The 144,179-nt window shown below is 43.0% G+C and overlaps 1 pseudogene; it reads left to right on the top strand.

Moving 5' to 3' along the window:
• The first annotated feature begins 121,381 nt into the window (after positions 1-121,381).
• On the top strand, positions 121,382-121,514 carry LOC141141900 (U2 spliceosomal RNA; annotated as a pseudogene).
• The last annotated feature ends 22,665 nt before the right edge of the window (positions 121,515-144,179 follow it).

Here is a 144,179-nt window from a genome sequence, read left to right as displayed (position 1 = left end):
GTGTGAACCTTCAATTGTTTAGTCATGTGTAGATGGATTTTAAAGGAACTCAGTATTGACAGAAATACCGTGGCTGTCATTTTGTCCCTATTTATGAAAATGCTAGTTGTCTGGTTATCGCTGCTTTAGTAATGTGTTGACAGGCATGCAGCAAGAGAAGCCAGAGGATAATCAGTGTTCCTGATCTGCAAACCTGTTTCGGAGAAGTGATGTTACAGGATACTGGAGTACAGGAAGGCTGGAGTTAACTTTGGTCTATTTCACTGCACTTCAGCTTTCTTCACACATTAATGATTCAGGCTTGATACCTTTTAGTATTTGCTTATTCACTAGGGGCTCCTATACACCTTTGCGTTTTAATACACAATTTTTAAGGCAAGTTAACTTATGTGCACAGGTTTGTCATTATTTTTAGTGATGAGCAAACTGGCCTGGGTTTGATTCACAAACCTGGGAGGATCTGCGAACCCAGCCTGAAATCCGCAAACCCCAAACATAGACCCCAAACCCAATTGCAGTCTATGGGAGCAGAAATTTTGTTTTGTTTTTTTTTCCTAGCCTTTTTCAAGGCCAGTTGGCAAGCTTTTGGTAAACAAAGGGCAAGGGTAGCTGCCATAGGGGACATACATATTTTTAATTTTTAAACCGTTCAGCAGGGAGATGTTTTTTTAATAATAATTTAAGGGAAACATTACAACATTTAAGGGAAACATTAAAAATAAGTGAAAATGTGTTGCGCTATCAATTGCATATAAGTGCTTTAAATTAATAAAATATTAAAACATATGAATATATGTGGCATAAAGAAATAATTCATCATAATAAATAAATAAAACCATGATTATTAGATTGTAAGTTCTTCTGAGCAGGGCCCTCTTAATCCTCTTTATTGTATTATAACTGTATTGTCTCCCTTTTATATTATAAAGCGCTGCGTAAACTGTTGGCGCTATATAAATCCTGTATAAAAATAATAATAATTTCTAATCCGTAAAGTCCATGCTGTCATGTGAAAAAATATAAATAAAAATTCAAATATAAAGAAAGTCCCAAACTGAATAGTGATAATGAATGAAAAAAAATAATAGTGCTCCACACTTCCTAAAATTATTGTGCTTCAAGTGATCACCCAATATTATATGAATTCAAGGCACTAATATGCACTATACTTGATAGCGCAACACATTGTCACTTATTTTTATGTTCAGTATCTCACAAAAGTGAGTACACCCCTCATATTTTTTTACATATTTTATTATATATATTCATGTGACAACACTGAAGAAATTACACTTTGCTACAATGTAAAGTATGAGTGCACAGCTTGTATAACAGTGTAAATTTGCTGTCCCCTCAAAATAACTCAACACACAGCCATTAATGTCTAAACCGCTGGCAACAAAAGTGAATACACCCCTAAGTGAAAATGTCCAAATTGGGCCCAATTAGCCATTTTCCCTCCCTGGCAGTGGTCATCTTGATTGTGTGTTCGGGGACGTTATCATATTGGAATACTACCCTGCAACCCAGTCTCTGAAGAGAGGGGATCATGCTCTGCTTCAGTATGTCACAGTACATGTTGGTATTCATGGCTCCCTTAATTAACTGTAGCTCTCCAGTGCTGGCAGCACTCATGCAGCCCCAGACCATGACACTCCCACCACCATGCTTGACTGTAGGCAAGACACACTTGTCTTTGTACTCCTCGCCTGTTTGCCGCCACACACGCTTGACACCATCTGAATCAAATATGTTTATCTTGGTCTCATCAGACCATGGGACATGGTTTTAAGCATTCCAGATCCTTAGTCTGCTTGTCTTCAGCAAACTGTTTGCAAGCTTTCTTGTGCATCATCTTTAGAAGAGGCTTCCTACTGGGACGACAGCTATGCAGACCAAGTTGATGCAGTGTGCGTTGTATGGTCTGAGCACTGACAGTCTGACCCCTCCACCCCTTCAAACTCTGAAGCAATGCTGGCCGCACTCATACGTCTATTTCCCAAAGACAACTCTGGATATGACGCTGAGCATGTGCACTCAACTCCTTTGGTCGACCTTGGCGAGGCCTGTTCTGAGTGTAACCTGTCCTGTTAAACCGCTGTATGGCCTTGACCACCATGCTGCAGCTCAGTTTCAGGGTCTTGGTGATCCTAGGCCATCTTTATGTAGAGCAACAATTCTTTTTTTCAGATCCTGAGAGAGTTCTTTGCCATGAGGTGCCATGTTGAACTTCCAATGACCAGTATGAGAGAGTGAGAGCGATAACACCAAATTTTACACACCTGCACCCTATTCACACCCAAGACCTTGTAACACTTACGAGTCACATGACACCGGGGAGGGAAAATAGCTAATTGGGCCCAATTTGGACATTTTCACTTAGGTCTGTACTCACTTTTGTTGCCAGCGGTTTAGACATTAATAGCTGTGTGTTGACTTATTTTGAGGGGACAGCAAATTTACACTGTTATACAAGCTGTACACTCACTACTTTACATTGTAGCAAAGTGTCATTTCTTCAGTGCTGTCAGATGTAAAAATAGGAACCAATGGTTTAACAAACACTTGTTCGCCGTTGTGCTCATGATGAACACCATCAAAATGAATAGAAACAGCAGCTACTCGTAATAAGGTCCAAGATATAAAAATGTCCCCTCAAAAACATATATAATAAAGGTGATCAGCAGCGCTTAGATAACAAACAATAAAGTGCAGAGGATAAATAGAAATTCAGTGACACAAATCCATACGATGAAAGTGCTAGAGAATGTCCATAAAAGAGTCATCCAAAGGGTGATAAAGTCTTCACACTACACCATGTGTGTCTTGCAGCCCGCTCCCCGTCAGTGTTAAACTCACCAAAAAATATTGCCTTACACTCTCGTGTTTGGCAGTAGCACATTATCCACAAAGAATTAGGCCAACGATTTTCTCCTCTCCACACACAATGGACAGATTGATGCAATCACATGGGAAGAGATAACAAAGAAAAAGTTCCACTAGTGTGATAACGTCAAACACAGCAATGTTTATTAAAAAAAACCTTCATACATTGCACTTACAATATATATAAGTAAAGTCAGCTTAAATGTCAACCAGAGCTCTACAGGGATTAGAGGTGACTGTCAAGCCGATGATATCTCACCACACTGCCGCTGCACCTGTCAACTCACCCTAGACGTCTCTTGTTGTATTGAAATGTTCTTACTAGTTGCCGCACAGCCATACACTGACACGTTTCGTCATCTTGACTTCGTCCAGTCAGATGAAAAGACATAATAAAATATTTACAAAAATGTGAGGGGTGTACTCACTTTTGTGAGATACTGTATATGTATTGGTATGTGCAGTACAGTGAGTGCAGCTGTCGGAATGATTGAATATTGTTATTTGGAGGGAGATTTGCACTTGGTGCAGAATAGTATTCCTTTGAATAATATGTTTGGGGGATGCCCTAAACCTGTGCATGAAGTGGTGCACCTACATGATCTACTCCCACAAAACGAACATTTAGAAAAAACTATTGCTAATAAATGACAGTTCCCTGCCGTTCTTCTTCTGTTTGTAAAAAATAGCATGGGGGCCACCTCTATATCCATATCAGACCTTATCCACTGAAGATGGGTCTGGTATGAATTTCGAGGTGGACCTTATTGTCTATTTTTATTAAAGGGACAATACATTTTATTTACAAAAACGTGTATTGTATTTAAAGCGGAGCTCCATCCAAAAGGGATAGTTCCACTTTATGAACTCGTCCCCCGCTCCTCTTGAACAATTGGCACTTTTGAGGAGCGAGGGGAGGGCGCAGATACCCGATTTTGACAGGTACCTGCTTCCCACTCCAGCGGCGACCCATCCTCTAGGATGCTAAGATTCCAATGGCGTGGGTGTGTTTTTTTGAAGCACGTGATTAAAGCCTGTGGCTCTAATAGGCTTCAAAGAAGGATGGGCTCGGGGAGCAGAGCACTGTGCCCTGATCCCGCCCAGTTGTGTGACAATAGCGAATTAATATTCACTATCGCCACACTGATCTTCCTCCCGGCCAATCAGGAAGCAGGTCTTGAGACCCGTCACCCGATTGGCTGAAAGGACAGGCGATCCCATTGGACGCCTAGGAGGAGGAGGGAGGAGCCGCACAGTGGAAGCCGCCGTGATGCAGAAGAAGGAAAGAGGACGCTATCCGCCACCCGTAGGAGCCCACAACCCGCCCGTAGGAGCCTGCTGCCCACCTCCTGTAGGAGCACGCTGCCTGCAGGAGCCTGCAAGCCGCCTGCTGCCCGCTGCCCGTAGGAGCCCACATACCCGCCGCCGCCTGCCTTGAACCTAAATGGGTTAAGTGCCGGGGGGTGCCGACCCCCCCCCAAAAAAAACACCAACCGCCACTGTCCCACTCGGAAACTGAAGTTTTCCTCCCTTTCTCCCCCCTGCAGTCTTATGGGACACTGACAGGTCCCAGAAGACTGTATCCACCATTCACGATGCACAGCGTGACTCGCGTATGCGCAGTGGGCACTTAGCTGTGAAGCCGCAAGCTGTCGAAGATGCTGGCGCCAGGGACCAAAGACAGTGGGTGAGACCGACTGAGGTGAGCATACCTCTGGATCAAGGGACAGGTGAGTGGCTGTTTTTTAAAAGCCAGCAGCTACAGTTTTTGTAGCTGCTAACTTTTATTTTTTTCACAGGTGGCTGGAACTCCCCTCAATCCATACCAGATCCTTAACCTCGACAACTGCTAAATAAATGACTTCAAGCAGCAGTAGCCGGAGGTTCGGGAAGCAGGCAAACTGACCAAATGTGACTATTTCGTTTGCCTGTTCAACTTAAAAGCATAGACCATGCCTAATGATTTTTAATCATTCTAGTTTATATCTGTGTAGTGCATTGAGGTGCTCTAGCTAAAACAAATCATGTCTTTATTGACGGGAACTGCAACACACATATGACAAGACCCCTGCCCAAAGCAATAAAAGCAATAATTAAAAATGGAGGATAATGCAGACACAAGGTGTGAAACCAGCCTAATGCCGCATACACACGATCGGACTTCTCGTCGGAAAAAGATATGATGGCTTTTCCGACGGGATTCCGCTCAAGTTTGCCTTGCATACACACGGTCACGCAAAAGTTCGCTGAAATTACGACCGTCAAGAATACGGTGACGTACAACACTACGACGAGCCGAGAAAATGAAGTTCAATGCTTCCGAGCATGCGTCGAAATGTTTCCAAGCATATGTAAGAATTTTGCGTGTCGGAATTGCTACAGACGTCACATTTTCAGATACAAACTTTTTCCGACTGAAAAATTGAGAGCATGCTCTCAATCTTTTTCCGACGAAAAGCTCTCATCGGTCTTTTGCTGGCCGAAATTCCGATCGTGTGTGCGCGGAATTAGAATACAAATCTATCTTTGTGTGGGTGTTTATGTGTGTAAAAATGTTACTAACTTAAAGTCCATCTCCAAAGTCTTTTTTAGGAATATCTTTTTTATTATAAGTATTATTATTATTATTAATGTACATAGCATTGATATAATAAAGAAAAAAAAACATTTTCCAGAAAAAGGAATGTAATTCAGGTAACAAAAACTGACATAAAAAATATTACATTCCAAGTCAACACCAGTGCAAAATACATGTGACATCAAAGGCAGCAATGACAGATGGCTTCGGATCCCGGAACAAACTCCAAGGGATCTCTATGTATTATGTTGGGGAGAAGAGGAGAGCTCCAATTCACAAGGATTTTGGAGAAAATTTTCAAGTCAGTATTTAAAAGGGATTGGCCTATAACTGCTACAATTTGGTCCTTGCCTGGCTTAGGAAGGATGGCTATCAGAGCCTTGAGAAATTGTGATGACGAAGGATTGTCCTTTTTGATCAAATTAAAGGTTAAAGCCATTAATGGTGTCACTAATGGGGCAAAGGCTTAAAATAATGTGAGAATCCATCAATGCTGGGACATTTACTGTTTTTCAGGCATTTACCATTTAACTGGCAAAATATCAACCTCATCGATTGGGGATTTTAGAGCAAATGAATCAAGAGGGTCAATAGTAGTTAAATCAGTTTCTTGAACGTGAGAGGTTATAGTGTCATCAGAAGTTGTTTTCTTGTGATTGGGCTGTAAAATAGACAGGTTACAAAGTTTTGCTTAATAATTATGGAATGCAGAAGGGATTCCCAAATTATTTTATATTTTAGTAAAGAAGAAAGCAATCTTTATAGCATAATTCTTTTTGTTTAAAAGCCACACTTATAAACAAAAGGTTACACTCACAAAGTGAGGTGCCTCCCCTGGCACCTGGAACGATATGCCAATGCTTGGTATGGAACCGCCACCACTCTGATCTCCACAGGAGCCAGAGTGCATTACACAGGGTGGAAGTGGAGCAAAACCTGAAGTCCCTGCCCCCACGTATTTTGTCACATTCGGGACGTTGTCAGGAATAAACAGAATTATGCTCTGAGGATTGCTTTCTTCTTGGTTTCCTCTGCGCTATGAGTTATGTGCATTTGAGAGTACAGATCCCTTGGATGTTGGTGTACTATACACAGAGGGTCTGTAACTTAAGCACATCCTGACCTTCTTCAGTATAAGCCCCGGGGTCAACAATGTTTAGTGAGTTTGGTCCCTGTAGGGACACGGACTGGAGGAGTCTGTTGTAAAGTTTGTACGGAGCACAAATCACTTTACTTTTGAGAAGAACTGATTTTACACTTTTATTTGCACTAGGGCACTTTAAATTGTACTGTATGAGCACTTTATGAATACTTGGACTTTTAAAGGCACGGTTTCATAATACAGAGTGCATGCGCCAGTGACATCACCAGCTGCATGCAGTGTGATTATCTCCTAAACAAATTTAGAAGATATTCACTGTACCTACAGGTAAGCCTTATTGTAGGCTTACCTGTAGGTACAAGTTAAAAAACTAAGTTTCCTACCACTTTAACATATGGTATGTGGTTACATATACTATTAGAGCAGCAGCTACCCCAGGGAGTTTTTCACTTTTACACATTTTTTTCACAGAGGCATTAGGTGATTTATTTATTTGTACACTTTTGCGTGGGTGATTTTATTTGATACTTTTTTACTCAATTTGTCCCTGGCAATGAGGGATTGCCAGGGACAATCCAAAGCTTCCAATTTGGTCAGAGGGTGTTCTTTGTCATAAGCATGATGGAGAGAAAAATCTTTGATAGCCTGAGAGATAGCATTAACAGAGTGAGAGTCCATAAACAGGTTATCATTTAGACACCAAGTACAACATCTAGTGAATGTGGATGGCCCACCAATAGACTGATGTATGGGAGAATGGTCTGACCAAAGTTTAAGGTCTATAGAACTTATCAGGTTTGAATCCAGAAGATTCTGAGAGATCAAAAAGTAGTCTATCCTACCTAAGAATTGTGTGAAACAGAGTAAAAGCTGTAAGTCCTCTCAGAGGGGTGCATGATTCGCCACACATATACCAATTGTAAGTTAAAGAAGGAATTCCTAAATTTGGTCAAAAGACCAGGAGATACGATGACTTAAACCCAAACTATAGTGTAGTGCTCATAAAACAAAAGCAAAACTAATAACAGTCCAGAATGTGTGTCTATAATAGAATGTCCATGCAAACAAAAAAATTCCATTGTGAATTGAAAATGAAATTATCTTCATATGGTGTAAAAAACGCATCCAAGTGAAAAAAACAAAGCACTCTGTGCTCCCACACAATGGAGTAAGTTGTTTTTTTTTCACTTGGAGGAGTTTTTTTTACACCATATGACGATTATTTAATTTTTAATTTACAGTGGATCATTTGGTTTAGGGATTTTAACCCTTTTAGTGCATTTTTTTGTTTTAAATTATAACTATTACTTACTTATTGATGTGTATAAGTGAGAAGCTAAGGGTTCATTGAAATCACCCCTGAAGATAAGGCTGTGATTAATGAAGTTAAGAACGGAGATAATAGATGAGAGGAAACATAGCTGCTTCTGGTTGTGAGAATATACCTTAGCCAACATAAACATAAAGTTCAAATATTTTAATTAAAGAAAAGTGACCTGATGAGGCAATACTGGAATCTATCAGCTCTGGTTAAAAGAGCTGTGGAAAGCTATAGAAACCCCTTTAGATTTTGACAGTGGGTTTGTGCTATGGAGCCAAGTGGTAAAATACTTATTACGGTGTTAGTGAATCTTATCAGATCTAAAATTTGTATCCTGCAGATGAAGAATTTTGATTTTAGCTTTATGGACATGTTAAAGGATTTGACTACTTTGCTCTAGGAAGTAAAATAGTAAATAGTAAATAGTAAAATATAGTAAAAGAAGTAAAATATTTTTTAGGCAATATTATCCGCCATTTGAGTGTAAGTAAAGAGGCAATTTCACATGATTTCATATCATGTCCCAGGTCTGAGTGTATTTTTAAAAAAAGGACAAAAACAAATTAAAAGAAAGAAACAAGAGGAAGAACACGTATTAAACATCATGTCCACTGGTTAGGGAACACTGTTGTCGAAGATAGTCCAGAAACCTGAAACTTAGAATGAAGAGTTTTGGGAACTGGGGGGTAAGGGGTTGCTTGAGGGAGATATTTTTGCCGTGGGGGTTTGTTGTGGAGATGGGGGTATTGAGGAGGGAGGGGTTTTGAAGAGAGGGATCTTTGCTGAGTGTTGCTTTGGCGGGATATATTGCTTGGGTAGGATTTTTGCTTGGAGGTAAGATGGAGAATGTTTTTCCATGGAAGGATTGCTTTGAGGTTGGTCTTTTGGGGTTGGTCTTGAGGGAGTTAGAAATTTTTACTTGGGGGGGGCTCCTTAAGGAATGAAAGCATTCATTGTTTATTGATGAGAAGGAGAAATGTTTGCTTTGATGGGGTTGGTGAGGGAAGGTGGGGTTTGGGTAGGGAATTTTGCTTGTAGAGAGATTTTTGCTTTTGGGGGTTTCAATAACTGTAATGAGACACATAGAGTTTTTACATGTAACTTTAGAGACTAAAAATATTTGCTATCTGCCTACTGGGATGTTGGCATTTTAGACACATTATAGTTTTCATATCTCTAGATTAGCCATATGCTTTTGGAAGCTTGCTTGAGGGATATTAGGGTTTTTTTTTGGCAGGGAATTTTGCTTGGTTTGGGAAAGGGGGGGGGGGGGTAATGGCAGAGATTTTTGCTTTTGCTTTGGTGGGGGGGGGGGGGGATATTTGTTTGAGGCAGACATTTGTCCTAGGGAAGATTTTGCTTGTGGTGGGGGTTTGTTAAAGTGAAGCTGTAGTTCGTTTTTTAAACATTGATATATGTTAAAGTTTATTTGCTTCTGTTAAAAGAACTCCTTTCCTTTCTCCCCTAGAAAGTTTTTAGTTAGTGTACACTGCCTGCGTGCTGTCCTATAGCCAAAGAAGAGTGATGTAGAGCCCAAAAGAAGTGACAGAAAAGAGAAAAAATAAGCAACAAGGCACAGCCCAGTTCTGTTATCACTGGAGGAGGGCAAACAGTTAGGTAAGTTGGCTATATTGTGAAAGCATACACAGCCTACTTGCACATTATGCCAAATGGCAACAACCGAAGTTCCATTTTAAGTAATCCTGACCTCTGCATTCTGTATGGTAAACTGTACATAACATACTCCTGACCACTGCACCCTGTATACTGGGCTATACTTTAAAGTAAATTTTGCCATTTGCACAAATGTAATAAATGCATTGATAAAAAATGTGCATTTGTTACATGTGTGCTTTGAAGATGTTTTAATGCCCTTTTCTGTTTGTAAAGGGTGTGGCTTATCCAAGAACCCTGATGTAGGGTGCTGTTAGTGTTACTCCTCCCTTGCTTGCCTTAGGTGGGTTTGAGGATGTTAATGTGTCTTTTGTGTATTCAAAGACTTATAATGACATTTTTGCATATTTTTGGGCAAAACGGTCTGATATCTGCTAATGTACAGTGCCTTGAAAAAGTATTCATACCCCTTGAAATTTTCCACATTTTGTCATGTTACAACCAAAAACATATTTTATTGGGATTTTATTTGATAGACCAACACAAAGTGGCACATAATTGTGAGGTGAAAGGAAAATGATAAATGGTTTTCAAATTATTTTACAAATAAATATGTGAAAAGTGTGGTGTGCATTTCTATTTGGGCCCCCCGAGTCAATACTTTGTAGAACCACCTTTCTCTGCAATTACAGATGCAAGTCTTTTTGGGTATGTCTTTACCAGCTTTGCACTTCTAAAGAGTAACATTTTTGCCAATTCTTCTTTGCAAAATAGTTTAAGCTCTGTCAGATTAGATGGAGAGCGTCTGTGAACAGCAATTTTCAAGTCTTGCCACAGATTCTCTATTGGAGACCTAGACTTTGACAGGGCCATTCTAACACATGAATATGCTTTGATCTAAACCATTCCATTGTAGCTCTGGCTGTATGTTTAGGGTTGTTATCCTGCTGGAGGTGAAACTCCGCCCCAATCTCAAGTCTTTTGACTCTAATGCCGCGTACACACGAGCGGACTTTCCAGCATACTTGGTCCGCCGGACAATCCGACCGTATGTAGGCTCTGACGGACTTTTCCGGCGGACTTTTTCCCAAAAGACCTAGATTTGAAACATGTTTTAAATCTTTCCACCGGACTCAGTTTCTGACAGAAAGTCCGCTCGTCTGTGCGCTGGTCCGACGGAAAGCCGGTCGTCTGTATGCTGGTCCAACGGACCAGATGCGACGCAAGGGCAGGGTATTGCATTTCGCGCTCGCTGCAATAGGAAAAACAAATTTTCCTATTGGGGCAAGCGTGGGGCATACCAGGCCCTTAGGTCTGGTATGGCTTTTAAAGGGAACCCCCTACGGCGAAAAAACGGCGTGGGGTCCCCCCTAGAATCCATACCAGACCCCGATCCGAGCACGCAGCCCGGCCAGGTCAGGAAAGGGGGTGGGGACGAGTGAGCGCCCCCCCTCCTGAACCATACTAGGCCGCATGCCCTCAACATGGGGGGTGGGTGCTTTGGGGGAGGGGGCGCCCTGCGGCGCCCCCCACCCCAAAGCACCTTGTCCCCATGTTGATGGAGACAAGGGCCTCTTCCCGACAACCCTGGCCGTTGGTTGTCGGGGTCTGCAGGCAGGGGGCTTATCGGAATCCGGGAGCCCCCTATAATAAGAGGGCCCCCAGATCCCTGCTCCCCACCCTATGTGAATGAGTATGGGGTACATGGTACCCCTGTGTATGTGCTATCTTAATAGCCTAATTTGGTTCACCATCCACCTAACAGGTTATATCTCATTTATACAATAACCATATGTTTGTATAATTCATCACATGTGAACAACAACTTAATCCAAATACTTTAAATCATATAAAAAGTCCAGTGACATATGTCACATAATGATAGACTCTTCTTCATATGTGTTGCAAATCATCCGTTATAATTGCCGTGGGCGGCGTGCTCTTGTGTGTGGTATCAGATTAAAGTGACTTAGTGCTTCACCACCACCTGTGAGATTTGCCACTCACCAGATTGATCTTTAAAACTGCACCTTTGGTTCATTAACAGGGATAACCACTCCACTCAAAGGAAACTTTCTCCAATATCTATACCAGGTCCTCAATGTTCCTCATGCAAACGGATAAAAAACCATCATCGCGCAATAACGTTTAAAACCTTTATTCCATACATAAAAAACACTTTGCACTCACATTTCCAAGTGCCATTAGGCCGGCACCGAGCTTTTCCCGCAGTTAAGGACGGGTGGGCACTGCAGCCCGGTTCGTCTGGTGTGTGCTAGATGGTCTCCGTTGCCGCTTACGTTCCCCCCTGTTTGCGTTCGCGTCCTCTCCAAACCCCGTTCGTTCCCGGTCACGTGGGTACGGTAATCTCCCAGCAGCCTGGGCTGCTGGGAGATTACCGTACCCACGTGACCGGGAACGAACGGGGTTTGGAGAGGACGCGAACGCAAACAGGGGGGAACGTAAGCGGCAACGGAGACCATCTAGCACACACCAGACGAACCGGGCTGCAGTGCCCACCCGTCCTTAACTGCGGGAAAAGCTCGGTGCCGGCCTAATGGCACTTGGAAATGTGAGTGCAAAGTGTTTTTTATGTATGGAATAAAGGTTTTAAACGTTATTGCGCGATGATGGTTTTTTATCCGTTTGCATGAGGAACATTGAGGACCTGGTATAGATATTGGAGAAAGTTTCCTTTGAGTGGAGTGGTTATCCCTGTTAATGAACCAAAGGTGCAGTTTTAAAGATCAATCTGGTGAGTGGCAAATCTCACAGGTGGTGGTGAAGCACTAAGTCACTTTAATCTGATACCACACACAAGAGCACGCCGCCCACGGCAATTATAACGGATGATTTGCAACACATATGAAGAAGAGTCTATCATTATGTGACATATGTCACTGGACTTTTTATATGATTTAAAGTATTTGGATTAAGTTGTTGTTCACATGTGATGAATTATACAAACATATGGTTATTGTATAAATGAGATATAACCTGTTAGGTGGATGGTGAACCAAATTAGGCTATTAAGATAGCACATACACAGGTAATATAGAGAGCACAGATGGGAGCAGCGCATCCACTCACATAGCACTTTTAATTTAATTTTTCTCTGAAAAAACATTTTTTGGATGCAGCAGCTATAAATATCACTTACACTATTTTTGATAGGATAGGTTTTGCGCCAGTGACACATATATTTTTACATGGTACCCCTACCCATTCACCTAGGGAAAAAGTGTCAATAATACATTTTAGGGGGCGTGGTCAACATCACCCGGTGACCACGCCCCCTAAAACGTCATAGTCCAAGCATGCCCAGGGACTGCGACGTCATAAGGGGGCGGGGTCTCCGCCTATGGAAGTCACAGCGGAGCACTCAGAGAGCAGTCCAGCCGGAGAGAGTGTTGTGTAAACATCTGGAGAAGAGAAGAGGGAAGAAGACAAGAAGCCCAGAAGTCCAGACCTCCGCTGGCAAAAGAGCGGCATGAAGACAGCGGAGGAGCCGGCAGAAGAGCTGGAACACCGGGAGAAGAGGCCAGAGAGAGCGGAGAAGAACCAACCAGATGCTGGGAGAAGAGGAACCGGAGGGACCCCCGAAGCCGGAAGAAGACCCCCCAAAGCCGGAGGAAGACCCCCGAAGCCGGAGGAAGACCCCCCCGGGCTGTTTAATAAATTATTTTAAAAACCTGTGTAGTGTGTTTTATTATTGACACTTTTTCCCTAGGTGAATGGGTAGGGGTACCATGTACCCCATACTCATTCACATAGGGTGGGGGATCTGTGATCCCTCTTATTATAGGGGGCTCCCGGATTCCGATAAGCCCCCCGCCCACAGACCCCAACAACCAACAGCCAGGGTTGTCGGGAAGAGGCCCTTGTCCTCATCAACATGGGGACAAGGTGCTTTGGGGTGGGGGGGCCCCGCAGGGAGCCCCCTCCCCCAAAGCACCCACCCCCTATGTTGAGGGCATGTTGCCTGGTACGGTTCAGGAGGGGGGCGCTTGCTCGTCCCCACCCCCTTTCCTGACCTGCCCGGGCTGCATGCTCGGATCGGGGTCTGGTATAGATTTTACGGGGGACCCCATGCCGTTTTTTCGGCGTAGGGGCTTCCCTTTATAATCCATACCAGACCTAAGGGCCTGGTATGACCCGCGACAGGTCTCGCAAGGTGTCAATCTCGCCGATTAAAGTGGCAAGATTGACTTCCTTTTCTAGTCCCGTCGTACCTGAGTCACGTTCAAAATGAACGGATTTGTCCGTGCGTGGGTAAGTCCGTTCATTATGAAAGTCCGCTGTAGCTCCGGCGAAAATCCGTCGGAAAGACGGGCGGACCTAGCACGCCAGAAAGTCCGGTCGTGTGTGGGCAAGTCTGTCCGTTTTTTAAGTCCGGCGCACGTGGCGGACAAAGTGCGTCGGAAAGTCTGCTGGACCAAGTATGCCAGAAAGTCCGATCGTGTGTACGCGGCATAACAGGTTTTCTTCTAAGATTGCTCTGTATTTGGCTCCATCCATCTTCCCATCAACTCTGTCCAGCTTCCCTGTCCCTGCTGAAGAAAAGCATTCCCACAACATGATGCTGCCACCACCATGTTTCACGGTGGGTATGGTCAGTTCAGGGTGACGTGTAGTGTTATTTTCGCCACACATAGCATTTTGCTTTTAGGCCAAAAAAGTAAAATTTTGGTCTCATCTGACCAGAGCACCTTTTTTCCACATGTTTGCTGTGTTCCCTACATGGCTTCTCATGAACTGCAAATGGGACTTCTTATGGCTTCCTTTCAATAATGGCTATCTTCTTGCCACTCTTCCATAGAGGCCAGATTAGTGGCTTGTACGACTAATAGTTGTCCTGTGGACAGATTCTCCCATCTGAGCTGTGGATCACTGCAGCTCCTCCAGAGTTACCATGGGCATCTTAACTGCTTCTCTGATCAATGCTCTCCTTGCCTGTCCTGTCAGTTTAACTGGATGGCCATGTCTTGGTAGGTTTGCAGTTGTGCCAAACTCTTTCCATTTTCGGATGATGGATTGAACAATGCTCCGTGAGATGTTCAAAGCTTGGGATTTTTTTTTTATAACCTAACCCTGCTTTAACCAATTCCCGTCCAGCCATCACAGTTATACTGCGGCAGGTTGGCTCCCCTGCGTGAGCCATCGTATCTGTATGTTGGCTCTTTAAGACACTGTAGCAGGCACGTGCGCTGGCGGAGGCACCCCCGCACGCCCACAGCGTGTCCCCGGAGCCGATGCACGTGCCCGGCAATGACCACCGGGCATCCGCAATCGCTCGCGACAGAGTGAGAACCGGGATCTGTCTGTGTAAACACACAAATCCCGAGTTCTGTCAGGGGAGAGGAGAGAGATCGTGTGTTCCTACTAAGTAGGAACAACGATCTCTCTCCTCCTCTAGTCAGCCACATTCCCTCTACAGATAGAACACACATAAGGAACACAGTTAACTCTTAGATCGCCACCTAGTGTTAACCCCTTCCCTGCCAGTGACATTTATACAGTAATCAGTGGCTATTTATAGCACTGATCGCTGTATAAATGTCAATGTTCCCAAAAAAGTGTAAAAAGTGCCCGATTTGTCCGAATGTCTCTGTCCTGATGAAAATCACAGATCACCGCCATTACTAGTAAAAAAAAAAAATAATAATAAAAATGCCATAAATCTATCCCCTATTTTGTAGACGCTATAACTTTTGCGCATACCAATCAATATGCTTATTGCAATTTTTTTTTTACCAAAAATATGTAGAAGAATATAAATAGGCCTAAACTGATGAAAAATGTGTTTTTTTACATTTTTTGGGGGGATATTTATTATAGCAAAAAGTACAAAATATTGTGTTTTTTTCAAAATTGTCGCTCTTTTTTTGTTTATAGCACAAAAAATAAAAATCGCAGAGGTGATCAAATATCATCAAAAGTAAGCTCTATTTGTTGGGAAAAAAGAACATACATTTTGTTTGGTTACAACGTCACACGACCGCACAATTGTCAGTTAAAACCACGCAGTGCCGCATAGCAAAAAATGGCTTGGTCATTAACCGCTTCAGCCCCGGAAGATTTTACCCCCTTCCTGACCAGAGCATTTTTTGCGATTCTGCACTGCGTCGCTTTAACTGACAATTGCGCGGTCATGCGACGTGTCTCCCAAACAAAATTGACGTCCTTTTTTCCCCACAAATAGAGATTTCTTTTGGTGGTATTTGATCGCCTCTGCGATTTTTATTTTTTGCGCTATAAATAAAATAAGAGTGACAATTTTGAAAAAAACGCATTATTATTTACATTTTGCTATAATAAATATCCCCCAAAAATATATTAAATAAACATTTTTTTCCCTCAGTTTAGGCCGATCGTATTCTTCTACATATTTCTGGTAAAAAAAAATCGCAATAGGCGTTTATTGATTGGTTTGCGCAAAAGTTATAGCGTTTACAAAATAGGGGATAGTTTTATGGCATTTTTATTAATAATTTTTTTTTTTTACTAGTAATGGCGGCGATCAGCGATTTTTATTGTGATTAAAAATGCACTGATTACTGTGTAAATGACACTGGCAGTGAAGGAGTTAACCACTAGGGGGTGGGGAGGGGTTAACTATGTCCTAGAGGAGTGATTACTAACTGTAGGGGGATGGGCTAGCAGTGTCATTACTCTGATCACTGCTCCCGATGACAGGGAGCTGTGATCAGTGACACTGTCACTAGGCAGAACGGGGAGATGCTGTTTACATCAGCATCTCCCCGTTCGTCCTCTCCGTGAGGCGATCGCGGGTATCCCCGCGGCGATTGAGTCCGCGGGACCCGTGACCCGACTCATGGAGCTCCCAGCCAGCGCACGCACGCAATGGCACGGCGGGGAATTCAAATGGACGTACCTGTAAGTCCATTTGCCCAGCCGTGCCATTCTGCCGACGTACATCGGCGTGAGCCAGTCGGGAAGGGGTTAAGGGGGAAAATCTTCCGGGGCTGAAGTGGTTAAACTTCTCCACAACTTTATCCCTGACCTGTCTGGTATGTTCATGATGCTGTTTGTTCACTAAGGTTCTCTAACAAACTTCTGAGGGCTTCACAGAACAGCTGTATTTATACTGCGATTAAATTACACACAGGTGGACTCTATTTACTAATTAAGTGACTTCTGAAGGCAATTGGTTTCACTAGATTTTAGTTAGGGGTATCAGAGTAAAGGGGGCTGAATACAAATGCATGCCACACTTTTCAGATAATTATTTGTAAAAAACTTGGAAAACTATTTATCATATTCCTTCCCCTTCACAATTATGTGCCACTTTGTGTTGGTCTATCACATAAAATCCCAATAAAATACATTGACGTTTTTGGTTGTAACATGACAAAATGTGGAACATTTTAAGGGATATGAATACTTTTTCAAAGCACTGTATAGCCACATCACCTACAAGGCAAAAAAGACAAGAGTCTAGTGCCCGGTGGATGTACAGGGGGCCCAGTTACAACTGTAATGCCCTGTACACACGATCGGACATTGATCGTGTGTACCGACAACAAAATCCATGGATTTTTTCCGACGGATGTTGGCTCAAACTTGTCTTGCATACACACGGTCGTACAAAGTTGTCGGAAAATCCGATCGTTCTGAACGCGGTGATGTAAAACATGTATGTCGGGACTATAAATGGGGCAGTAGCCAATAGCTTTCGTCTCTTAATTTATTCTGAGCATGCGTGGCACTTTGTGCGCCGGATTTGTGTACAAACGACCGGAATTTCCGACAACAGATTTTGTTGTCAGAAAATTTTATAGCAAGCTCTCAAACTTTGTGTGTTGGAAATTCCGATGGAAAATGTGTGATGGAGCCCACACACGGTCGGAATTTCCGACAACAAGGTCCTATCACACATTTTCCGTCTGAAAATCCGACCGTGTGTACAGGGCATTATACTCCTGCAGTCAACCAGGGGGAAAGAACAATCAGTAAAATTTGTTTACTTGTCTGCTACTTTACAAGGAGGATGCACTTGTAGGCAGCTGGTAACTGATGAGGAATGTCATATTGGCACAAACAATGCAAATAGGGAGGCTTTTTTGCAGCTATTACAATCTTTACAATATTAACCAAAATGGGGGGCATACTAAAGCTTATATCTTGCCTAGGGTCCATTCTGTCTTAATTTTTCTCCTTGCTAATGTATGGAAATATGGGAGATCCTGTCTTAGCCTATAGAGTCACACAGCTCATGTGTAGCCGCTAGCTCCAGTGCCTTAAAGAACACTGAGAGGCTCCAGCTAGTCTAAAGCAAGGATAATGCCTCATTCTGGTCTGAGCTTTGCTTTTTATGTATACATGATAGGGAGCAATGAGGTCCAATGTGGAAAAAGAGAGTAATTTTAGTTCCAATTTAAAGAACAGCATTGTATACAAGACGATGTGTTGAAATATATATATATATATATATTTTAGAAATGAAGTACTTACCATCCAAAACCCATTTACTGCAGACCGAATAATACAATGCCTGTTAGATATTATCACTACCTACCTTAATTGTGACAGTTTAAAAGCTAATTTCCTGCCTAAGTGATCTGTGACAACTGTTTTATATGGTATCAGGATTCATGGGAGTCTAGCCTCTTAAACACATTTGTACAGTAACCCATCAAGTCAGTGTCTTCCTATTGCTGAGAAAAACAGTTTCCCAAGATCCCAAGGCCAATCTATGTGTACAAAGGAAAGAGTCCTTGCAGAAGCCACAATGATAAATGACCCAAGTAATAGATTAAACAAATGGTAAAAACAAGCACTAATGCCAGATGAAGTGACCATTAGCCCCTTGTACTCTTAACACTCAACTACAGCAAAGAGAAACCAGAATAAACTGTCCAGAAGCTGTTGGATGACTAAAATTACAATATCAGTCACACACAGAGATAATGATACCTCCTTAGGAAGTTGGACAAGGTTATGTTTTCTTACACTGACTCCTTTTTTGCAAGCTTTTCTATTCCCATAAAAATAAGTCAATGTGGATCACAGAATTACAACAGCATACTTGGATGAAATATAACTACCTTGTGCCCGCTGTATAGTAAAATGGCGGGGTCCCCTCTAGTTCTTGGATGACGTCATATGACGTTGCTCCAGTGTCCCTAGGACACAGCACAACCTCGATCTCGGTAAAGAGCCGATGACGCGGCTCTTTAGCCATGTGATTGGCTGTGTCCAATCACAGCCGATCACATGTAAACATAGAAGTGCCGTTTATCAGCTCTCCTGGCCTCACACTGACAGAGTGTGAGGGGAGGAGAGCCAATCAGTGGCATCTCCTTGCAGGAGAGACTGTACAGGTAATCAGAGTACTGATTATTAGTGGCCTGATTATTAGTGCATCCCCAGCATGACCATCAGTGACACCAATCAGTACCCATCAGTGACACCAACCAGTGGCCATCAGTGAGACCAATCAGTGCCCATCAGTGACACCAATCAGTGCCCATCAGTGATGCCAGACAGTGCCACCTTTAAGTGCCCATCAGTGCCTGCTCATCAGTGCCCATCATTGCCACCCATCAATGCCCATCAGTGCCACCCATCAGTGCCACCTATCAGTGCTCATCAGTGCTGCATATCACTGCCCCTATCAGTGCCCATCAGCGCGGCATATTAGTGCCTCCTCATCAGTGCCACCTAATCAGTGCCCTTCAGAGCCGCCTCATCAGTGCCCATAAGTGCCACCTCATCAGTGCCCATAAGTGCAACCTATCAGTGCTGCCTCATCAGCGCACATCAGTAAAGGAGAAAAATCACTTATTTACAAAATTTGCTGACAGAAACGAAGAAAAACCTTTTTCAACGTTTTCGGTAATTTTTTGTCTTTTTAGCAAAAAATTAAAAACCCAGCGGTGATTAAACACCAACAAAAGAAAGCTCTATTTGTGGGAGGAAAATGATAACAATTTCATTTGTGCACAGTATTGCATGACCGCGCAATTGTAATTCAATGTGTGTCAGCGCTGAAAGCTGAAAATTAGCCTAGGCAGGAAGGGGGTAAAAATGCCCTATATTGAAGCAGTTAATGAGCATTATTACCAAACAGCTTTGTTTTAAGACAACTGCAAGACAATGTATGAACTCCAGTTATGCAAGCATTTCAAGAATGTTACAGCAGTATATAAACTGGAGTGTTTGCTTGAACAAAAAAGATCAAAATTATTTTTATGAATGTTATTGTTATATTTACTAAGGCTTTATGTCCATTGGCATCAAACCCATGGAGAAACATCTTGCTTTGTAATGGGATGCACATTGGCAGGCACAAACTGCACACAGTTGTGTTCTTGTACTGACAGGAATTTTTTTCCCAAAGGACAAATTTCCAACAGTGAAGAGTCCATTCACTCCAAAATCAAATGTTAAAAGCAAATTTTTTATCTACATTTGAACAACATTCGCCATGTCATCAATTATACTGAAACATTTTGGTTCAAAAATCTGATAGTGTATGGCCAGCCTAAAGTGTCAGTTCACCTTTTCAGAAAAAATGAAAAGGTGAACTACACCCCACAACCACCCCTTCTCCAGTCCCCACTGTACTTACCTACAATGGTTGATGCAACTTTAAATCCCTGAACCCCACACACGGGCTGCATGTACGCTGACGGCTCATCACCCACAGAGGTAAGTACAGTGGAGACCGGGGGGTTGAGGGGGAGGGCGTAGGGTGTTAGTTCACCTATTCATTTTTTCTGAAAAGGTGAACTAAAGGGGTTGTAAAGGTATTTTTTTTATTTTTTAAAAATAACAAACATGTTATACTTACCTTCACTGTGCAGCTCGTTCTGCACAGAGTGGCCCCGAACCTGCTCTTCTGGGGTCCCTCGGCGGCTGTCTCAGCTCCTCCCCGCAATAATTAACCACCTTAATGCGAGCTCCCTCGCATGGTGGTTAGTTATTGCGGGCTCGCTCCCGTGATACAGCCGGCGGCTATAGCCGCTCGCTGTATCACTCGGCCCCGCCCCCCAGCGCACCACGTCATTGGATGTGATTGACAGCAGCGCGAGCCAATGGCTGCGCTGCTTCCAATCCATCCACTGTAGCCAATCAGCGGCCAGGCTGAGCAGCGGAATCGAGGACGTGAACGAGCAGCCGAATTTTGAGGGGTCAGGTAAGTAAAACGGGGGGGCTGGGGACGGCAGTATGGTTAGTAGTTTTTTCACCTTAATGCATAGAATGCATTAAGGTGAAAAAATTTTTACCTTTACAACCCCTTAACACTTTAACCTTCCCTGTAACAATTAACACTAAGACCCTTTTCACACTGAGGAGTTTTTCAAGTGCTTTTGCGTTAAAAAAAAGCACCCGAAAAGCTCACGAATGTTTCCCATTAAAATCAATGGATGCTTTCACACTGGGGCGGTGCGCTGGCAGGAAGGTGAAAAAACTTCTGCAAGCAGCATCTTTGAAACATGTTTGGAGAGCTAAAAAAAGCACCTCAAATGCGTCCCTTCCCATTGAAATGAATGGGAAGCTCCTGAAAAACGCTTCAAAAGCTTTTCAAAAGCACCACAAAATGGTTCTTGCAGCAGTTTTTGAGTCACGCGACCTTCAAAAAGTTATTGCTAAATCCTCCAAAGGGCCTGAAAAGTGCTTGAAAGGTGCCGCAAAAGCACACGCCATTTTATAGGCAGTTTTCAAGCGCCTCAGTGTGAAAGGGGTCTAACCTATTCTTAAGTAAACATGAGCACTTGTTTGCATTTTGACCTATCCTGCACCAGAATTCCAAAAGACTAGAATGTCAAAGACTAGTCTTCCTGCACCCAAAGGTAAGCCCACCCAATATATTTCCATCACACACATTCATGGAGAAGGCCTGGAATAAGGAGTGCTGTAGCAACTGCCAGTATTTTGACTTGTATCAGCATAAATAAGAACATATATCACCAGTACACTATGGATGCACGGTCCAAACATTTATTTAGAGCACTCACATCACAATACGTGCAGGTGTACTTAAAATAGTAACTCCACTTTTGTTGAGAAAAAGAACATTCCCCTCTGGGTGATCTATGTATATTGCAAGGATTATAACAACCTTTTTTGCAGATGCCTACCTTTTGTTATTCTGAAGTAATTCCTGTATGTTTCTCTGAGCCTCAGTGATGAGTGGGTCTAATGGGAGTGGTTTCATAATTATCTATCAGGTATGCACCTGCAGGGCACTAATGAGGAAATCTGCTGGGCCTGCATCCCTTTAGACGTGTTCCTACTGGAAGTGTCTCGCCAAAAATTAAATTTTTGTTGCAGGGGATGCTTGAAATCTGACCTGTATCTTAGGCAGACTTCTTGGGAAATTGGTGAGCCAATCACACAAGCAAGAAATTATGTTTCTGGGGGTGGTCACTACACACTCTGTGTACAGAACAACTCCAGGTAGCCATATTGCAATGCATTCTCAGAAAATTACAGTGGCTGCAGATTGAAAAGGAAAGGTAATTTTTAATAACATTCATTTACAATATGACTTGTCGCAATTGTATATGCTATATTATTTTTTCTTTATTTGCTATTTTTTTCCCCACGAAAGTGGAGTTACCCTCTGGGTAAATATTCTGACTATTGATTATGGATCCATGGTGGGCTGGTGACATGTGTTCTTCACCAAAGGTAAGCTCAAGCCCTGGAACCAAATCCAACTGATTCCCCACTGGTAGCTCTGTCACTCAGACCTCGGCACTTCCTGCTTCATAAGTTATGTGGCTGGCCACACTTGATAGCTTATATAATTTCTGAGCTATCTGAACTATCTGAAAAAGAAAAAGAAAAAAAATACCTCACCTTCATGGGAAACTTTAAAATGTGTTTCATTAACTCGGGTGCGCCTTCTTAATACAAGTGTTATGGGACAATATGCTGTAAGTTTCAAAATGGACATTTCCCATGGAGGATTCAGGAAAGTGAATGCCATCAGTATTTGCCTCTCCTAGTCCCAATTTTTTAGAGATACTACTACCACCTACTGAATACCTGATGTGGGTATGAGTCTTTAAAAACAGTTGAGCATTAGTTGCTGGATAAACAAACTTTGCTTACAAAATATAGGGAAGGGGCAAGCAGCAAAAAACAAGTCTAGGATGGCCAAGAAAGAGTAAACAAGGCCTTGATTCTACCTCTGCACCAAGTAAAGTAATTTTCTTAAGTCTTTGCTTTTAAAGAAAACTGCTTTTGGCCTGCAACATCTGTATAATATCTAACTGTGAATATCAGTTACCTCCACAAACACATCTTTTTAGAGTGGTGGATTCTAGTGACATGAAGGAACAGACAACCTCCATTGTTTCCATAAATGTCTTCATGAAAGCTCTCCTTCTTGCCTTGCTTGCTTGACCTGCATACCTAGCTTCCTCGAGCCATAAAGGACATTCTCCAGTAGGAAACAGGCAAAGCCTCTACCACCACACCGCCCTTGTTGTTGTTGAAGAGAGCTGCTGTTGTTTACTAAGCCTTCTAATGGACAAGTGTATTCTCACCCTCTAAGGAGACCCATTCTAAGTACAATGGCATTGACATTAAATCTAATTTGTTTTTATGGGTTATTGCACTTTGCACATAATTATTACACTTCACACTACCTTAAACCGAAAGTAAGTCCTAGGTTAGGGTCTCAATGTGTTCTACTACTAAAATAGTAATACAAACACAAAAACAAAGGGGGCGGTGGATTCAGATTTTCTGAAAGTCACTGAAGCTGCACTGGACATACTGGCTCTGGTTCTGCAGAATTCCATAAAACGGAGACCACCCTTAAGAACAGGTAGACCCACAGTTGGAATCTACATACTGTGCATATAATCCAATGAGAGTGCCAAACAAACATCCAAGAGTCCAAGGTAATTTATTGATAAAATGGATGCTTTGTTTTGCTATGAATTAATTTTATCATTAATTACTTTGGATTCGTGGATGTTTGTTCGGAGCTTTCACTGGATTATATGTATCTAAAATAGTAATGTGAAGGAATTGAAGATATCCCTGCAATTCAGTTTAAAAATCTGGTTACCCCAATATAGACTATGCCATTACATTGACATTGTGTTACATTTGCATACATTCTTTTATATTCTCCTAAAGTTTCTACTTGACATAAGCATGCGTAACGATTAGCAGGTGCTAAAACAAGGTTAAAATTTGAAGTTTTGTGTTATAGAAACTGTAGTTCTATTACATTTCACTACTGCTATTTCTGTTTTTTTTTTTTCCGATCTATTACAGATTTGCATTACCACTTCTCTTTTGTCAGTATGTTTATTTTGTTTTATAACTATAATGACTTGATCAATTTTGGAACTCTCCTATAATAATGAGGTAACCAGCATGTGTGAAGTGGATTTTACTTGATAAAGATTAGACAACAATTAACTGCAGTTACTCAATCCAAAGCAAATCTAATTTTAGCTGGTGTACATTTGAGTCAAGGATGTTGTAACATGTTAATTATCAGTTTTAATCAGTATTTGTTCTCCAGACTGTGACCACATAAAAGACTCAGATAATAAGAAACAAGTGAGATCTGTGAACCTTCTCATTGGTTATGTATTAGCTGGGATGTTCTAATTAGTTCAGTGTTAATATGCTAGTACAAGTCTGTGTGAATGTAAATAAGACAGAAACAAGCCGGCGCTTTCATTATTGGACATAAAATAGATACAAAGGACAATGTTTAACTGAATCCTGTGTTTAGAACTGTAGTGCTGATTCCACCTTTTATTGACCTACTGGTCCATGAAACTTGAATCAACAGAGGTTGCTTTACAAAACAGCTACCATATGCATGTACAGTCTAGTACTGTAACCAGAGGCAACTACAAATTGGTGGTTACCATTGCAAAATATTATCTGGACCACTGCTCCATCTTAAAGATGGAGTATCAATACTGTGTACACAGTATTGATACTGTAAAGAAATCTGTCATCAGATTTGAAAAAAAATGTATCATGTAAGTATCAGAAACACTCATTTATATTCACTAATAGAAACTAATTACTTGTCACCAAGGATAGCAAACCTGTTGGTCTTTGGTTCAATTCCACGTGGGTAATTGTCTGTGCATTTTGCACATGTTTCTTCTTTCTGAATGGTTGAGCTTACAGTATACCAGAGCCAAAAAACATGTCAGTGTAATTGACTTCAGACCAGTATGGCCCTACAGCATTTTTTTTGTGTCGGAAATAGAAAAATACTACTTTGAGTGAAGGAACTGATATAAATGATGTCCTGTACTGTTATTCAAAAAAAGATGGGTCTTTCTTTAGAGCTGTAACCCATAGCAATTAATCAGAATCCATTCTTTACTTGCTCTGTCAGTGTAAACTTTTTTTTAATTATTTTTTTTCTTTTGTTTTTAGCAAAATACAAAATATAGTTTTGGGGGCGTGGCTTGGCTGGAGCCCCGGCTGAGGCTGTTATTTCACATATTCACAGGATCTTCCAGTTATGTACGGCGCATAGGACCTTTTTTGTCTATGTATAAAAATACAAAACAGAATAAAACAGCAAATTGTCAGGGAGAAACTGTCACATTCCTGGTCTGAGGCCGATTTGACGAGAGGGATTCCCTTGCAGCTAAGTGCCAACCAACCCTAAATGTGGGAAAAGGGAGTGCAAGACTTAAAGAAGCATGGGTGCCATTTACGTAGATCCACTGGAAGTGGTTTGCAGCACAGACGAACTGGATAGCTGTCAGCTGGTCTGTCAGGGCAGATGGCAGGACCTCCACAGCCCCAGGTGTGTAGCTGAACCAGGGCATCGACCACAGGCAAGATGACACCCAAGGAAGAAGCAGGAGCAGGCTGGCAGGACAGGACTGAAGAGGCGTAGTCACACACAAGAAGGCAAGCCAAGGAGTATGCAGAAGGGTATTTAAGAGCAAGCCAGAGTCATACATGGAAGAGCAAGAGAAGCAGAATCCTTACAGCAAGCCGGGGTCAAAACGAGGGATCAGGCAGCAAACATGTCCAGAGGCAAGCCGGGTCGGTAACGGCTAATCCAAGAATACAAGAAACACAGGAGCAAGGAGTACTGGTAGCTGAAGATCATCCAGAAAAGTGTAAGTGCAGCCACTAACCTTATATAGGGCATTTGGCGCCAGTTCTGGCAGCAGGTGTGCGTGAATGCGCGACAGTGCGCATGTGCACATTTTTACATAACATAGCACGACCATGTAAGGTATTGGCAAATTTGACAGGTCTTTTCTTCAGCACTTGCATATCTTTATTCTTCTGACTTCTTTTCAGCACCTGCTCATTCTTATTCTGAATAGCACCCTGACAGAAATCTTTGTTTCAAAATGGAACAAAAAAAAGACAGACAAAAACATAACTGTAGAGCTTGCAGAAACAATCCAGAGTGTATCAACCTATTACAAGAGGGTTCCCTATCACAGAAAAAGCAGGGTCCCCTCTGACACCATCAGGGTTTGCCTTCCACTTACAGTATCTCACTGGGGGAACCATGAATGCCAACATGCTGTGACATACTGAAGCAGAGCATGATCCCCTCCCTTCGGAGACTGGGCTGCAGGGCAGTATTCCAACATGATAACGACCCCAAACACACATCTAAGATGACCACTGCTTTGCTAAAGAAGCTGAGGGTAAAGGTGATGGACTGGCCAAGCATGTCTCCAGACCTAAACCCTATTGAGCATCTGTGGGGCATCCCCAAATGGAAAGTGGAGGAGCACAAGGTCTTTAATACCCACCAGCTCCGTGATGTCATCATGGAGGAGTGGAAGAAGACTCCAGTGGCAACCTGTGAAGCTCTGGTGAACGCCATGCCCAAGAAGGTTAAGGCAGTGCTGGAAAATAATAGTGGCCACACAAAATATTGACACTTTGGGCCCAATTAGGACATTTTCACTTAGGGGTGTACTCAGTTTTGTTGCCAGCGGTTTAGACATTAATGGCTGTGTGTTGAGTTATTATGAGGGGACAGTAAATTTACACTGTTATACAAGCTGTAAACTCACTACTTTACATTGTAGCAAAGTGTCATTTCTTCAGTGTTTTCACATGAAAAAATGTGAGAGGTGTACTCACTTTTGTGTAAGATACTATACATGTAGAGCTTAAAGCGGTTGTATACTCGTACAGAATTTTTCTTTTTTTTTCAAAAAACAAAAAAACCTGTAAGGCAAAGACATAATGAGCTAGTATGCACTGCATACTAGCTCATTATGAAATACTTACCTTAGAACAAGGTATCGGCATCTGATCCCGGTCCACGCAGAGGGACCTGACATGTTTCCTCTTCGCTTCTTCCGGGTTCGCATGCGCACAGAAGTCTTCTTCCTGGCAAGGTCCGCCACCTTCAGCCGGGCCTTCACAGTGCATGCACCGCTAACGTCAGTGGCTGCATGCAAAGTGAATATCTCCTAAACAGTACAGGTTTAGGAGATATTCATTTTACCTACAGGTAAGCCTTATTATAGGCTTACTTGTAGGTAAAAATTTAAAAAAGGGTATACGTCCACTTTAAATTCTGGGTCTCCAGAGTGCGGTCAAAGAAAAAGCAACAAACAAAAAAAGGGGGAGAGGTTGTGGGGAGTGTGCAATCAGAGGCCCAACTACAGTGGCAGCAAACAACAGCCCTCTAGGGCAGAAGCCCCGAGGGGCGTGGGAGATTACCTCCCACAATGTACACTTCAAGTTTCCAAGAGTGGGGGCCATAGATTGACCAGTTTTAGGTGGCAAGGTCTTGGATATAACTGGAGGATAATGTTTAGTCTGTCCAGCAGAACAATGTTTTGTCAAACTTCTCTCTGTGATTTGCAGAGGCAAGGATATCTTCCATTATGTAAATTTCCTTAATTTTGTGTAACTAAACACTGAGCAAATTAGCAATAGGGTGCTTCCAGAAAAAGCGGGATGCAGGTCTTGGTAGCATTAAGTAACTGAATCGTAAGTGACCTTTCGTAACACTTGGATGAAATAGGAGTTAAGTGAAGTAGATAGGCTGCCAGATCATCTCCAAATTGGACGTCAGTGAGTTTAATATGAGGTCACAAACCCTTTCCCAGAAGGGTTTCAGAACCAGACAACTCCAGAACATATAAAGATATATACCCTCATCCCGGAAACAGTGCCAGCATAGGGAGGGTATGCTTGGAAAGATTTTGTGTGGGATCATAGGGACCCTGTACCAGCATGTTATATGTATATGTGAACTTCGATTGAATGCATGCAAAGAGATTTTATAGTGGTTTTATATTAGGATTATTCAGTGGGAGGAGCTTTTGGCTTTTTTTCACTTGTTTTCCAGGTTTCTGCTTACCTCCTGCTGAACATAACTTCTTGTTGTGACTAAACTGTACACGTGCAAAAAAATAGCCAGAGAAGTGACTCCTTATTCCCCTACCCTCTGAATGCCTCCATACAATGTTTTGATCAGGGACACTGTGCCTGACAGCAGTCAACTTCTGCTGTGGTCCGTCTTTAGATAACCCACAGTGTTCTTGGAATTAATTGTCATGAATTAAACATTTATTTGTAAAACAAACTTAGGTTAGTGTACAAAGCACATTAGCTTAAAAGAAAAGCAAAAGAAATAAAGTGTATGTATAAACTTTTGTAGTTTTCAAGATAGTGTGAAATGGTTAAAGCCCCTGTCTATTTATTTGCCTCTGCCCCCTTGGGGATTTTTCCATAAATCATGCCCTGTCCCGGAAATGAAACAGGAAGCGAGAGGAAATATTTACAAAGTGATCAATTTCCCTTCTTAGACAGGTGCCCTCAATGGAACATCTACTTTTACCTCTTACTATAGTGACATGTGTAAAACTTGGGATTTCCCATAATTTCCTGTTTTGGTGACAATGGCCTCCAGGACAAAAAGAGAGGGTAAATCTCCACATCAGGGGCACAGTCAGCAATAAAAAAAACAACAAAGGATCTATTCCTTCCCTACTCTATCCAAAACTAAAAAAAAGTAAAGTGTTGGCGATACATAAACTTTGACTCCCCTAAAGCATTTAAAAAACACAGGGCATACCATATATTTCTCCTGTTTCAATGTCTTTAATGCCCCGTACACACGGTCGGACATTGATCGGACATTCCGACAACAAAATCCATGGATTTTTTTCTGACGGATGTTGGCTCAAACTTGTCTTGCATACACATGGTCACACAAAGTTGTTGGAAAATCCGATCGTTCTAAACGCGGTGACGTAAAACACGTACGTCATGACTATAAACGGGGCAGTAGCCAATAGCTTTCGTCTCTTAATTTATTCGGAGCATGCGTGGCACTTTGTGTGTCGGATTTGTGTACACACGATCAGAATTTCCAACAACGGATTTTGTTGTCGGAAAATTTTATAGCCTGCTCTCAAACTTTGTGTGTTGGAAAATCCGATGGAAAATGTCCGATGGAGCCCACACACGGTCAAAATTTCTGACAACAAGCTCCGATCGCACATTTTCCGTCGGAAAGTCCGACCGTGTGTACGGGGCATAATACTTATTGTGAAGTTTATTATTATTATCAGCCAAGGGTTCCTGGATAGAAATTCTGTAATGTTCACATGATGAAACATATCAGTATCCCTGGACACGTGTGAATATATTTTAGTTACTTTATGCCACTTTGGTTGCAAAAAGAATAACTCATTTTGATAAAAAGTGCAAACTTTTCAAAACAAGAAATTAGACAATAGATCATAAAGTTGTGAACAGGTAGAAGTATGTGTCACTTGTTTTTCGAATCATATTATCTTAAAACAATACTTGAAGTCACCAATTCCTGGATGTCTTCCAGAATAATAAGGTTTTGTTATGACTAACAAGGCAGAACAGGCTCATTAACACCAAGGCTTTTGTTTGTTTCTGTCCCTTTGCCCCTTTCTGAACTTTATCTTGAAGCAACAGGGGTTGACCCAGCTGACTCAGTTCAGGCCATGCTATGGTTACTTACAAAATATGGACAAACATACTTGCTTTGCATTAAATATTGCAATCAGTATCACCAAAAAAGACCTTGGAAAGACTAATTTGTAATATTGTTAAATAATTCAAAGCATATTTTCTGATGTTTCAAAGTATTTCAGGGTAAGGGCCTGTTCAGACTAGAATGCCGTGAGGAAAAACGCATTCCTGTGTGGTTTCCCACACGGCATTCCAATCACACTGCAGCCGGTGTCAGTACAAAGTTAACAACACCCCAAACGCATCAGCCCACACTGAATCACATGGTACAAAAGTATCATGCGATCCAGTTGCAGCGTTTCAAAAAGAAGTGTATGCACTACTTTTGGTGCGCTGTGGTGCAATTTCACCCCATTTAATTATGAAGTGTTCCTGTGCAATTCACATACAGTTCCTAGTGTGAAGGGGCCTTAAAGGAAAGCTTTGCTGAAGCTGCAATTGACGTCTTCTCTTTTTCCAAATGCCAGGCTTTCATTCTGATCCTCTTGTAGAAGACTGGGCTAGGGGCAGAGGAGCATCTTCTCCCTGGGTCAAACATGTTGGGCTGGTGGCCTGAGTAGAGGTACACCACTATTCATAAAACATTTTCTTTTAATGTATTACTAGATGTGTTTCAATAAGCCATGTTCCTAAAGACAACATCCTCCTTTTCACTATGAAAACAATAACTGCAGAATTGTATCACACTTTGTATGGTATACATTTTTTTAGGTCAGGAAACTGTCCCTACCATGAAAGGCCCAGCTGTCTGTGTTTGCCTCCCAGGAAAAAAATCCAAATCCTCCCCTGCTCGTTTCAAATCGGGCAATAAAACCAATAATAGGGATATATGACTTTTTGTAACTCTCCTTATCTGCTTCCTTAGTCGCTTTCAACTAAAACCTTCCAGACATTAAAATATCACAAGAGTATCTCCACCTCCACACCATTATATGCACCAAAGATGTCAGCCTCACAGCTCAAGTTCCTGTACACCTTGTAAGCATAAATTTGGAGAGAGAGCTGGAGTCTGAGTCTTCACAGTACTTTATTTGGTAAAAGACAAGTGATTCAGGACATTCAAACAAACCCAGCAAACCGCATACCAACATTTATTTATTTAATATATTTCCAATATTATATTTATTATAGGTATTTATATAGGGCTGACAATTTATGCAGCACTTTACATATTGTACCTTCACATCATCCCTGCCCTCTAGGGGCTTACATTTTTATGCCGCGTACACACGATTGGACTTTCCAACAACAAAACCGTGGAATTTTGTTTGAAGGGTGTTGGCTCCAACTTGTCTTGCATACACACGGTCACACAAATGTTGGCCAACAATTACGAACGTAGTGACGTACAAGACGTACGTGATATCTCCATTACGAACGCTAGTTGTACAAGACCAAGCGCTTCCGGCTCGTCCTTGATTCCGAGCATGCGTGTTTGTACTTTGGACTTTCTCACATGCATACATACACACAAAATGACCAATTCAAAGGGAAGCCAATTAACCTTCTAAAATATCTTTGGAGTGTAGAGGAAAGAACCCTGAGAAAACCCACACAAGCACAGGAAGAACTCTTAGTACATGCTGTACAACCTTGGTATGGTTCAGTTAAATTTTTTCTGACATATTCTACTTAGAGTCGAAAATTGGGTAGAATTAAAAACAGTTATGTATTATTAAACAAAAAAAATAAATGTATATTATAATGCAACTAGTCTAGGCACATGAATTTGACTTGAAGTCCGCCTCTGATAATATCCTGTACAGCAGCACTCAGACTGAGGGAGAAAGGGAAAATACTTGGAGACAATCAAGTATGTTGAATACAGTTGTGCTGAAAAAGAACACGCAGGCAGGAGGAGATAGCAGAGTGACCGAGGGATGGGCTGCCATTAAACAGTTCCTGTTCAGGACGGGCAGAGAAGATCCTGTTTTAGGATGGGAGCAGAGAAACTCACCCACTTGGCTCTACTGTTTGTGACAGTTTGATATAATTTTAGGAATAGATAGACAAAAATACATATGATTTGGCATGAGAGATAGCTCCCTTACATGTATTTCATATGTTTATTTCTCTGTACTTCAGAGGTTCTGCTTTAAAGCCCAATGTGAAGTCTCACACCTTGGCCCCCCTCCAGCCAATGGATTGCCACAGCTTCAGACCCTTGAACCACAGTGTCACTCAAAAAACAAGAGAAAGCACTTCCATAGCATAAAACCTGATTAAAACTTTTATTGTAAATAAAACTAGTGTACTTACAAGATAGCAGGGCCAACAATTGGCAACAGCACTAATGCAGAGTGATTTTGGTGTTCCTATGGGCTGTCCTGGTTTGGCTTCACTCATCCAGTTCATCCCAGTGTGTGATAATGTCACTCCCTACAGCCTCAACTGACGCGTTTCTTCACAGATGACATCGTCAGTGGGATGGGTCACGGGAGGACGTCACGCACCGTCCTCTCTATATATATATATTGAAAGTCAGCAACATCGCCACATTGACTGCTGGCAAGTTGCCTGAATGCAAATAAATAGCACGGTGCACATGTGAAAGACGGTATAACCCCACCATGTGCCCTCCAGTGTTCAAAAAGAGATATTACAACACAACCAAAAATGACAGCCCATATAAACATAATGTCCTCACAATGCAAACATTTCTATTAGAATTAATAATTATTGTAATTCACCATCTCTCAAAAAAGCTCTACATAATCAAGATATATTAAAATGTATAAATAGAGCTATGGGCTTCCATTAGGACTGATTCTATTAAAAATCCACTGCTTGTCAGTAGAGGACATTGCTAAGACTCTAAAAGACTTTGGCCACCATTAAAAAAAAAAGCTTCATTGGTAAATGTGTTCAAAACATGGATGCAGTTTAAAAAGGAATTATTAAATAGTTTTTAATCTGTCCTTTGTTTTATTCATGGGCATGCTTTTTTTAGCTTTAAACTTAATTTTGAACTTTAAATATAGGAAAAGTAATGTTACTATTATTACTATTATTTATTATCATTACTTAATAAAAAGTAATGTTATGTTCATAAAACTAACTTGCCAACTCCTCATTTAAATATAAAATAAATATACAATGGGCATCTCAATTCAGCATGGACAGTAAACCTGTTTTCTACCTTTCTTATGTGCCACAATATAAGAATGTGCATGAATCAGTTGCACAGGAATCAATAAAACTGATTGCATTAATTGTTGCCATGATCAGTTAAATGATCAGTTAAATGCGCTTCTCCGTGTATCTCTATGAATTTAACTTTTTTTTTTTTTTTTTTTTTTACTTGAATAAGGCATTGACAGAAATGTCTCTTGAAATCATGACCCAGAGAATGTGGCTTTTCCATTTGACAGCATCCAACAGTGAGCTTCAAAATGTGCATTTGCTTCTTGTGTAAAATTACAGACCTGTTTATTTTGATTTGTAGCCCATGTGGGTTAAATACAAGATCAATTGCAAGTGTGAACAACATTGGTAGTATCCTCCAATTACCGGTATTTTGGCCTTATTACTACAGAACTAAGTGCATATTTGTTTAGAAAGCAATGTAGTTTGCTCTAGACTTTCTTTCCATGCTAGAAAAATAGACTTTTGTACATTTCAAAGTGGAACTAAATTGTATCTGAGCACCACAAACTGACAATGCCATTTAAAGTGATTGTAAAGCTTCAGTTTTTTTCTTTTTTTAAATAACAAACATATCATACTTATCTCTACTGTACAGCTCATTTTGCACATAGTGGCCCCGATCATCAATGGCGTCCCTGGGGTGGGAGAGGGGGCCCTGACCCCCCCCAACATTATGCTGTGCCCCACCATGTGACCATGTGCCCCCCCCAATTAAAAAAAAAATATATTTTTTACAAAAAATTAATGTCTAAGAGTCCCCAGTCAGCTCCTGCGGGTGATTCCTCCCCCCTCCCTCTGCTTGCTGACACTGCATAATGCGAGCGCTCACACAACCACGGCCGCCTGATCTGCTCCTTCCCCTGCATCCTCATTGGCAGGGAGAAGAGCGAGTTGCAGGAAGGACTCCACCAGGACTCTCAGTTACTGAAAAAACAGACTGATTTCTCCCATCCTTAGGACAGGAGAACCAGCCTGTAAATTCCAAGAGATGCCAGACCAGAGCAGTCAATAGCAGGGGCAGGACAGCAAGAGGAGGCTGGGAAACCCCACAGTGGCAGAACACCAGGGCCCAGAGGCAAGACAACCTTTGCAACCCTGATAGTTCTCCCACTGCTTTGAATCCTTATATTTTCTTGGTATGCTGGTGACATATATATCTTGTTTTCTGCCACCCTGGGGGACCCCAATACAGTAGGAAGGGAGCTCACTGCAGAACATGTGAAAGGGCCGTTGTGGGGTCGTAGTAAAGGGCCCCAGTATATATTTATATATCTATATATCTATATCTATATATAGATATATATATCTATATATATGCATTTTATAGTTGCCCCCCTACTTTTGTCCCTGTCCCCCCATGTGCCCCCTCTAAATAAGAAAGCTGGAGACACCACTGCCGATCATCAACTTTTGGGGTCCCTCGGTGGCTCCACCTCTTATAGATAATCCCCTAGGAGAAGCGCTGTCCCGGGGGGGTTACCTTACGGGCGCGCTCTCAAGTCCAGCATTTGCGTCCATAGACACGAATGCTGGACTCAGCCCCGCCCCCTGATGCCTACATCATTGGATTTGTTTGACAGCAGCAAGAGCCAATGGCACTGCTATCAATCTATCCAATCAAGAGCCGGGACCCTGTGCAGAGAGGGACAGCATGTCTCCGAGTGAATGAAGGGGCTCAGGTAAGTAAAACAGGGGCTGGGGGGCTGGTCAGTGCCAGAAGTTTTTTCACCTTAATGCATAGGATGCATTAAGGTGAAAAAACATGAAGGTTTACAAGCCCTTTAATTCATTTTTAATATTCAAAGCAAACTCGTCCATCCATCAAAGTCTCCATGCTTTATTTTGTTGAGGAATCTCATTGGCTGCAGCCATCTAGAGTAAGGGCAGGAGATTCACATAGCTTTACTTCCTGGAAGCCATCTGTCCTTAGCCCAGCCACGCAGGCAGCAGGGTGTGCTTAGCTGAGAAAAACCCTACTCCTCTCCTCCAGATGTAAGAAAAAATGCCAATGAAGACTCCTGGGATGTATAACATCATTTTGGCTTAGGCCACAAACCAGAAGACAACTGAAGAAATGAAAAAAAAATGTTAAAAACAAGTAAATTTAACCACTTGACCACTGGGCACTTAAACCCCCTTAATAACCAGACCAATTTTCAGCTTTCAGTGCTCTCACATTTTGAATAACAATTACTCAGTCATGCAACACTGTACCTATATGAAATTGTTGTCCTTTTTTTCACACAAATAGAGCTTTCTTTTGGTGGTATTTAATCACCGCTGGGTTCTTTACTTTTTGCGCTATAAAAGAAAAAAGACCGACAATTCTGTAAAAAAATGCATTTTTCTTCGTTTCTGTTATAAAATTTTGCAAATTAGTAATTTTTCTTCATATATTTTGGCCAAAATGTATACCGCTACATATCTTTGGTAAAAAAAACCCCAAATTGGTGTATATTATTTGGTCTTTGTGAAAGTTATAGAGTCCACAAGCTATGGTGCCAATATCTGAAAATTGATCACACCTGAAGTACTGACGGCCTATCTAATTTCTTGAGACTCTAACATGACAGAAAAGTACAAATACCCCCCAAATGACCCCTTTTTGGAAAGAAGACATTCCAAGGTATTTAGAAAGATGTATGATGAGTTTTTTTAAGTTGTCATTTTTTTTCCCACAATTCTTTGCAAAATCAAGATTTAAAAAAAAAAATTTTTGTTCACAAAATTGTCATATTAGCAGGTTATTTCTCGCACACAGCATATGCATACCACAAATTACACCCCAAAACACATTCTGCTATTACTCCCGAGTATGGCGATACCACATGTGTGAGACTTTTACACAGCGTGGCCACATACAGAGGCCCAACATGCACGGAGCACCTTCAGGCGTTCTGGAGCACCCAGGACAATTCTGACATTTCTCTCCTACATGTAAAAATCATCATTTATTTGCTAGAAAATTACATAGAACACCAAAACATTATATATGTTTTTTTTAGCAAAGACCCTAGAGAATACAATGGCGGCCATTGCAACTTTTTAACTCGCACGGTATTTGCGCAGCAATTTTTTTAACGCGCTTTTTTTGGAAAAAAACAGTTTTTGTGCTTTAAAAAAAAAAGACAATAATGTCAGCCCAATGTTTTTACATAATGTGAAAGATGAAGTTATGCCGAGTAAATAGATACCTAACATGTCACCCTTCAAAATTGCACATGCTCGTGGAATGGCGCCAAACTTTGCTACTTAAAAATCCATATAGGCGACGCTTTAACATTTTTTACTGGTTACATGTTTTGAGTTACAGAGGAGGTCTAGGGCTAAAATTATTGCTCTTGCTTTAACGTTCGCAGCAATACCTCACATGTATGTGAGTATGTCTGAGCATGGCTGGGTATGGCTGAGTATGGCTGGGTATGGCAGAGTATGGCTGGGTATCACCGAGTATTGCAGAGTATGGCTGGGTATTGCAGAGTATGGCTGGGTATTGCTGGGTATGGCTGGGTATGGCAGAGTATGGCTGGGTATGGCAGAGTATGGCTGGGTATTGCAGAGTATGGCTGGGTATTGCCGTGATCAGCGGCCGTTTACCATGATCCGTGATGCGCCGGGTCCAGAGGGTCACGGATCTTCTCGGATGCGCGCCCCAGGGGGCGCACGAGAGCAGGATTCTGAGAGGACGTCACTGTACGCCCTTCCAGAGTTATCCAACTGCCCTGCAGCCGTCATTTGGCTATGGGCCGGTTGGTAACTGGTTAATATACCTTCCTATCTATGTACTAATGCTAGCAGAATAAGGATTACAAATAGTTAATGTTGATTGAGAAAGTTTAGTTCTACTTTAATCGCTTGCCATCATATGAAGGCCAGGCGGCGCGGCTCTCGTTTTGGGTGGGCGTCATACGACGCCCGTCCATTTAAACAGGGCATGTGGAGGATCGTGTACGCGCAGCCCTGTACTGTCAGTGGCGACATGTCACGGAGACACCACTCGTCACCAAGGGGGGTGAACAGCCATTGGGCAAGGCTGTTTACAACGTGATCAGCCGTGTTGAAGTCACAGCTGATCACAGATGGTACCTCCCCACTTTGCACGGCGCACTGCTCGTCCCCGACGCTGGTAAACAGCCATTGGCCTGCGGCTGTTTACCATGTGATCGGCTGTGATCCTTTCACAGCCGATCACTACCCGAGTACTTGAGTACCTGTCACAGTCCATCTGAGTACCTGTCACAGTTCATCTGAGTACCCGAGTACCTAAGAACCTGTCACAGTCCATTTGAGTATCTGTCACAGTTCATCTGAGTACCTGAGTACCTGTCACAGTCCATCTGAGTATCTGTCACAGTTCATCTGAGTACCTGAGTACCTGTCACAGTCCATCTGAGTACCTGAGTACCTGTCACGGTTCATCTGAGTACCCGAGTACCTGAGTACCTGTCACAGTCCATCTGAGTATCTATCACAGTTCATCTGAGTACCTGAGTACCTGTCACAGCCCATCTGAGTACCTGTCACCGCCCTTCAGAGTACCTGTCACCTCCCAACAGAGTACCCAAGAACCTATCTGTAGCCCATCAGAGTACCCGAGTACCTGTCACCAGGCCATCAGAGTACCCAAGTACCTGTAACCAGCCCATCAGAATACCCGAATACCTGTCACCAGCCAGTCAGAGTACCCGAGTACCTGTCACCAGCCCATCAGAGTACCTGAGTACCTATCTGCAGCTCAGCAGAATGTGTTTTGGGGTGTAATTTTTGCTATATACATACTATGTGTTAGAAATATATTATAAATTGACAACTTTGTGTAAAAAAAAATGCGTTTTCTTTTTTCCCACATTTTCCCAAAACTTCTGGAAAAAAATGAACCGTTCAAAAGACTCATTATGCCTCATAGATTATATTTTGGGGTGTTTGCTTTCCAAAATAGGGTCATTTTGTGGGGAATTCCATTGTCCTGGTGCTCCAGGGCCTTCAAAAGTGTAATAGGTGGTTGAGAAATGAGATGTGTCATTTATGCTCGTAGAACGCCTGAAGGTGCTACTTCAATATTGGGCCTTTGTATGTGGCCAGGCTGTGTAAAAGTCTCACACTGTGGTATCGCCATACTCTGGAAGAGTAGCAGAATGTATTTTGGGGTGTAATTTGTTGTATGCATATGCTCTGTGAGAGAAATAACCTGTTAATATGACAATTTTGTAAAAAAAAAAAAAAATCTTCATTTTGCAAAGAATTGTGGGGAAAAATTACAACTTAAAAAAACTCACCATGCTACTTACTTAATACCTTGGAATGTCTACTTTCTAAAAAGGGGGGTATTTGTACTTTCCAGACTTCTTAGAAATGAGATATACCTTCAGTACATCAGGTGTGATCAGATGTGATCAATTTTCAGTGATTGGCACCATAGTTTGTAGACTCTGTAACTTTCACAAAGACCAAATAATATACACTAATTTGGATTTTATAGTATCTGCTTGGTAGATCTTTTAATGCAATGAGTAAAACCATATTCTCTCACTAAAATATAAGTGAGAGATAATTTCATCAAGTGACTTTAAATGTGCCTAGGCAGGAATTCACAAAATTAAGGTCATAAAAATTGTCACCCCAATCTTTGTAACTGTATTTATGTCTGGCGGGCGAGGTGTTCAGAGGCTCTGTATCTCTGTGTATAAGGGCTGGTGGACACTTTATGTAGGTACCCCCTTTACATGATGCAGCAAGACCATTAATGGCGACCAAGTGGAGCTCTCATCTCCTAATTTGAACCTTCTAGCTCTCTTTGGTATTTTTGGCCCATGACGTATCCTCACCACCTGTTTGTGGTCCTTGGTGCCCCTGTGCCCACCCCCAGACTGTACCTTTTTGAACTCACACAATCCACTGCAAAATTTGCTGCCCTACCCTGCCCTATCATGTCCTGAAGGAGCTGTGTTATCGGTGAAACGTTGACCTACCTAGCATCTTGGGTTACCAGAAGCATACAGTCCTATATGTGGTGTTATGCTTTATATGATAAATATTCATGTTCTTCTGATACCTTAGTAGAGTTCATGGAAACTATTGTTGGTGGATTGTTTTTAGGCTTGTATGCCTCTGTATCTACCTAATTTTGTACAATAAAGCATATTATTTTTACCCTATTACTGTCTCCTATGCTGGGCCTTTAAAGTCCGGTTAGTTACGCGGGTTCTGGCTTATCTGGTCCTGCACCTCTTTTGATGTTACACTACGAATGTGGCCCTAGCCAAAAAATGTTCCTGTATTTATGTGTTTATCACATATATGCAATATATAGTATGGCATTTTGGTTTTAATATTTTTAACCATTGTAATAAAGATTTCATGTCTTTATAACCTTTTTGTTGTGAATTCCTGCCTAGGCACATATAAAGTTCTGTGATGAATTTATGTCTCACTTATATTTGAGTGACAGAATATGGTTCTGCAAATTTTTCTAAATTGGGGATGGTCTCACAGTGGGGGTGTTCTTTGAAGGGCAGAACCACCCACGTTCTTTGAACCTTTAAGGTAATGAATTCTCTATAAGTCTTAATATTGGCACATCCAGTTTGTAGCCACTGAATACTAAAATATAATAGATATTTTCTTTTAACATGTGTATTATATTATAATACTGTAAATTATATTCTGTTTCATTATCATGAAAATAATGACTAATAAGAACTGTAAGCCATTCCAACAAAAATTTTGGAGTAAATAAGTGACTGCAGAGTTCCATAAAAGGTCAGGAAATCCTGTTATAGATTTAATGTTCCTATTTGCAGAAGACTAGTACAGTCATGAAGTTAAAAGGATTTCCCTTTTGCTGTTCCTTAGAGAGCTATATAAATGCTCATAGCTACTGCAGGTCTTAACATTGAAAAAAAATGTTATATAGCCTTGTTTCATTTTTGTCTCCATATCCCAGCTGCCAGCAACACACAGGAAATTGGAAGGAGGTATAATCAAGAGGGACTTTAGTGGTTATAATGTCACCCAATATTGAGCAGCTGCAAACGCAAGTAAACATAAATGAATGCTTGCCTGTATAAACAAAGCATAATAAAATTCTCTTAGGAAATCACATGAATAGGAAAAGGCAACCTTTGAAAATGTATACCAACATCAATAACTGATCCTGCCGTCATGTGTGGCAGAATTTACCACCTAGTGGGTGAAGTATACACATACTTCTACATAAAAATAGCCTGGAATGCTGAATACATTGTTACTGGCACCATAAAAAACTCCAGCAAAAAAGTGATACATAAGAAGACAGCAGAGAAAGAGATAAAAATATGGAAATTTTAAATGACTGATCAAAATATATACATATGATGCGTGCTCACAGTGGGAGTTAAAATGCACCTGCTGTTTTGGGAGAAAAATATACCCTACAAATAAAGGTTTTACTTGAGTTTGCTATCACTTAGGCCGGCCATTAGACGGTTAAATCTTGGCTGGATCCAGCTGAGATTTGAACCATGTGGGCATGCTGAATATGCCAAGTTAATCGATCAACTTAGTTGCAACCAGCCTGGCAGATTTACTTGTGATAATCGCTAGCGGCTGCAATAGCTGCTAGCAAAAATCACTGTCTTCTCCCGGCAGGGTCAGTTTCCCCACATCCCTCCATCAGAAGAATACAAGGAGGATATGTCTGTCAGCACTGTCTGTGTTGATGGAATCTAGCAAATGTATTTTTTAGCAGGGAAAGCCAACTCTGCTGGGAGAAGACAGTGATTATTGCTAGCAGCTATAGTAGTCTGACTTCTAAATTCTGTAAACATTTTTATATACAGTATAACATACTCCTAACCAATGTAATCTGAAAGCTATACTGCCCCATACATAGTATTGTGCATGAAAATTCAGGAACTGAATGCCCCTGGAAGACGTCTTTTGAGATGAAACAAATATTGGGACTCCTGCCTTTACATGCACATGATCTTTAATGGCATCCCAGTCTTAGTCCGGAGGGTTCAATATTGAGATGTCCTACCCTTTTGCAGCTATAACAGCTTCAACTCTTCTGGGAAGGCTGTCCACAAGGTTTAGGAGTGTGTCTATGGGAATGTTTGACCATTCTTCCAGAAGCGCATTTGTGAGGTCAGGCACTGATGTTGGACGAGAAGGTCTGGCTCACAGTTTCCACTCTAATTCATCCCAAAGGTGTTCTATTAGGTTGAGGTCAGAACTCTGTGAGTGTGGGTCAGGAGTCATGTGTAAAGGCAGGCATCCCAATATTTTTGACAATATAGTGTACACCGGGTGGCATATGGAATGGAATGTAACCTTTCTGCACACAAAAGTTTTTTAAGTACCAATTCTTTGTTTAAATAATTGCTTCAACCTATATACTGCATTATGGAGCCACTTTCTGTATTTTTTCCTGCATCATGGCTGAGTTTTATCTATGGAGCTGTGAGTTCAGATGAAAAAAAGCAGCCAGATCTGTAAGAAAAAGCAGCACACATTACACACATTAGACTTGTTAGGCACATAGTTAACCCCTTGATTGCACCTTGATGTTAACCATTTCCTAGGCAGCGTCATTAGTACAGTGTGCAGTATTATCACTGATCACTGAATTGGTGTCACTACGGTAGTCAGTGTTTGTTAGTCAGTGTCCCTCACAGCCCATGTCTGTTAGCCTCAGATTGCCCACCACACTATCACAATCACACTATAAGTCGCTGATCACTGCCATTACTAGTTAAGTGCATGTACAGATCAATATCTTGAGCACGATCAGAACTATACGAGTGTCCCCGAATAGTATGTCCCCAAAAACACAGTTTGTTTTTTACCTAAGACATGTAGCAGAATATGTTTAGGCTCAAATGTATGAAGAAATTTGATTTTATTGAATATGTTTTGCAACAGAAAGTAGAAAATATTGTTTTTTTTCAACATTTTCGGTAGTTTTTGCTTTTATATAATAAAAAATAAAAAAACCCAGTGGTGATCAAATACCATCAAAAGAAAGCTCTATTTGTGTGAAAAAAAATTATATAAATTTAATTTGTGAACAGTGTTGCATGACTGAGCAATTGCCAATTAAAATAGAATAGTGCTAATTAGCAAAAAATTTCCCGGTCATGAAGGGGGAAAAAAACTTCTGGAGGTCAATTGATTAAAGAGATAGCACAACACATTTATTTGATTCATACTGCAGTGATTGCCACACTCTTCTGTTTTCTGTGTCAAGGCCAGTAAAAAAATACAAGGTGTTTTGTGAATGGCAGCAGTGCCAAGTGAGCAACCCTCTAGGGTCACTAATCGCAAGATCCAGAATATTGTAAGAGCAACAGAAGTGACAGTGACTACCATAGTGATTGTCATCTTCAATGGCAGTCCCTCAGGTACCGTATGAGATATGCATACTTACATTGGTACAAATTGGACCAATGTAACAATACAATAAAGATCATACCTAGACTCCAGCTTCAATCACTGTAAAAACTAAGGCTGGCCATACAGTATTCAATTTTCCTGTTCAACTTTCCTTTAGATTTACCAAAACCATATAATATGAGGTGAAACCTAAACCCTTTCAATGTGTATGCAATCAGGCAGGCCCTTCTACTACATAGTTGAAGGTAAATCTAAAGAAAATTGAATAAGAAAATTGTATGGTGTATGGCCAGCTTTAGACCCTTATCTCTCCAAATTTTCTTCCTCACAGAAATATACAGTACATAACAAAAGCTAAGCTTTAAAATTAGAAATATCACATTTCTAAGATATTTCTGAGAGACAAACTTTATTATCACTTCTACTGTTTTATATATGTTTTATTATTATTGATAATATTAGCTGTTATATTGCAATCAAATTGGCTAATCCTTCTTCAGGGAATGAATGTGGCACCGGGCCAGATTTCATACTAGGCCACATACTGTAGACCGTTCAGGACCCCTTGAAATCTGTCCTTGGCTTGGTTTAGCATGCATATTTGGCTACTATGAGCTGGCAGCAGCCAGCAGAGCCTTTCTAGTCACATGTGCCAACCTGTAGTGTATGTAGGGTTGCCACCTGTCCGGGATTCACCTGGACAGTTCGGGTTTGGAATCTTGTGTCCGAGTTTCAGACCACCTGAAACCTGGACACATTATTCAGTCTGGACTATGGCTTCCCAGCAGGGTTGCTGGCTGCAGTTGTCTAAGCTGAGAATGTCTGTTACACTCTCTTTCATGCTGCCCAAAGCGAGCACTAACAAACCCCCCTCACACAGACGGGAGAGGAGAGAGGGCTCGATCTGCACCTCTTCCTCCCGCCCCTATTATTCTGTGTCTGCCCACACTCCAATTCCCAGGGCTGAAAAGGAAAGTGGGGGCCAGAAATTTGAAGTCCAGCAGCCTCTGATACATCTGGATGAGAGGTGCTGACTGCCAAGGGGTGAGTGAGCTCACCATCCATCCCTGTCTGTGACTGAAGTCTCCCCCTTTCTCTCTTCTGCCTCTGAGTGAATACACTAAAGTAAATCAGTGTTCTCAGAGCACCCCTTGCATCAGAGTTCCCCTTTACATCAGAGACCAAAGTGTTCCCCCTTACATCAGTGTCCTCTCCATACATCAGAGTTCTCAGTGTTCCCCCTTAAATCAGGGTTCCCAGAGCATCCCTTATGTTAGAGTCCCCAGAGTTCTCCCTTACATCAGAGTCTGCGGAGACCCCCTTACATCAGTGTCCTCTCCATACATCAGAGTTCTCAGTGTTCCCCCTTAAATCAGGGTTCCCAGAGCATCCCTTATGTTAGAGTCCCCAGAGTTCTCCCTTACATCAGAGTCTGCGGAGACCCCCTTACATCAGAGTCTGCAGAGACCCCCTTACAGGGAAAGGGAACTCTGCGAGTTCAGATGTAAAAAGAGAACTCTGTGGACTCTGTTGTAAAGGAGGAGTCTTGTTATTAACTTCATATGATTAGAAATGGTATTTAATAGCAAAATATATGTATAGTTTATACTACAAAAAAAATTGCTGTGCGCCACTTAAGTGTGTGACTTGAAGAAAAGGTAGCAACCCTAAGTGTGTGTGACATCAAAGGGAGGGCAGTCTGGGTAAAAGGTCTAAGAAAGCCATCTTGAGAGGGAGCAATAAAGAAAAATAAGGGAGCCACTCCCATTTTATATTTGCGGAGCGATGTTTGTACAAAGAGTATTGCTATTATATTTTTACACATCACGTTTTGATATCACTTTTACCTCTCTTGTTATATTGAAAACTTTCAATAAAATTTCAGTAAAAGAAAAATAAGGTAAAGATTCCTCCTTACAGTGCCTGGAGGGCAGTACAGAGAAGATGACACAGAGTCCACCTCTATTTTCTGTCTGCACAAGAGGACTGAGGAGAGTTGCCTGCTGTATTGTAAGCACCACATGATCTCTGCAAAGACGTTTCTTGTGCTCTCATAGACCTCTAGCTGCATTACTTTGCTGCAACCCAGTACTGCCACAACTAAAGATAATTTTTTATTTCATCTGGAGCTGGTGCGATAGACTATTCCATAGACAAGGAAAGACTGTCATCTAAATGCAGAGAATAATACAGACAATTATTACAGTAGTGTCTGCTGGATAAACTAAGTGTGCAGTATCCTAAAGGAACAGTATTACTTTGTTGCTTTGAAAAGGAATCTGTTACTGCACAGTTGTTCAGGTCCCAGAACAGATCGGTGAGCTCACCAATGGACACGTTTGGAACTTACATTATAGTTAGCTTAGCCAAAGAAGGGGAAAGTGAACCGCTTTATCACATTCTTGTTGATGTTCAAAAGTCTCATTTTTTTTCTCTTAAAATAACAAACATGTTATACTTAAATGCTCTTTGCAGTTAGTTTTGCACAGGGCAGCCCAGATCCTCCTTTTCTCAGGTCCCTTTTTGGCTCTCCTGGTCTCTCCCTCCTGTTGAGTGCCCCTACAGCAAGCAGCTTGCTATGGGGGGCACCCGAGCTGAGCCACAGCTCTCTGTGTCCATTCAGACATGAAGCCCCGATTCGGCCCACCCCCTCTCCGTCCTGATTGGCTAATGGACTTTGATTGACAGCAGGGGGCCAATAGTGCTGCTGCTGTGTCTCAGACAATCAGGAGGAGAGTCCCGGATGGCCAAGGCACTCGTGGACATCGCTGGTCAAAGATGGGGCTCAGGAAAGTATTAGGGGGTGCTGGGGCTGCTGCTGTACACAGAAGGTTTTTTTATCCTAATGCATAGAATGTATTAAGATAAAAAACCTTCTGACTTTACAACCACTTTTCAGTGTGCAGTCGCCGCTAAATATAGTTGCATATTATTTAGAATTGTCTGTTTTGCTGTATCACAGGATTTCAAGGGTGCCACCAGATTCAAGTAGGAGCTGTACCCACATACATATCAAGGCCAACACCTATGGGTGCGCCAACGGCCATAAAATCTTTAAATGGTTCTAAAGGTAGAAGACAATCTTCTGTGTGCAGCAGCCCCCCTTAGCCCCCATAATACTTACCTGAGCCCATCTTAATCCAGCGATGTTGCACAAGAAGCTTGGCTGTCCAGGACTCTCACTCCTCATTGGCTGAGACAGCAATGGGTGCCATTGGCTCCCGCTGCTGTCAATCAAAGTCAGTGAGCCAATGAGAAGAGAGAAGGGGCGGGGCAGGGCCGGGGCTCCATCTGTGAATGGACACACAGAGCAGTGGCTAGGTTTGGGTGCCCCCATAGCAAGCTGCTTGCCGTGGGGGGCACTCAGCAAGAGCGAGGGACCAGGAGCGCCGAAGAGGGACCCGGGAAGAGGAGGATCCGGGCTGCTCTGTGCAAAACCTCTACACAGAGCAGGTAAGTATAACATGCTTGTTTATTTAAAAAAAAATAAATGAATAAAAAACAAGACTTTAATATCGCTGGTTGGTATGGAAAGGTGACAATGTCAAAAAGAGGGCACCACCATCCCTGAATAACATATGCAAACAGAGAGAGAATTTGGTGGGATTTTGTAGGCGCCAGATAAGTAATTTTAAACAGATATCACAGTAAAAAGTATAAAATACATTTTATTGAACATAAACAAAGTTTAAAAAATTATGCTGGCTATGCATAATATAGAGCTAACAGTGATATATAACAATATAGAAAATAAGGGGTCACTCAGCACTATAGTCCTGACATGTTTCGCCCGTTGGGGCTTCCTCAGGGCTTATGTGTTGAGGGACCAAGCTGGATATATCTCTGTTATGAAGATGCAACCAGGAATAGGAGGACGGACATTGTACTGGAAAGGGTTGGCCTGGGTGGGCCCAGATGAGGGCCGTGGGACCGTGTACAGAACCAATTGAGTCTAAAGGGAAGCAAGGGCTGCCAGATAGGAAGTTTCTTATGCAGGAGGATACATCAGAGTGGCAGCTCGTCCGTCATCGACTTTAATATCACTAATACTCAGGATCCATTATAAAAAAACAAACATGCATTTTTTTCATAGGGTCTCAGCCTGTATTACAGTCCATTTATTTATTTCATATTCCATTTCACATGATTGCCCAAGGTAAGAGTCAAGACAGCTAAACAGATGTGAAATGAATACCTTGAATATAACCTTGAATAAAGAATATTACATTCTACCAATCAGTTTGAGGCAAATAATAGAATGAATCAATCATTTAAAAGGGCTTTACACATTTTGCCTACTAGATGGCAAAATTCTTTCCTTATTTACAGGAGAAGCTAACAATGCGATCACCTTCACTTTTTTACCCACCAAGCGTTTTTTCCTGCTTTTTCTAGCAGGCCAGACCAACTACTTATAGCAAACAGAGACAAAAAGATCAGCATTGTTTATGAATATAGTAAACAAAAAAAAAGGAAATATGTCTTTGTTATAAAATTGTTACCATATGTGGAATAATAAAATGCTTCAAGATGATTGTTTTGGAATAAATTAAGCAAAGACTTTGTTCTGAGTGTGTTAACCACACCAAAAATTGATTTACATTGTATTGTATTGTAGGAAGTCTTTTAAGTTATGTGTTGCTCTGTCCACAATTTGCCTGCATTCTAAGACATTATTCAGCTATTAATCTGTTAAGAAAGGATGCAAAAAAAAATGTCTTATGTCTAAACCTTCCTATTCTCTACTGCCAAGTAAGCTGCCAATTTAGCCTTCATTTGATCTGTAAGTTGCCAAGGTGCTGCATATGTGACTGTGACAGTTATCATTCATGCAATCATTTGTTCTGTTAACACTAACTCGAATGTAACTGCTTTGGGAAACAGTAAAATTAAATGGTTTAGTTCCGCTTTATCTAACAATGTTGGATTAACCACTTCTGCAAAAGTTTTACCCCCTTCATAACCGGGCCATTTTTTGTGATATGACACTGCGTTATTTTAACTGACAATTGCACGGTCATGTGACACTATACCCAAATAAAATTGACGTCCTTTTTTTCCCACAAATAGAGCTTTCTTTTGGTGGTGTTTGATCGCCTCCGCGGTTTCTATTTTTTGTGCTATAAACAAAAAAAGAGCGACAAATTAGAAAAAAAACACAATATTTTTTACTTTCTGATATAAAACATATGCAATAAAAAAAAATTAAAAAAAATATTTATTCATCAATTTAGACCAATATGTATTATGCTACATATTTTTGGTAAAAAAAATCCCAATACACATATATTGATTAGTTTGCGCAAAAGTTATCGCATCTACAAACTATGGGATATTTTTATGGCATTTTAATTTTTTTATGTTTTCTACTAGTAATGGGGGCGATCAGCGATTTTTAGCGGGACTGCGCTAACAAATCGGACACCTGACATTTTTTACGCTTTTCTGGCAACCAGTGACACTTATACAGTGATCAGTGCAAAAAATATGCACTGTAATGCCCCGTACATACGGTCGGATTTTCCGATGGAAAATGTTCGATGGGAGCTTGTTGTTGGAAATTCCGACCATGTGTAGGCTCCATCGGACATTTTCCATCGGAATTTCCGACACACAAAATTTGAGATCTGGATCTCAAATTTTCCGACAACAAAATCCGCTCTCGTAAATTCCGATCGTGTGTACACAATTCCGACGCACAAAGTTCCACGCATGCTCTGAATCAATTACGAGACGGAAGCGCTCGGTCTGGTAAAACTAGCATTCGTAATAGAGATAGCACATTCGTCACGCTGCAAATTTTAAAATTTTTTAATGCAGCACATTCTCTTCTTCTTTATAATGCTAGGATAATGAAGTTGTTTTGCTGCTGATATTCACACAGAGTTCTGACAACCTGATTTCTTTAATATTTCTTGTGATCTCATGAATATTTTTTTTTTTTTATATTGATCTCCATAATTTTTTCTTTCGTTTTGTGTCAAGTTACCACAACACCATTATTATTTTTTTTTAACCTCAAGGAGGTCCATGTTGTTGTCCCTTGTTAATTTGACATTGTATTTTTGAAATGTACCTGCCTGCTCACAAACAAACTGTCCTTTTTGAAGTAAAACACATAGGCAAGTATTTGTGAAAAATAAATAGCCATTTATTATGGGTCATAACAAAATAAAGAGGAAGGCAACACTGGAGAAACTGGTGAAATTTGTGAAGTCTTTGTACCCCAGGGCAGACATCAATTATTTTACAGTCAAAATTGTTGGCCTGAGGAGTCCTTATAATAGTGAGCACAAGCCGGACCAGGACTACAAGAGATCAGGAACAGCAGCAGATGACATATATGTCCCCAGGCTGTGGTCACACAACAGCCTGCCTCTTTTGTCAGACCAGACTGAACCCAGGCCATCACTTTCTTGTCTTCCTTCCACGCTTGCTTCCAGGCTGTGTCTCTGGTGCTGTAGTTGTGGCAGGAGGTGGAGGAGGAGGACCATGGTTGAACTCACAAACATGGCTTTGGCTAGTGAGTTCACCCCTCAACCCCTTATTTAGGGCTTGTAAGATAACTTCCTCACATAAAAGGCGTTGGCCCTCCTCCATTTCCTGCATTTTGCAAGCTGCCATCTAGGCATAGTCCTCTTGAGTATTGGGGGGGGGGTTCTGAGGTATTGGCCTTCTGAAATAGTTCAAGTGCTGCCTCCTCCAGGTTACTCCTCTCCCTGGGAGTTTTTTTTGGAAGGTGGAGGGGAGGGACCTGGGATTCAGGCAGGCTACTGGGTCCGGCCACCTCCTGGCTGCCACTTTCCACTGCCTCCTCTTGGCTAAAAGTTTCCTGTGTATGAAAAAGGGACATAGTTTTAGTTTTTGGTTAATCAATCACACACAATTTTCAGTTTATGACTGTTGCAAATTGAATGTTAATAAATAGAAAAGACTATCATTCAGACCCTAGCATTTTTCATTCTTGTCCCAATCATTTGTGGCCACTACTGTCTATTGATATGTAAAACACTTTGTAAAATCAGAAATTACTGATCAATAATAACATCTAGGTAACATCATTAATGATTTGACTAGAAATATGTTGAACAATGCTACACCTGGCTCAAGCTGGGCTCCTCCACTTTTTCCTGGCTGGAAGGCCCAGGTTGGACGTCAGAAGCTGAGGTGGAAGGAAGACTTGAAGGAAGATTGGAGAGTGCTGGCCTGGGTTCAGTCTGACCTGCCAGAAAATTCAGTCTGTCATAGTACTACAACCTGGGTACATAAATGTCATCTGCTGCAGCGCCTGATTTCTGGGAATCCTGGACCTTCTTGCGCTCCCTATTATAAGTGCTCCTCATGCCACCAATTAGGGCCTTCAAATAGGGGATGTCTGCCGTGGGGCTCACCAGCTTCACAAATTTCAGCAATTGATCCAGCGCTGCCTTCCTCTTTGGTTTATTGTTATAAAAGGGGTGGTTTACCTGCCACAGACAGGGTAGCTCCCTGTACATATCAAGGAATATGGGGATAAAGTCCTCATCATTGAATAGATCCATTTTATCTGCAAGACACAACACAAGACAAACCCTAATGTCAGGCTAAACTCTCCTAATCTTGTCCAAATATAGGCCTCAATCTATAAGCAGTATAGGCCACTGATGCACCAAGTTAAAATTGTACCTTCGTTAGAACGATCGGCACTTCCTCCACTTCCGCTACATCTTCCCCCACTCATAGATCGTACGTATGACGCACGCGTGTTATGCTTTATATACACTGCGCATGCGTAAAATTTCACCCGCCCCTGATGTTCTTTCTAGTCTATTCCCCGCCCCTTGTCTTTCTGCGCTGTGGGAGAGCAAATGGCAGAAAAAGAGCAAGTACATGCAGACAGCAGCAGCAGCAATGACGAAAAGCTGGAGCCACAAACGTCCCGATCCCGGAGGAGATTTAAGGCCTCAAATATGTCCTTTATAGAGATGGTGGAGATGGTGGACATCTTGAAGAGGGCTGACTATGATAGGAAGCATGGACCTTACGCAAACCCAAATGTGAGAAAGATCATGACTAAATTTGTCAAAAGTCTGCACAGGAATTTTGGGGTAAGGCGATCCAAAGATCAACTGAGGAAACGCTGGTCAGACCTGGAATCGTTCGTAGTAAACACCGTTCGTTTCACCACTAATACGATGTTTTTGGCAGATTCATTTTAACTACATTTGTTCAGGCCTATTTGTATTAAAAGAAGTTTATGACATTGTTGTCTAGATGGGTTTGTAATAGAATGAAATGCAAACTTTATTCAGTGTAAGGAGAGCACAATCAGCAGCTGTTTACACATCTGGACGCAGGAGCACTAGTGTGGGACACCAGAACAAAATTTTTAGGGTGTCCCACACAGGTGCTCTAGTGGATACTAGGGGTGTCTCCATGTGTGAAAATTGTACAAAAAAGGTAAGTATTCCAGCTTTATAAAGGGAAAAAATAATGTCTTCAGCTTTTTTTGCCAAAAAAGACAATTGTACGACACTTCCAAGCAATGTTTAATATTACTATTTCTCGACTCAAATATCTGTGTGCTAAGTATACCTATTTTTGATTCACATAGGGGAGAAAAGACTCGGGCATCTGAGGACACCAGGGACCCCCCACCTCCTAAAGAAGGGGAAATCCCCACACCACAATCAGAAGATGTGAAGGAAGGAGAGGTTTATGAAGTGGGCAAAATAGTGACCACAACAGATGAGTGTCTGAGACCACAGATTCAGGTAATAGATGTATGCCTGCATATGTATAATACATGGTGTGTTTTTTTATTTAAGGTGATGTGGATGTTGTGGAAGAAGAATCTCATTTCACAAGTGCAAGTGCACACGTCCTCATCAGGGAGATCGTGGTGTGCAATCGGGATGTACAGAAGATCAAGGAAGACATCAATGATGTGGAAAAAAGACTCAAAAACATCATTTATGTTTTAGGCAGAATCTAAAACACACCAAAATTCATCAATTTGTTGATATTTTATAAATTTTTGAAGATGCACACAGTGTGTCAACATGTGCTATCTGCCATCACGGGATATCAATGTACGCGTTTTGGGGATGCAACCCCTTCCTGTAACAAGTAGGTGACAGGAAGTTGTTGCACCTCCAAAACACGTCCATTGATCCCCCATGATGGGAGCTAGCACATGTTGACATTAGGCATGGGATCAGGAGGGAAATCCTCATTTCATTCTCAATTTGTGTGCATCTTCAAAATGTGGCTTTCACAGGGGTGACATCACCCCATATCAATACAGTTTGAACATACTAATGTCTGATGCCTTCACTTTGTCAAAGTTGAACTTTGTAAGTTCCTGAGTTGTGTATTTTTTTTTTTGTTTTTTGTTTTTTGTTTTTTTTTTATAATTGACAATTTTTATTAAGCTTCCAAAGTATACAATACAATTGTTGAAAGTAACAGTGCATGTGAAAAAAAAAAAAAAGAGGCAATAAAAGCATAGTATTCATAACAAATTTCTCTAGAAAGAAGGAGAGCGGACTGTAGAAAACTAGACTGACTTATGAAAATTGTTTGGTCCATTCTTTTCAAAGATGAAATAAGAGAGAAGAGAGAGAAGAAAAGAAAGAAAGGGGAAGTGAAAGAGGTAAACAGAAAAAAAAAAAAGAGAGAAAAAGGGGTCCATATATTAGGGCTCACCTCTCCAGGGCTCCATTTGTGTACAATTGTACAAGGCGGGGAGGGTCTCATGGAATCGCGGGGGGGTTCCAGTCTCCTGTGCCATGGCTCCCATGTGGCTGTATGTCTGTCTACTTTATCTGTGATTCTGGCTGTCATGGATTCCATAATCTCTACGTCTTTAATTCTGGTATACAGATCAGACAACGACGGAGGGTTTCGGTGTTTCCAGTGTAAGGATATTAGACATCTGGCTGCTGTAAGTATTTGCGTTGCTAGCTTTTTGGCTAGTCCGGGAAGTATGGCAGGAGGGAGGCCCAGTAAGAAATATTTAGGAGAGAGAGGGATATCTACCTCGAATAGCCACTGGAGGAGGTCCCAAACTGCCCGCCAGTAGGGCTGAAGGGAGGAACAGCTCCAATAAATGTGATATAGTGTGCCCCGGTCTCAACGACACCTCCAGCAGCGATCCGAGGCCGACGGGTATATGGCCTGCAGACGTGAAGGGGTAAGGTACCAATGAAAAAGCACCTTGTATGAGTTTTCTTTATAAAGTGTGCATATAGAGCTCCTGGCTGCCCATCTCCATACAATGGCCCATTGTTCAGGTGTCCCCAAGTTGTTCCTCCCATCTACACATGTATTTATGTTTCCCCCTAATGAGCATGCCATATGAGTTTATGATTTTATATATGTCTGAAGTCAGACCTTTCTGCATAGGGCCTGAAAGAACTAAACATTCAAATGGGGATGGCTTGGAAAATTGGAGGGTAGGGGAGATGGTGAGTGCATAATGCCGTATCTGGAGGTAGCCAAAAAAGGCTTTGAGGGGGAGCTCATATTTGGCTCTGAGTTTGTCAAAGGGTAGCAAGATCCTAGACACTGGGTCCATCAAGTGTCCATAATGAAAGAGTTGACTTTGCAGCCATGGGGAGATCATCTGAGAGGTTAAGCTCTCAGGTAATTTAGGATTATAGAGGAAGGCCATTACCAAAGAGGCCTCAGATTGTAGGGGGGTACCATGGTTTAGCTGCCTCCAGATAGTGCGTAGGAGATGCATAGTGTGTAATAGGGCAGAGGAGGGAATATTGGCATTGGCGTTCCACAATAAATTGTTCAGGTGGATGGGTGCTAGCCATATTTTTTCTAACTGAGTCCAGCGATTATAGACCGGAAGGGTAACCCAAGAGGCTATGGCTCTCAGTTGTGCAGCATTAGTAATAGCGTTGAAGGTGCGGAAAGGCCAAACCCCCATCCCCTCTGGAAGCAAACATTACAGAGCGGGCTATTCGATGCTGTTTGTAGTTCCATGTAAAATTTAAAAGGTCATTTTGGAGTTTTGTGAAATGGGCCGATGGGATAGGTACTGGGAGAGTCATAAAACAGTACAGGAGTCTAGGTAATATGTTCATTTTGATAGAAGCGATGCGACCAAACCAAGACATTGGATAGTGTCTCCATTTGGTCAGAAGGGATCGGATGGATGCAAATAGAGGTCCAAAGTTTGCGTTATATAAGGATTCATATCGAGGTGTAAGGTGTACCCCTAAGTAGCATAAATAAAGATAGGTGGTGGTTGCGCTGTGATAAAGGGAAAAAAGGAGGGGGCGGGAGTGGAAGGGACTAAGTAGAGTGCTTGAAGAGGTGAAAAAAATGGCCGAAATAAATAAGCCAAGTAAGCATAAAACTCATAAATAATAAATGAATGAGAGTGATAACATGAGTGAAAAAAACTGCAAGAATGTAACAAAATAAATATAACAATAATAAATCAATAGATAAGTCCAAGTGAGTATGGGCTAGTATCACACTAGCACGTAAGTGACAACTCGAACGAGCTGTAATTGACAAATCCACAGGGGTGAATAGATGTCTGTCCCACCACCAAATAATGAAAAAACTCCCAGATAGAAAACATTTCCAATGATAGGGCAAGATCTTCAGTGGGGACACCTCTGTGTTCGCAAGCCGCTTACCTTACTGCTGTAAGGTATACAGCTTGTGTTGCAAGCAGCTAGCAGGCACGGAAATCCCATCCAGTTATACAGATAATGTCGGTAGTAGATATGCAGGGCGGAATATAAAAAGACAAAAATAAACAATATGTAGTGTGACTCCATGATGGCCAGAGTGGAGGGGAAGCAAGACACAGAAGGGGGGTGCACTCACTTTTTTGAAAATGAGTGTGGGCATCAATCCACGAGCGCCGAGCTCGTATGCCTCAATAAGAATCTTCAATCCGTCCCCGCTCCCAGTTCCTCAATGCTCGTCAGGTGAAGTGAGTATATATGATGTGTAAGGAGAAAGCGCACATAGCGTGATCCCATATAAAAAGTAAATTTATTGAGTAAAACAATATAATAAACTTACATTTAAAAACGGCTATAGTACAAAACATCCACGAGCGGCGAGCTCGTCTCCTGCTGTTAGTCTGTGACAGTGTCCCATGTTCCAATCCTAACGTGTATCATCACGTCACGTGACTTCTTCAGAGGATAACACGGGGTGAAGAGCCAATGCTTTTAAATAGTCCCTAAGTAATGAGCGCTCGGCGGCCATTTTCCTGAAGTCCGCCATTGTAATGATGGGCCCCCGATGGCCATTTCCCCGAAGCCCGCCCCTATAATGAATAGCTCAGATACTACGCAAGGCTGTTGGCCTTTTGCCAGAGTCTCACAGACAGGTCAACATTAGAAGGGGTATTAGTGGCCATAAATATAGTCAGCGTGGGCTAACTATAAGGCGAAAACAAAACGTAATCCCTAAAAAAAGACATAATTGAAATGACCTAATAAAGCATATTTCCATGGGTATGAATGTGCTGGAAATTGCATACACAAAAAAAGGGGAAGTAATGCAAAATAATAAATATAAAATATGTGTGTGTGAAAAATATCACGGGGGGGAAAAAAAGGGGGGGGGACAGGGAGAGGGAGAAGGTCACACATAAAAAATTAGAATTATTAAAAAAGTCAACACAATTATGATAAAAAATAATTTAAAAATCTATATAAAAGGAAGCTGGAGCTCGGGGAGTATCACAAACTCACTAGAGGAGAATACAAATACAAACAATCCGATAATAACAATCCAGTAAAAACAAAAGTATATAGCTAACCTGAATACCTAAAGGTAGATGGACTAGAAAGAGGAAAGAACAGAGCTGACTATGGGGAATCGCAGAAGAATGTGAGGATGAAGATGGTAAACTAAAAATCGCTAAGAAAGCAATTGAAGTAAAACTCGATGTTAAGCCCCCTGGGCGCAAGGGTGTCCATAGAGAATATCCATTTGGACTCGAGTTGACTTAAAATCCTCACTTTATGTCCCCCACGCCATGGTCTGGCGTAGGGTACAATACCCCAAAATCTCAGATGACTAGGGTCTCTATTATGGTATTTATCAAAATGCCTAGAGACATTGTGTTTGTCGAAACCCTTTTGGATGTTTTGAACATGCTCCTTAATACGGATTCTTAATAATCTTTTGGTGCGGCCAACATATTGGAGGCCACAACTGCACTCCAATACATAGACCGCTCCCTCAGTGTTACACCCAATAAACTCATTGACATCATATTTAGTACCGTTGCTGTTTGATTGAAAAGAGAACACTTTTTGGTTCGGACGCTTAGTGCGGGTGCAGGCATAGCATTGTTTACAAGGGTAAAAACCCTTGCCGGTAAAGAAAGAAAATGGCTTTTTTGGGGGATTAATCACGCTTTTGACTAACCGATCCCTAAGGGTGGGTGCCCTTTTATAGATAAATTTGGGTTTTTCTGGTAGTATCTCTCTAAGGCCTCTATCCGATTTCAGGATATGCCAGTGGCGAGATATAATGCTTTCGATCTTTCTATGTTGAAGATTAAAATCAAGGACCAGAGGTATCTGATCCTGCTGGCATATTGTTTTTTTGTCCTCAAGCAGTACTTGTCTTTGCATCTGTCCTACTTCTACTATTTTTTCACTTATGAACTCTTGATTATAGCCTTTATGCATAAATCTCTTTCCAATCAGGCTGGCCTGCATATAGAAATCTTCTTCAAGAGTGCAGTTGTGTCTTAGTCGCATTATCTGGCCTTTGGGGATGTTAAATAGCCAGTTTCTATGGTGACAACTTCTTAAAGGAAGGTAACTATTACGATCGACGTTTTTAAAGAAGGTCTTGGTGATAAATTGATTGTTGATGCGTGAAATCTCTAGATCGAGAAACGGGATAGAATGTTCCTCAATCTGCCAGGTTAATACAATATTTTTGGTATTATTATTTAATGTGAGAAAGAATGAAGTTAGAAGATCACAATCACCTTCCCATATAATAAAAATATCGTCGATGTACCTTTTAAACAACCGTAGTTCTTTGGGGGGCTCTGAAAAAAAACTTCCTCTTCCCATTGGGACATAAAGAGTCCTGCGACACTGGGGGCAAATTTAGCCCCCATAGCTACTCCTGTCTTTTGATGGTAAAATTGTTTGCAGTACCAGAAAGGCTGTGTTTCAGGCAGAATTCAAGGCATTTGACAAGAAATTTCCTCTGAAAACGGGGGAGTTTGGTGTATTATTTAAGACCCCACTTCATGGCCACACAGGCCGCAAAATGGGGTATAATCATATAGAGTGATGACACGTCAGCTGTTGCCATCCGTACAGCACTGGGGTCTACTCTATTTTCAAGTATCTGAAGCATTTGTTTCATGTCTCGCAGACAGGCCTTAGTACTTTGTACTGCAGGTTGAAGATACTTATCAATATATTCGCCCAGTCTTGCCGTAATTGATTCTATGTCGTTAACGATCGGTCTTAAAGGAGGGTCAGTTTTATCCATATGGATTTTAGGTAATGCGTAGATGATCGGTGTTCTACAGGCCTCTGGAACCAGATATTTAGCTTCTTTTTTGTTAAGTATACCTTTTTTAAGGGCCAGTTGGACTACTTGTTCCAGTCCTTTTTTCCATTTAAATATAGGGTTATTAGGTAGTGTACAATATGTATTCTGATCTTCTAGTAACTTCATCATGCCTTTATGATATTGTTCGGTGGTTTGGATCACAATTCCACCACCTTTATCTGAAGGCCTAATGACAAGATTCTTTCTTTTAACAAGCTTTTGGATGCCAGTCCTGATAATCCTCGGTTCTTCTCTTTTTTTGAAAGTTAAATTCTTAATCTCTTGAATGAATGAATGAATGAATGATTTGTAAAGCGCTGCAAATGCGAACTGAATCGCCTCAAGGCGCTAATGCGTTTGTGTTGTCAGCTTCATTAGAAGAGGTAAGTCTTGAGTTTTTTCCTGAAGGCCAGATGGTTTTCTTCCATGTAGATGTGAGTCGGAAGAGAGTTCCATAGCCGAGGTCCCTGGACTGCGAATCTTCGTTCTCCCCTTGCTTTGTAGCGGTATTTGGGAATGAGGAGGAGGTTTAGGCTAGATGATCACAGGTTGCGATTCGGTGTGTAATGTTTTATTTTCTCTGGGAGGTATTTACCTTGTGTGCATTTGTGGGTGAGGCAGAGGGTCTTGAATGTGATCCGATTCTTTACTGTTAGCCAATGTAGGCTTCTCAGCGATGGGGAGATAGACTCCCAGGGTTTTTTTCCTGTTAGCAGTCTTGCCGCTGCGTTTTGAATGGCCTGTATGCGCGCAAGCTGATATTGGGGTAATCCTATGTAGAGTGAGTTTGCGTAGTCGAGACGGGAATTGATGATTGTTCCAACTACTGCTGCTTTGTCATCTTCTGGGATGAAGGGGATGAGTCTGCGTAACAGGTGGAGGAGATGGTGAGAACTACTGATCCTATTTGTGCATCCATTGTCATTTCTGAGTCAAAGATAACTCCAAGACTTTTGGCTTTGGTGCTTGGAGAGATGGTTTGTCCAGAGATGGCGGGAGGTGTCCATGAAGTCTTGGTTTTGGGATTTTGGTTAGCGTGTAGGTAGAGAAGTTCTGTTTTTGACCCGTTGAGTTTGAGGGAACTAATGGTCGTCCAGTCATCTATTAAAGTGAAGCATTTCTCTAGTTGCTGATGGTGGTCTTTTTGTCCAGTGATCCGAAAGTACATTTGGGTATCATCTGCGTATGAGTGGAAGCAGAGGTCTGATTTTTTGATGATTTTGAGGAGAGGGCGGATGTAGATGTTGAATAGCACTGGCGACAAGGGTGAACCCTGAGGGACTCCACAGGAGATTGCCCGGGTTTCCGAGGTGAATGCTCCTAGTTTCACTGTCTGCAAGCGATTCTCTAAGAAGGATGCAAACCATTTTAGACTAGATTCTGTGGCTCCTGCTACTTCTGTGAGCCGGACAAGTAGAGTATTGTGGTCCACTGTGTCAAATGCTGCACTGAGGTCTAACAGTACCAGGAGACATGATTCTCCGTCATCTGCTGCTTCAAGTGCATTGTCCCATACTTTTAGAAGTGCAGTTTCCGTGCCATGGCCTGGGCGGAAACCTGATTGTAGAGTGTCCAGAAGTTGATGCGTGTCCAGGTGGCGTTGTAGCTGTTGTACTACCGCTTACTCCATAATCTTGGAGACGGTGTTGAGGCTTGTTATCGGTCTGCGGTGGTTAGGGTCTTTAGGGTCGAGATTGGGTTTCTTTAGCAGGGGTTTGACGATGCCTTGCTTAGGGGGGGTTGGCACAATCCCTTCTTTGAACGACTGATTTATGAGGTGTGTTATAGTGGGAGCCAGGATGTCGGAGCATTCTTTCAGGAGTTTTGTGGGAATTATGTAATTTGGTATTGTGCTGTCTCGAAGGCTTCTCATAATGTTTTTATTCGTGTCAGTGGTGGTTGGGGTCAAGAAGAAGTCTGGCGGTTGTGTGCTGTTCGTGTCAATGTCCTCTTTTTGCTTTGGTTGGGTAAGGTTGGTTGCTTTTTTCTGTTGAATTGATTTCCGAATGCTGTCGATTTTGTCGATGAAGAAATTAGATAACTCATTGCATAATTCTTGAGTATCGTTTGCTGGGGGGCTCTAAGCAGGTTGGGTTCATTGATTGGGCAACTATTTTGAAAAGTTCCCACGGGCGGTTTAAGGCAGTTGAGATGGTGTTCGAGAAATGTTCTTTTTTAGCTGTGAAAATCGCTTTGTGGTATTTCACAGTGAGTATTTTGTAGTTTGTATGGTTTTCCTTGGTAGGATTTCTTCTCCATGCTCTTTCAGCTCTTCTACGTTCTTGCTTCAGTAGGGTGAGAGTGCCGTTGAACCATCTCAAGTTTTTATTGCTGATGAGTGTTCTGCGTTTTGGTGCTACTGAGTTTGCTGTTTGTAGTAATGCCTTGTTTAGGGAGTTGAGTGTTTGTTCCGTTGAGAGGTTTAAGTTTAGCGATTGTATTTTGTTTGATAATGTGGTTTTCAAGAGTTCAGAATGCAGTTTCTTCTGGGATCTGTTCCAGTGTGTTGTTGTTGAATGCTTCTGTTTTTGGAGGATGGAGTTGGTGGTGATTTTAAATTTGATGGCGTGGTGGTCCGTCCATGGTAGTGGTGTGTTGTCGAATATGTTGATGTCTATATTCTGTTTGAGGATGAGGTCTAGAGTATGTCCTGAACCGTGCGTGGGAGTATTTATCAGCTGTTGAAGACCTAGCTCTTCCAGTTGGTTGATGCAGGCGGTCGCAATAGGGTCTTGGGTGGAGTTTGCCCAAAGGTTGAAGTCTCCGAGTACCAGAAGGTTTTTGGTTTTCAGAGAATGCATAGAGATTAATTCATTAAGTGGTGTAAGGAGATTTGTCTTTGGTCCTGGTGGTCTGTAGCATAGTAATATGTGAATGGTGTTTTGGGGTGTTGTTTGAAGTTGCAGGGGGAGTATCTCCATGAAAGGCACTGAGTTCTGTGAAGTTGGTTTGGTGAAGGCAAGGTGCAATCTGAAGATACTGCTAGGCCTCCTCCTTTTTTTTCTATTCTATGCTCGGTTAGGATGCTGTAGTTCTCTGGCACCAATTCAGTTAGGATGGTGTTGCAGTCGGGTGTTAGCCAACTTTCCGTAATGAAGAGGCAATCTATGTTGTTATCGATGATGAAGTCGTGGATTTCTAGTCTGTGCTTGACTGCAGATCTAGTATTAATCAGGGCGCATGCTAGTTGTTGTAGTTGGATTGGTTGGTGGCGGTTGGTAGAGTTGAACCGATGTTTCTTAGCCTGTGGAGGGCGTCTGCTGTGTACTTGAAATTGCACATGGTGAGGCCAGAAAGTTGCTGAATGAAGATGATGGAGGTGATGGAGGCTGCCTATCACCCTCCCGTTGATCCAGAGGAAGGCGAAAAAACCCCTAGCTGAGCTGGCCAATTGCTACAGCAGAGGAAAAATTCCTTCCTGACCCCCCGAGGGGCGATCGGCTTCGGGACCCTGGATCAACTGCTAAAGGTACCCCGGTGGCTTACCTGTCCAGGATGGTCCGGAGGATGATGGTGGGGGTCGGGGGTAAGGGGGTCTGGCCACTACTGGTTGGAGTGATGCTGCGGCTGGGTTTAGGCGGATCTAAGATGGACGCTGAGGTCCAATGTAGAGGAGGGGGTGTTCCAGGTGTGGGGGCACGAGGGCCCGCTGGACAGGTGTGGATGCTGGGTGGCTGGAGCTAGGCCGCAGCCGTGGTCTGTCCCCCGAGTCTAATAGCTAGAAAGCGGGGTGATTGGACGGCGGCTGCGGTGGTGCCCCCGGGGGGCTGGGGGGGGCGAGAGGGATGATGGTCCTGCCTGGAGGTGGGACAGTGCAGGCCTGGGGGGGTCCCAGTACTAACCTGCTACAGGGGTCTGGGCTGAGCTCCGGGTGGAGGTTGCGGCCGCACTGGGTGGACTAAGATGGCTGACGGGCTGGATCCGAGCCACAGGCTGTCCTGATGCTACGCGCTCCGGAGATTGCCACAGTGCTGTGGCCTCAGGAGGGAGGACCAGGATGGGCGCCAGCTAGGCCCGAGCCGCAGGCAGTCCGGCTGTTGCGATTCCGGTTTGACTACCGGCCCGTCCGAGGATGCCGATGGGGTCGGATCGACCTGAAGGAGGAGATACCCGGGCCTGCTGGTCGGCCCGCCAATCGGGCTATGGAAGGTGAAGCGGCAGGTCGGCCCTGGCCCGGCGCTAGGCCGAAGCCGCGGAGTTTCCTGATGGCGCTGGCTGCTGGCCGACCGCAGAGAGTCCTGCGGGAAGGGCCTATACGGCTGCCGGCTGGGACCCAGCTTGGCTGGAGCTGCTGACTCAGACGTCTGCTCTCTCCTGCGTCAACACAGAAGTGGACAGCTCTTCCATCACCAAGTTCTTAAAAACTTCTATATGGGTATTATCCTTAGGTTTAGGATTGTAGGTTAATCTATTTCTCAGATTGCTATGTAGTACTGAATCTTTTTGTGTAGTGCTGACATTAATGGGTTTTTCAATCAGGAATTTTTTTATATTTAATTTTCTTATATATTTTTGTATACTTATGTACGTCTCGAATTTATCAAGATTTTTCGCCGGTGCGTATTTCAGCCCTTTGTCCAGCACTACTAATTCTTTCTGGGTAAGCGGTACATCTGTAGGATTAAAGATTCACTCTCCTATGTCTCCCTTTTTCGTTTGTTTTCTCTTTCCAGCTCTACAGCCTCTTTTCTTGTGAGGCTTTTTCTCCTTGTTTCCTCTGTTCTCCTCGGAGGATTATATTCCGTACCTCTCTCAAAAAGATCTATTGTGGCCTTGTTCATGTTGATAGTCGTATTGATATCTCGCATCTCTGTCTGTATCTCGGAGGTCTCTCAAAGGGGCTTAGTAGTTGTACGTATGGATGGGACTACGTTCTCTAGGTCTATACAGTGCATATGGTGGGCCTCTTCCTTCTTTGGGTCCATAGTAGTGGTTAGGGCCCGGGCTTCTATCACGTGGTCTGTGATAAACATATTGACCATATTGATTGTCTCTTGTTTCATAATTAGTCTGGTCTTAGAGAGATACTACCAGAAAAACCCAAATTTATCTATAAAAGGGCACCCACCCTTAGGGATCAGTTAGTCAAAAGCGTGATTGATCCCCCCAAAAAGCTATTTTCTTTCTTTACTGGCAAGGGTTTTTACCCTTGTAAACTATGCTATGCCTGCACCCGCACTAAACGTCCGAACCAAAAAGTCTTCTCTTTTTAATCAAACAGCAACGGTACTAAATATAATGTCAACGACTTTATTGGGTGTAACACTGAGGGAGCGGTCTATGTGTTGGAGTGCAGTTGTGGCCTCCAATATGTTGCCCGCACCAAAAGATTATTAAGAATCCGTATTAAGGAGCATGTTCAAAACATCCAAAAGGGTTTCGACAAACACAATGTCTCTAGGCATTTTGATAAATACCATAATAGAGACCCTAGTCATCTGAGATTTTGGGGTATTGTACCTTACGCCAGACCATGGCGTGGGGGACATAAAGTGAGGATTTTAAGTCAACTTGAGTCCAAATGGATATTCTCTATGGACACCCTTGTGCCCAAGGGGCTTAACATCGAGTTTGACTTCAATTGCTTTCTTAGCGATTTTTAGTTTACCATCTTCATCCTCACATTCTTCTGCAATTCCCTATAGTCAGCTCTGTTCTTTCCTCTTTCTAGTCCATCTACCTTTAGGTATTCAGGTTAGCTATATACTTTTGTTTTTACTGGATTGTTATTATTGGATTGTTTGTATTCTCCTCTAGTGAGTTTGTGATACCCCCCGAGCTCCAGCTTCCTTTTATATATATTTTTAAATGATTTTTTATCATATTTGTGTTCATTTTTTTAATAATTCTAATTTTTTATGTGTGACCTTCTCCCTCTCCCTGTCCCCCCCTCCTCCCCCCCTTTTTTTCCCCCCCGATATTTTTCACACACACATATTTTATATTTATTATTTTGCATTACTTCCCCTTTTTTTGTGTATGCAATTTCCAGCACATTCATACCCATGGCAATATGCTTTATTAGGTCATTTCAATTATGTCTTTTTTTGGGGATTACGTTTTGTTTTCGCCTTATAGTTAGCCCCACGCTGACTATGTTTATGGCCACTAATATCCCTTCTAATGTTGACCTGTCTGTGAGACTCTGGCAAAAGGCCAACAGCCTTGCGTAGTATCTGAGCTATTCATCATAGGGACGGGCTTCGGGGAAATGGCCGCCGGGCGCCCATCATTACAATGGCGGGCTTCGGGAAAATGGCCGCCGAGCGCCCATTACTTAGGGACTATTTAAAAGCATTGGCTCTTCACCCCGTGTTATCCTCTGAAGAAGTCATGTGACGTGATGATATGCGTTAGGATTGGAGCACGGGACACTGTCACAGACTAAAAGCAGGAGACGAGCTCGCCGCTCGTGGATGTTTTGTACTATAGCCGTTTTTAAATGTAAGTTTATTATATTGTTTTACTCAATAAATTGACTTTTTATATGGGATCACGGATAGGTGTGCGCAGCCTCTTGCATTAGGGTGTGCACCCCAAAGCTAAAATACATATGCATGTATATATGTACTGATGGGGTCAGTAGGGCAGTGGACAGTGTCATTTTGTTAATTTTCTTTGCCCAAAATTTATGGGCTTGTGTAACATTTTTGGGGGGGGAATGAAATATCAGTGGTCTAAACAGGGGGGAATATGCAGCACACAAGGCAAATAGGGTGTGCCCAGGCACACCTGGCACACCCTGTGCGCACGCCTATGGGATCACGCTATGTGCGCTTTCTCCTTACACATCATATATACTCACTCCACCTGACGAGCATTGTGGAACTGGGAGCAGGGACAGATTGAAGATTCTTATTGAGGCATACGAGCTCGGCGCTCGTGGATTGATGCCCACACTCATTTTCAAAAAAGTGAGTGCACCCCCCTTCTGTGTCTTGCTTCCCTTCCACTCTGGCCGTCACGGAGTCACACTATATATTGTATATTTTTGTCTTTTTATATTCCGCCCTGCATATCTACTACCGACATTATCTGTATAACTGGATGGGATTTCTGTGCCTGCTAGCTGCTTGCAACACAAGCTGTATACCTTACAGCAGTAAGGTAAGCGGCTTGCAAACACAGAGGTGTCCCCACTGAAGATCTTGCCCTATCATTGGACCTGTTTTCTATCTGGGAGTTTTTTCATTATTTGGTGGTGGGACAGACATCTACTCACCCCTGTGGATTTGTCACTTACAGCTCGTTCGAGTTGTCACTTACGTGCTAGTGTAATACTAGCCCATACTCACTTGGACTTATCTATTGATTTATTATTGTTATATTTATTTTGTTACATTCTTGCAGTTTTTTTTCACTCATGTTAGCACTCTCATTCATTTATTATTTATGAGTTTTATGCTTATTTGGCTTATTTATTTTGGCCATTTTTTTCACCTCTTCATGCACTCTACTTAGATCCTTCCACTCCCACCCCCTCCTTTTTTCCCTTTATCACAGTGCAACCACCACCTATCTTTATTTATGCTAATTTTGTCTGTTCTGGATCAGTCACACAGGTGTTGCAGCAGTGTCCTTTAGCATAGGTTATTTCTGTCAGCGCAGGAGTTATCTCTTTACTTTCATATTGTGTACCCCTAAGTATTTAATGGACTGTGATTTCTATGCATATGGAAAGTTTTCCAACAGGCGATGTCCTTCCGCTGAAGGTAGATTAAGCGGGAGGGCTTCCTATTTAGTCGGGTTAACCTTGTAGCCCGACAGGGATCCATAGTCCTGCAAAACATTATGGAGGTTAGGGAGAGTAGTGGGTGGCTGTGTCAGGGTCAAAAGGACATCATCCGCAAACAGTGAAATTTTAAATTTGCGACCCCTAACCATTACACTCTTAATATTTGGGTCCCGCCGGATCTGGGCCAGGGGGCTCGATGCACAGGGCGAACAGCAGTGGGGACAGCGGGCAACCCTGTCTAGTTCTGTTTGAAATAGGGAAAGAGGTGGTTGCCGCAAAGGGCGTTTTGATAGAGGCGGTTGGGGTTGCATATAGGTGCCTAATCGCCCTAAGGAACAGCCCCCGAAAGCCCAGATGTTTAAGGGTGGAGAACATAAAAGGCCAGCTAAGCCTATCGAAGGCTTTCTCAGCGTCTAAACTAAGCAAGAGCAATTCGTTTTTTTGTCTGTTAATGGTGTCTATTAAATTGATGGCTCTTCTAGTGTTGTCCCCTGCTTGGCGTCCCGGGACAAAGCCAACCTGATCTTTATGGATCAGGGAGGGGAGGACCTCATTTACTCGAAGGGACAATATTTGTGTAAAAATTTTCAGGTCTGAATTTAATAGGGTTATGGGCCTGTAATTCCCACACAATGTGTGGTCTTTATCGGGTTTAGGTATAAGTGTGAGATGTGATGTCTGCATGTCTCTGGGGATTTCTTCCTTGCCCATAAATCCATTAAATAAACAAACCATGTGCGGGAACAGGGAAGGTAGGAATGACTGGTAGTACTCGAAAGGGAGGCCATCAGGACCTGGAGCCTTATTATTTGGGAGGTGTTTTAGAGTGTCAGAAATTTCCTCGTCAGTGATGGGGGAGTTAAGGAAGTGTAGTGCTTCTACTGGTAAAGTGGACACCCTGCTGGCGGCAAGGTAGGACTGGATGGGATTTCTGTGCCTGCTAGCTGCTTGCAACACAAGCTGTATACCTTACAGCAGTAAGGTAAGCAGCTGGCGAACACAGAGGTGTCCCCACTGAAGATCTTGCCCTATCATTGGACCTGTTTTCTATCTGGGAGTTTTTTCATTATTTGGTGGTGGGATAGACATCTACTCACCCCAGTGGATTTGTTACTTACAGCTCGTTCGAGTTGTCACTTACGTGCTAGTGTGATACTAGCCCATACACACTTGGACTTATCTATTGATTTATTATTGTTATATTTATTTTGTTACATTCTTGCAGTTTTTTTCACTCATGTTAGCACTCTCATTCATTTATTATTGTGGGAATATTGACGATCTGTCAGATGTTCTACGCGCCATGCGTCAAATAGAGCAAATTTACGAGTGACCTGACAAAATTGTTTGGATTGTCTGGAAAGGCTGATTGTTGCCATTTGCCACTAAGGATCAAAAAACGACCCTGTGGATCAGAGTAAGAGGAGGTGGGAGTAAATGGAGATCCTTTTTTAATCAGGATGGCCACCCCCGCTTTCTTTTTAGTGTTAGAGGCAAGGTGCCCGTTTTGTTAAAGTGTGTTTCTTGTATAAAAATGACCTCCGCGCCAGAGTCTTTGAAACTTCGTAGTGCTAATTGACGTTTAAAATTAGAGTTGAGGCCATTTACATTATGTATAAGTATATCTGTACCATGTTGTGGTTTAAATGTGAGCAGAAAAATATAGAGAGGCATGGATAGGTTCATGTGTCATGATGTGGTATACTTATCTGGCCTGTGATTCCAAGGAGATGCGTTCCGAGACCAGGAATAATCTCCCCCATCCAGGGAGCAACTCAGGAGCCCAGGAGAGACGAGCCATGGAGAAGAGAGGAGAAAAAAGGGAAAAAGGGGAAAAAAGAACATGTAAATAAAACAAACTAAGTGTATCATATTCAGCACAAGAAGTAGAGGTCTAATTACAGACCTAAAGTCCCATGTTACCCCCATCATCAAGAGCGAGGGGGGTAAGTAATGATTAAGGGGGACTTTTACATCACTAAATAAGCGAGGGGGGGTAGTGTCGGAAAAAAGTCCAATCAGCACCTATGATCTAGGACCTGCTAAGAAACAAATCTGTTAAATGTTTAAACAAAAGCTAGGGGACAATACTAGTTGTTATAGGAAAGAACAAACATTCTGAACCTGTGGGCAAAAACAGGCAGGCAATGAGCCACAAACTTAAGGTTGTCCGGGTCAGGACCAGACTCCAGAGAGGTCAAAACCTCAACCTGGTGGTCCAGACCCCGGAGGACATAATGTCCAGGAGGGACAGGAACTGGCTCCCATTGGAAGGGAGTGACCATCTAGGTGTAAAAACCCGGTTATTGTAGCCAACATACAAACAAAAGCTAACTGTGGCAAACTGTGCATGGTCACTGCATCACTTCGGGGGCGGGCCCGCCTACTCATGGAGAAACAAAAAGAAGTGAATCAAAAAGGCCGGTGGTACTGTTCAGGTAGGCCGGTGTTTGGGACTCATCCGAGGGGTGTCCGGGGGTTGACTTCTCCGCTTTGCAGGAACTTTTTGCCAGCCGGTTGATGGGGGGGAGGGGATAATGTCCCAATCTGGGAGATCAGGGGTAGGGACAGTAAGAGTCTCACAAAAGAAACGAAGGTCCTCAGGAACTCGAAGCGTCGCTGTCTTCCCGGCATGTGTAGCTGTGAGGCTAAACGGGAAACCCCATCGATAGGTAATGTTGCTGTCTTGTAGAGAGTAGAGGAGTGGCTGGAGCAGCCTACGCTTCTGCAGGGTGATCCACGAGAGATCAGGGAAACGTTGAATTGGGGTGCCATCTACAAGGATAGGTTTAATCGCCCGGGCCTTGCGCATAATGTCTTCCTTCAGCGCAAACAAGTGCACTCTGCAAATTATATCTCTAGGTTTAGACGCTTAAACTTTAGGCCTCAAGGCTCTGTAAGCTCTGTCCATTTCAATGTGCGTGGAAGTAGGGACTCCCAGCAAGTTGTTGAAAATTGTTTGGAGAATCGATTGTAGACAAAAGACTCCGGGAGCCCCGGATCCTAATATTGTTGCAACGATTGCGATTGTCCAGATCTTCCAGGTGACGTTGCATGTCACGAAGCATATATCGATCATCTGTTTGATGGGATTGGATTCGATGGACTGTGAGTTTAGTGGCTTGCAGGTCTTCGTCTAGGTCTTCTACCTGTGTGGCCAGTTGGAAAAAATCCGCTTGCGGGGTCTTAATTTTGCTGCGGCAGGCTTCTTTGACCTCAGAAATCAGCCATTTAAAGTCTGCTTTTGTAGGCAGTGAGTGGAGTTGTTCCCGCCAGGAGATCAGTTCATCTGCTGAGAAGATGGAGGGTATCTTAGGTAGGGGTTGATGGTGGGCCAGAGGCTGCAGGGGGGGGGGCTGTGTATTGTTTTATGGTTTTAAACATGCCTGTTTTAAAAAAAAAAAAGGCTATTTGTCAAAAACAATTATTACTAAAATATGTTGGTTTGTTCAAAAACCCTTTTCTAACGCACATGTGAACGTGCACAGAGTAAAAAGTTTTCTACTCAACGTGTGGCTTCTTCTTTCAATGCTCAATATAATTTTTTGGACTAAGTTGGTGTTTACACTGAAATGGGGGTTATTTACTAAAGGCAAATCCACTTTGCTCTACAAGTGCACTTTCAGTGTAGTTTCAAGTACAGTTTCATGTGCACTTTTGCAGTGTTGGAGTGCAAAGTGGATTTTCCTTTAGTAAATAACTCCCACGGTGCTTTATAATTTGCCACAATCAGGCCATTTTCGTGACTCACCAAAATTCATTCATGGTGCTGAAAATGATGAATATTTTTATCAGTAATGCATTACATACATTACCAACAAAAACAAGGTGTGTGTGTAGCAGACCTACAACATAATAATAGTTTGTTGAAGAAGAGATTGTCACCTCATGTATCAAATAAATTATGTTTGCACTATTGAAGAAAATGTCCAATAAAAAAAGCCCATTGGAGAACCTAGGAGACAGCTAAAAGAAACACAAGCAGTACATCAAAGGAAATATTATTTCAGTTTAACTAAAGAAATTTTGGGGAAAAATGTTTATTAAACATTTTCTGGCATATCAATGGCCCCCCTACCCGCAAAGTACTCCATATATTTTATACAGACCTCGCATGCGCTTTGGGAGGGCAAGCACTGAAAACCAGATAGGAACCCACAAGCACAAACTGAAAAGCAGTAGCGATTGGAAAAGCACGAGGCTGAAAATCGCAAATTGTCTCTCACCAAACTTCTACTAACACGAGATAAACACGAGATTAGCAGAAGGAGCCCAAAGGGTGGCGCACTTGGTATTGAACTTCCATTTTCTGGTGCCATCGCACGTGTTGTACGTCACAGCGTTTTTGACGTTCGGAATTTCCGACAAGATTTGTGTGACCGTGTGTATGCAAGACAAGTTTGAGCCAACATCCATCGGAAAAAAAAACATGGATTTTGTTGTCGGAATGTGCGATCGTGTGTATGCGACATTACTGTACTAATGACACTGGCAGGGAATGGGTTAACACCAGGGACGATCAAAGGGTTAAGTGTGTCCCTAGGGGATGCTTTCTAACTGTGTGGGGTATGGACTGACTGGAAGAACACAGAGATCCATGTTTCTGCTTAGCAGGAACACAAGATCACTGTGTACTCCCCTGTCAGCACGGCAATCTGCCTTGTTTACATAGACAGATCACCGTTTGGCCTCTATGGGGAACAATCAGCGGGTCCCCCTCTGGCCAATCAGCGCATGCGCCCACAGTATCTATTGCACGAAATGACTCACAGGTACGTTGTTTCACGCAATGGAGCCGCCCTGCCACAGTATATATGTGGTGGGCGGTCTTTAAGTAGTTAAAGGGTTTGTAAAGGTTCAGCTTTTAAAAAAAATAAAAATAAATAACATGCCATACTTACCTGCTCTGTGCACACAGCAGCCCCAATCCTCCAGTTCTCAGATCGCCTGCCCGCGCTCCTGGCCCCTCCACCCTGCTGAGTGCCCCCATAGTAAGCTGCTTGCTCTGGGGGCACTCATGCATGCTCGCTATGAGAAACACAGAGCTCTGCCCTCTCCCTACTCCCTCCTCACTGGCTGTGATTGACAGCAGCAGGAGCCATCACTGGATAGGGATCGGGCTCAGATAAGCATTATGGGAGGGTGTTGAGGGGGAAGCTACACGCTGAAGGTTTTTCACCTTCATGCATTGAATGCATGAAGGTAAAAAAGACCTTCTGCCTTTACAAACATGGCATTTTAGAAATAAATTTGCTTTACCAATGTACAAAGAGTGCTTTGCTGCATTGCTCTAGGTCTGTAATCACACTATTGCATATAAAAACACGCAATAGAATTCATAAAAAGCATCCTACACATTCTTTAGAAATCCGTTGCTCCTCTACAAATGTCAGTGCAGACAGCAGATTCATGAACCTGTCAAGAACAGATACGTGAATCTCTTGCATGGAGGAGGTGGCACTGAGGCTGCAGTTTTCTAACTGCAGATACTCCATCCCCAGTGCATGTTTACAGTTCTTTGCTGGCTAGGACACTGGGTAGCCAGCAGCATCATAGAAATGGATAATTCATTCTCAGCCTCATTCAGCCATCAGCTGGGAGATTATCTTAACAGCTGAAAGTAGTCAAAGGGGCAGGGATGCTGGTGACATCACATGACAATATCCCATATAGTGGATTTAAATAGATAGGTATAAACAGTCAAAAAGACACAAGAGGCAAACAGACTCTATCCAAGACATGAACAAGCAGACAAATGTGTTGGTCAGGCACAGGCTTGAAATTCTGGATTTGCTTTAAACCTACTAGCTCATTATGAAACACTTACCTTAGATCGAAGCCCCTGTATTGCAGCCCGGTCCACGCCGAGGGAGCTGACAACTTGCCCTTGGCGTTTCTTCTGGGTTCGTGGCGCCGGCGCTGTGAATGCCCGGAGCCGCAATGACTTCTTCCCGGCAAGGTCATTGCAGCGTCTGCCGGACCTTCAGCCGGGCATTCAGAGCTCATGCGCCGCTGACGTCAGCGGCTGCATGCAAAGGGAATATCTCCTAAACCGTAGAGGTTTAGGAGATATTAATTTTACCTACAGGTAAGCCTTATTATAGATACAAAAGAGATACAAAAGGTAACAACTGTGGGGGGTGAGCTTATGGAGAAAATAAAAGTACAGTTGTTAGGTGAAGGTAGGATAGGCTCCTTTGAAAAGAAGGGATTTCAGGGATCATCTAAAAAAAAAACAGAACAACTAAACTTTTCCAGAGGACAGGAGAGCCTTGGGAGAAGTCCTGGAGGTGTCAGAGAACCATCACAAACGCTCGTTCCCGGGTGCCAGCCGGACGTACGGGAAGAACGAGCGAGCCCCGGACTAGGTACGCACGCGATGCGATCGTACGAACGAGGGCACGTCAGCGTGTGCACGCCCGCACTCCAACGAATCACGGCGCAAGGCGCCCTATTTAAACGATCAGCAGACTAGCATCAATGCTGGATTGTCTCAGCTCGTTCCTGAACCCTTGCTGTTGCCTTGTTTACTTGACCCTGATCTTGAACCTCTGCTTGCCTTGACTACCCTCTCGGATCACCCCTACATCTCTGCCTGCCTTGCTTCCTGTATTGAACCCGGCTTAGACTCCTGACTACGGCTCTGTCTCCTGATTCGGTACCCCGCTGCCAGTTCGTTGCCAACCTCCGCCAGTCCCTGACCACGTCTCTGCCTGCCGATTGTGTACCTCGTTGCCAGCACGTTGCCAACTCCTGCCTGCCGTGACCCTGCAAGTTCCTCTGCTGGACCTCTCCTGCATCCATCCAGGAATCAGCACCTCAGCTTCCTTCCGAAGACCTCTGGGCTTCTGATCCTGCCAGCAGGCACCTGCACCCTTCCGCCGCCCTAGCAACCCTGTCTCAACCTCCAGGGACGCTAGGACCGGGACCGTGCAAGAGGCCGCCCTCGTCATTTCAGACTCCGCTGTAAGGTACGTGACAGTACAATCCAGCCAAAATGGAGTCTGAAAGGGGGGCCTCAGCTATGGACGCTCTGTGTCAACAGATCGCAAATCTCACCCAGGCAGTTCAGGGCCTGCAAGATGGCTACCAGCGACTTGAACAACGAGTGGAATCTCTCTCTCCAAACATCTCAGCACCTCAGGTCACAGCACCTGCATCATCAACTCCAGTTTCTACACCCACAGTAGTGGTGCCACCCCCAGAACCACGAGTTCCTGCCCCGGAGAAGTTTATGGGTGACCGCAGCAAATTCCGTGCTTTCAGGAATGCCTGTCATTTGTACTTCTTGCTTCAGCCCCGCACCTTTTCTTTGGAGAGTACCAAGGTGGGGTTCATCATTTCATTACTGCAGGGAGAACCTCAAACCTGGGCCCATCATTTACTGGAACAAGCCAGTCCCTTGCTGGGTACCATGGACTCTTTTTTGGATGAAATGGCCAAACTGTATGATGATCCCCAGCGTACTACCACCGCCGAGGCCAGCCTCCACACCCTCCAACAGGGTCGTAGGCCCGTGGAGGACTATGTTACAGACTTTAAACGGTGGAGTACTGAAACACATTGGAACGACGCCGCTCTCCGTTTTCAGTTCCGTTCAGGGCTTTCGGAGGCACTCAAGGATGAACTAGCTCGTGTGGGGATCCCCGATTCCCTCGAAGGACTAATTCAACTGTCCATTCAGATCGATCGCCGGCTGAGGGAGCGAAGATCTGAAAGGACCAGCCAGTATCGGCCCATGTGGATGCTACCCAGAGTACCCAGTCGCCTACCTACCTCCACACCCCCACTGTCTGCTCCTACCACTGAACCTCCAGAACCAATGCAGTTGGGTGTGCTTCGTGCACCCTTGACTCCGGAAGAAAAACAACGCCGTCGTATAAATAACCTTTGTCTCTACTGTGGGGAAGCCGGTCATTACGCCAATATGTGTCCCAACAAGACCCGTAAGTGTGACTCTCCTCTTCTTGATCGTTATGCATTAACTCCAGCAAGAATGACTCACATTGCTGTTCCTGTTTCTCTACAGCTTCCAGAAGGGGTGCTTCAGATCCAGGCCATAATTGACTCCGGTGCCTGCAGTTGCTTCATTGACCGTGCCTTTGCCCTGCAACACAACATCCCGCTGCGATCGAAGCAACATAAACTGTTCATCCGATTAGCTGATGGGTCCAACATCAAATCTGGGCCTATCATCCAAGAAACCCAACCTTTGCCTGCCGACATCTTACCCAATCACCAAGAACTGTTGTGCCTGGACGTTATATCCTCACCACTTTTTCCGATCATCTTAGGAATACCATGGTTACAAGCACATAACCCACAGATAGACTGGACAACCGGCCAGGTAGTCTTTCAATCCTCCTACTGTCTCAAAAACTGTCTCCAGATCCTCCACACCACAGCTCCAGTTATTGGTTGTCTCAAATCAGTATCCGAATCCCAAGACCTTGTCCCATCCGTGTACCATGATTTCTTGGATGTTTTCGACAAGCAGAAAGCCGATACTCTTCCCCCGCACCGGGCCTACGATTGCCCGATTGAACTTTTACCAGGGGCAGAAATTCCATTTGGGAGGATCTTTCCTCTGTCAGAGCCTGAACTCGCAGTCCTAAAAGACTACGTGAATGAGAACCTCAAGAAGGGGTTCATCCGTCACTCAACATCACCAGCCGGGGCAGGAATATTCTTTGTTGAAAAAAAAGACCATTCGCTCCGTCCATGTGTGGATTACAGAGAGTTAAACCGGATCACCGTTAAAAATCGCTACCCCTTGCCTCTGATTCCAGAATTGCTCCAGAGACTCCGCTCTGCAAGAGTCTTCACCAAGTTGGATTTACGAGGTGCTTACAATCTGATCAGAGTCAGGGAAGGAGACGAGTGGAAAACGGCCTTCCGGACTCGTTTTGGCCACTTTGAATACCTCGTCATGCCCTTCGGATTATGCAATGCTCCAGCAACCTTCCAGCATTTTGTGAATAATATATTCAGAGACTTTCTAGATCTATTCATGATCGTCTACCTAGACGATATCCTAGTTTTCTCAGCCTCTCTAGATCTTCACCGTGTCCATGTGAAACAAGTCCTTCTGAGGCTAAGACAGAATGGACTCTATGCCAAGGCCGAGAAATGCGAATTCGAACGACAGACCATCCACTTCCTCGGACTGGTGATTTCTACAGGAGGTATGGCAATGGATCCTCAAAAAGTCGCAGCCATAACGTCCTGGCCACCTCCCACTGATAAGAAAGGGGTACAACGGTTCGTCGGCTTCTCTAATTTCTACAGAAAGTTCATTAAAAACTTCTCTGGTATCATCATGCCCATCACCCAGCTCACCAAGAAACAGAACCGTTTTCAATGGACAGAGGCAGCCCAAGCTGCCTTTGATAAGTTAAAGGGACTTTTTACCTCAGCTCCGTTATTAAAGCACCCTGACCCCGCTCTTCCATACATCCTGGAGGTGGACGCCTCAGAAAGCGCCGTAGGGGCCATCCTGTCCCAGCGCCAAGGACCCAAGAATCTAATGCACCCTGTGGCCTTCTTCTCAAAGAAGTTGGGACCTTCAGAGAGGAACTATGATGTGGGGGACCGAGAACTGTTGGCAATCAAATTGGCTCTAGAAGAGTGGCGGTACCTCTTGGAAGGAGCAACACACCCAATACTGATCTTCACGGATCACAAGAATTTGGAATACCTCAGGACCGCCAAACGCCTCAGGCCCAGACAAGCAAGGTGGGCTCTTTTCTTTTCACGGTTTAACTTCCACATAACCTACCGGCCTGGCTCCAAGAATGTGAAACCTGACGCGTTATCGCGTATGTTTACAGAAGTTGAAGTTCCACCTCAAACTGATACTATCCTGCAGGCTGGAAATTTTCTACTTATGCAAACCGACCTAATGTCACAGATCCGTCAAGCTTCCAGGGAAGTCTCTCTGTCTCCGGATGCAGACCTTCAGGAGAACGATGGGGTCTATTGGCGGGGTAATAAAATTTTCATACCACAGAATTTACGTACCACCATCCTACAAGTGTGTCATGACTACCCACTAGTCGGCCATTTTGGGGGATACAAAACCATGGATTTGATCCAGAGACATTTCTGGTGGCCTAGTTTAGCAAAGGACTGCAGGAAATATGTTGGCTCATGTTCAATCTGTCTCAGGAACAAGAACAGCAAGAACAAAGCATGGGGACTATTAAGACCTCTACCCATTCCTGAGAGACCCTGGGATAAAATCGCAATGGACTTTATCGTAGAGCTCCCTCCATCAGAGGGGTTCTCATCTATTTTTGTAGTGGTAGACCGCCTCTCCAGGATGTCACATTTCATCCCTATGAAAGGGACCCCATCAGCAATTGAAACTGCTAAAGTCTTTGTTAAAGAAGTTGTCAGACTGCATGGAATCCCTAGTGACATCGTCTCGGATCGAGGAGTACAGTTTACTTCAAGATTTTGGAAAGCACTGTGCGAAGCGCTGGGCATCAAACTCAACTTTTCTTCGGCTTATCATCCCCAGTCCAACGGACAGACTGAGCGTACCAACCAAACGCTAGAGCAATATCTGCGTTGCTTCACCTCCTTCTCCCAAGAAGATTGGGCCTCACTTCTGCCGCTGGCAGAATTTGCATTTAACAACTCTGCTCATACTGCCACCAACCAATCACCCTTCTTCTCCAACTATGGGTTTCATCCTTCCTTCTTGCCTACATTGATTCCGGACTCTCCTTTGCCTGCAGTTCAGGACAGATTAAATTTCTTTGCTACCAATAACCAGGTGTTAAAGGATACCATTGCCAAAGCACAAGAGGTTAATAAGAGGTTCTTTGATAGAAAGAGGAGGGGAGAACTGGATTTGAAGGTTGGTGATCGTGTGTGGCTGTCAACTTTGAATCTAAAACTTACCTGCCCATCCAGGAAATTGGGACCTAAATACCTAGGACCCTTTCCGGTCAAGAGAAAAATTAATCCAGTGGCTTATGAGCTCGAACTTCCCGACTCCTTTAAGATTCACCCTGTGTTTCATACCTCCTTGTTGAAGCCTGATGTGGTTAATCCCTTTCCTGGTCGTGAAAGAGGGCCCCCAGAGGCCATAATGGTAAATGGGGAAGAAGAGTTCGAAATTGAGACCATTGTAGATTGCAGGAGAAGGCGGGGACAAAATCAATATTTAATTAAGTGGAAGGGTTTTGGTCCAGAAGAAAACTCCTGGGAACCAGAAGCGAACCTCCATGCCCCAAGACTCATACAAGCCTTTCATCATGCTCATCCGGAAAGGAGGTCTCAGGTGGGCATCCGGAGGCTGCCCTTAAGGAGGGGGCAATGTCAGAGAACCATCACAAACGCTCGTTCCCGGGTGCCAGCCGGACGTACGGGAAGAACGAGCGAGCTCCGGACTAGGTACGCACGCGATGCGATCGTACGAACGAGGGCACGTCAGCGTGTGCACGCCCGCACTCCAACGAATCACGGCGCAAGGCGCCCTATTTAAACGATCAGCAGACTAGCATCAATGCTGGATTGTCTCAGCTCGTTCCTGAACCCTTGCTGTTGCCTTGTTTACTTGACCCTGATCTTGAACCTCTGCTTGCCTTGACTACCCTCTCGGATCACCCCTACATCTCTGCCTGCCTTGCTTCCTGTATTGAACCCGGCTTAGACTCCTGACTACGGCTCTGTCTCCTGATTCGGTACCCCGCTGCCAGTTCGTTGCCAACCTCCGCCAGTCCCTGACCACGTCTCTGCCTGCCGATTGTGTACCTCGTTGCCAGCACGTTGCCAACTCCTGCCTGCCGTGACCCTGCAAGTTCCTCTGCTGGACCTCTCCTGCATCCATCCAGGAATCAGCACCTCAGCTTCCTTCCGAAGACCTCTGGGCTTCTGATCCTGCCAGCAGGCACCTGCACCCTTCCGCCGCCCTAGCAACCCTGTCTCAACCTCCAGGGACGCTAGGACCGGGACCGTGCAAGAGGCCGCCCTCGTCATTTCAGACTCCGCTGTAAGGTACGTGACAGGAGGTGAGCTTGGGAGGAGGTGACATAGGACCTAGAGAGCAGGAGTTCTTGGGAGGAACGAAGAGAATGGTTAGGTAAGTATTTTGAGACTAGGTGATGTAGCTGTGTTGATGACTTTTGGATGGCTTTGTAAGTTATTGTTAGTGTTTTGAATTTACTTAATTGGATGAGTGGAAACCAGTTATGGGATCGGCAGAGAGGGTTAGAAGACACTGAGCGGTTGGTAAGGTGGATGAGTCTGGCAGCAGCATTCTTGATGGATGAAGGGGGGATAGTCTATGTAACGGTAAGCCAGTAAGGAGGGAGTTGCAGTAGTCAAGGCGAGAGATGACCAGGGAGTGGACTAGGAGTTTTGTGGTGTCATTGATTAGGAAGAGGCATATTTTAGAGGTGTTGCTTACGTTGAGGCGGCAGGCTTTGCACATAGATTGGATGTGGGGCTGAAAGCAAAGTTCAGAGTCTGGGATTAAACCTAGCACCCTGTCATGTGGGGACAGGTTGAGAGTTGCGCTGTCGAGCTTTACAGACAAGTCAGGGGCAGAAGCACGTGGGGGGAGGAAATATTATGAGGTTGGTTTTTGGTAGATTGAGTTTGTGGAAGTGGTGTGACATCCAGTCTTATATGTCTGTTAGTAAATTAGCGATGCGTGTGGAGACTGATGGGTAGAGAGATAGATTTGGATGTCATCAGCGTAGAAATGGTATTGGAAGCCATGGGAGGCTTTTAAATTACCCAGATAGAAGGTGTAGATCGAAAAAAGGAGAGGTCCAAAAACAGAACCTTGGGGGACCCCGACAGAGAAAGGAAGAGGAAAAGAGGAAGTTGAGTTGTAAGTGACACTGAAGGTGCAGTGGGATAGGTAGGAAGAGAACCAGTGAAGAGTGCAGTCATGGAGACCAAAACAGTGGAGATTTTTGAGGAGGAGGGAGTGGTTCACCATGTCAAAGACAGCAGAGAAGTCCAGGAGTGGGAGTACAGAATAGTGTCCATTGATTTAGCTATTGGTAGACCAGATGTTCAAGGAGTTTGGAGGAAAAGGGGAGCAAGGAGATGGGGGTGTAGGTTGTTAAGATTAGTGGGGTCCAATTAAGGCTATTTCAGTATGGGGGTGACTAGTGCATGTTTTAGAGAGTTGGGGAAGATGCCAGAAGAGAAGGAGAGATTGAAGATGTGAGTTACAGAGTGTAGGATGGAGCCGGAGGGTAACCGTAGCATTTGCGAGGGAACAGGTTACAGGGGGCAGGTGGTTAGGTTGGAATTAGATGTTTAATGAGGGAAGTGTTGAGTGTACCAGTGGACATGGGTTATTGACATGGACTTTCACTGTATTGTTCATTTAAGCACAAGAGACTCCATTTCCATTTCTGCTAGAAGCTCTCTCTGTCTCCACTCCCCCCTCCTCTCTCAAGGTTTTACTTTTGCAATTGTTCTTTTCGCTAGCTTTTAATAATATATTCCAATTTGTTAGCTTTTAACCACTTAAGGATTGAGCCTCTTTCTGAGATTTGGTGTTTACAAGTTAAAAATATTTTTTTTTTTCTAGAAAATTACTTAGGACCCCCAAACATTATATATTTTTTTTCTAACACCCTAGAGAATAAACTGGCGGTCGTTGCAATACTTTCTGTCACACTGTATTTACACTTTTTTAATTAAAAAATAAGACAACAGTAAAGTTAGCCCAATTTTTTCATATGTGTGAAAGATAATGTTACGCCGAGTAAATTGATACCCAACATGTCACGCTTCAAAATTGGGCCTGCTCATGGAATGGCAACAAACCCTGCAATGATATGGAGATGGGTAGGGCCCATCTTCCCCTCACTCATCTCCATACCAAGCCAGCAAGAGGACGCAATCGCCTCCGCAGCTACCAGCGGTTCCAGTAAGGGCACCGGAGCGCATGGGGGGGCCCTTTTCCACAGCCAATAAAAGTGATCTTGCAGTGAATCCACCAAAGAGACCACATTTATCTGAAAGTGGACCGCCCGCTGAGGAAGAGGATACCAGGGTTATTGCAGTTAGCTGCTGCCATAACAACGGTATTCCTCTTCAAAGTAGCGAAGTAAAGTGACATAAGTGGTTAATAACATATTTCTATTTATTAGTTTTAAGTGGAGACTATTCTTGTAAATGTACAGATTTGCTGTATTATTTGTTTTGGAGGCAAGAGGGTATAGACACACGTAGAGAAGACTAGCCAGTCATTATGGGCATTAAATTAAATAAGGGAATGCAGGGTGAGAGGCCTTCAGAAAATGCCCAACACAAGATGAGCGCTAGAGAATATATGAACCGAAGGTACGGTTCCGCCTATACTGAGCCCATAGATAAATGGGTAGAATGGACAAAGGGAACAGCTAAATCTTTAAAATCTGAAGGGACTTTTGATTTACAAGTATGGCAAACTTTTCTACACGATTATGGCCCACTACTGTGCAGTGAAGGAGCGTGGAGAATAGCTTGCACATGGGAGACAGAAGCTAAAGTAGCAAATCAAACTGGCTTGACGGAGATGTTTAATAAAAGTACTGCCCACATTTACTACATTTGGCAAGAAGACTTTATAGAGGATGTAGAGGAGGACCCCCACCTTATGTGGCTGCCAGTTTGGCTTTAAGGGGTCCATCCACAAAAGCACAACAATTAGATTACATGAAACACACAAAAGATGAGCTAGGCAAAATAGTGGAGGGAAGAGGTTTAACAGCCCCATGTCAAGCTACAAAAAGGGATTTGGCTCAAATCTTAGAAACAGGATTAACCAGAAAGACAGCAAACCCAAGGCAATGTACATGGGGAAGCAGAGAGGAAGAGGCAAAGACAAGTTCAGAAATTATGGCAATCGGGACCAATTATATGCTTCAATTGTAATGGGGAAGGACACATAGCCAAATTGTGCCATCTTCCTGACCGTAGACTGGAAAGGAGCTTAGAGGCACCTCATGCTGATCCCAGTTCTCTGCCAAAAGCGGTGGATCAGGCATAGGAAACTGGCATGCCAGTATCAATCATGTTAAATAGGGGAAACAATGGTCCCAAGGCCAGAGTAAAAGTATTTTTACAAGAACTCCCCTATCCTGGAGGAGAAACAGAATTAACCTGTTCAATCGATACTGGTGCAACCCGAAGCATTTTTAATATAGAGGACTTACCTCCAGGATTATTATCTTCAATGTTATCTCTGGTGTTGGCCTAACTGGGACCTGTACTGATTTGGTTGAGTCCAAGCCACTTAAACTCAGGCTAGAACAGCAAACAGAAATTGTCACTAAAGTGTTATGCCGCGTACACACGGTCGGACTTTTCGTCTACAAAAGTCCAACGGACGCTGACGGACTAAAGCTGGCTGGTAATCCGATCGTGTGTGGGCTTCTCCGGACTTTCAACGGACTTTTTTAGCCTCAAATCCGACGGACTTTAGATTTGAAACATGCTTCAAATCTTTACGTCGTAAGTACGACGGACCCCGAAATCCGCTCGTCTGTGTGCTAGTCCGACGGACAAAAACCCATGCTAGGGCAGCTATTGGCTACTGGCTATGAACTTCCTTATTTTAGTCCGGTGTACGTCATCACGTACGAATCCGTCGGACTTTTGTGTGGTCGTGTGTAGGCAAGTCCGTTCGTAAGAAAGTCTGCCGCAAGTCCGCCGAAGGTACGTCGGAAGTCTGTCGGACAGGCTGTCGGACTTTTGTAGACGAAAAGTCCGACCGTGTGTACGCGGCATTAGTTTCAGACACAATTCCTACTAATCTTTTGGGAGCTGACGTTTTGAACCAAATTTATGCAGACATAGACTACACTCCTGCAGGAGTCCAAGTGATCAACAGTCTGCCAGGAGAAGTTTTAAATTCTTCCATGTGAAATATTTTTAATCCAAGACTCCACTCTTCCATTTCCACCAGAATTGGAAGTGATTCCCGCTGATGTATGGGCCACCAGCAAATATGATGTAGGTCTGCTTGACTGCACCCCAGTTGTATAAAAATTAAACCAGGAGCCCATCTCCCACAGCTTAAACAGTACCCACTGAGTATTGCTCAGACTGAGGGGATAAAGGATCAGATCACTCAATTGAAAGCAGCATGGGTTGTTGTACCAATTAAGTTCCAAGCCAATACACCCCTGTTCCCCATTGCAAAGAAACTGGACAAGAAGGTTGGCAAGTAACATACCGCATGGTGCATGATTTGAGAGCCATTTGAATATAATTGAGGTAGATACCCCAATCGTGCCCAACCCCCGCACTTTATTAAGTGGAATACCTGCCTCCAGCACCTGCTTAACAGTGATTGATCTTGCAAATGCTTTCTTTTCGGTGCCCCTACACCCAGATTGCTGATACCCAAAAGTTAGCATGGACAAGATTGCCCTAAGGCTGTCTGTGTAGCCCCTCTGAATATAATATGGAGTTAAAGCAAGTATTGGACCAATGGTCCCCCTCACACCCAAACACAGTTTTGCTTCAGTACATAGACGATTTGCTTATTTGTTCTGATGCAAAGGACACTTGTAGCAGAGAAACAGAAAGCCTTCTCATGCTTCTCTATAACAGTAACAACAAAGTTAGCAAAGATAAGTTACAATACTGCGAAGAGAAAGTGATCTTCCTGGGTCACTGCATTTCACATGGAATCTGTCACCTAACCCCAGATCGAGTTAAAACTCTACAAAAATTTGAAAAGCCAAGAAATTTACGGCAACTACGTGCCTTCCGGGGGTTAGTGGGATATTGTAGGGATTGGATTCCACATGCATCAGAACTTATGGCTCCTCTACATGAGACTACCACTACAAAGCCTTCTAAACTCACATGGGACAATGAATTGCAGATGAAGGAGCATATTAAAATTTTGTCTGAAGCTCCTGCCATTGGACTTCCTGACTATACTAAGACTTTCTCATTGTTTTGTCATGAAGTCAATGGATTTGCTGCAGGTGTACTCACCCAGCTACATGGAGACAAACAGAGGCCTGTGATGTATGTATCAGCCTCATTATACCCTGTCATCAAAGGCTCCCAAGAAATTTACGGCAACTACGTGCCTTCCTGGGGTTAGTGGGATATTGTAGGGATTGGATTCCACATGCATCAGAACTTATGGCTCCTCTACATGAGACTACCACTACAAAGCCTTCTAAACTCACATGGGACAATGAATTGCAGATGAAGGAGCATATTAAAATTTTGTCTGAAGCTCCTGCCATTGGACTTCCTGACTATACTAAGACTTTCTCATTGTTTTGTCATGAAGTCAATGGATTTGCTGCAGGTGTACTCACCCAGCTACATGGAGACAAACAGAGGCCTGTGATGTATGTATCAGCCTCATTATACCCTGTCATCAAAGGCTCCCCCAGTTGTATGCGAGCCATAGCAGCCTGCATTTTGCTGCTAGACAAAGTAACTGAGCTTGTACTAGATTCTGCTCTGACCCTGTATGTGCCACATGCAGAACAGGAAATCATGAATAAAGGAAATACCAGACATGTGTCTGCCAGTAGATTTGCTCTTTTTGCTCCATTGAATTTAACAATCAAAGTGTTACTTTAAATCAGGCTAGTCTTCTTCCTATAATTAATGAGGAAGATGCAAGAAATCGTACTGATGTTGAACCTGAGAGTTTTTCTCAAAATTGTATGTCTCTGATGGAGGTAGAAAGGGCCTCTGTCACACCAGCAAAAGATGAGTTTTAATCAGATTGTGACACACACTTATTCGTAGATGGTTCCAAATTTTACACTGGTGATGGTCAGCCACACACAGGGTTTGCTGTAACCACTACAGACACTATTTTACATCAGGAAGCATTGAAACCCCAGATGTCAGCACAGGAAGCTGTGTTGTGTGCTGTAGTCAAAGCATTTCATCTTCTAGAGAATCAAAGGGGAAACATTTACCCTGACAGCAGATGTGCATTTGGAATAGCTCACGATTTTGGGCCTATTTGGAAAGTACGGAACTTTCTGACTAGTGCAGGGAAGCCAGTGAGACATGCAAAACTCATAGAGCAGCTATTTGAGGCTTTTCAGAAACCAGCAGAAGTTGCCATCTTGAAGGTAAAAGGATATATAGAATCAAATGTAATGCTACCCAAAATGAGCAGGGCCTTTGGAGCGCTGAGAACAGGTGGTGTCTACCTAGGAGTTTGTACCCAGTTTTAGCACAACTGGCACATGGCGTCAGTCATCTTGCTAAGAGCGCGATGGTGGCACTTACTGGCTGCTATTGGATAGCACTTGGATTTAGTGCATTTGCAGCCAGGTTTTTTGTTTCCTGTCTCACTTGTGCTCTGTACAATGCAGGGAGGCCTGTCCATGTTCCTCAAAAGCATTCTCCTAAACCAGATTTTCCTTTCCAAATAATTCAAATAGACTACATTCAGATGCCCAGAATAGGCACCTATGGGTACGCTCGAGTGTGTGTTGACATGTTTTCAGGTTGGCCTGAGTGCTGGCCGGTAGCTAAAGCAAATGCAAAAACAACAGGAAAGAAATTTTTGAATGAAATAGTTTGTAGATATGGAGTTCCTGAAACTATTGAGAGTGACAGAGAAACCCATTTTACTAGGGAAGTAATGAAAGAGGTAATGGAAGGCCTTCACATACAGCAAGCTTTCCATACACCTTATCATCCACAAAGTAGTGGTAAAGTTGAGAGACTTTTGAACTGGAATTTTGAAAAACAGATGTGCAAAAATTAAAGCAGATACAGGAAAAGGATGGGTGGAAGCTTTGACATTAGGGGTAGTTCGTACAGAATATAGGGCTAAACAACCACATGGGCTGTGATTTTATTTGGAGGGCCACCCAAAACAGGGCTATATTTTCCCCAGCAGTTGCAGGCTTTTCATTCTAGTCTGTTAGACTATGTTCAGATTTTGCAAAGAATATTGAATCAAATACATGAAGATATTTACAAATCTATCCCCGACCCAGATTCTGTTTCAGGTATTCACAGAATCCAACCTGGTGACGGGGTGGTGGTTAAGCGACACATCAGAAAGCCACTAGAACCAAAATTTGACAGACCACATTTGATGCTTTTGACAACCGGTTCCGCTGTCAAGTTGGAAGGAAAACCCACCTGGATTCACGCTAGTAACTGCAAGAAAATCCTGAAGTGATGCTATCCTTTGAAATAAAAATGATGTTTCTTTTCCTGTTGTTTGTGAGAACTGAGACATGGGAAAATAACCCTTTCATCCAAATGTTAAAATTGTATGCAACCCATAGCAACGCCAGTAACTGCTGGGTGTGTTCTCACTTACATCCCCTAACAGGAACAATACCCATGATAGCAATGCCTCTCAACTTCACTGATCTAAACAGGACCAGAATAAATGGCTCATACATAGTCTCCACAGCTAATGAGCACAGATCACTAACTTTGATGGTTTCAAAACACATAGACACTCCACAGATTTGTCTAAACATTACATGCCTGTTTAACACTAAATGTACACGGTTGGGCAATTCTGACTGCACTGGAGCAAAGATTACAGTATATGCAGGAAACTATAGTCAATATTATTATATCCCAGATCCAAAACTAAATAGAACCCTTTATAGTACAAATTGCTCACAGTTCCCAATATATGGAAATATTGGTTACCTGAGATTCCGTGTTATTGCATCTAGTTTTTTAGGAGCAGGTATACCATCCATACAGGTATATTATATATGTGGAGATAAAGCTTACGCCTGGCTTCCTACTAATGTTACAGGTACATGTTATATTGGGAAGTTAGCACGCGCTTTGGCTGTTCGCAAAGATACAGTGCAACCAGGTCAAAAGTGTTCAAAAGAGAGCTGTTCACTGAAGGTGACATGACATGGTCATGGTTCCCTTCCAGGACAGGATTGGGAATTGAAGCAATGAAAAGAATAAATAATTACACTAGAATTGTAGATGGGATTATTAAGCTTACTACCACTGATATAGGTGTAACACCCTCTACCAGAAGGTAGGTGCTAGTAAGGGTTGTTTTACTAGGTTTATTCAGCACCGACAAATTTAGGCAGGCTTATGCTGCACGTTAGGCCTGTCTGTTTTGATTCTGGGGCTGGGAGTGTTTAGAGTAGCAGTGGGTGTGACCACCTGTGCTCCAGTCTGAGGCGCCTCCCCTGCTTCCAGGCAGAATGTTTTGGAAGAGGAGGCTGGGCCTAGAGCTGGAGTGGCAGGCAGCACATGTGGGAGCTCTGACCAATCCCAAATTGGCATTGGCAGGGAGCGGGCCTCCTATATATATGCTGAGGTGACATGCTGCTGGGAAGAAGAGTAGACTAGGTGAAGTGAGGAATGAAGTGCTAGACAGCCGCAGAACCGCACCCCCATCTGGGTTTGGGATCGCAGGAGAAGGCACCGGGAGAGCTGTGAGGGAACATTTCCTTCACACGGTCTTTGGCAATGTCTCTGTCACCACACGGTCGGTGGCAGGGAGCTCCTGGAGCAGGGAGGGCAGAAGAAGCTGTTGGAATGCATGGTCCAGGCAAATTCCTCATCAAGAACTCAGGGCTGGAAGGTTGGAAGATAGGTGAGTGTTACCACAGTGGATGGCTGGAGATGCCAGGGAGTCTGTAAAGGGAACTCTGTTAGTACACGGTCACTAATGGAGTCTGCATCAGTACACACAGTGGATGATGGAGAATCCTGGATCAGAGAAGAGACTGTGGGGATGTGTGTGTGTCAAATCAGTGTGGCCAGGGAACACGTGATTTGCAAGTTGGACTGGCTGGGAGAAGTAGTCCATTTCCTAGAACATAGACTTTAACCTATTAGGCCTCCGGGGAGAGGTTCTGCAGGCCTCAGGCCTGAGAAGGTGTTGATGAGAGTGGTAAAAGGTCTGCTTCGCAATGTGAAGACAGGAATTGTATTTTTGGAGGGCAGACTTATATTGGATGAAGTCTCTCTGAAGTCTCTCTGAACCTTAGTCTTACGTCACTGGCATTCAAGAGCGTGACTATGTTTTTTGAGACTTCTGGGGTCATCTGCTTGTCAAGTTTGTAGCAGGGGCGGATCCAGGGGGGGGGCAACGGGGCAATTGCCACCCCCGAGAAATCTTTTGCAGCCTGGCCGGGCAGGTGAGCTCCGCGGGTGGCTCCGCCGCGAGTGGCTCCGAGACTGAGAGCGGGTGGCTCCTCCACCACGGGCAGATAAGAGAGCGGCCGGCTCCGCCGCGGGAGTGTCGGGCAGCTCCGTGTGAGGGCGGGCAGGCAGCAGGCAGGAGAGAGAGCGGATTGGCCGGGCGGCTCCGTGTGTGGATGGGCGGGTGAGCAGGCTAGGTGTGTGTGTGGGGGTGGCTGGCCAATCAGCGAGCCGAGGGCGGGCAGGCAGCAGGCGGGAGAGAGAGCGGATTGGCCGGGCGGCTCCGTGTGTGGATGGGCGGGTGAGCAGGCTAGGTGTGTGTGTGGGGGTGGCTGGCCAATCAGCGAGCCGACGGGCAGGGGAGCAGAGAGATGACATCATCTCTCAGTGCCCCCACATCTCTGCATTAACTTCCGCCCTCACTGTGCAGGTAGCGTGGGCAGCAGGGAGAATACATTATCTCTCTGCTGCCTGTCTCTGGAACAAGGAAACAAACAAGACACCACCTTACCTGGCACGTGACACTCCACATCTGGGTGGCAAGTGACAATCCGCATCTAGTGGCAGATGACGTGGCAAGTGACAATCCGCATCTAGTGGCAGATGACGTGGCAAGTGACAATCCGCATCTAGTGACAGATGACGTGGCAAGTGACAATCCGCATCTAGTGGCATATGACGTGGCAAGTGACAATCCGCAATGTGTGGCATATGACGTGGCAAGTGACAATCCACAATGTGTGGCATATGACGTGGCAAGTGACAATCAGTATCTAGTGGCAATTGACGTGGCAAGTGACAATCCACAATGTGTGGCAAATGACGTGGCAAGTGACAATCCGCATCTAGTGGCAGATGACGTGGCAAGTGACAATCCGCAATGTGTGGCATATGACGTGGCAAGTGACAATCAGCATCTAGTGGCAATTGACGTGGCAAGTGAAAATCCGCAATGTGTGGCATATGACGTGGCAAGTGACAATCTGCATCCAGTGGCAGGTGACGTGGCAAGTCACAATCCACAAGGTGTGGCAAGTGACAATCCGCATCTAGTGGCAGCTGATGTAGCAAGTGACAATCCGCAACATGTGGCAGGTGTCAATCTGCATCTGGTGGCAGGCAAGTGACAATCCACAAAATGTGGCAGGTGACGGTGGCAGGTGACACGCTCAGGGTTCCCACTGATTCTGCATTATGGTGAGTTGAATGATTTCATTTTATATTACAATGTAATAATAGAAATAATGCGCTTCAATCATCCTGACACCATAACAACCATGGTGCTGGGATGATTAAAGCACCAGCAACAGCCATTTTCCCGATAAATTGTCCGCAAAAAAATGTATATTTCTGGCAGTGCTCCTCCCGAGACTAGGCTCTGGATCCGCCCCTGGTTTGTAGGGGTCAGGGCCTGAACCTGTGTGTAGTGAGTGAGGCAAGCTTGTCTAGGGAGGATAACAATGAACTGTTGTAAACAGAAGTGGCTAGCTTGGGGCAGGACAGGGATGAGATTTTGTCTTGGAGGTGATCGATAGCAGAAGAGAGAAGAGAAGGATTAAGGTGGCAAAGGTTTTTACGGGTAATTGTTAGGCGGTTGTGTCAGGAGCGTCTAGCGCTCCTGCTCCTCATTCCAGCATCCTGGTTTTGGCTATGGCATTCTCCCTGTCTTTGCCCACCTGCAAGGTGATTAATGTGGTCAGTCTCTGGGTGGAAACCAAACCTGTTATAAGCAAGCCAAACCTTCAGTCTCATGCTTGTGATAGAGAGTGATACTTGTGCATTTCCTGATCAAGCCCCCCGTCTGTCTGCCCTGCTCTGCTAGATTGGATTTGGACTGGATTTTGGACTATTCCCTGAACTCAGCGTGCCTTTTACCTGGACTGTAATAGAACCACGCTGCCTGTCTGCCAACCGCAAGTACCTGTTTGCTTTGCTCAGCTCGAGCCTGCCTTGGCGTGGTAGCCAGGCACTATAGCATTGTGTATAAGACCTGGGGGCAACTGAGTACCGGTAGACCTGCTTGCCTTATGGAACAGGGGGCTGCTATAGGTGAAGAACACTGTAGGCAGCTAAAGATGGACTCTACACAGGTTCGTTTATTTGCTTAGAAAATTTGAAAACTGACAGGCCAAGTCCAGGCACCTCCAGCAGTAATGCAGGAGCCAAAGCCCAAATTTAACCCGCCTGATCGTTTTTCTGGTGACCCCCATATGTTTTCCAACTTTAAAAATAGTTGTATGCTATACTTTAAGCTTAAGCCACATTTCTCTGGTTCTGAAGCACAGCGGGTTGACCTGATTATTACATGGTTGCAGGGGGATCCCTAGTATTTTAGTCTCCCCACAGATGACCCACCCAGGGGGTCAGTTGAAGCTTTTTTCAAGGCTCTAGGTTTACTCTATGATGATCCTGACCATGCTTACTCTGAAACTAACCTTAGGTCATTACATCAGTATAATCGCACCACTGAACAATACTGTTCTGATTTCCACCACTGGGCACCTGACTCAGGGTGGAATGACCCTGCTCTAAGAAACCAGTTCAGGTTAGTCTTATCAGACTCCTTAGTACACTACCCTGAACCAAAGTCATTGAATGAAGCCATGCAAGTAGCCATCCGTATAGACAGGCGTTTACAAGAAAGGCGTATATAGGGGTTTGTTTCTTTGCCCCCAAAATGCTGCCTACTTCTTATTCTTCATCAAACCTTTCTGAGCCCTCTCAACCTCTCCTGGAAGATGAGCCCATGCAAATTGGGGGCTATCCATTTATCCTCTGGGGAAAAGGCTAGAAGAAGAACTGCTTATACTGTGGCAGCCACAGCCACTTTGTCGCCAGCTGCCCTAATAAGCCGGGAAACGCCAAGAGTAAAGTTTGGGTGGAGTCTGCTTCTATAGACTATACTTTGTCAATTTCCCTCGGAGATAAACTATTTGTTCCTGCACAACTTAGTTTTCTCACCACCTCTAGGCGTTCATAGATTCTGGTGCTGCTAGTAATTTCATTGATAGGGACCTAGCACACTGTCTACAGATTCCCGTGACTAAGGTGCACAGACCCTTTTCAGTCTTAGCTGTTGATAACTCTCCCTTGTCCATGGGACTGGTCACCTTGTGCACTGTACCCAGGGCTTTTTTTCAGCGGGAACTTGGTGGAACTCAGTTCCACCACCTCTGGCTCAGACCCTTTGGTGCCTGCTCACCACAATCACTTGTAAACGCAGAAGTCTGGTTTCTGTGTTTACAAGTGACAGCTCTGCACTCTGTGTGTAACCCCCATGAACTCTGTACTCTAAATGTAATGCAATCCTGATATTTAATGCCCCTTTAAGACCCTTCTACTGTTTGTGAAATATGACCACACCCACTATTAGATGTGATTTGGAGGGTGTGTGGGGGGAGGGGTTTTGGGGGGTCGTGGTTGAGTTCCAGCACCTATTGTTTGAGAAAAAAAGCCCTGACTGTACCTATTACTATGACCATTGGGGAATTTCGTAAGGAGACAATCAGCTTCTACTTGATAACATCTTCTGCCTATCCCCTTATCTTAGGGTATCCCTGGCTTAAACTTTATAACCCACACATAGATTGGGCTACAGGGGAGATTAGGTCCTGGTCCCAGACCTGCATCCAGAACTGCATTAAAACTGCTGACCAGTTGCCCATTTATAACTCTTGTGTGGCCAGTATCAGTCATGTGCCTTTATTACAGTCCTATTCGGATCCTGATCATGACACTTTTTCTAAGTGTGATTCTTGTTTGCATAACCATTTGCCTTTATATGACTGTTAAAGCAAAAGATGCTGACAAGTTTATTGAATTCTCTACAGGCAACCTTCCTGCCAATTGCCACAGCCTGAATCTTTTCCTCCTAGAAGCCAAACTTACCCGTGGTCTCACAGCCTTGATCCCTGTTTTGAAACTTCTTCTAAGTTTCAAATTATCTTACCTCCAGAACAAGTAATGGGGGCCTTTTCCCCTGACCTTTTGGACTTTTTAAACGTTCAGCCTTGTGTTCTGTCCAATCTACCCCCTGGAAAGCTGTTTGTGCCCCTCCACCTTAAGCTTAAAGTGCTCTCAGAAGCACATGATGCGAAGACGGCCAGGCACCCAGGGATTACTAAAACCTTTTCCTTGGTTTCTCGTGGGCTTTGGTGGCCCTCTCTCCATAAGGACTCTTGTTCCTATGTAAAAGCTTGCAAAACCTGTGCTCATTCTAAGCCCACAGAAGTCAAGCCCTCTGGATTACCCCTACTTTTGCCTGTCCCTAAACTCCCTTGGATGCACATAGAGGTTATCTTGTCCTCAAGTTCCACAGTCGCTACTCCTGCCTATGTGGTCCAGTCAGTCGCTATACCTGCCGATGTGGTCCAGTCAATTGCTACATCCACTCAAACCTGTTTAAGAAGTTTAATCCATTCGTTGGATAGACTGCTTCATCTGGCCATCTTTTTTCAAGCCTCTCTGCATCCTGCTTGTGTATCAGCTATATGGCTTGACTCCTGTGACATGTCACCTGTTAACCAACCTGACCTTGCAGATCCACTGACCTCTACCCAGTCTTATGGTAATGTGCTGGATGTCCAGCTTGTCTTTAAGGGTACGGGGGCCCCTCCTCAGAGAGGGTGTAATGTCAGGAGCTTCTAGCGCTCCTGCTCCTCATTCCAGTATCCTGGTTTTGGCTATGGCATTCTCCCTGTCCTTGCCCACCTGCAAGGTACTTGATGTGGTCAGTCTCTGGGTGGAAACCAAACCTGTTATAAGCAAGCCAAACCTTCAGTCTCATGCTTGTGATAGAGAGTGGTAAGTGATACGTTTGTAATTCCTGATCAAGCCCCCTGTCTGTCTGCTCTGCTCTGCTCTGCTAGATTGGATTTCCCTGTGTATGACCTTGGACCAGATTTTGGACTATTCCCTGAACTTAGCCTACCTTTTACCTGGACTGTCATAGAACCACACTGCCTGTCTGCCAACCGCAAGTACCTGTTTGCTTTGCTCAATTTGCGCCTGCCCTGATGTAGTAGCCAAGCACTATAACATTGGTTAAGGTTAAAGGTGTTGCCATCAGAGTAGAAGCAAGTAATCATTGCTTAAGGTCAAAAGAGGAGGTTAGACTGAAAAGCTTAGAAGTAGCAGTAGTGTTAGTATTAACAGGGATGTTGAAGTCATCGAGAATGATTGTGGAAATTTCATAGGAGAGAAAGTAGGGTAGCCAGGTAGGGAAGTCATCAACAAAGGTTAATACCTGTCGGGGGGAGAAGGGGGGTGGGAGATCACAGCAATTCTTAGAGAAAAAATTAAAAAATAGAGGAGAATAACAGAGAGAGAGGTTGGTGGAGTACCTAATAGGTGCTGTGTGAGGCTAGGATGTTTCCCACTCCAACTCCCTTCAGTCCATTGGGACTGGGGGCATGAGTTCAGTGAAGGCCAGCATGGCAGAGGGAAGCAGGAGAAGCAGTGTTGGATTCATGAAGCAAGGTTTCAGTAATGACAAGCAGATTAACCACTTCAATACCAGGCACTTATGCATCTTTCCGCCCAGACCAATTTTCAGCTTTCAGCGCTCTCACACTTTGAATGACAATTACTCAGTCATGCTACACTCTATCCAAACAAAATTGTTATAATTTTTTTCACAAATAGAGCTTTCTTTTGGTGGTATTTATTCAACACCAAGTTTTTTATTTTTTGCGATATAAGCGACAAAACTGCGAAAATAAAAAAAAAAAAACACTTTTTTTTCGTTTCTATTGTAAAATTTTGCAAATAAGTAATTTTTCTTCATAAATTTGGGGCAACATTTATACTGCTACATATCTTTGGTAAAAAATAACCCAAATTAGTGGATATTATTTAGTCCATGTGAAAGTTATAGAGTCTACAAGCTATTATGCCAATCACTGAAAATTGATCACATCTGATCACACCTGATGTACTGACAGCCTATCTCTTTTCTTGAGACCCTAACAAGCCAGGAAAGTAGAAATACCCCCCAAATTACCCATTTATGGAAAGTAGACAGTCAAGGTATTTATTAAGAGGCATGGTGAGTTTTTTGAAGTTGTCATTTTTTCCCACAATTCTTGGGAAAAGTAAGATTTTTTTTTTTTTTTTTACACAAACCTGTCATATTAACAGGATATTTCCCTCAAACAGCATATGCATAATTGCAACTACACCCCAAAATACATTCTGCTACTCCTCCTGAGTATGGCGATACCACATGTATGAGACTTTTATACAGCCTGACCACATACAGATGCCCAACATTGATGTAGCACCTTCAGGCGTTCTTTGAGCATAAATTGGTCCAGGCAGCAGGCAGCAGGAAGGACCATCAAGCTCTCCCACCCAAATCTCTTTGAAGCCTCCGGGAAACCAGACCCTGTTCTGGGAGCACAGAAAACCAAAAACTGTTTTTCTCTACTCAGAATGCTATTCTGAAGCCCCTCACATATTTGAGAACCCTGTGTACTAAAGTAGAAGGGCAAAAGATCAGTCCAAGTGGCAGGCAAAAACATGGTCGAGGCCGAGGTCAGTGCACGTGGAAGTCAGAAACGTGGTTTAAAACGCCAGGCAGAGGCATCGTCGGTAAGCAGGCTGAGGTTGGTGCACGTGAAAGTCAGAAACGTGGTTTAAATCAGCAGGCAAAGACATTGTCGGTAAACAGGCCAGGGTCAGTTAATTAACATGGAAGGTAGAAACATGGTAGCAGGCAAATGATCCACACAGGTATTTGAAATGGGGAAATAGCAATCTGTTAATAATAAGGGGAACTAATAACTGCTGGATGTGTGATACTTTTTGAAGCAATCTCTGATGCACAGGCCAGGTTGGGAGGGACATTAGGGACAATAATAGCTGGTATCTCTTCTAACTCTTCCTCTGCTGCATACACGGCTTTTCTTTTGGCGTCTTCTTCTAGATTCTGTGGGGGGAATTTTATAGGGAAAATGTTGCTCGTGAAGTCAACTCACACTATCAGAGCGAATGCTTCCTGGGGTGGGACCTTGTTGGTAAATCAGGGCAATGACGATTTCTTCAATATACTTGAGGTAGGTGATTTGTTGGTTTTGAGTTGCTTTTTGGTAGCAGACAAACAAATTAAACAGGACCATATGAAATAGGTAAAATGCAACTTTCTTATACCAGTAACAGGAGTTTCTGGTTGACAAATAGGGTTGTAGCATCTGATCGTTTAAATCCACCCCCCCATGTACAGATTGTAGTCGTGGACACATTCAGGCTTTACAGCGGGCTGCGTCTTCTCTGGATCTCCACCAAGGTGTCATTGAGGATGGTAGAGAGGATGTGGACATCTTTCTTGTCCCTCCACTTCTTGGCCAACACCTCCTCATTTCTCATGAATGCCAATTCTCCATTTTGCAATTTTTTTGTCATCAGATTTTGTGGAAATTCCTTCTGTTCTTTTTTAAGGTACCACAGGCCAGGGTTTGTTTACTGTAAAGGTGACGAAAAAGGGGCAGGCTGGTATAATAGTTGTTGACATATAAGTGGTATCCTTTTTCGAACAGGGGGTATGCCAGCTCCCAGACAATTTTGTCACTGGTTCCAATATATGTGGGGCACTTATGGGGCTGGAGCTGGGAGTCTTTGCCTTCATAAATCCAGAATGTATGCAAGTATCCAGTGGCTCGGTCACACAATTTATTTAATTTCAACCCATACCTGGCTCTCTTAATTGGTATATACTACTTGAACTGCAGTCGGCCAGTAAAATGTATAAGTGATTTGTCCACACAAATTTTTTGGTCTGAGATAAAAACTTCTGCAAATCGCTGGGAAAAAAATTGATTAGGGGGTGTATCTTATACAATTTGTTGAGGTTGGGATGATCTCGGAGAGGGCACTGCGAATTGTCATTGAAGTGTAGAAAATGCATAATCATGTCGTATCGTGTCCTGGACATGATAGCAGAATATATCGGCATGTGGTGGTTGGGGCTGGTGGACCAATAGGCATGGAGTTCGTTCTTTTTTGTAAGCCCCATATTGAACGTGAGGCCCAAAAACAATTTAAATTAGTCTAGTGTTAGACGTCACCACTGGAACATGCGGGCATAGGATGAATTGGGGTTGGCAGCAATAAATTGGGATGCATATAGATTGCTTTGGTCCACCATATTCTGCAGCAAATCTTGTGGGAAAAATAAATAAAAATAATCTAATTAGGAAAAATTCGTAGTGTTGGGCTGCACACCTGGCTGTGCGGTGAAAGGGGGGATTATAGCGGAACCTGAGTTGTCAGGCAACCATAAGGGGGTTTGCAAGGGCTTCGGAAAGGTAGGACTGGGGCTGGATTCTTCGGGTTGGGGCATGTAATTCTAGTACTTGTACTGGGCACCTCTTCCTGGGGTCTGGCGCTGCTGGTGGTGGGCAGGTCTTCTGATATTGGTCCTGATCTTGGTCCTGATCTCCTTATTCTTTTAGGAGGGACGGTTTCCTCCGCTGAATCGGACTCTGATCCACTATCCTCCACTGGCTCGTATTCTGAACCAGAATTGGATGATGGGAGCTCCCCGCTGCTCTCATCATCCGACATGGTAAGAATATGTGTGGTACCTGTGTGATGGTACTGCTGGTGGTACTGGTGGCGCGCCTGTGTGGTGGTACCGATGGAGGTATTAGTGGCAGGCCTGTGTGGCGGTACCGATGGCGGTACTAGTGATGGGCCTGTGTGGCGGTACCAATGGCAGTACTAGTGATGGGCCTGTGTGGCGGTACAGATGGCGGTACTGGTGGCGGGCCTGTGTGGAGGTACCGATGGCGGTACTATTGATGGGCCTGTGTGGCGGTACTGATGGTGGTACTAGTGGCAGGCCTGTGTGGCGGTACCAATAGCGGGCCTGTGTAGATATACCGATGGCGGTATTAGTGGTGGTACTAGTGGTGGGCCTGTGTAGATATACCGATGGCGGCATTAGTGGCGATACCGATAGTGGTAATAGTGAGCCTGTGTGGCAGTACTGATGGCGGTACTGGTGGTGGGCCTGTGTGGCGGTACCGATGGCGGTAGTAGTGGCAGGCCTGTGTGGTGGTACTGATGGCAGTACAGGTGGTGGTACTAGTGGTGGGCCTGATGGCGGTATTGATGGTGGTATTGGTGGCGGTACCGATGGCGGTACTGGTGGTGGGCCTATGACAGATGGGCTGTTTGACAGATGGGCTGTGTGACTGACAGATCCAGCCTCTGATTCTTCTGTCACATGTGATTGGCTGTGATTGGACACAGCCGATCACGTGGTAAACAGCCAATTTCATTGGCTGTTTACCGTGATTGGGGTAGCGTTGTGTCCGAGGGACACACGCAGTCCCTGATCGTCGTGCTGCGCACCCCCACGGGCGCATGCTAGGGGTTATTCTGCTGGACATCATATGATGCCCAATCAGGATAATGCAACCACTGCCTGGCCGTCATTCTGCTATAGGCTGGGCGGGAAGTTGTTAATGGAATTGGTAATAAAGAGGTTGTGGAGGGAAGTGAGTTTGTTACAGACAGAGCGGGCATTCCAGAGGGTGCAGGAGAAGGGGTTGGTTTTGGGAAAAAGAGGAATGGAATCTAAATTGTGTGGATTGTGGCTGCTGCCAGAGGGTCTGGGGTGATTGGAGCGCTGGGCACAGTTAAATGATGGTGGCCCAAAATCTGGGGATATATCTCTAGAAGTTGTGAGAAGTTAAAAGGTGAGGGAAGTGATATGGGAGTGTGATTTATAAGAAGGATATGCCCCAGCATCCTGGAGGTTTTATTAGCATGTGGGTGTAGAATTAGCAGGAGATGGTGAGTGCAGTAATAAGGAGAGGATAGATGTGAGGATGATATATATAAACTGTGGAGTGAAGAGGGGTGAAGGAAAAATAGTTTAAGTAGAGAGGACACAATAGTCAGGAGGAGTGGTAGAGAGTGTGCTATATTCACAGCCACTTATTTATCTAAATTGCAATTTTTAAATAAAAAGAAAGCAAATTTGTCTGACAACTTCGGTCTTTTGTGAAATCATGCTGACTATTGCTTATAATACTGTTTATTAGCAAAAACACTTCAATGTGTTTTATTTTTCACCAAACTCTCAAGTATCTTCCTGACTATAGAAAATAAACTATAATTGTAATTATTAAAGAGGTTTTTCCATTTTTAAACAGAAAATGAAAACTTGGTTATATGCTTCCAAAATCTTTTTAATCAGTTTTAACAGTTAGTCAGCTTTCCTAATGCAAAACAGCCAATAGTCATTGCTTTTCATTAGGCCTCTTAGGATGGACTATACATGTATAGCACTATGCAGGGGTGGACTGACAACTTGTGGGGCCCCCGGCAATTGAAGATCATGGGGCCCCCTGTGTCCCCACCCACACACAAGCCACACCTACACAAAGCCCCACCTACATAAATCATGGGGCACACAGTAAGGCATTTAGCAGGGCACAGGCACAACACAGGGCATGGGGCGCACAGCAGGGCACATCAAGGGGTACACAGCAGGGAACAACACAGGGCATGGGGCACATCACAGGTCACACAGGAAGGCACATCATGGGGCAAAGGGCACATCAGGGGGTACACAGCAGGGCACTGAGAACATCACAGGACATGGGGCACATCACAGGACATATAGCAGGGCACTGAGAACATTGCAGTGCATGGGGCACATCACTGGACACACAGCAGGGCACATCAGGTGGTACACAGCAGGGCATGGGGCACATCACAGGGCACACAGCAGGGTTTATTATGCTGTATACAGCAGGGCACATTATTAAGCACAGCATGGTGCATCACAGGGGGCACAGGGAACATCAGGGTGTACACAGCAGGGCATGGGGCACACAGTAGGCACATCATGGGGTACACAACAGGGCACATCACAGAGCACATCAGGAGGTACACAGCAGGGCATGCATCACAGGGCATGTGGCACATAGTAGGGCACACAGCAGAGCACAGGGCACACAGTAGAGCACATCATTGGAAACAGGGCACATCTGGCAGTACACAGCAGGACACATCACAGGGCATGGGGCACACAGTATGGTACAAAGCAAAGCACAGGGCACATCAGGGAGTACGCAGCAGGGCCCAGAGCACATCACGGGGTATGGGGCACACAGTAGGTCACATCACAGGGCACACAGTAGGGAACATCATGGGTCACAGGGCACATTAGACAGTAAACAGCAGGGCACATCACAGGGCATGGGGCACACAGTAGGGCACATCAGGGAGTACACAACACATCACAGGGCATGGGGCACACAGTAGAGCACATCAGGCAGTACACAGCAGGGCATGGGGCACATAGCAGGGCAAAGGACACATCACAGGGCATGGGACACACAGTATGGTACATCTGCGGGGTACACAGCAGGGCACATCACAGGCCACAAGGCACGCAGTAGGACAAATAGCAGGGCACAAACCAAAACACAGGGCACAAAGCAGAGCACTGGGATCCTCCAGACACAGCACAGTGTCTCTCAGGGCAGCTGTGGGGGGAGAAGGCATAGGGGGACACCGTGGGTAGGTGGAGGACACAGGGGGACACTGTGGGGGGTGTAAGGCACAGGGGGACACGGTGGGGGGGTGTAAGACACAGGGGGACACGGTGCGTAGGTGGACACAGGGGGGCACGGTGGGGGGTGGTGTAAGGCACAGGTGGACATGGTCGGTGGATGAGGACAAAGGGGGACACGGTGGGGGGGGTTTAGGCACAGGGGGACACAGTGGGTGGAGGAGGACACAGGGGGACACTGTGGGGGGGGTGTAAGGCATGGGGGACACGGTGGGTGGGTGTAAGGCACAAGGGGACACTGGGGGGGTAAGGCACAGGGGGACACTGGGGGGGTGTAAGGCACAGGGGGACACGGGGGGTGTAAGGCACAGGGGGACACTGGGGGGGTGTAAGGCACTGGGGGGGTGTAAGGCACAGGGGGACACTGGGGTGGGGTGTAAGGCACAGGGGGACAGTGGGGGGGTGTAAGGCACAGGGCGACACTGGGGGGGTGTAAGGCACAGGGGGACACTGGGGGGGGTGTAAGGCACACTGGGACACTGGGGGGGTGTAAGGCACTGTGGGGGTGTAAGGCACAGGGGGACACTGGGGTGGGGTGTAAGGCACAGGGGGACACTGGGGGGGGTGTAAGGTACAGGGGGACACTGGGGGGGTGTAAGGCACAGGGGGACACTGGGGGGTGTAAGGCACAGGGGGACACTGGGGGGTGTAAGACACAGGGGGACACTGGGGGGGGTGTAAGGCACAGGGGGACTCTGGGGTGGGGTGTAAGGCACAGGGGGACACTGGGGGGGTGTAAGGCACAGGGGGACACTGAGGGGGGTGTAAGGTACAGGGGGACACTGGGGGGGTGTAAGGCACAGGGGGACACAGGGGGGGTGTAAGGCACAGGGGGACACTGGGGGGGTGTAAGGCGCAGGGGGACATGGGGGGTGTAAGGCACAGGGGGACACGGTGGGGGGGTGTAGGGTACAGGGGGACACGGTGGGTGGAGGAGGACACAAGAGGACACTGTGGGGTGTGTAAGGCACAGGGGGATACTGCGGGGGGTGTAAGGCACAGGGGGACACTAAGGGGGGTGTAAGGCACAGGGGGACACTGGGGGGTGTAAGGCACAGGGGGACACTGGAGGGGGTGTAAGGCACAGGGGGACACTGGGGGGGTGTAAGGCACAGGGGGACACTGCAGGGGTGTAAGGCACAGGGGGACACTGCGGGGGTGTAAGGCACAGGGGGACACTTGGGGGTGTAAGGCACAGGGGGGTGTAAAGCACAGGGGGACTCTTGGGGGGGGTGTAAGGCACAGGGGGACACTGGGGGGGTGTAAGGCACAGAGGGACACTGGGGGGGGTGCAAGGCACAGGGGGACACACATTGTGTGGGCGTGGAGGACAGGAGGGCTCGGGAGACTAGGGGCCTCCTGCAGTCCTGTTGGGGCCCAGGACCTGTACTGTCTGCTGCCTCGTTACGGCGGCCATCATCCATGGTAGCTTCAGCAACAACAGCGCCTCACCCGATGCCTGAATGCATAATGCAGTCTAACAGGGATTCAGCAGGACGCGGCTGTGACTGCATTATGAATTATGAATTGCAGGTGCAGAGGCTCTCACAGGCCCCCCAGCAGCACAGGCCCTCGGTCCGCGACCGACTGACCGATGGGTCAGTCTGCCCCTGGCACTATGCTACTACAATATCATGTATTTCCTGGGCTATGTTTCACTGAAGAAAGTAGAGCAGTGAAAAGAGGGTTTTGTATAAAGACATAAAGTATTAGAATTTTATCAGATTTTTGTTGCTGTCTTTTCCCACAATGTGTTGACTACACAGAAGTAGACAACAACAAACACGTTTTTCCTATAAATTTCCCACATTCTCTAAAGGTGTTACTAGCTACTATATAACCTTTTATTGTAATTCATTTGTCTCATTTAAATGCTGTGTTATTAAAATAGTTATGTGCATTAGATGTTCATTGCTCTATCAGTTCTAACAGTCATGGTGGAATAACTACTGGTAGCTTGTTTTCCTAATTCAAACAGCAATAGAGCTTTTTAAACGATACAAAAATATAGAACAGTCATTTCTATTTAAAACTATGTTGCTCTTCTTATGGGTTAGTGTGGTTAGCATACTGTTTACCACAGGATGTGTTCATTTCTTTAGACCAAACAAGCAACATGAGCCCTCACTGTAAGATCAATTTTTTCTTTACCATTGATTAGGACTGCAAAAAAACTACATAATGCACACCAAAAACCAAAGCTCCCAAGCTTACAGAATTAAAATAAAAAAAATGATACTTCAGCCTTGCCCAAACTCAGTCATTTTAGATTATTTGACAAGCACTGTCTTGTTTTAGGACCAGAAAATGTTGTCTTCAATAATCAATACTGCTGTTGAGGTAAGCTAAACCCTATGATATAAAAAAATGAAAAATGAAGAAAGTTTCACAAGCCATTCATTTTGAATTTTCTGTTTTAATATTTCAAGGAGATACAGCCATTTCATAACATCAAATACTACAAGTATCACAGTAGGGTTGCATGATAAAATTGACCGTTATATTATATCCACACAACATAAGGGATAGTAAGAGAATGTTTTGTTTTCGCCTATTTGCAAGAAGACACTCAAAATATTACAAAAGTTTACACATTTCAACCAGTGTGGAAATTGTGTATACGCTGTTGTTTCAGTTGAAAGAGATTTTGAGCATAAATACTGATCATTGCATTGCATATGTCCACAACACAACCAAGTACTGCTTAGGTTACCTGTGTTTCTATATGGTAGGGGGTGGTTGGTATGAGTTTCCTTGAAACATAAGCTCCATGCAAACCCCTTCTGCCAACATTATTGTATTTTTTGCCTGATAAAATGTAGATTTCACAATAATGTCTCTTGGGTTTCCTGTGTAAAGGCACAACGTATCCAGTGAAATTCCATCCCTCCTACAGGTATTGTGGAGAGGCGACCCCATTTCACAGTGTGAATTAGCACTTTCACCCTGGTTGCACACCTGTGGGCTGGGTTCATAAACATCCCAGGGATAGAGCTCAGGACTCCCACTTGGAGACAGCTCCACCCAAGGAGACAGGAAGTCTCGCTAAGGAGTCAGGAGGACTCCGCCCTACAGACACGAGTCTGTGTGTGAGTGTTGGGAAGACACACACATTCTTTAGGGAGACTGCAGGTGGCAGTTTGAACCCTGGGTAAGCTAGGAGAGCGCTTGACCCAAGCATACAGGTCAGAGGAACAGACCTATGGCCTAGGTGTGAGGCCTGAAGCAACTGTGTCGTCAGTAGGTAAGCCAGGAGGCTGAATAACCATGATGCAATAATGGTGGAACCCCCTGTGAGGGAAATTTCTGTTTGATTTGAACTTTTTGTTTCCTTTAAGAAAAAAGTGGACTGCCATGTCCTTGAAAATGCAGTCTGGACTGACGTGTGTTTCTTCAAATCGCATACACCACTTGAGCTGAATGACCCCGATATCTTACAGTATTGATGGTGTTAATTCCTGGAGCAGAACTGTAACAGTGAGGTGAGATCCTCTATAGACTCTGGAAGACCTCTTATTATTAAATTCCCCCTCCTAGCTTGATTTTCAAGGTCCTCTACTTTAGTAAGGACATAAGTAAGGTCTGTACTTACTGTGTCAAGGGCCTTCTCTTGTGAATCCATTGTAATAACATCATCCAGTCTATGTTCTAGCTGGTCTGCGTGGATTCCTATCTCATGGGTTTCACGAGTGAGGTTAGCTGTTTGTCTGGCTGTGAGCTAAGTCTGCAACAGAACCTGGCTAGCAGGACTGCATCTCTGACCATCTCCCCTGCTTTTCTAGCATCACCCAGGGATCGGGGTTTGTTGTCTAAGGAGGCGCTATCTGCGACATCAGAGAAGATGTGGGGAGACAGAGTTGCAACTTCCTCCAGTGGAGGAAAGACCATCTTGAGTCCACATGGTCTTGTCTGCGGAATTTTTCTGGGATCTTTGGGTCCTTTAGGGCTTGGCATTGTGCTGTCACACCATAACCGGGGTTTCAGTGTGGAAGAGGGGAGCAAAACTGGGTGTGTAAAAGCTTTTGATTGCTAGTATTGGCTCCAATGTGCCCAAAAGTTGCAGAGCTCATAGAGATTGTGGCCCTCTTGCTTCTTTGCTCATGGGTGACCCACCCTGATTTCATGCTAAATTTTCATTGAGTTTTGCTTAGGTCAGTTAAATACATATTGCATTTTTCCTTTAAACATTTACTATAAAGACAATCAAATGTTGATAGTTACACAAATAAGTGTTATTCCAGTCAAACTTTTTTATTCTTTGGCTTCGTGCACACAGCTGTGCAGAGATATAGCATGCACGTGCACAGACGTATGCCTTGAACCAACACACTCTGCATTCAGAGCATAAGTCTGTGCCCATGTGTGTGATTGGGTGCATCTCAACGGGCGGCTGTACATGGTGGCGACAGGTCCCGAAAGAATGATTGCAAGGGCTCTGCATGCTGTGCTCCCCTGGTATGTGCATGAAGCTTTAATGTATTACTAAACCCAGGACCCTGCATTCACTATATCTGGTCTCCCACAGTACACAAAACATAGAAATGCAATTATTTTAGTAAATATAAACTGCTAAATACCTTTTCTCATCAGCAGTATATAGCAGTCCTGTGACTTTTAGCAGTGCCTGGTTAAAGCTTGTAGGAGGAGTTTTCATACTGCACTGGCTGTCCTATTAGGATGCAGGACCCCTGACCCTCTGTCTGGACAGTGCTGATTCACCCTGTGCTGATCACATGAACTCTCCCAGGAAAAAAAAACTCTCTAGCAATACACACCAAACTGAGCATGTGCAGACTGACTCCACCAACTCTGTCTTATCCAGAGATGTTTTGGGGACAATGCAAGAAAAGGAGGCTCTGTGCATGCAGGATCAAACAGCCTTTTTACACAATGCAGAGGAGTAATCCCTTAGGTTCCACAGTGAGTATAACAAGAATGCTTTTCTGCATATACAGATTGATTTTACTGTTGTGGGTTTAGTAACACATAGGGGTTTAATTAAGCACAGAAAGTTATAGCATCTCTATTGGGTTCTTGATCTCTGTGTCCCTATGTGAAGATTATTCGCTCACGCTCTGTCAATTGACTACTGTCAATAATACAAGAATTATGGGAAATCTTTCCAATGGGGACACAGATTTTATTAAAGATATAACAAAGATTCCCCAAATTATCCAAAACAAGGAAAAAGTTTTGTAAGAAATGCCTCAGAGTTTTGCCGCGTACACACAATCAGATTTTCCGACAACAAATGTTGGATGTGAGCTTGTTGGCGGAAAGTCCGACCGTGTGTATGCTCCATCGAACACTTGTTGTCGGACTTTCCGCCAACAAATGTTGGCTATCAGGTTCAACAGATTTTTGTTGTCTTACTTTCCGATTGTGTGTACACAAGTCCGTCGCACAAAAGTCCACGCATGCTCAGAAGCAATCGGTCTTGTAAACTAGCGTTCGTAATGGAGAATTAACATTCGTGACGTGGCAAATTAGGAAATCTCCAAATGCAGCGCACAATTCTCTTCTTCTTTAATGGGATAATAATGAAGCTGCTTTGTTGGTGATACTGATGGAGTTATTGTAAACGATGTTTCAAAGGCTTTTTTTTCTAGTGATATCAAGAATAATATTATTATGCTATATTATGTTGTTACCACAGCACCATTATCCTGTAGTTTTTAAGATCAAAGATACAACTATGTTGGTGTCCCTTGTTAATTTTACATTGTATTTTATAAAATGTAACTGCCTACTCCCAAACTGTCATTTGAAGTAAAACACATAGCCAAGTATTATTCTCCACAGTTTTTTAATTGTGCATTAAAAAAAAAAAAGAAATTAGACTTGCATCCAAAAATATAGAAAATATACCAAATCAAATCATTATTATTCAACCCAAAAAATAATGTCAAAGCAATAACTCCAAGGCTAATAATAAATAACACATTATCCCCTCCGATTCCGTAACATGTCTGGTTGACGAACGGCCGCTCAGAAACAAACTGAAAAGCGATAAATGAAAAACATAAAAACAAAAGTCAACACTCACCAATCTTCTACTAAGTGAAATTAGCAGAAGGAGCCCAAAGGGTGGCGCTAAGGAGCTGAAAAACCACGTAGTACGTCTAGTACGTCACTACATTCGTAAGACAAGTTGGGGCCAACAAACTTTGGACAAAAGTTCACGGTTTTGTTGTCGAAAAGTTCGATCGTGTGTACGGGGCATATGAGTTTTTGTCAGCAATAAAAAAAAAAAAAATTGCACTTGCTGTACATTTTTATGTGAAAAGGTAACTATAGCCAGCACACACTGGGACAGCAAAAACAACACATGCCGTCTGTGACCTTACGGTGTGAAGAGGGGGTATCTTAGCAAAATACAGAGAAGCCTGCTAATGACATCATTCTTCCAGTCTTTTCTAATCAGAATAATTGTTCCACAAAAAAGTGATTGACTTGAAGGTTAAAAATAAGCCAAAACTAAGTCAAAGAAAATATGGGTTAATAATCAAAACTAATAAAATGCAACTCTGCGACCTGCTGGGGTGTCGAAGTAGGAGAGATTAAGGCAAAAAGTGGCCAGGGGAGAGAATGACTAATGATTTGTAATTAATTTTGGAGATTGAGTGTTTAGCTGAAGACAAAATACCACCTACTGTGTGCTGTTCTAAATGTTGCCGTTATTCCTTCACATTTTACTGACATCCTAACACCTCTGCACAGTAAAAAATCAGATTATGTGAACAATGCAAGAGAGCCTCAAGTTTAATTGTTCAGTTATTCAGGTGGAAAATACAGGTTACGTTGTCCCAAAAAGACAAACTTTTTATAACCTGATAAGTATAAGGTAGACAACACACTGAGATTAATTCACCCAGTGAACTCACTATATCTTCACACCTGATATAAATGAACTAAATAAATACAGGTATGTTACTCGGTCATATAATAAATTGTTTGAAATTCATAAATACTTAATATCTGTGCATAGTAAATATTTAAAAACATTAAAAAAACATTAAAAACCCATAAAAAATGTTACTGTATACTGCACCAATGATGTAATCGGTGCATGCGCTCTGAAGGAACGGCCTCCCGTGCCATGTGCGAGAGTGACGTGACGCGGCTCCTGCCCCAATGTGAAACAAAACTCTCTATTCCAATCAATATCCCGGTTGTTTTAAAGCAAAATGTTTAGAGAAACTGTGACCTGTGAAGCCCTTACGAATATTCATCTAAGTGGGAACAATTGTGTTCAATTCTTAGCCAGGATGGATGGTGACAGCTTTTTAACGAAATATAATTTTTTCTGTCTGTCTTTTTTTTAAAAAACACAAAACCATTACCTTCCCTCTGGATAGTTAAATCCCCAAAAAATATTTCTGAAGGGCTACATTTATAGTTCCATTTAATACACAACTCTTAGGAATTCAAATTGGCCATTAACTGATGTAAATCAGCCTCCGAACCTCCCCAAATCAATAAGGCATCGTCCATATAGGGATGCCAAAACAAAATCTCTGGGTGAGGGGCGTCAAAAATGGTATTTTTCTCCCAGTGGGCCATAAATAGATTGGCCACACTGGGAGCAAACTTGGCGCCCATTACCACCCCTGTTCTTTTGCAGATACAATATGCCATTGTACCAAAATTAAGTATGGTGTATGCAAAAATTCAACAGATCAAGAACAAAAGCACTTTGCATGGCTCAAATTGTATTACATTTATTCAAAAAATGTGGACAGAGATTAATGCCCTATCATGGGGTATAATGGTATAGAGGGAGGAGACTTTTTATTTTTTTTTATTTGCACTGTGCACTTTTTGAATTTATGACATGGTGTGCACTTTTTTATGTTTTGAGTTACTTTATTATGTACAGATATAAATTATTTATGAATTTCAAGTAATTTATTATATGACAGCGTAACATAATTATATTTTATTTTAAAAGAAAATGTGATTAATCAGATCAGACCACCTTCTTCCATTGCTCCGTTGTCCAGTTCTGATGCTCACGTGGCCATTGTAGGCACTTTTGGCTGTGGACACGGGTCAGCATGGGCACCCTGACTGGTCTGCAGCTACACAGCTTCATACACAATAAACTGCGGTGCCCATTTAGTTTTTATTTCAACACAGCATATTTGCTTGCAGCCTAGTATACCCCACTGACTTTCAGATGCCATAGTAATGAGATAATAAATGGTTTTCACTTACCCTGTCAGTGGACATAAAGTTATGGTTGATTAGTGTATAAGAATATTAGAAGACAGCGAGAGTTATGTGATATGTACAGAATGCCAGGGATGGGTACTGGATGGTATGGTATATTTTCCCCATTATTTAGGTTGCGGTCCCTTTAAGTCGGATGTTTTTAAGACGTTGATTACTCAGGGGTTCTCATCCATGCAGGGTGGGGGGTTCCATTGTAGTCCAGTCAGAAAGGAGAGGACTGACTTTCAGTACTCTCTGGATTGGTAAGTCCTTGTAGAGACCCGGACATTCAGATATACCTTTAGGTGGGAAAGAACTTCCAAGCCTAACCCTACTGCATACAAAAAAATGGGGATTAGAGATCACCAAGAAACCTTATAAAGGAACACCATGGACTAAATCAACTTTATTGAATATGGTTAAAATAGAAGAAGTTCGCTGATAGGCAGACAAAACGATTCAGCATGAGTTGTGGTATGTCACCACGCAACTCTGGTGACCCTGCCTGACCCACCCTCCCACCCCGCCTAACTATTGGGAAGCAGGCTGGCTTTGTAGGACTTCAATCCTTCTGGGCTATTGGACTATGGAATAGGAGCTGGCAAGCATGGACTGCACACAGCATGAGGATTTGCAACAACCCCCCTTCTGTGAGACATATGGTGGTGAGCATACTGATGTACAGTGCCTATATGCTGCCCAGTGAATGCTATATGGGACTTGTGTGTTGAATTCTCACCAGTCTATATATATCCAGTGACATCTGGCTGTGAATCTCCTGTTGTGGTGTTGACTTATATCAACCTATGTGTCTGGTTCTGCTGTTTATTCATAGACCCTATCCAAGATACAGCCAGCTTCTCCCATTTCCATTCCGCCGTCATCTCCCCATCCAAACTGCATTAACCTCATTGCGGTTATAATTGAACATTCAGCCTCAGCGGCACTCTAGGTGGATTGCTTCACCCTTTGATTGGAAGATTTCCAGGGTTTTGGTCTCTGTGGATTGAGTGGGTTTGAATAATCTTATCCTTTCTTATCCCACTGACTGTGGAAGAGCCTGTGTATCCCCATCATTTTTAAAGTTTGCATCAGTGGTAGTTTTTTGCACTAATTCATTTTAACCATATTCAATAAAGTTCATTTTTTAAGTCCATGGTGTTCCTTTATAAGGTTTCTTGGTGATCTCTAATCCCCATTTTTTTCATGTTTATGCATGACCTTAGGGACCACACCTGTCAATTTAGGTGGGGGCCTCAGCATAGGGATACAGTTCTGAATTTGAACTACCCTGTGCTCTAATCAATTATTGGTCTGCCTGGATGTCTTTTTATACATGTTTTAGAGTAACCCTACAGCATGTGAGTCCAGAAAAGGAACATGAAAGAGCCAGCACCTGTCGATAAACAGTGTGAAGCAGTACACACTTAGGAGCAAGAGTGGTGGACTGCTTTTGATTGAGGTAGCTAAGCTGCAGGTGATCTGGCTTTTGGGAAGCCTGGAGCAGCATGGTACAAGGTTTAAATGTGTGCTGAGTCATATCTTTATTTTGTTGCACCAACAAGTGATGAACTATTTTGTTGCTGAGAATAAGATATTTTTTTTGTTCACCAGTTTTTTAAAAAAAAGGACTGTTTGCTTCTATCAATACGGCTGGCTGATAATCCAGGGCTTCCACATGTGACAGATCATATAAAATCATTGGACTAAAGTCTTAAATAGACACTGTCATTAAGAAGCAGTTTTCAGGCTGTTCACATACTGTACATAGTTTACAATTAGTGCTTACTGATGCTGCCCTTACAATTTAAATTCATTATGCCTTTTGTCAGAGTAGCAAAGTACCCATTTACTCACCATGCAGAGAGTCAACAAGACCCCTTTCACTCTATTTACCCCTTGGGTTCCTAGACACACTCAGGAAATTTTCTCAGGTTTCCTCCCTCAGCAGCTCAAAGAGGCCACACTTGATGAGACAAAGGTAGCTTGGTAGATGATCTGCAGCCAGGTGTGCATTCCACCATTGTCAGAACTGGAGTGTGGGCAGCCAGGAAGGATCTTCTCCAGAAGATCCAGCTACTGTGAGGGGCCCCTCCCCAGTTACCACAGAGTACTCCAGTTCCAGTGGGGTGCTCCCCCCCATCTATTTGCATATGTTACCAGAGCTATCCTGTACTATGCAGCCATATGTTACCCTGATTGAGTTACAGTGACATTTCTACAGTTCTGTGGAGAGTCCATATTTGTGCAGTTTTAATAATCTGTTTTGTATCCTTTGCAGTATATGCATGATCTTTGCCATCCTGAACCTGCTTTGGATCAATACTTCTAATTTTGTACCTGTTAAGTAAACTGAAAGTTACAGTTACTTCCTACCTTCCTCAGTTAGTTTAACAACTTCGTCAAACCAGTGATGGAGTTTTCTTTAACCTCTGACACTGCCTGCCCTGCTCCAACAACCCCCCCCCTTACATCAGAGTGTCCCCAATAGCATCCCCCTTACATCAGTGTCCCCAACAGTGTCCCCCTTACATCAGAGTGTCCCCAACAGCGTCCCCCTTACATCAAAGTGTCCCCAACAGCATCCCCCTTACATCAGATTGTCCCCAACAGCGTCCCCCTTACATCAGTGTCCCCAACAGAGTCCCCCTTACATCAGAGTGTCCCCAACAGCGCCCCTTTACATCAGAGTGTCCCCAACAACTCCCCCCTTACATCAGAGTGTCCCCAACAGCGCCCCCCTTACATCAGAGTGTCCCCAACAGCGCCCCTTTACATCAGAGTGTCCCCAACAACTCCCCCCTTACATCAGAGTGTCCCCAACAGCGCCCCCCTTACATCAGAGTGTCCCCAACAGCACCCCCTTACATCAGAGTGTCCCCAACAGCAGCCCCCTTACATCAGAGTGTCCCCAACAGCATCCCCCTTACATCAGAGTGATCCCAACAGCGTCCCCCTTACATCAGAGTGTCCCCAACAGCGTCCCCCTTACATCAGATTGTCCCCAACAGCGTCCCCCTTACATCAGAGTGTCCCCCTTACATCAGAGTGTCCCCAACAGCGTCCTCTTACATCAGAGTGTCCCCAACAGCGTCCCCCTTACATCAGAGTGTCCCCAACAGCATCCCCCTTACATCAGAGAGCCCCCTCCGGCAGCCCACTTCACATCACAGTCCCCACCAGCAGCTCCCTTAACATCACAGTCCCCACCAGCAGCCCACTTCACATCACAGTCCCCACCAGAGAGCCCCCATCAGCAGCCCTTTACATCAGTGTGTCCTCCCTCTCCTCCCCCTCCCACGTGTACTACTCATCATTTTGTCAAAAGAAGTTTATTGAGTATACAATGTTATAAAGATACATAAAGTAAGTTTACAAGGATCTATAAAGTAAGCTCATTGTTTTACAGTAGGGTTTATATAGGTAAATATCATGAAATTTCAAATATTAAACATTGGGTTCACGTAAACCTAAATTAAAGATATATATCATTTCCTTAGTTACTTTTGTAGGTATTTAAATGATTTATACCTACTATACATATTGTTTACAAGTAGAGTGTATATAGGTCAAATAAATTCTGATAATGAGCTTTAATCGTAAGGTGGAGAAAAGGAAAGAGAAAGAAGAAAAAGGGTTGAAAGGTAGAGGTATGGTCCACAAGGTTGTCCCGCTCGTCAGTTTATTATTCTTTTTAGTTCTCTTTGAAGCCTTAGAATGGGTGTCTCTGTAAGTCATTTAATCTGTTACCATGGCAACAGGACAGAGTCATTGAAGTTTGACAGGAACTGTTGTTTTATCCAAGGATGCCAAAGTTTTTCAAATTTTGGAATTTGATTTTGATCGATGGCTACCATCTTAGCATGGGACATTGTATTATTCATTCTGTGAATTGTTTCTGCTAGTACCAATGTAGGAGATTTCCATGCCTTGGCCACTGTTTGTTTTGCAGCCGTTATTAGTTGGATCATAAGTTTGAATTGAGAGAGTGTTAACCATTCCGGTTTTAGATTAAGTAAAGTTAAATATGGATCTGGTTGTATTATTTTTTTAAATATTTTAGATGCAATCACGAAGACTTCCTTCCAGAAGGTTTGGATTACTGGGCACGTCCACCATATGTGTAAATATGTGCCTATTTCTGGGCATCCTCGAAAACAAAGAGCTGAGGTATTAGGTGAATATTTTGCCACTCTAGCGGGTACAAGGTACCAGCGAGTTAGGACTTTATAATTTGTCTCCAGTGCTAAGATGTTGGGTGAAGATGACTTAGATGTGAGCCATATGTTAGACCAGTCCGTGTCTTCTAAAGTTCGTCCCAGGTCCTCCTCCCACCTCTGAACGTAAGAGGGTCTATTAAGATTTGCTACTCCATATAATTGATTATAAAGTGATGAAATTGTACCTTTAGCAAATGGATCTTTTGTACAGATTGATTCAAAAATGGATAATTGGGATAATGGTGTATCCCCCTTTAGGAATGGTGTATAGAAATTTTTGATTTGGAGATATCTAAATATCTCAGAGTTTGGTAGATCATATTTTTCTTTAAGCGATGGGAATGAAAGGAATGATTTAGATGCTATGAAGTCATTTAGTGTCTGAATGCCTGATGTTGTCCAAGCTTTAAAAGAATTTGGGTAGATCCATGCCGGATAAAAGGCCGGATTTCTGATAAAAGAAAGGAGAGGATTGTGTGGAGATTGTAACTGATATTTGGTTTTTAGTTTATCCCAGAGAGATAAAAAGTGTTTAGTTATGGGATTATGAATTTTAAAGCGGTCTTTAGGATCAAACCATAATAAATTTGATATTAATAGAGGGTCATTTTCTGAAGCCTCTATAAATACCCATAAAGGGATTTCCTGTTTTGCATGGTATTTGGACAGACTGGCCAAATGTGCTGCTCTGTAGTAGTTAGTAAAATTAGGGTATCCCAGGCCTCCTTTATTTTTGGGAAGATGTAGTGTGTGTATAGGTATACGTGGTTTAGAAGAGCCCCATATAAACGAAGTTGCTCTTTTTTGTACTATTCTCAAAAAATAGGAAGGAATTGGAATAGGGAGGACTCTGAATAGATAAAGCAATTTGGGTAGAATAGTCATTTTGATTGCATTAATCTTCCCTATCCAGGATAAAGGAAGTTGCGACCATTGTTTTATTAGATTTGTCATCTGTCTTAATACAGGAGGATAATTGGTTGAGAATAAGTCAGAATGAGATGCTGTTAAATGAATTCCAAGATATGGGATTGATTTTTCTACCCATGTGAATGGGAGTGCAGCCCTAGCCGGGATCAATTCCATGTTTGTGAGTGAAATATTAAGCACTAGGCATTTCTTAGGATTAATCATAAGGCCGGATAGGGCTGCAAATCCATCAAGAGCTGGTATTAAGTTAGGACCAGAGACCTGTGGTGATGATAGAAAAAGTAATATATCGTCTGCAAATATACATAATTTGTGTGTAATACCTCCTACTTCAATGCCAGTTATAGTTTGGTTTGTTCTGATGTATTGGGCCATGGGTTCGAGTATAAGGGCAAATAATAAGGGAGATAATGGGCAACCCTGTCGGGTACCTCTTTCGATATTAAAGGCTTCAGATTTGTATCCAGCATATTTTATATAGGCTTTGGGTTTTTTATATAATGCTTTGATCCATGTTAAAAAGTGGGGTCCAAAACCCCATTTTTGTAATGAATATTGCATATATTGCCAGGATACTGTGTCAAATGCCCTCTTAATATCGAGAGATAGAAAACATAAAGGGATTTTCCGTTTTTTAGCAATATGTGCCAATAACACTGCCCTGCGTATATTATCGCCTGCCTGTCTATTTGGCATGAAGCCTACTTGATCTCTATGTATTAATTTTCCTATGATGCTATTGAGGCGTTTTGCTATTATTTTTGCTAATAATTTAATATCGAGGTTTAACAGAGAGATAGGCCGATAATTCACACAGGAAGTATCATCAGAAAGGGGTTTTGGGATCATACAAACAATTGCCATTAGTGTTTCTTGCCGAAAAGAATGTCCATCTAGAAGTTTGTTAAAAGTTTCAGTGAGAATGGGAGAGAGTATTTCTGAGAATGTTTTATAGTATAAAGCCGAGTAGCCGTCTGGGCCTGGTCTTTTGTTAAGTTTTAGGTCTTTTATGGCGTTAGCAACTTCATCTATAGTTATAGGCTCATCCAAACTGCTTTTTTGATTCTGAGATAACTCAGGTAAGGTTATTTTTGAGAAGAAGGATTCAGCCTCTGTAGGATTAAATTCATTGTTTGTCTTGTATAAAGTTGCGAGATGTGAGTGAAATTTATGGACTATTTTAACTGGATTACAAGTGTAAACATTTTTTGATAATTTCAAACGTATTGGTTTGAAAGATTTGTTAGTTGAATTTAATGCCCGAGCCAAATATGTACCTGGTTTGTTTGTATTCATGTAGAAATTGTGTTTGGAGCATTTGAGGGATTTATCAACTGACTCAGTGAGAAATAGATCGTATTCCAATCTAGATTTTTCCAGATGAGATTTTGTACTCTGAGATGGATTATCTTGAAATGATATGTAGGCTGCATTAAAATTGAGTTCTAGTTTTTTTGCTAGATTTTTGCGTTCCCGTTTAAATAGTGCCATTTGTCTTTGTATTGTACCACGCAAGACAGGCTTATGAGCTTCCCACAGTGTTATTGGGGAGATGTCTGTTGTATTATTAATTGATATGTATTCCTTTAAAGCTTGTTCAATGGCCATCTGATGTAGTGCGTGTTTGAGCATTATGTCCGGTAAGTACCACGTTGGGTCATGCGCTTTTGGTATGGCTGAGGCTATAGTAGTGTATACTGCATTATGGTCAGACCACGGAATCGGAATTATATCTGATGCAATAATTTCTGGTATCACTCCTATTGTTAGAAAAATATGATCTATTCTGGTGAAGGTTTGATGAGGGTGCGAGAAATAAGTGAATTTCTTTTTCATTGGGTTACTTTCTCTCCACGAATCTACCAGATTGTATTTGAAAAGAAGTTGAGAAAAAGGTAATCTAGAGGTTATTTTGGATGGTGTAAAAGGTGATTTATCTAGAAATGGGAAGAGGACCTGGTTCGAATCCCCACACATTATAACTGTTCCTATTTTGTGTGTATTAATCACTTGTAATATATGTGAGAGGTATGGTGTAGGTTGTTTGTTAGGAGCGTAGTAGGAAATCACCGTGATTGCTGTATCCATTATATAACCCATGAGTATCAGGTATCTACCTTCTGGGTCTTTAATTTCTGATGATAAGGTGAATGGTGTGGATCGGTGAAATGCAATTAGAGTTCCCCTTTGCTTGGTACAGGCAGAAGCCGTGTAAATTTGTTGATAAAAAGGAGAAATATATTTTGGAGTAGAATCTTTAGTGAAGTGTGTTTCTTGGAGGCATACTATGTGAGCCTTCTTGTTATGGAAAGTACGGAAGGCTTTGGTCCTTTTTTGAGGGACATTTATTCCCTGAACATTCAGGGAAAGTATATTCAGTGGTGCCATGGCAATAGATCAAATAGTTTTGACTTACTTTTTGTTATGCAGAGCTGACTGCGCAGATCAACCTGTGTGGACTGAAGAGATGAATAGATAGAAAAGAAACCAGTGAATTCTGGAGTAAAGAGTAAACAAAAAACATATGAGATTAGATGATACATTGTATAAATTTTTTTTTGCAAGTAATCACAATTTACCCGTGAAAGAGAATAAATATCTCTCTCAGGGGAATAAGTGCCTTCGTCACACTCCCACATAATATGGTTGGGAGAATGAGGAGGGCTAATGGGGGTACACGGATCTTCCGCTTACAGGAGAGAAGTGCTATGTCAAAAGACATCAAAATGATGTTTCATTAATTGGAGTGCAGAATATAGTTTTTGTTGAAATTATTTATTCCAGGGTGGTTGTATATGGTTAGTCTTGCCCTAGGCTAAATAATTCAGTTAGAAAGGTACTGTTAATAACTTTGGTATTGATGAAGATCGTTTGAATTATTTTGGGATTTTAACCCTTTTAGCGTAAACAATTACATATTTTATTCATATGCAACTGTTTAGATATGTTAACTCATAAAATTGAGGTTGTATTGCTTCAGATTAGAATAAACAAAAACATAATTCTAGGAACTAGTTAGGTAATAATATATTTGTTTTAAGAAAAGAAAGAAAAAGCTTCCATTACTTCTGGGTATTGAACATATTTGTCCTAAAAAGTAATAAATCTATTGTTATTACCTGATAATATATAACTGAACAAGAATTTCCTTATTTCACTTATATATTCTAAGGCTATATGAATCAGAAGTAATAAGAAATATAACTGGAATGTAACATGATCCCACACAGTGTGTGACTATCAGAATGCAGTTACATTCAGTTATAAATATAGGTTTTTTATAGAGAACCATCTCTTAGTATAATAAATGAAGAGATATCAGGAATTAGGATGTCAGTCCATTGAATCTTCTTGGTCCATGGATGATGTGGCATAACGGCCTCTTTTGTGAGAATGATGATTCCCATTTTGTTCTGAAATTTTCTGGGTGCTGCCTGAAGGTGAAGATGATGCCATTCTTCTGCATGTGGGAGTGTTGCTGCTTGTGGGTTCTGTCAGATTTAATTTTAAAAGGGTTTGTTGTAGTTCATCTGCTGATCTGCTTCTGTAAATTGTACCTTGGTAGTTAAATCTGACTGAAAAGGGGAAGCCCCATTGATACATAATGTTGTGGCGTTGCAGTTCCATTAGTTGGGGTTTCATGGATCGTCTTTTAGTAATAGTAAGTTGGGATAGGTCAGCAAAAATTTGATAATTGTGTCCTTGAAAATTAAGTTCCTTTTTTTCTCTTGCAGCAATTAGTATTTGTTCTTTCGTTCTGTAGTAATGAAATTTTGTAATTATATCACGTGGGGGTCCATCTTTCTTTTTGGCTGTGAGGGCTCTGTGTACTCTGTCCAGTTCTAAACGTTCAATAGGGATATCTGGCTTTAGTTCTTGTAATAGAGCAGTAATAGTAGATTGCAGGTCTGTCACAGTTTCAGGTATTCCCCTTATGCGCAAGTTTGAACGTCTGGCTCTATTTTCGTAATCTTCGAGCTTAGTTTGAAGTATTAAATTCTCTTCTTTTAATTGTTCCAATTCTGTTATATTTTCTTGGGTTGTAATTTCAATTTCATCCATTTTTATTTCTAAGGCTGCGGTGCGGTTTCCCAGCTCTCTTATTTCTTTGGTTAGGCTTTTTGTTATTTGGTCTGAGGTTTGTTTTAAAGCCTTATGAAGCATCTTTTCAAATTGTAATAATATTACTGGGGATGCTGAGGAGACTTGTGGAGAAGTTTGTGAGAGGATTTGTTCTGTATCTGACTCAAATGGAGAGTCTTGCTGTGACATTTTCTGTCTGTGAGAGCGCCCTGATGCTGTATATTGTGAGGTGACTGGAGCTGCTTCAGCTGCAGTGAGTGCCTGTGAGCTCTTTGTGAGGTGATTTTTATTTCTGCCACGGTTTCCTCCCAGTACCATATTTCCTGCCCAAACTTTCACAGTTTGTTCCCTGGGGCAAAAAGGTTCAAATGGATACCTTTTGAGCCTGCAGGCTCCGCTTTGTCCTTCTCTTCTCTCCTCAGCGGTGTGGAGCTCTAACAATGCATGTCTGCTCCGCTAGGCTCTGCCTCCTGCCCCTCCACTACTCACCGTTTTGAAGGCAGCTTCTCATTCCTCTCTCCAGTCATGTGATAACAAGTGATAGGGGAGAGAGAAAGGAAAGTCTGCCGTTGGTCTATCTCCCCCTGCAGGCTGGAGGGAGCATAACGCCTAATGCTCTCTCCAGCAGCATATGACGGAAGCTGCTCCTTCTGACAGGAGTGAAATTGCGATCACTCACTGTCAGAGAGGAGCGGCTCCAGGACCGCACCTGGCTGGCCCAATGAGCCATCGGCTCACCGGGAATCTTCCAGTAGTCCCGATGGCCAGTACATGCCTGCTTCAGCCCCAGAAGATTTTACCCCCTTCCTGACCAGAGCACTTTTTACAATTTGGTGCTGCGTCGTTTTAACTGACAATTGCGCGGTCATGCAATGCTATAACCAAAAAAAATTTGCGTCCTTTTTTTCCCCACAAATAGAACTTTCTTTTGGTGGTATTTGATCACCTCTGCATTTTTTATTTTTTGCGCTATAAAAAAAGCGACAATTTTGAAAAAAAACAATATTTTTAGCTTTTTGCTATAAATATCCCCAAAAATGTTTTTAAAAAACAAATTTCTTCATCAGTTTAGGCCAATATATATTCTTCTACATATTTTTGGTAAACAAAATTGCAATAAGCGAATATTGATTGGTTTGCGCAAAAGTTATAACGTCTACAAACTATGGAAAAGATTTATGACATTTTTATTATTTATTTATTTTTTTAACTAGTAATGACGGTGATCTGCAAATTCTAGTGGTACTGCAACATTGCGGCGGACAGATCGGACACTTTTGACACATTTTTGGGACCATTGACATTTATACAGCGATCAGAGCTATAAAAACGCACTGATTACTGTGTAAATGTCACTGGTAGGTCACTTTTTTTTTGCTAGAAAGCAACGTAGAACCCCCAAATATTATATACTGTATATTTTTTAAGCAGAGCCCCATGAGAATAAAATGGTGAGTGTTGCATTTTTTTTTTGTCACACAATACTTGCGCATTGCTTTTTTTTTTTTTTTTTTTTTAAATACTTTACTGAATTTTGGTGAACACAATTTAATACACATTTCTTTGGTGATGTTACACTGAGTAAAAAGATACCAATCATGTCACACTATAAAATGTCACTTCTTTGCCAGGCATCTGGTTTATTACGGGAGTTACATTGACAATGTTCTCATCATCTGAGCTGGTTCCCTTGATGCTGTTGGTGAATTTGTCTCATACTGTAACTCTAACCAATTTGGCATCACGTTCACTCATGTGGTGGATGCTAAATCTTTGATTTATCTAACCCTTGAACTGGCCTGGGATGTGGATGGCAATAATACATCCAAAACTCATTTTAAGGAGACAGCTGGCAATTCATATCTCCATTGAAAGAGTTGCCATCATCTTAAATGAAAGGAAAATATACCATACAGCCAGTTCTGTCGGTTGCGCAGAAATTGTTCCAACACAAGTGGTTATGATGATCAAGCTGTCATATTTACCAAGAAATTTCAAGAAAAAGGGTATGATCCTCTATATATCCAGAAGGCAGTAGATCAGTATAAGGATGGTATTGCCAATAGGGAAGGTTTAACATCTGATAAGGAACATCATGGTACTCTGTTTATCACTAGATTTAATGACCAACATTGGGCTATTAAGAAAGCAGTTCAATAACATTGGCTATATTGGGACAGGACAGAGCGTTAGGTAGAGTTCTTCCTGAAAAAACCTCAAGTAGTGTTCAGACGGGCAAATGGTAAAAGTTTCATTGCCCCCAGCCGCTTATGAGAAAAACACACTTTTAAGGCCAATAATATCCCCCAATATTTCAATATTATAGAGTGCCACAAGTGTAAGTTAAGTAAATGTAAGACGTGTAAGTTCATTTCTCATGGCCAAAAAACCTTTACCAGCAGAGATGGACGTACTTTCCAAATAAAACAGATCATTTGCTGTAGCACCCAATTTGTAGTATACGGGTTAAGGTGCCCCTGTGGTTTTCTCTATGTAGATAGGACGGTGCGAGCCATGCGCACACACTTTGGTGAGCATCGTAGATTTATAGAACAAAAAATAGATAAGCACAGTGTTCCACGCCATTTCAAACATACTCATGAGGGTAGTACAGATGGCTTGGAACTGTTTGGCATAGAGTCTATATCTATGTCAATCCCAGAAGGTGAAAAGTTTACCCGTCTGTGTAAGCGGGAGTCCTTCTAGATATTTACTTTAAATAGTATGACACCTGAGGGACTTAACGAGGAGTTAAAGATAGGTACCCTGATTTAAAAGTGTCACTTATTAAAATGAGAAGTTTGGGTCTTTTAATTAATTAACTAATTAATTAATTAATTTTTATAATTATTCTATATTTTAATGAACTGAATTCCAATGTATTATAATTTTAAACATTAATAATCTCAATTTTAAGTTATAATAAAGTATATTAAAATACATACCAAAATTAATACTATATTATATTTGATTATGGATGAGTGTAAAAGATCATATGGGCTTTCCTTAATGTATGTGTTTGTTCTCAAATGTGATTTATTTTAATATGCGTTGTACTGTTAACAATATTACTGCAATCATGATCTTGATTAAAATTTTTATGGCAGTATATGTGATCACTTCTAATAATTTTAAATTCATTTGCAAAGAATAATGTTTAGTTAGGGTGGTTTGCTGATCACCAGCCCCCCTTTTTAATATCCATGCTAGGTGAACTCCATACTCCCGGCCTGGTTCCTTTAAGAATTTTTCCCAGGGAGGGGTTTTGGGTTCTATATATAGCGTGGGTAATGAGAGGAAGGGTGTGACCTGAAGAAGGGGGCCGTGCCTCCAAAACATGTTGTCATAGCAACTGCCCATTTGGGGAGACGATTCACTTGTCACCACTTTCTATCACGGCCATGATTGACGTCACGCAGCTCCGGCTTGTCCGGGTGCATGCGCAGCTCCTCGTACTGTCCAGCGGGACACTGCAGCAAGGATCATATAAACATCCATCCCAGCTTGTTGGGTCTTGGAGCTCAGTCATCTACACAGGCCGGGAGAGGAGGCATACATGTTGGTGTAAATGCGAATATCAAGTCTCCGCTTGTGAGTGGAACTTTTTGTCATTACTCAAGATTTTAATTGAATAAACGTTATCACACTAGGGCAGCTGTGCGCTCTCTTTCTACTTATATGTGTTACAGATTTCAGTCCACCACCACCCAGTGGATTTACAAGGCAGCGTCAGCACCTTGATCAAGAGAACTGTTAAACACAGATTGGTATCCATGTAAGAAGTGTTTGTGGGACTTGCGCTGATTGGAAATTTTGTTTGTGTAAAATTGCACGCGCCCGTAGAATGGCGACAAATTATGGTACAATAAATTATCCATAGGTAAAGCTTTAAAGGTCTTTACATGCATCATTTGTGCGCAGTTACTTGGCCTCCTTGAGTATCAGATCCATCCAGAGGGGAAGACAGGGCCTTTAAAAAGATTTGGCACCTCAACCACCTCTTACCACTGAATGAAGCACTATGAGTGCTTTTTCAGACTGATTTACTACATCCTAGGTGAACTCTGGTGACTTGGTTGCAACCACCCACTCCTGAAGAAGAGAAGGATGAAGATAACTGGAAGGAGGTACTGAGCACAGATTGACTGTGGCACTTTGATACCATTGTTTACACCCAATGCTCGTGACACTGTATGTCTCCAAAGAGAGTGGTTCTGAAGAAGCCATCACCGCTATTTGCAGGTTCATAGTTACATAGTTAGGTTGAAAAAGGTCCATCTAGTTCAACCAATAAAAGGGGGAAAAAAGAAAAAAAATGATGCAATCCCATATACACAATCCTATACCCTCAGTTGATCCAGAGGAAGGCAAAAAACCCCAGCAAAGCATGATCCAATTTGCTCCAGCAGGGGAAAAATCCCTCCTGATCCCCTGAGAGGTTCCTTTGCTCACAGCTTATGATAGAGGAAGTTATTTAATCCCAAGTAAACCTGACACCCATTGGTAGGACGCTTCCTTTGCCTACACCTCATACAAGTAACAGTTATTTGGTTCAATGCAAATATAAGGTTTGGTTTGTTTATAAATACAAATTCTGCTTGTTTGAGGGACCAAAGGCTTTCGGGCCACTTTAAGCCACAGAGTCTAGGCATTCTCGAGGCTGCACCACAGCTCATCTCTCCCTCTCTGATGGAGATTGACATACCACAAGGAGAAGGAACTAAAAAAGGATTCTCGCCACATTGGTGACTAGGAAGTTATGCCCCATCCCCAACAGGAAGAGCAGGGTGGTGATTGGCTGGATCAGGGGAGAGAAAATCCTGGAAAAAGGGGATAAAGAACCACAAGCCTTGCACAGGGGACAGAAGAACAGGCAGGACTGTATGTAAAGGGAGTGTAAATCTCTGAGAGACATGAGCCAGAAAGTGGGGTTTCTGCACATTCACAAGCCAGAAGGCAGAGAGTCTAAAAAAGCAGGGTAGCGGAGACCTACATAAGCAACACTGGTAGGAGGAAGTGTGGCCTACCTCTCATCCACCACAATCAAGCCAGAACTGTGTGACCTATCTTCCATCTGCACCCATTCTGCCTGAAGGAGCAGCTAGCCGAGGACAGAATGTATCTATAAGGACATTAGTTGGACATTGGAGTAATGACCCGCTTTTTAGCCACTTTCTTGTGTGCTGAACCTTGCATATACTTGCTGGGACACTACTGCCACTGTCAAAGGTTCATTATAGGGGGAATACACCATCCTTTCACTGTCTGTGATTGGGACACTTTCCATAAATACCTTCTTATCTCTCTGAATTACAAAAACTTCCTGTTGAAGGTTGAATGCTCCACTGTTAACTCTAAAGGGCTCTGCCACCAGCAGACTTTAAAGCCTACTTATCCACTGGTCAGTGGTTAGTTAAGGTCTATAGATTGCAGTTTGGCCCTAATAGTTACAGTATCCTGTATCCCTCTTGCACTAGCTTGGGAGATATTTGTTGCATTGATGGTCCTTTTTGCTACTTGCAGTATCATTCTCCACTCACTCTGTATGTTCAAAGCAATGCCTTGCACTGACAGTAAAGAGAATGAGCACCATCCCTGTTCTGTTCTTGCTACGCGTTTGCCCCTGGCGTGTATGTAGCTCAACATACAGCTTAAACTTTGAATCCTAAAATAACCAGACTGTCTGTAACTTTGGATCTGTATTACAATGAACAGGTGGTGGCCATATAAGAATAGGATGTACACGCTGTGAAACTAGAAATAAACAGATAAAATGAACATATAATAATTACATGAACATAAACAGATGTCCACTGGGTATACAGTTAAACAATCTTTTAGCATACCAGCGATGCTGCCTTAGAAGGGCCAGGATTTTCCTCCGAAACACGTGGTGCAGGCTTAGCTGGCTCCCATGCAGTCTGTCCCAATGGAGAAGGTGAAAGAGACTTGTAGTGGGAAGCAGAGCTAGTTCCCATTGATATAACAGGAAATGTGTAATAACCATAGAACACTGCCCATCAGTAGTGTTTTGTGTGACATCTAGTGGACAATGTTGGTATTGCAAGTCCAGAAGATATTATTTTTCCTTATAGGCCGAAGGCATGACAATCCCTATTCGTCTCATCGTGTTTTGAATCATGTCACTATCCTGCTACTGTAAAATTATAACATAATAGATAAACAGAAAAAATGTTTTTTGCATTCAGTGTAATTACTTTACTGTATACCCAGAGCTGCACCTATTTCACATCCGAATACAAAGATGAACAAAAATATATACACATAAAACAAGTGTTCTACCAAATAGATAATGATTTGATAAGTGCTGAAAATGAAATATATGTGACAAATCAAAAGTCCAATATAAATTACAAGAAACAGTTAAAAATAAATATACAAATAAATAAATAAAAGTCCATCCACCAAATATGAATGAAATGTTCAGGTTCCTGGGTTTACCCACAGCAGCGTGAATGATGGTGTAGGACACACTTAAATGATCTCGAGCCCTCCACCACAAATGAGCCTCTTACTGGATGCTATGGATCTCTAGTGACAGAGATCAATCAAGCATATGCCATAACAGGCGCTTCTAGATACCCTGTGGGGGTCCTCAGCCAACAATTAAGCTGCTAGGCATATATTTATTAAAAACACAGACAGGTACTCACATAATAGAAGCAAATCGTATACGCAGAAACAGAGATGTCTCCCCAGCAAGCTTCCTCGGTGGATGTATGGCATCACAAGTTCAAGCCCCTCCTAACATGTTTTGCATACAAACTGCCTGCCTAGGTTTGTCAACTTGGACCTGCTCAGCTTGATTGTTGGATGAGGACCACCACGGGGTATCTAGAGGCGTCTGTTATGGCACATGCTTGATTAAAGGCCAAGACATGGCCGTCCATCTAAACTGACAGGCCAGGCAAGGACAGTATTAATCAGAGAAGCATCGCTTCTCAGCCTTTTGGCTAAGATCAAGTGTAGTATCTGTTCTTATCAGTTTCCAGGAGGTGGCGCTTGCTTCCATCCCTGATCCATGGAGAGATAGAGATGGGATGGCGGTTGCTATGCAAAACCTGCTGGAGTAAAGGTGACCTGGACGGTTTGTAGCTGAAAGGGAAGCCTTCTGATGGGGATGGAGAACCACGGGGTCTGAACCGGAGGGTCGGGACCCTGGCCTTCTGGCCTGGATTGGGGCAGCTCTAGCTCAGGACAGTTATTCGGGAGAGAACGCTGGCTCCCCTTTCTCCCACCGGGGGAGCGGCCAGTATTTCCCGAATGTAATTAGGTAGGAGGGACGGAACGACGGTGAGGCCTGATGGTAAAGAGCTCTCACCAAGCTTCCAAAACTCCATGCCTTCCTGCCTGGGGTGGGGCCTGCTGTGGTCTAGGCTGGTGGCCAGGGTTGGTCTTTGAAAGCCTATGGAGTAGTGCCCCTGGAGTGGCAGTCCAGAGGTGCCATAAAATCACTGTGAGTGGCAGTCACTTTGATTTGAGGCACCATGGTCACTGCACTATAGAACACGCTTTTTTAGCACCTGCTTCTTGGGCCGGGCCTTTTGGCTAGGACCAGAGGAATTTTTTATTCCTGGCCGGAGGGCCTGGTCATTGTTTTACACAATGGCCACCTTTTTCACTCTCCTCTCCACTATCCCTTCCCCACTTTTTACTTATTTTCTTTCTTTTTGATTGAATCCTTTGTTTTGTCACGTCTTGTACACGTTTGTCTCACTGTGTGATGAGTAAGGACGGGTCCTCGGGCCAGCCCTGAAAGTCTTGGGAAAGCGTGGACATGGTCTTTTGGCTTTGTTTGCCCTAACTCATGGGGTCTCCCTTCGGGGGAGCCCCACCTAGTACTTGGGTGGGTTATGTCTCGGCAGACCCTCCAGAGAACGGGGTCTGTCTGGTTTCGGCCAGATAGACCATTGTAAAGTACCTTTGTCCCCGTCTGGAGCCTAACACCCCGGGGGATCAGGGAATTGGCACGTCTGTGTACCCGTTGCACTTTTTTGTGCCCACTCTTTATGTGTGTGCACATTTTTTTTTTTTTGGAAGTTTTTTGGGTGTGTTATACACGCCATAGGCTTTCAATAAAAAAAAAAAAAAAATTAATCAGAGAAGCAGCCAAGAGGCCCATGGTAACTCTGGAGGAGCTACCACAGCTCAGGTGGGAGAATCTGTCCACAGGACAACTATATGTCATGCACTACACAAATTTGGCCTTTATGGAAGAGTGGCAAGAAGAAACCCATTGTTAAAAAAAGGCCAAAAGAAGTCCCCTTTGCAGTTTGCAAGAAGCCATATGGGGAACACAGAAACATGTGGAAGAATGTGCTCTGGTCAGATGAGAGCAAAATGGAACTTATTGGCCTAAAAGCAAAACGCTATGTGTGGCGGAAAACTAACACTGTGCATCACCCTGAACACACCATCCCCACCGTGAAACATGGTGGTGGCAGAATCATGTTGTAGGGATGCTTTTCTTCAGCAGGGACAGGAAAGCTGATCAGAGTTGATGGGAAGATGCATAGAGCCAAATACAGGGCAATCCTAGAAGAAAACATGTTGGAGTTTGCAAAAGACTGGGACGGAGGTTCACCTTCCAGCAGGACAACAACCTTAAGCATACAGCCAGAGCTACAATGGAATGGTTTAGATCAAAGCATATTCATGTGTGAGAATGGCCCAGTCAAAGTCCAGACCTAAATCCAATTGAGAACCTGTGGCAAAACTTGCATATTGCTGTTCACAGACACTCTCAATCCAATCTGACAGAGCTTGACCTATTTTGCAAAGAAGAATGGGCAAAAATTTCACTCTCTAGATGTGCAAAGCTGGTAGAGACATACCTAAAAAGACTTGCAGCTGTAATTGTAGCGAAAAGGGGTTCTACAAAGTATTGACTCAGGGGGGCTGAATACAAATGCACTCCACACTTTTCAGATATTTATTTGTAAAAAAAATTGAAAACCATTTATAATTTTCCTTCCAGTTCACAATTATGTGCCACTTTGTGTTGGTCTATTACATAAAATCCCAATAAAATACATTTACATTTTTTTGTTGTAACATGACAAAATGTGGAAAATTTCAAGGGGCATGAATACAGTATTTCTGCTTTAATAGAGGCTGTTATCACTTGTGGTGTGTCTGCGGGTCATCATTGGGAAAGGTAGGAGAGTCCAACATTTCCAGCAGCTCCTACAGGGGCCTCTGAACCCCAGTACTCTCCCCAAATCTATTAATGAGTTCCCCAGTGATGACTGTTTTTCATTCATCCTTTCAAGCAGTAGTGGTGTCTTGTACTATGTTAGCCATGGATCAACACAGTAAGCTTGTAGCTTAAGTGATTTTTTTTATTGGCTAACTCAAGTTGTTTAAGATACAAGTTTTCAAGACCCCTTAGATCTCTTTCTAAGGATTTACATTATTTAAAAAAGAGTATAAATCCTGAGGAAAAAACCTAAAGAGTTCCAAAAGCTTGCATCTTTAATAACATGAATTAGCCAATAAAGCAAATCACCGAAACTATGAACATTTATTTAGCTGTTGTCTGCTGCTTATTGGTTGATTAATACTAATTAATTCTCTTGAACTTCACAGATTTTTACTTCTTGTTTGGTGTAAAGATCAGTTGCATGTGGGTGTCCTCCTTTGGAGTAGAAAGGATATCCAGTGTATTCTATTGTCACTATACACACTATATTTGGATTACACCATCACAAGGTAATATATTAGGCTCAGTGGCCTCATCACCCTTTTATTTCTCGCATCTTTCCACTGATTCCACATTCTCCTTTGGTTTAAGGTATTTAACCTTGCAATTTGGTTATTCTATACTATTCTGAGGCAGCAGCCTCTGATCTAATATATGTACACTTATAGTTTTACTTTATAGATATTTTTGAAGCCAGTACTCGGCACAGTACCTATTATAAAATCACGACCTCTATCCTTTTAGGGATAGTCTTGTATGTGCCCGATGCTCCGGCAGATCCCTATACCTCAGCTCCCAGGTTAGATATTCATGGTGACTCTTGCTTACCAGTATCACATAAGTTGAACTTATTATAATATGTAAGTCACCTGGGTTCGACAACCTTCCCTCCCCTTCTTCCTTCTCACCATGTGAGCCTTTACTTAGACCTAATTCTCTTTCTACATTTTTTATAGACATGTTTAGCATCCTCTCATGATAAGTCGGTTTAAAGCCACAAAACGCGTCAAGCTCTACATGGATGCAGTTTTAATTCCACACATGGCCCTAATTACATTATATCTACGCTTTGTTTCAATATATGTTTTTATTATATTATACTTAGTTCTACTATATAAATAACTTCATGACCTGATACAATATATTCTACCTGATGGTTCAATGCTATGTGTATTTTGTTTTTGTTTTTTTAGGGAATAATCCATTTATAATGTGTCTTGCATGTCTAGGATATTTTTCATATATGTTCATACCCATAGCCATGGGTATTCACTGTTTATGTCAATAAATAATATAATACTTTTTAATTAATTGTCTGTTATTACTTGCCTCATTTAAAGTCCCAAACCCCTTGCTGTATTTATGGCGCACAGGTCCTTATAGTTACAGCAATTTCCCCCAATCATGCCAAAAAGTTTAGCTCGCAGACACAGGGAGAACAAAAAGAATGCAGATAACTCAAGAGGCTTGAGAAAGGGATTTTTTGCAAAGAACTGGGAGTCAGGGGATGTACTAGAATGCACAACTGAATTGGGATGTGAGTCTGTATAAGAGAGTAAATATTATCAAAAGACAGTCCAGAATTTAGTTTGACAAACTATAAAAATATATATCTTCCTCGGCCACTCAGTGTTCTGGGCTAGGATTCTAGTTTTAATTTGATCATATACACCGTGATAATTTATTTGAACTCATTATGTGCTGGAATTATTAGCTGTCATAGTAGTTACATTTCAATGCACATGCATTTTATTAAATCTTAGATGGGAAAGTGTCAATGGATATAGATGGACAAACAAATCCACTTAAACCAGGATTTGATCCAGATCGTATCAGTTCACTTGAATTGCATAACTGAGGCAGCTTGCACCTCAGTGTGCACCTTTTTTTCCATTCTTGGTGATCTTTGATTACCTTGCAAGCCTTCTCCTCTTCTGCTGTTCTGTTACATTGGAAGATGATTTATCTGAATCTGCATCTTGAGAGTGAGGCTAACACCATGCCTAGTAGACATGGCAGTGAAGAAATATTCCAGTTAGAAATGATGCAACTGTGACCTCAAATTCAGACATGGTAAACTGTATGCCAACTTTTTTTTTAAAGTGACAAGTATATCAACTATATTATTGAGATAGATGATTACTTGATTTTCACTATAAAGCAGAAGAAAGAAGAAGCATTTAAATAAAGGAATTGTCAAAAACTGTCTCTTGTCATTTTTAACATTTTTGACAGTTTTTTTTAGTGAACTGGTAGGGGTAAGTACCCCCTTACCATTTCACACAGGGGGGGCCGGGATCTGGGGGTCCCCTTGTTAAAGGGGGCTTCCAGATTCCGATAAGCCCCCCGCCCGCAGACCCCCACAACCATCGGCCAGGGTTGTGGGGATGAGGCCCTTGTCCTCATCAACATGGGGACAAGGTGTTTTGGGGGGCTACCCCAAAGCACCCTCCCAATGTTGAGGGCATGTGGCCTGGTACGGTTCAGGAGGGGGGGGCCGCACTCTCGTCCCCGCCTCTTTTCCTGCGGCCTGCCAGGTTGCGTGCTCGAAAAAGGGTCTAGTATGGATTTTTGGGGGGACCCCACGCCGTTTTTTTTTTTTTTTGGCGCGGGGTTCCCCTTAAAATCCATACCAGACCTGAAGGGTCTGGTATGGAATTTAGGGGGAACCCCACATCATTTTTTTTTTTTAATTTTGGCCGGGGTTCCCCTTAATATCCATACCAGACCTGAAGGGCCTGGTATGGAATTTAGGGGGACTCCCACGTCATTTTTTTTTTTTAATTTTGGTTCGGGGTTCCCCTGTGGGGAATTCCCATGCCGTTTTTATCAATGAACTTCTATGTGTATTGTCGGCAATGCAATAGCCGCAAGTAGTTTTAAATGGGTTTTTTCCTTCGAAATGTCATTTTGCTGTCAGACTGTTCTAAACACGGAAAACATGCGCCCCTTTACAGGCATACTATAGACACCCCCCAGCTACGAAATTTAAAGGAATATTACACTTTTATTGTTTGACTTTAAGCATTATTAAAATCACTGCTCCTGAAAAAACGGCCGTTTTTAAAACTTTTTTTTGCATTGATCCATGTCCCCTGGGGCAGGACCCAGGTCCCCAAACACTTTTTATGACAATAACTTGCATATAAGCCTTTAAAATTAGCACTTTTGATTTCTCCCATAGACTTTTAAAGGGTGTTCCGCGGCATTCGAATTTGCCGCGAACACCCCAAATTGTTCGCTGTTCGGCGAACTGGCGAACAGCCAATGTTCAAGTCGAAAATGAGTTCGACTTGAACTCGAAGCTCATCCCTACTCACTAAAATATATCACATACAATTGTCAAGGTTGTATAGAAGTTGCCTGTTAACCCTATTTTTGCCTTCGTCATTCTGGTCTTGACCAGCATCTGGCTCCGATTACCCTTGCAATCCCTATTTGGGACTTTTCTTCAGGGAGTTGCGCTATATACAGTGGGGCAAAAAAGTATTTAGTCAGCCACCAATTGTGCAAGTTCTCCCACTTAAAAAGATGAGAGAGGCCTGTAATTGTCATCATAGGTATACCTCAACTATGAGAGACAAAATGTGGAAACAAATCCAGACAATCACATTGTCTGATTTTTGAAAGAATTTATTTGCAAATTATAGTGGAAAGTAAGTATTTGGTCAATATCAAAAGTTCATCTCAATACTTTGTTATATATCCTTTGTTGGCAATGACAGGGGTCAAACGTTTTCTTTAAGTTTTCACAAGGTTGTCACACACTGTTGCTGGTATGTTGGCCCATTCCTCTATGCAGATCTCCTCTAGAGCAGTGATGTTTTGGGGCTGTCACTGGGCAACACAGACTTTCAACTCCCTCCAAAGGTTTTCTATGGGGTTGAGACCTGGAGACTGGCTAGGCCACTCCAGGACGTTGAAATGCTTCTTACGAAGCCACTCCTTAGTTGTCCGGGCAGTGTGTTTGGGATCATTGTCATGCTGAAAGACCCAGCCACGTTTCATCTTCAATGCCCTTGCTGATGGGAGGAGGTTTGAACTCAAAATCTCACGATATAAGGCCCCATTCATTCTTTCATGTACATGGATCAGTCATCCTGTTCCCTTTGCAGAGAAACAGCCCCAAAGCATGATGTTGCCACCCCCATGCTTCACAGTAGGTATGGTGTTCTTTGGTTGCAACTCAGCATTCTCTCTCTTCCAAACACGACTAATTGTGTTTCTACCAAACAGTTTTACTTTGATTTCATCTGACCATATGACATTCTCCCAATCCTCTTCTGGATCATCCAAATGCTCTCTAGCAAACCTCAGACGGGCCCGGACATGTACTGGCTTAAGCAGGGGGACACATCTGGCACTGCAGGATCTGAGTCCCTGGCGGCATAGTGTGTTACTGATGGTAGCCTTTGTTACGTTGATCCCAGCTCTCTGCAGGTCATTCACTAGGTCCCCCCGTGTGGTTCTGGGATTTTTGCTCACCCTTTTTTTGATCATTTTGACCCAACGAGGTGAGATCTTGCGTGGAGCCCCAGATCAAAGGAGATTATCAGTGGTCTTGTATGTCTTCCATTTTCTAATTATTGCTTCCACAGTTCATTTCTTCACACCAAGCTGCTTGCCTATTGCAAATCCAGTCTTCCCAGCCTGGTGCAGGTCTACAATTTTGTTTCTGGTGTCCTTCGACAGCTCTTTGGTCTTCACCATAGTGGAGTTTGGAGTGTGACTGTTTGAGGTTGTGGACAGGTGTCTTTTATACTGATAACAAGTTCAAACAGGTGCCATTAATACAGGTAATGAGTGGAGGACAGAGGAGCCTCTTAAAGAAGAAGATACAGGTCTGTGAGAGCCAGAAATCTTGCTTGTTTGTAGGTGACCAAATACTTATTTTCCACCATAAATTGCAAATAAATTCTTTCAAAAATCAGACAATGTGATTGTCTGGATTTGTTTCCGCATTTTGTCTCTCATAGTTGAGGTATACCTATGATGACAATTACAGGCCTCTCTCATCTTTTTAAGTGGGAGAACTTGCACAATTGGTGGCTGACTAAATACTTTTTTGCCCCACTGTATATGCGGCAGCTTGGCTTGTTCCCACGAATCGCCGCAGCTGTACGTCGGCCCTTTAAACAGCTATAGCAGCACAGCGGGCGAGCTGATGCACGTGGCTGGGGGCCGCGATGTCCCCGGCCACCTGCGATCGCTCCACAGGCAGAACGGGGATCTGTCAATGTAAACAAATAGATCCCAGCTCTGTCAGGGGAGTAGAGAGTGATTGTCTGTTCCTAGAGATCAGGAACAGTGATCTCTCTCCTCCTCCAGTCTGTACACTGCCCCCACAGTTAGAAACACCTCCCAAGGAACACATTTAAACCCTTGATCGCCCTAGTGTTAACCGCTTCACTGCCAGTGACATTTATACAGTAATCAGTGCATTTTTACAGTACTGATCTCTGTATAAATGTCAGTGGTCCCACAAAAGTATCCGATCTGTCCTCCGCAATGTAGCAGTCCCACTAAAAATGACTGATCACCGCCATTACTAGTAAAAAAAAAGAATAAAAATGTCATGAATCTTTCCCATAGTTTGTAGGTGCTGTAACTTTTGCGCAAACCAATCAAAATACGCTTATTGCAATTTTTTTACCAAAAATATATAGAAGAATTCATATTGGCCTAAACTAATGAAGAATTTTTTTTTTTTTTTTTTTTCAAAATTGTCAGAATTTTTTTTGTTTATAGCACAAAAAATCAAAACTGCAGAGGTGATCATATACCACCAAAAGAAAGCTCTATTTGTGGAAAAAAAAGGACGTAAATTTTGTTTGGGTACAGCGTCGCACGACCGCGCAATTGTTAGTTAAAGCGACGCAGTGCCGTATCGCAAAAAATGGCCTGGTCATTAAGGGGGAAAATCTTCGGTCCTTAAGTAGTTAATACCTTCCTGCTTCTGTTGGGTAATCTGCCAGGTAATCTGCAGTTTTCTTCTGAGTTGCCCACATGCACCATCTTGCAAAAGCTAATGAGAATGCAGCCTGCTGGAAAATTTTCTCAATTTTTTCCAGATTTTAGCTATAAACGTTGGGCTATAAACGGTGCTCAGTGTAAGAAAATGTCCAATAAAAGTTTCCTTTTGATATTTTGTGGCATTCTGGTGCACTGACCACCGTGGCTCTGAAATTACCTGTTTACTGCTTATTTGTATTCTGTTCCAAAATCCAGGCTTTTACTCATATTCATTTATTTGCTGCCAACCTACCCCTTGGTCATTTCATTGCCTCTACAAGTTGCAAACTTTTGATATCACGTAGCAAACTCTTCCTTTGGTTGTTCCTCAGATGCTGCATTGATTCTGTTCCTCGAGGGGGTTTAGTCTGCCACTGGGACAAAGCTAACCTAGAGATGCTTTTTGAATTTATGATGTTATAGCTTACATTACTTCGCATAAAAACAATCTGGAAACACAGAGATCTCCAAATCATCTTATTCACTAGTCATTGAAGTAAAAAAATAAGTAGCTGGACATCAACTTTAAGACCAGTGCTCCACAAACTATGTTGGTTATCAAATTATACAGAAAACTAGGTAGGGTAGTGCTAGTAATAACACGTGCTGAAGAATTACAAAGCTGATAAAGTATTTCAAGATAAAACATACAAATGTATTGTTACCAGACAATCTATTCTAATTATTTGCTGGGATGGATCCCAATGTGCTTTTACAATTCAAGTTGAATCTGGGATCAGGTTCAAATGTAGAAGCTTAAATAATTAAGCCAAAAATAGCTTTATTACTTTCAGTGACACATTCGGATGAAGACCTTGAGTTATGTAATATGACAGCAGAGATGACATAATTATTAGATAGCACACTGTGAGGCAGTGAGGCAGCTCACATAGGAAGCAGCTGGGAGGTACAAAAGTTGGGACATTCTGGCCAAAAGTGATTATTCGTTGATAAATGAGGCAGCATGTCAAAAGAGCTGGCTGACATGTGCTCTCCGTGTTCTGTTCATGATTGGCAGACCCAGCTGATGCAGCTGATTATGTTTGCCTGTACAGCTCTGGGGACAGATGTTTTTATCCACTGTTTGAAGAACGGTTTCAGCGGCTGCACTACTCTAACATCTGCTTCTGTTTAGACAGATGAGGAGGCACTTGAAACTCTAGTGTCTAAGCCACACACTGGGAATTGTTTAAATGACTATCTAAATTGCTTATATTACCCCATTAAAATCCTCAAAGAATTTGCTTTAGCACAATTTCAAAATGTTTCCTATGCTGTTGTGAAGCACATCGTTTGTACAAGAATGAATAGCCCTACATCCTCCTAAAAATAATATTTATTATTTAACCAATAAAGTCTTTCTGGAAATTGTATCATTACTTCCTTATGCTTTTTTTATTGATTGCTTGCATTAAATTGTGTTTGCTTCTGGAAAATTTTCCTTTTACCATAACGCAGGTGATCATAACAATAATTTAGCCAATAAAACAAAAATAAAAAGGAGTGTTTAAAAGAAAATCAATGTTGTAATTTGCCAAATGAAGTACATAATTTTGTGATCTGCAGCCTGTTATTCAATACTGTAATATACTGGAAAATAATACAACTGTGTAGATCTCATAGCCATCTCATCTCATAGAGTTCACTCTAAAGGTTTTTTGGTGTCTTACCATTCAGCTACATCTGTCTTTTGAGGCTGAGACAAATCTCTCTAAGTAAGTATATCTAAAACCCCAACTTTTTTATTTTTGATCCAATTCAGGTTGGTTGAAACCCCTGTCAGTTTTTATTTGCTGTCTATTTCAATGGAAAGGGTTGGGGATCCTTCCCTTCCTATCCTAGATACACTGCAGGAAAAGAGATTAAAAAAAATCTAAAGTATGGACTTTTCCAGTCTCGGGCAGGCACTACACGGAGCAAATTTCTTTCCTGCAACGACGGGTTGCAGCAATTGTATTCTCCCAGCAGTGAGGGTGAGAGAAGTCATCCCCACCGGGAGGAGACAGTGATTTTTGCTAGCGGCTACACCAGCAGCTAGCGATAATCATATGTAAAATCCGTACCCCATACCCCAGTTGAAGTCCTATTGGACGAAATGCATCGGGGTTCAGTGGGCTAGTTTGCCACACATTGCGCTTTTTTTTATCGATTTATGTGATCACATTGATTTTATATTTGTAAACATCAGCCTTGGTGTTTGTACTTATTTTAATAAATACCCAGTCATTTTTGACCTACACTAAACCTACACTCAACCTACACTAATTATAAATTATTCCATGAACATCCATGGTGGTTGAGATGCTGGTATATCATCTTGGAGTCCCAGTGATGGTCAAATGGAGGGTCAGATGCTACGTTCGTTCCTCTACTTGGTGGATCAGAGTTTGATGTTTCCATGACTGTCTCACGGATTTCTATTTTCTATGTGTGTTTGACTCTCTGCCGCTGGCATTAGAGTCCACACCTTCTGGTAGGAGCACCTACCCCCCTCCCTGGGTGATGGATGCACTCCTTTGGTGATCTTCTAACAGATGATGAACACACAACTGTCTTCATATATAGACTTTTATTTCAGGCACATTTCTTCCCCCCAATAGTGTGTAATATCATGCTTGGATGCTGATGAACTTTCATTGTCACAATATTTTTATTGTTTGTCACATATTTTTCTAAAATTGTTCACTCCAAGTGATTTTTGTGCAAGGTTTGACTATTTAACACGTAGTATCAGCACGCTGGCACTTCACTAATGTTCACCTATATGATTTTTACTGTGCACATTTAGTATTATTTCATGGTGTTATCTTACACACCAACACTTTTTTATTAGCTATACTTCACAAGATTGCCATTGGTATATTTGTTGATTTCTACAGCACTACACTTTCCAATTTCATATGTAAAAACCGGCAGACTGGGTCAATGCCCATACATGGTTCGAATCTCGAGCCATCTATGGCCGGCCTTAGACATTTGTCACAATAACAGTTGTCCCTAGTAAAAGTTTTTCTTTTTTTTTCCTGTTCCAGTGACAACCATGATGTTTTGTTCTTTGTTCAAGGTTGAGCTCATTTTCAACTCTGATATTTGGAATATACTGTATGCAGGTATGGAACAGCACAGAATGCTGCTCCCTTCTCTGAAGTTTTCTGATTTCCATTGGGCATAGTCCCACCCAGGACAACAGTTTTGCTTGTCCACAAGGCCCTAATTTTGCTTTTAGTTATTATTGCCATATTCGCTGTATAATGATGAAACCATGGCCTTGGACAAAGCAATTTTAAAAACAAATTATACTATATATGCTTCGACTATCACAAATTGTAAGTAAAATTACAGAAGTTATAATTATTGTAATATTGTTTAAAGATATTCTGTCATTCAGCTGCTACCTGGTTCCCCGTTGGGGACGTTTAATTCACTTTCTTTCCTTGTTAAAAAGGTTTTTATGGCTGTCCACACTTTTCTTTCTTCGTGATTGCTATTTTCCTAATGTATTGCTCTAATTTCATTGGAATGTAACTTATTATAACCCCCCATTAACTCTTCCTACTCTATTGAACACTAACAAAAACATTTTGGCTACAGTTGGGTTTTAAATTGAATCTATGGCCAGGTTATGAATTCTCAAGTATTAACATATTTCCAACAAGCAGTGAATGAGCTTTAAAACAACCCTATCCCCACCCCACTGACCTATGTAGATGCAGGCGTTGTGGAGTAATTCTTCAAACAATAGAAGCACTGACATTGTTCAGGTTGTTCTTTCAGTAGCTCATCTCACAGGACTTCTCCCCTTTCTCAGCTGTGACTCGGATACCTACCAGCCTTGTAATCTCTAAGGTAATCACAGGACAGGAGCTTAGGGAGGGTGAGTAGAGTTATCTGAGGTGCTAAGATAAGACTTGAACATCTTCAGTGCTTCTGCTGTGAAATTTGATGTTGAATTGCTGTACAGTGCCCTCAGCATTAGATGTCACTGGGGCTTGTTTAAATGCTTGTTTGCTGATTATTAAGAATATGTAAATACCATAGCCAAGCTTACTTTAAATTCTGTGGTGATTGGCCAAGGAAAGATAAGGTTTTACCCAGAATTACCAGACTTGATCAAGGTTTTATAGTCATCCTTTGGAATGTCATGTTTTAAATTCTTAATTTTCAGGAAATAATGTACAATTTAGGTCATCAACGCAGTTTTGTTATATTTCAGTGTCTGCTATTAGGGGCAGGAAATTCCTCACTGTTCCTTTTACTTCAGAATTGACAATAATGATAACACTAAAATCGTATGTATGTTTGCCTGTAACATAAATATTTTAGAACAAATAATTGACATATATTTCTTATGTGGTTTAGTGCTACGTATACATCTGTTTGAACAGTCCATATGTTATTTCCAGTGTTTTGTATAATGCAAATTCAGATCACCCAAGTTGTGTTATAAGCATCATTAACCCTTTCGCTGCCATTCTCTGCTCTGTATTTTTCACCTTAGGTAGCTAGGTACAAAAAGACTTATCACGTGTCGTTTCATACAACTGGAGTTTTGAAAAAGTAATAAGGACTTTTGGGTAGATCTTTTTAAATAAAATAAATAAATAGATTAAAGATTAAAGATTATAGATTTAAAAATTAAAGCGTATGTCAACGCAAAATAAAAAAGAATTAAAAATCTATGGATAAAATGCACATTTGCTCATGTTTTAATCTTTGAAACATGCTGCATGTGCAAAAAAGCAACTTTCAGTTAGCCAGAAATAAAGTATCCTCTTAGCATCATTCCTTTACTTTTTGACATGACAACACTGCTCTACAATTTTGTAAATTCTATGCGCATGGCATCAGCTCCAGTAAAAAATAGGGATGGGCTGAACGGACACCTGTTCGGTTCGCACCAGAACTTTCAAACACCGCGAAAGTTCAGACCCAAATAACGAACCCCATTAATCAATGGGTCCCTCATTAGTCAATGGGACCTGAACATCAAAAATCAAACGTGCCCATTTTGAAGGATTATATGCAAGTAATTGGGCATACAATGGTTATAGGGGTCCGGGTCCTGCCCTGGGGGACATGTATCAATAAAAAAAAAGTTTTTAAAAAACATCATTTTTAAACGAGCAGTGATTTTTTTTATTTTTAAAGTGAAAGCAAAAAAATGAAAAATTCCTTCCAATATAGTGTCTGGGGGGGGGGGTCTCCTTAGTCTACCTGTAAAGTGGCAGATCTGTACCATGTCTAGAATCTGCTGCAGCAATAATTGCATTTATAAAGCCAAAAAATGACATTTTTCCTGCAAGCTGCCTTTATTTTACTCAGCAACAGCTGGGGAGCCAGTGTGTATGATGAGGCAACAATGTATTGCACTGGGAACAAGATTAGAGATTTTTTGGATATGTTCTGGTGTCACTTTGATTTTGTATAGAAGTAACAGGTGTGTAAAAATTGGTCTTTGAGTGTCGGTGGCACCTAACCACCGTAGCACTATAGAGGTAATCTTGATGAAAGCAAGAATTGACCATGCTGTAAAAAAATTAATTGCAATGATATGCACCTAAGATGAAAGTCAAAACAATTCTTGATTGGTACTTAAAAAATATTAATGAAACAACAGCCAAATGGCATGTGATGAACATAAAGTCAATGGATAAATGTTTATAAAAGAGATATGGTGTCCCGCTGCACAGGAAGGTGAATGTGCTCCGAAGGGTGGTGGTATTCCAATGGTTGTCAGAAGTTAAACTTCAAAAAAACATGGCATATCAACGAGATGGAGCAATAATCGAAAGGGTGGTATGTAAAAAACTCTTACCAGATCCGTGGATTCCCATGTCAGCGACAGGGAATCGCATAAGCAGTGTGCCACCAAGGGCGTAGAAAGAGACGTCCTGTCACTCGAATCCTCTAGGCTGGATCTGCACGGATCTCCGGGGGCCGCCAGGCAGGTCCTCACAGTAGATAACCAAGGTATGGATCAGGAAGGCAAGGACATCACTTAGGGCTAAGGGCTCACTAAGGGCTCATTTACCATCCTCCATGTTGCCCATTCCTTTTAATTCATTGTGATCAGGTTTTTATTGTTAAAAGTTTTTTTAGAAATAAAAACACCCTCTTTTTTATCTGCACCATGTGGAGGCATATTTTTTCTTTCCACATTCCTTCCGAATGAGGTTAAGTGCTTACTACAGCTCCATAAGTGATGTCCTTGCCTTCCTGATCCATACCTTGGTTGTCTACTGTGAGGACCTGCCTGGCGGCCCCCGGAAATCCATGCAGATCCAGCCTAGAGGATTCGAGTGACAGGACGTCTCTTTCTATGCCCTTGGTGGTACACTGCTTATGCGATTCCCTGTCGCTGACATGGGAATCCACGGGATCTGGTAAGAGTTTTTTACACACCACCCTTTCAATTATTGCTCCATCTCGTTGATATGCCATGTTTTTGTGAAGTTTAACTTCTGACAACCATTGGAATACCACCACACTTCGGAGCACATTCACCTTCCTGTGCAGCGGGACACCATATCCCTTTTATAAACATTTATCCATTGACTTTATGTTCATCGCATGCCATTTGGCTGTTGTTTCACTAATATTTTTTGAAGTACCAATCAAGAATTGTTTTGACTTTGATCTTAGACTCATTTATTATGCGCTACATTTTTTAATTTATCTATTCATTGTTTTTGTCAGACTGTATGTAGCTGCTCCTCCTGTTTCCACTTGTTAGCGCAGTGTTTCCCATGCACTCTTTCAATGATATGCACCTGTCAAACAGGTGCAGAAAAATTGGTCTTTGGGTGTCGGTGGCGCCTTCCCACCGTAACCCTATAGAGGTACTCTTGATGCAAGCAAGAATTGGCCTTGCTGTAAAAAATTGCAATGATATGCACCTGTCAAACAGGTGCAGAAAAATTACTCTTTGGGTGTCGGGGGCACTTTCCCATCGTAACCCTATAGAGGTGCTCTTGATGAAGGCAAAAAAAATTGGCAGATATGCACCTGTCAAACAGGTGCTGAAAAAATTGGTCTTTGGGTGTCGGTGGTGCCTTTCCACCATAACCCTATAGAGGTACTCTTGATGAAAGCAAGAATTGGCCTTGCTGTAAAAAATTGCAATGATATACACCTGTCAAACAGGTGCAGAAAAATTGGTCTTTGGGTGTCGGTGACGCCTTCCCACCATAACCCTATAGAGGTACTCTTGATGAAAGCAAGAATTGGCCTTACTGTAAAAAATTGCAATGATATGCACCTGTCAAACAGGTGCTGAAAAAATTGGTCTTTGAGTGTTAATTGTGCCAATGAAACCTATACCAAAAACATTCTTCCAGTTGAATTGATTGAACACCCTCAAAGCTAGGAAGCCTCGAAGTCCTGCAGAGATTCCACATCCCAAAAAGACTTAATCAGTTACATCGGCATCAGGGGCTTCATAGATGGTAATCCAGGACTGATTCATTTTTATAAATTCAAACGATCCACAGAGTCTGTGGAGAGATGCGTTCTATGATCAGTAACGAAAGCTCCTGCAGCACTGAATGCCTGTTCTGAAAGCATGCTGGATGCAGGGCAGCCCAACAACTCAATAGCATACTGGGCAAGTTCTGGCCAGTGGTCTATTCTCATGACCCAGTAAGTCAGTGGATCCTCAGATGCAAAGCTCTCCTTCTCTGTATTGACCCCAAGGTAATCGTCCACCATGTGATGCAGACACTGCCGATGGGATGTGGAAACTGACAGCCCTGGGCGGGGAGGACTAAAGAAATTCCGAAATGCCTCACTTAGGGGGACGCCTTCTCCAACGTTCCTCTCTTGACCAACAGAAGACTCAAAACTATGTTTTCCACAACACTGTAACCTACTGGAGTCAGGAAAAACATTCAATAAAATACTCTGTAAGGTGTCCTTAAGAGATTTTATCTTCTGCACTCTCTGTGGGGATGGTATGAGTTCTGAGACATTCCCCTTATAACGGTGGTCAAGGAGGGTTGCCAACCAGTAATCATCCTTCTCTTTTATGCCACGTATTCTTGGGTCCTTTTGCAGGCTTTGAAGCATGAGGTTGTCCATGCACATCAAATTTGCAGAGGCTTGAGAAGCAGACTCTTCGGGGTCACTCAGGATGACAGCATCTGGAACTTCCTCCTCCCAGCCACGTACTACTCCCAAGGGTCCTTTTGTTGGAAAGCAATCGCTTACAGATTGACGCATGTCTTCCTCTTCTTCGAAACCTATGAAAGTGCTAGAATCCTCCTCATCCTCCTCCCCTCTCACCTCCTGTGTGTTCTGTGACATAGGAATGATAGTGTCTGGATAAAGTGGGCCTTAAGAGGAAAGGAGGTCCTCCTCTTCCTCCTGGTGCTCTGCCTCCAGTGCCCTATCCATAATGCCACGCAGAGTCTGCTCCAGCAGGAGCACAATAGGGATTGTGTCACTGATGCATGCACTGTCACAGCTCACCATCCATGTGCCCTCCTCAAATGGTGACAATACAGTGCATGCATCCTTAATGATCAGCCATTGGCGTGGGGAAAAAAAGCAGAGGCGGCCTGAGCCTGTCGTTATGCCATATTCGCACAGGTACTCGTTGACATCCCTCTGCTGCATGTATAGCTGCTGCAGCATTGAAAAAGTCAAGTTCCCCCTGGTGGGCATGTCACAAATCAGGCGGTTTATGGGCAGGTGGATTTCTCGCTGAATTTCAGCCAGCCGAGCACTGGCTGTGTTTGACCACCTGGAATGGCTACAGACTCTTCTGGTCAGTTTTAGCACATCTTACAACCCTGGGTACGTATTTAGGAAACACTGCACCACCAAATTGGGTTGTGACCCCTCACCATCAGTTTCCTCCTCTGCTCTATCTGGCACCCAAGTCGCATCAGTGACCCCATCATCATCATCTCCATCTCCTCCATCATCATCATTGCCACTGGAGACAACTTGGCAATATGCTGCGGCTGGGGGAACATGAATGACAATTTGTCTACCAGTGTTCTTCCCTCTCTCAAGGCTCATGTTCCTGTCATCCTTAACCTCAGAACCAACATCTGAATCCAGTAATGGCTGGGCATCATCAAAGAGCAAGTGGCTAACGCTGTGGTCATATAACTCAGCTGACTCCTCCATGGCTGATGTTGGGGCTATGGCAGGAATAGATGTGGACAAGGAGGCAGGTTTATCCACTCTGGAAACTGCAGGGGGCTGCACAATTGTCTCTGCTTGTGTGACAGAGGATGGGGAGGATTAGGAAGGTTTAGTAAGCCAGTCCACCACCTCCTCTGAGGAAATGATGCCCTGCCTAAGGACTGACCACCACGTCCACCTTTGCCTGTGGACACATTTGTTGCTGGCCCCCTTACAGTGTCAAGTGAACGTCTGCCTCTCCTTGTTGTCCTCCCAGACATTATTGGGATGGAGGCGGCGGTGCTTAAAAGCAAATGTAAAGAAGAAGTGGAAATCTGTAGGTAGATGCACTTTAATCAATGTAAAGTTGTGTTTGGTGCACTTTAATTTGAGTACTCACACTACAAAGACACACTCCACGGATACACTATAATATACTGCAATATAATGCGCCAAACGTATAGTGACGCACAGAACTATATGGCACTAAACTTGAAGTAATGCACACAGAAGTAAATGGTGTGTCATGGTTATGCAATAGAGTTTGTATGTCAGCTTACCTGTCTCCATGTGTTCATCTCTAAAGACCAGCTGACTCGCACCTGACTGGTTTTATAACCTCTCCTCTAAGCATGGCCCCACCCCAGGCCCTATCAGGGAACCCTATATTAACCTGTGCACTGCAAGCCAGCAGTGCTGATCAACCAATGTGTGTTAGCTTTTGTGTGTACTTGCTGTGTTTCCTGCATCTGATTCCAGTTACCGACTTTGGCCTGTTCTCGACTATTCCTGTCTGCTCGTGACCCTGACCTTTGGCGTGTCCCCGACCATCCCTGTTTGCCTGTGACCCTGAACCTTGGCGTGAACTCTGTTGTCCTTGTCTGCTTGTGGCCCCGGCCTTGGCTTGTCCCTTACTTTCCTTGTTGTTCCAGCCTGCTGCCTCCTTCCTCTTCTCCTGTAGTCTACCGTGAGCGTGAGCTGTGAGACCCTGGGGGCCGCGATCTGGAGCCAGACTGCAGCGCAGTCCATCTTCACCACTAAAGGCTCTGGTGAACACCTGCTGGCTCTTAGACTCCACACCCTGGGGAATCTATGCTCTAGCTCCCAGTGGGATCTGTGTCAGTGATCCAGTAGACCTGCTTCCTGAACCTCCCAGGGTTCAATCCGCAGCAGTCAGTCCTAGGGTCCACTACCTAGCGGTGCACTTCTGAATCCTACAGAGTGCATCTGTCACCTAGCCTCAAGGTGACCTGACATGGTGTTAAACTTGCAGTAACGCACACAGAAGTAAATGGCGTTAAACTCGCAGTAACGCACACCAAAGTAAATGGCGTTAAACTTGCAATAACGCACAAAACTATATGGCGTTAAACTGGCAGTAATGCACACAGAACTATATGACATTAAACTGGCAGTAACGAACACAAAACTATATGGCGTTAAACTGGCAGTAACGTACACAGAACTATATGACATTAAACTGGCAGTAACGCACACAGAACTATATGGAGTTGAACTGGCAGTAACGCACACAAAACGATATGGCATTAAACTGGCAGTAACGCACACAGAACTATATGGTGTTAAACTGGCAGTAACACACACAAAACTATATGGCGTTAAACTGGCAGTAACGCAATCAAATAGACAGTGTTCAACCGTCACTTCACTGACGCTATCTGAACTGTCCCTACTCTAGCAATACACTAATGTCAAGATTACTGACACAGTCTCACTACAATACACTGAAACTATCTGAGCTGTCCCTACTCTACACTAATGTATATATGAATGACACGATCTCACTACACTACAGTGAAACTATCTGAGTAGCTGTCCCTACTTTAGCTGCACACTATGCAAAGCTGAATGATGATCCTCCTCACTACACTGACACTATCCCTAGACTGACACCAATATTCTACACTGACAATTGAAGCAAAATAGCACAGTGTAGCACACTAACTAATAGCACTGAACAGAGCCCTGTTATATCTCTCTCCACGCTGAAATCACACTGAAAATGGCTGCCATTGAAAGAATACTTTTATACTGTGGGGCGGGAATGAGCCATGATTACATAAAGTCATGATGACAGTGTCCAATCATGACTCCGACAGTGCTCTGTACCCTGATTGGCTGAAGCTTTTACTGCTTCAGCCAATCAGGGCTTGCAATGCACTGTTCAGCGCCGCAATGCATTGTGGTCGGTTCGGGGGGCAGAACAAACGGTCGAACAACCCCTTTGTTCGGCTACTCGCCGAACGTCTGAACAGCAAAAGTTCAGCCCAAACTTATGCTCGGGCCGAACCGTTCACAAATCCCTAGTAAAAAAACAAAAAACAAACATTTATTACAGTATATTGCAGCTTACCAATTCTTAAATGTGGTGGCTGTCTTAGTTTTCTATTTTAGGCTTTCTTTCCATTAAATTTTCCTCTGATGATCTAGCAAGTAAGTCTGTTGTTTGTTCAACAGAACAAGCACTCCTGCAAATGTAGCCGTTAGAGTGTTGAAACAAACCATGTAGCACTCACAAAGGTGCTTACAATGATACACTTTTATTTACTCATGTAAAACCTTTTATTTTCAAAAGAAGGATGCTTGTGTAACACCCCTCTCCCCCCAAGACTGACAATGCTGCTGTCCAAAGGTGCCCCTGTGCTCCTTCATCCAGAGCAGAGACATTCTTGTAATGGAGGTGTGTTACTGGCTAGGTCACCAGGGGGAAAAAAGGCTAAATAAAGAAAACTGATACAGCTACCACGTCTTATGATTGGTAAGCTGCAAAATATTACAGTTTTGGGTTTGTAGGCAGGTATTGATCTCTGCTGCCCCAGTGAGAAGTTAGGGGTTAACTGCACTCCTGGGTTTTTCTTGGTGGGTTTTTCTTGGGTCTGACCCTCCGTCCTGTGTGATATAAAAGGAATGAGGGCCTGGATCTTAAAGAGAGGAGAGGGGAGACTTACACACACAATCTGCTTGGGAGCAAAGACACAGTCAGCAAGATTTAGAAGAGTATTCTTGTTCCTGATTCCAGCAAAGCTGCTTGTCACCTATGTCCAAGAGCCTTCTGAAATGTAGGAGGATTGCTTGAGCTTGCAGTCCTTCCTGAAGAATTGAAGATACCATCCATGGCCTCTGCCAAAGATAGACTCTTTCCTATGCAGATATGCTTGGGGCAGCCACAAGCCTAAATTTAGGGACTAGGAATGCTAGGGAAATGTCTGCACTTTATTCTGAACTGTTGCCTGTGAATGTTGTTAATTCATTCCTTAAGTAAAACTTTTGAAATTTTGCCTTTGCCTGGTCTAAAGTTACTAAAGGGGTGCAATGTAAGTAACAGGCACATATAGCTAAAGCTCAGGTCACTAAAGCACATCGGGGTAAGAATATAAGATATACCTCTCCTCATCTCCTCCCCCAATTTCTAATTTTTATAACCCCTCCTTGTGCACAGGAAGAAAGCACAGATGTTTTTTTATACTTATTAAACAGATACAGCAAAACACTTTCAATGGTATATTTAAAAACCACTTCCAGCCCAAGGATATCATATGACGTCTTTGACTTTCAGTGGGCATATCTGAATGATGCCTGCAGCTACAGGCATTATTCAGATGTCATCTTTTAGAGCCATTGATTCTCTGCACTGTAAGAATGATCATAGTTCTGCCGCTTGATCGTTCTTACAAGCGACGGGTGCTTCTCCAGGCTCTCCCTGGCCATTGGGGACGCAGAGAAAAAAAATCAGCCGCCGCCGAATGAAGTGCATAGAGATTTCCCGTGACCAGATGGTCACCAGTCATCTCTATGACCGTCAGAGGCCCGGGCGCGACGTCACGTCTGGGCTGCGGTGGTAAACAAAGCCGCAATCTTGAGCTGGAAAGCATCAGATCTATCATTTTATTTTTTTGATCTGATGCTTTTCAGCCTCGAGAAGAGATGTGGGGTCTTATAGACCCCATATCTCTCCATAAAGAGGACCTGTCAAGCACCATTCCAATTACAAGGGATGTTTACAGCTTCATATAAAGTCCCATCCTTTTTGTTACTTCTTTGCTGCTCTTTCTGCTGCATTTTTGCTCCTTTTCCTCTCATTCCTTGTAATAGGTTTAAAAGTGATTAAAATAAAAAAATTTTTTAAAGAGAAAGTGTATATATAAAAAAAAAATTTAAAGCGCCCCCGTCCCCGTGTGCTCACGCAATGCACTCGTAAGTCCCGCCCACATATGTAAACGCCGTTCAAACCACACATGTGAGGTATCGTCACATGCGTTAGAGCGAGAGCAATAATTCTAGCACTAGACCTCTTCTGTAACTCTAAACTGGTAACCTGTAAAAAAAGGTTAAAATGTCGCCTATGGAGATTTTAAAGTACCAAACTTTGGCGCCATTCCACGAGTGTGCGCAATTTTAAAATGTGACATGTTGCATATCTATTTACTCGGCGTAACATCATCTTTCACATTATACAAAAAAATTGGGCCAATTTTACTGTTTTGTTATTTTTTTATACATGAAAAATTGTTACGCAAATACTGTGCAACATAAAAAGTTGCAATGACCGCCATTTTATTCCCTGTGGTGTCTGCTAAAAAAACATATATAATGTTTGGCGGTTCTGAGTAATTTTGTAGCAAAAAATTGATGATTTTTACATGTAGGAGAGGAGTGCCAAATAAGTGGTTAATAGACATAAAGGAAGCAAATAGGACAAACTCATTGTTATGGTTTACATACTGAAAACTTCAAGAAATGGAGGGTTTAGTTGGGGAGGTTTTTTTTTCCCTCCCTGAAGACGATCAAACCAATTTACCCCCCAAATGGAAATGGATAGGATCCAGTGGCTACTTTTTTGGAATTAATTCTTCTTGCTGTTTTTCTCCAGGTTCGTATAACAAAATAGACTAAGATCATGAGTCTGCTATTTCATTTTTGCCCCTGGGGCATATCTTGCTTTAATTTGTTTGTTAAAGTGGAGACTACCCACACTTGTGTACCTAAATTAATCGAACATTTAGATTAGGGTATATATGCGAATTAAATCCAAGTGACTCTCATCTGCTCACAGCAAATGACAGCTTGCCCAAGACCAGATCTAGCAATCCCTATTCTAAATAATTGTGTGAAAGAACGTTGAAAATGTGATGTAAAATAGTACTTTCTAAGTCCTAACATTCAAGGGATTTCCTTATCACTCTACAGAACCGGGGTCTGCCATATGCATGAAAAAATGCCACTTACAGTGCCTTGAAAACGTATTCATACCCCTTGAAATTTTCCACATTTTGTCATGTTACAACCAAAAACGTAAATGTATTTTATTGGGATTTTATGTGATAGACCAACACAAAGTGACACATAATTGTGAAGTGGAAGGAAAAT

Source organism: Aquarana catesbeiana, linkage group LG04 (assembly GCF_042186555.1).
Source record: "Aquarana catesbeiana isolate 2022-GZ linkage group LG04, ASM4218655v1, whole genome shotgun sequence".
NCBI classification, from domain to species: Eukaryota; Metazoa; Chordata; class Amphibia; order Anura; family Ranidae; genus Aquarana; species Aquarana catesbeiana.
The sequence above is the reverse complement of the archived record's forward strand: the minus strand, read 5'-3'. Positions and strand labels throughout refer to the sequence as shown.